Source organism: Hermetia illucens, chromosome 6, assembly GCF_905115235.1.
Source record: "Hermetia illucens chromosome 6, iHerIll2.2.curated.20191125, whole genome shotgun sequence".
Lineage (NCBI taxonomy): Eukaryota > Metazoa > Arthropoda > Insecta > Diptera > Stratiomyidae > Hermetia > Hermetia illucens.
The window spans coordinates 14,258,688-14,402,866 of NC_051854.1; the positions used below are offsets into that span (position 1 = coordinate 14,258,688).

The following is a 144,179-nucleotide window of genomic DNA, read 5'->3' on the forward strand; positions in this document are numbered from 1 at the left end:
CCCTACTAGGGCTTTTAACGGGACGCTGCTCCTTAAACTACCCAATGGAAAAGATCGCGGTGGTGAGGCGAGGAAGAGACGGCCCTGCACTTTTATGCAGTTGTCCGGCCTCCTCAGATCTCAGACGAAGAATCTGAACACTCTCTTCCTCTAAGGAATGTTCTCAGATTCGATAAGGCCTCCGAACGCCGTAGGTGGGAAGACATTGATTAGGCAACTTACGGGGATAGTACAATAGGCCTAACAATGGCGTGAGTGTTCGGAGCTGCGGTCCTATCGAGAAATTACTTTGAAAACATTGTTTTTCCTCCTGATTGTTGTCAACATGAAGATTGTCTGCTAATCAATGTGCAGAATTCACGTATTCCTCCCTCGCGGTACCACTTACAACTTTGTGAACGATTCGTTCTTCGTCACAGGGGTAACCAATTCAGATACCGATGTACTGAAATCCTAGCTGCGTCCTTTCTGCGCGGTTCCTTCGGTTTTTTTTTTTTATTTTCCGATGAGATTTGCGGAGAGGACTCTCCTATATACTCTGGGTGTTTTCTATTATCCGCTATATTTCGATGATATAAACCTTTGCACTATAGATAATTTCAACGATTCCACACTTCTTGATGATATGGTCCCCTTTTGTATCGATTTTGACTCGATCGTGGTGGAAGGTACCGTCTACATGTGTGTGCATAAATCTTAGTTTCAGTGAAGCCTGCTTCCTAGGCCAATACATAATCAGGTCCGAATGCTAGGATTCTTGGATTTACAACCTATATTTGTTTATAGGTCTTCTGTAGATCGTTTGTCATGTGCCACTTCTGTAATCCACTAAGTTCGAATTCTTATTCCAAAACCTCTTAACTCTTCTTGTATGACTCTTAGTTTCTTAGTGGGGATTGCCAAATCTTTGCCCTTAATCTTGGTCATTAGACTAAATAAACCAGCAGCTCTGGGGTATTCCACACAATACTCAAAACTAATACACCTTTTAGAACTGCAGAGACAAAAAATTCTACGTGAACTTATCCTATAATACTCAATTTGTAGCTGGTATCTTAATAAACTGCCAGTTCTCAGTCAGGGATCGTTTGAAATCCGGACGTCTAAATGTACGGGCGGCACAGAAACCATGATACCCCTTCAGATTGGTTATTCGCGATTGGTTTTCTCGTTTGGAGCTGACTCAGACCCCAACTGCAAAGAAGGGAGGACCACTTTGAGCTCGACTTAATGTTGTGTCCAACGACGACGGAGGAATTAGATAGTCCTCAGACCCACGGTATGAATGCCATAGATACACTTGGCTTAAATCTTCTTCTACCTCAAATAATGAGATCTCCTCATTTCCTATTTTCGTGCCCTTGATGGGCCATGGTGTTAACACCCTTAGATATGAATACAACAAAATAATCATCCATTCCTCACTTATTCGAAAGTGCTCAAGATAATAAGGAGCTTACTAAGCCCTTCTGGGGAAAATTATCCATCGAAGGAAGCTATCCGTTCTTTCCCTAAATGTTGTGTAATTACAATCATTAAAATTCAAAAAAAGATAAAAACTATAAGCAAGGTATGAGTACCTTTCCAGAAATTGTGCAGGTGTTGAAGCCACCATAGCAGGCATTCGTTAAGCTTTTTTAAAGGTGCAAATTGCTCGTGTGCTAATTTACATATTAAAGACGTCGCAAATTATTATTCATACAGAACACAAAAGGTACATATCCCGTAGCTCAGATGTGCGTATGAATAAATTGCCGATTCTTTGAATCAGACGGAACCATACTATCTAAATCTTGGACACATCAGATTAGCAACACTTGGATAAGGAAGGCACTGAATAACTCTTTGTATCTTTCCATTCGTCTTTAGACTATTAAACCTTCCAATCTTTAGTTTGAAAGCGGTTATTACTCGACAAGGTTGAATTCCTTCAGTGAAATCTGGTAAACGTATTTTTAGAAATCTTACTTCTTGTTCATATTACAGATCCATGCCGATGCATATGTAAAAGACATGTATCTACATCCACGACTATGTATGAGGGTTGGGTTCAGATACAGTTCACTTAATCTTGAGTGAAAATTTCACGGGGTATTGAATCTGTAATTGAGCTAACGAGCGGGGTTTCCGTAATATGAGATTTGAGAACCGTAAACAATGCTGAAATGACGAAGGGTACAGCTGTGCATTGGGAATGACTCCCATATGCTTTCAGCCCTGGAAATCTCAAGCGTTAGTTCATGAAGTAAAGATACTTTAAAGTAAATATGAAAATTGATCAACTACAATATATCATGGGAGTGATAATATTTATTGCATTTCGTTCCAGAATTGGATTCAGGCTTCCTTGGGTCATTAGGTATTCCTTACAAATCCGTCCTATTATCATGCTTAGCCACATTCATCTAATTCCACTAAAAGCTGCCACCAACCAAAAAACTTCAATTCCATCTTTTTTTATCTTCTAATTTCCAAAACGTTCCTTTCTGCTTTTTACAGATTGGCTCCAAAATCCATCCTCCCCGGTGTACTTAAATGCTTAACTGCCATCGAAGCAAATCAATTTGTTTGTATCGTTTTGAGAGCAAACATTGGAAGGAGTAGCAACAGATTTTGTTAATGCGCTGCCATAAACGGAAATCGAACTAATCCCATATTAGGATGTTATGGCAGACATGAACGTTTCGACTTGAGCCAACTTATGTGCGTTGCGTACGAACCGCATAAATATTATACGACATTGATGAAGAGCGGGCGCAAGTGTTCGAATTCAAAACACAAACCGCCATCCAGATATTATGGATTTGGTGAACTGCTTGCAGAGTCGGTTACAACTGCTTAATTCCATTATTTATGGAAGCTATTGAATGGCTAATTAGATTTCATAGATTCTGTGTGTCGAGCGACTGAATCCTCTTAATTATTATAGTGTTTACTCTGGTAATCTTTCCTTGCCTAATGGCCGGCTATTTCGAGAGTTTGATATTCTTCTACGACCGTTATTCCCAAATAAAGCTTGTGGGTGTGATATTTCATTAGGGCTCACTAATCTATTTGCTCATGTGTCTCATTTACATTTTTTCACGAGACGTGTTTGGAAACTAATAAACATTCTTGGGATATATTTACACATACACCAACAATGATGCGCCGATAGTGAATAGAAGACCATAAAGCACTCACCTCAGAGTATGGACACGGCAACATATTCAAGGATTGGAAAATCCGGAATTAGCCTGGATGCTTCCTGGTTCCACTAGCGTGAGAAAATTCAGGAAATTTACCTGTTGTCCATGCACAAGTTTTATTGCGAAAGGACGAAAACAATTGCACAGTCAGATAACAACCTGCAGTAAAGCTAATTACCTTAGACACTACTGGGACTAGGACTTTAGAACACATGTGTGAAATGTAAGCGTGGGAATCATTTGCTTGGGAATAGAAGGGAGTGGATGAGATCTAAGGATAGACATGTCCAAGTTCTGCTCAGTTTTGACCATTATATGTAATGTAATACATGAGCAAATATATCTTTTTTAGATTGAGGTTTTCTAAATATGATTGTTTTGGATCAGCCTAGGATCAAGGATAACTGGTTATTTAAGGAAAATATATGATGAAAAATCTAAAACAGGCTTTAAGGGAGCTAAAATCAATGAACCGCATGGAAAGGTGTTGCAGATTTATCGTATAAGAGTGCAGTATTGAATAAGCTAGTCGAATGTCTTTAGGAGTTCCATAATTTTATTTCGCTTGAACCCAGAATACTCTGTTTGTATCGCTAGGAAGTTAATTTTAAATTAATATCCTATGACTCCCTGGCAGCTTTGTCAAGAACCATTCCCACAATCCAAAAACACTACTCACAGGTACCCTTGAATTTCATCAGTAGTGATTGAAACAGATAAAATTTGTGGCCCACAAAACCTTCTGATTCAGATGAAAAGGAGGCCATCAGCAGTTAACTGCGGCCCGGAAGAGGCTACCTAAAAGTGACATTATGAACTTGATAGGTGTTATGAATGCTGAGATGGCTCGGATGTGATGGGGAAACACAGTCTTGCCGATGATAATAGTGAGAGGTTCGTGGTTTTCTGCAGTCTCCACCGTCTCGATATTGATAACATATTATTCAAGCGCAGAGCTGACCATGATCATCATCTTGTCTTCGCTTGCAAGATCGGTAAGCTGCGACCCCCCAAGTTCGATACCGACCGGTTATATGATCCAGATTTCGTTCGGCAGTGGCAGAGTTATCTTGCTGACCGGCCGGCAGCTACCTTGAATAGTCCGCCTGAGAATATTAACGAGCTTTGGGCCACCATTATAAATACTCTTTTTTCGGGCGCTAATCAGGTCACATTCCGAAAGGTCATCACAAGATCCTATTGTTTAAAAGGAAGGGGCGGAAGGCTGTACTGGTTGTTGCGCATGATAGCGAGCTTGACACGCTAAAGTTTCGATACCGTACATAACCCCAGAAAGATCCGCTTAATGTCTTCTTGTTCTTCAGTCTTTGTTTCGTTCATAAGCAGGGCGAGCTTGTCTTGATCCCCATTTGGCTCCGTCTTACGCATGACCTAGATTGAGTCGCGAGACTCTCAAATGAAGTCATAATTGTTTCGACAGACCTTTTGGTCCCATTGACTTCGAAGTTCAGTTGCTCTTTTCATTACGCAGTTCACCATTGGTTGATAGCATTTATTCGAGATATTTGAAACGTTCATTTCTGGGCAGGTCACTGGTACTGGCAATGATGTCTCAAGTGACATTGAGAACAAAGAGGGGTGGTGAGAGGGTAGCTTTGTACTGATGAAGAGGTAAGTTGCTCTCGAAATATATATAATATTTACATTGGAAACAAAAAATTGTAGCTTGGAGGAAGCTACCCTTGTGTATCAATTTTAAGTGTGAGGGTGTTTGAAGCGACATGAAGCGGTTTTGAAATATCTGCCATACTTCGAACTTCACTCTGCGGATCGCGGTAGAGCAATTCAACCCTGGGCACGAGTTTCTCTAATACTAGGTATTACTGCAAAGCATGTCAGATGAGTTTGTATGATACACGGTTTGTATGGATCTCTAAATCCAGAAATGCAAGGTATATATAGCACAAATCACTATCACTTCTAAGATTTCGTCTTTCCCAGAACCACTTTTTTCCACTGACAAGAGAACTGCCATTTGACAGCAAGCACTGCAGCGGCCCACCAACAATAGTCGGAAGGGAAGTCTATGGACTAGACATCAAATAGAAAGCTGTTGGAAGCGCAGCCAGCTTCGCGAACGCTAAAGGGTATGACTAACCTTAGACGACCAGTATTTCATCAATCTGACGTTAAATTATGGCAAACTGATCGTCTAGTGTATTTTTATGCCAATGACTGACTGACTGGACTGATGATAAATTAAGCGAAGTGCAGTTGTCATTGTGTTGTTAATCGAAACATGACTTCCGAATGGCTCGGATCTTTAAATACAGTTAACAAAAGTGGTTTTTTGCCTTCTTATTTATATAATACTAAACACGTCAATCCATCAGTTATTTCATCAGTCCATTTTTGAAGAATTGACTTATGCCAAACTGGTGAAATACTGATCGTCTAAGTTCAGCCTATGGGATAACTACCGAGTAAGACATGTTTTGCCTTTTATTTTCCATAACAGAACGATCGCGTTTTCTTGCTAGTCAGATGGTATTCTACCCTCGTAAATAAACAAATGAATAATAAGATTGAAGAATTTACGGAGCAAAATTGTTCGGTCCCTGCTATACGCTTTTTACAGCTCCGCTGCAAGTGGTCAGGTCCAGTTGCAGTATCTTTCTTGCCATTAACGTAACAAAGTGTCCGATATGATGTATGCGTTGATGTGGGCTTTTAACAAGCCAATACAGTGTCTGTCCCAAATGTCCAGTTTATGATAAAGAGCTTTGTAATGGACCGTTCTTGGTCCCCCCCCCCCGCTTTCCTTGCTCTCTGATTCGTATTCTTGTACATTTGCCAACTATATAAACGAAAAACTTATGGTAAACACCTTTATTCTCACGGACCTTCTTCTGGACATGGTCATTCCACAGTCGAGTATCTTGGTTGATTAGCCGCTTATCAGGCTGGTGACTCCGAGTGTTCCATAGATCTCTTTGGGGATCGTATTTTCCGAGAGTTCCATAGGTCTCTATGTGGATCGTATTTTTCGCTTAATTCCACCATTCTTTTAGATTCGCAAGTGAGATCATTTCATGCTGTTTTATCGATATCCCTATAAAATATAGGAAAATAAGAAAACCGTTAAATAAAAAATGTAATGATGAGCTCAAGGTCGACGCTAATACGTTACAGGTCTTTGCGTCGAGAAGTTCTGAGATAGCGAGTATTGGCTCGAACTACCGAGAGTTCATAAGTATTGAAGAAATCAATCATGTGGTTAGTTTAGATAATAGTGATCCTCGTCATCTGGCTATCAAACGGCTTGACTTCTTTAATGACATCACGGAAACTCTCAAAGAATTGTGACACCATATTGAGTGCCAAATAGAGAAATTTATAAATGCTTTTACCTCGTTCGCGTTCTATGTCACTGCTTCTGGCACCAGCCATCGGGTTTCTAGTAGAGCACAGGCATCGATACACCTCTTCGGAAAGGTTCTTGCGAGTTTCTCCATATTTCCAATGAAGATACCATTATTTAGCATTCAGATACGGATATGTTTACCTCGGACTGATTTGCTTACGTCATGACACCGCCCATAGGTAGAGAACCTTTTGATCGTTTCTTGACGGGACCGGCGTCTGAATGCCCCTTCGACTGAGGGGGACGTCCTAGTATTTTTCTGAGGCTTTTTAATCAATTGCATTATCAATTTTTTTAACAACATGGAAAGCTTCTTCCTTGTAAGCTTGTCACGGGATTTGTCACCAAGAGAGATCAAGCAGATGTTAGCATAGTGGACCAACTCCTACTATATCTTATTTACCCCTTTCCCGTGATCTCTGCATTTCATTTAGGTTTCATTCTTCTAATTCACAATCGACATCAAAACTAAAGTCCACTTCATAAATTGGTAATCGGGAACTGCCATTTGATGTCCCTTCATGGCTATATTCGGCAATAGAGTCACACCCCCTTCTTTAACATATAATGTTCCCATACACTGCATGTGTGGAGAGTCAGAGTTCAAATATACTCACCGTTTTGCAGTTTCAATGAAGCTGTACCTAGCTGCTTGTCCACCTGGACAGTAAATTTTTTCCACTTTTTCTGTTTTTGGGATAGTTCTTCCATCTTGATTAAACATAATTAATTAAGATTTTTACCTGATTTTCTGTTGGATCTAGTGTGCATCTCGGTCGGCCATATGCCTCTCAATTAATACTAGAGAATGGATGCCGAAATAAAATACAAAAATGAGAACGCTGACAGGTCTAAAAACTGGTCACCGCCTACACTCACTCACTTCAAATACATCTGCAAAGACTGGGGATCTATTATGAAGACACGATGAATGAATACTACACAATTAAGAGGACAAAACAGCCTCCTACATCTCATTGGATTACCCCGCACAATCGCAGGAGTAGCCTTCGCAAAAATCAACTGGAATCGCATGCTAACCTACTTAACGTGTGATAGCACTTTCAACCGACGCTCGCTCTTATCAAATTTGTTTGCCTAAAATACGCACTTAGAAAGAAGTTTTTATCTCCGAAAACACAAACAAATTCCAATTTCCTTTTAAGTCATTGGCGTTTCTTTATTTCTCCGTATACGTAGTCCAGAAGTATCCTTAATCTAAATATACACTAACTATTTAGACTAGCCTTTGATTTGCCTATACGCTCAAAGCGCAATTAAGCAATGAAAAAGACCCGAAGAAGCAAGGGAAAAAAAGGAGCATCTGAAGGATGTCCTGCGAAGAACATAACCATAAAATGGAGAAGGTAGTGATGTTCAAATTGGACCCCTACGAGAGTTTTTTCATTGGAAAAGACCCAGAAGAACACTCTTTGAATACATTTTCGGACATGATCCCGGTTAATGCAAACACGCCGAGCGCAATACCCCATATTAATAAGCTTTGATCATCCAAAATTGTAACCGATTTTGCTCATTTTAAGAGCTCTTTGCTACTTCCCGAATTTACTGATACATAAGGTCCATAAGCGATACTTGATGATCGCTCTAGCTGAGCTCTCCGGCATCATTGAGACTCATGGTGTAAACGCAATGTCTGATGAACCGGGCTTACAAAAATTGTTTAATTTTTCAAGTAAATTCTGTCAGTCTAGGGTGCTGGAGATGATTACTGATGGTTTCAGACTGATGCCACATACCCTACATTAAAGTTTAGCATTTGTGTGCCTGTTTACTTAGTACACGGAGCGATTCTTCACAGCAGAGAGAGTGGGTGCAGAGTTATTGGTCCAAGGAAGACGTACTTTGAACCAATGGGTAAGCACACTTATGTATTGCTGGCGGAAATATACGCCATAGACAGATGTGCCTCCTTCAACCTCCAAAGGAATTAGAGAAACTATGGGTTCCAGGCCATGTTGGGTTGGAAGGCAATGAGGCATCATATGAACTGGCCAGAAAAGGAGAAGGGACCCGTCTACATGGAGCGGAGCTTTTGTGAGGTCGGAAACGTTTTCATGCCTTCGATATTGAAAAATAAAGAGAAACAACTTAGGGTCCTATACTGGGTGAACCTACCATGGGGGGATACGAACCCAAACACTCAAAAGATTGTTTAAACCTCCCCAAAAAGGGTCTCCAGATTATATGGGAATACTCAGTGGTAACTGTCAACTACACTATACCCAGTAAAAGGGGCAGAATAGCTCGGAATTCTTTAGATGAATTGGGGGTGGTGATATTCACGTCTGTTTATGAATGAAGATAAAGTTTGTCGTCGTCACCCTGGAGGATCAGTCCGACAAAGTCTTGTCCTTCTGCACACTGCTACTCGCTGTTATGCTTTTCGTTTGCTCTAGATTGGGTTCATCTTATTACTAAATGAAGTGATAATAGGCATTCCAGTTAGAGCTGTTGATACTTTTTCAGTTTGTGGTTTATAGTTGGCTCTGTACATAAAATGCATTTCATTACTTACCACCTTTTGGTCGTAATACTTCATCTGCCTTCATATTAAAACCAATTCAGGGAAATTTTGAAACTTCATGCACTTGAAGGTATTCATTTCCTTTTCATGTGTTCAAATTTTCACTTTAAATTAATTCATACGCGATTCAACTTTATCTTTAAGGAGATAGATATGGACAGATACTATTCTTTAAAGAATCAATCGTGTTGACATGAATATAATAGACATTCCTTTCTTTAATACTCATGTCCAACGAATGTATTATCAAATCGATTTACAGGACAAGACATTGCTCGTATGTGTGTATCCCATCAAAGGACATTCATAAAATAGGGAAGTAGCCCGCATATTCAAGATAACTCATGAAAGCATTCTTCGCGGAGCGTGAGACTTTCGACTGCTAAAGATTATCGATTTTTATCTAGTTTGATTGACAACATTCTTATAGTTGAAGTGTGATGAGACTACAGGACTATGAAAAGAAATATTTAAAATTGTTCTGGAAATCCCTTATAAACCTGAATAATTCTAGATTGGGGAAAATTGAATTGAAGGTTTATATAAGTCATGAACGTAGTTTATGATTATCTTCTCTTTTGCTTCTAAATAATTTTTACAAGAACAACGAAGGATAGGGGAAATCTTTCCATAACCCACAATGAAATGATGTTCAATAATTCAAAATTCAATCAACCACAAACGAGTGAAGTCAATTATTCATCCATTCCTGAGCAAAGCAATTTTGAGCAAACTGGACCTAGTTCTAACTGAGAAGCACCATCTATGAATTTACAACAATTTTGACAACCTGCACTTATTGAAATTAAAAAGGAAGGGTGTCGTGAGCTGATTTCGTAACTAATGTTGCTGCTCCTGTTTGGCAAAAATTTATCTGGGCTTGTGGGTCGTCGCAACGATCAGTAAAATAACAACATCTCTATTGAACTAGACAACAGACAGTAATATTAATTTTTCTTGGGGAGACATAGACGTTAGGCCTCAAAACACGTTAGGAGCAGTTCTTCAGCCGCCTGTCAGTAAGTGAGACAGCCAAGCTGAATCACTTGCTGACAGATTTTACGTTTGGCGGCCGCACACCCAGCTTCCTGAAGCAACTGGGTGGGTATAAGGTCAGTGCGGAGTTCTTAAAGTCTCTTTGGCTTCAGCGACTGCCAGACGGCACGCAGGTAAGCCTAGTATGGAAAGACGGCAGTTCTTTTGTGGTGTCGGCCGCGACGCATTAGATACAGGCGCGGAAGTGTCGGCCCTCCCCGTCTCAAGACTGAACAAACTATTTCTCCAACTGCTAAAATTAGCGGCAACCTCGCTTCGGTCGTCAGGGAAAGTCTCAACCTTCATTTCTGAGGACGTTGCCGATCCATCTATTCGTGCACTCCTCCAAAAATATCGCAAAATTACTATCGAATGTAGTCTCTCTTAGCCAGTTAAGCATGATTCCAGCACCACATCAACACAACTAGTTCCCCAATCTTCTCGAAAATGTGTCCTCCGCCACCCCAGAAGCTCGCTGTTGCGCGGAAAGAGTTTGAACAACTAATTAAGCAGGGTATATGCAGACTTTCTAACAGCATCATCTCCATTCCATTTGTTCCCCAAGTCCAATGGCGAATGGCGACCTTGTGGATATTATAGACGCTAGAATGTTCAGACGATTCCAGAGTGGTACCGCATTCCCTCATTAAAGATTTTTGGCATTATTTGGCAAACTATCGTGTAGAAAACACGACCTTGGATCTCGCCAAGGTCTACCATCAAATCCCTGTAGCTCTCGAAGTTATTCCAAAAACAGCCATTTGCATACCTTCTTGAATCGTCGAGTTAATACGGATGACTTTGAGCCTGTGCAATACGGCGCCTTCTAGAGACTCATCCACAGATTCAGCTTTTCGCTGCCAAGAAGGTAAAAGACATTAGAAAATATTTGGGTATGGGAAGTTTCTACCGCTATTTCCTGCCCAAAACCGCTCACCACCTTCCTGTCCTCCAAGGATTCGAGAGTGATAGTGTGGTGTTCAGAAACCATCCAGGCGTTTGAAATCACCAAGCAGCAGCTGGTAGGCACTACACAAGGATGACACAGTTCTTCAAAGCCTGCAATTGGACTCCAAATAAAAGTTCAAGGAGTTCCCTATCTTCGGTTCACATTCATCTATCTACTGCGAGATCTCTGAAAAGGGACCTAGGCCATATATTCTGGGCGCTTTTCGTAAGGAAGGGTTTCGCTCGGTGCACAATTTTGCGCATCAAGGCATTTAGACAACGAATCAGTTAGTCTCCAGCAAGTATCTCTGGCCGCCCATGAACAAACGCAAACTCTTGTGAAGTCACTAGACAGCTAGGAAGTAGGTGTATTCCTTAGATCGGCAAGGCGCTTCCACACTATAAACCTCGAAATTATAAGCCCTTTGCGAGACTTGCTTCAAGTATTGCCCCACGATCATTGATCACTTAACCTGGTGACCTGAGGCAATACCTCTGAAGGACATAACAACACAGTCATGTGCAGAGGCTCTCTGTCGAAAGTGGATTCCGCGCTTTGTATTCCCGCCGCCATTATCACAGACCAGGGGATGCAATCTGATTCTACTCTCTTTTCGGAGATCGGAAAGCGCTTGAGATTCAAATGTCAGGGGACGACCGCATACCATCCGCATCCCAATAGGATGCAAGAATGTTGGCACCAGACGCTCAAAGCAGTCATTATGACGCGCGACGAGCCGTCCTGGTTGCAGGTTTTGCCTTTCGTTCTGCTTGGTCTCCGTACAGCCGTTCGCGAAGAGTTTGCTGTCAGCCCTGCTGAGCTGGTGTATGGGGAGACCCTTCGACTCCCTGGCCACCTGGTTCTAGGGAACTTAGAGTTTGTACCCACGTTTCGGTGATTACTGATGTCCTCCGGAAGCCGTTGCAGCCTCCATACGAGGGTCGCTATAAGATACTCGAGCATGGGGAGTACTCGTTCAGTCTGGACTTTGGTGGCAAGCCTAAAAGGATCTCCTTGGTCAGGCTGAAGCCTTTCATCCAGAAAGCAGACGGCACTGGAAGAAAGCGAGAGCGCCGCAGCGACCGCAGCCCCCCTCGGTTGATGAAGTTAAAATTTTTCAAAATTTCTCGGGAACTATTTGAGGTACAACGTTTTCAAATACCTGAAATCCTTAAAAACACGCATTTTGAGAGCAAAAAGTTCCAGCAATGCAACCAGTTGATCTATTTCACCATCAGTTCAAGGTAAACCTTTTCTCTAAGAAGAACCTACTCTACCAGTAGTAACCGATTGATACCAACGCTATGGCTCGTCAAAATTCTGGTTTTGGCAATTATGTTTTGATTAATGTTAAGCCTATCAGCGTGCCTTGATTTTTGTCGTTGTTCCACCCGGCAAAACTCCACCTCTACCTTGATTGTTCTACATTAACACAAGGCAACCATCAATTCTTCAATTTCTGCTTTCAGACGTGAAAGTAACTGCGAATTTGAAGTTACAAAAATACAAAAATCTTTATCCATTTTTAACTGTTATTGTATATTTTATGAATATTAGCTACAGTTTATAGTATTGTCCTAAACAAGTTTATAAATAAATAAAAGTATTTACAAAAGAATCTATATCTAAGCTTAAAGCTAAAAAGATGACATCACATTTACAGGGAAGATACAATAGTACAGATTAATCTTAATGAACATAATCATGTGAAATATACTGTTGGGGCTCAACTATGACACTCGCATAGTGTGGACTTTCATTTCGAAAATTCTCAGTAAAATTACAATTATCCTGATTATGATTGTGACTGTGATTATGATGCTGATGACTATGACTCACATGATGGTTGTTATTATGATGATGGTGATGACTAGAGGCGAAACAATTCATTTCAAAATTTTGACTTAAATCACTATAAACCGAAGTGGCCATTTGCGGAGAAGAGCCAGGATTCACCAGAACCTGCCCGCTTGGTCCTGGCATTGTATTCTGTCGTTCGCTCTCCGATGAACTACAACTATTCGAATTCGCCGAGAAAGGACGAAGATTGTTCGTTTCGATTGGAGATGGGTCGTAGTAGTAAGGGTTGAAATAGTTATTGGCATCGTTGAAGGTACTCGTGTTCGAGGCGATTGAGAGGTTGTCCTCACTCGCGGCGTAAGGTAGGTGCGCGGGAAACGTTTCGAATTGCGGTGGTTGATTGGGAGCTCCACGTTGGAAGCAGTGACCGTTTCGTAATGAAGGATCAGGTTGAACTGGAGCCTGGGTTTGAGAAGGTGGAACTGCAGGTGGGCTACATACTGCTGAGATTGCAACCGGAGCTGGAGGAGTTGTCTCAGCGTTCAAGGAACGCTGCATGTCGTTCAAGATTAGGTCTTTTGCCTCTCGATCACTGAAAGATATTTGTGAAAGATTTTATTTCAATAGCACTCATTTACAATCCAGAAGCTTCAAATCGTAACACCACACTCACCTCAAAACATAATTGACGCTCACTATACAATGCGGTCGTGACGACCGGGTATTATGAACAACAGTCGCATACGACTGCAACCATACCCATCCGCCTCCCTTTGTTAGAAATCGATAATACTTGGTCGTTACTTGTCCTTTATACATAACTGCATTAATAGCGAACATAATAAAAAGAAGTAATGATAATATTTGTTAAATAAAATTGCCAGGATTATAAAGCTCAAGTTTCCACTTACGTATTTGGTGTGAAAAGCGCATATGTATCACGTCGGACACGTGAATATATTGATAGAGGGTCTTTTCAATTAAATCCTGGGGTTCGTATCCTGTTAGCTGTGATACTCTGCAAATAGAGAAAATCAGGAAGAAGTTTTGTTAAAAGGGTGCGTATGTGTACTGGTAGCATATTGTATGCATTGGTTTTATACTCGGTTGGGTCAAACACACTCTGGGGATTTGATTGTTGACAGATTTAATTGAGCGGTTATTTCGAGTGCATTTTGATTTTTTTTAAGTTTAGGGAGCAGCAGCGTTTAAATATTGAAATGGGATGGAAATAGCATACTCCATAAGCCGTATATGTACATAAAGAGCTATATTCGTTGACACCTCTATTGCCGTGGTGGAAAATAAGCTTTGAAGTGAAAAGAGCTGCACGGGGTTCCCACATTTGATATTGTAGGGTATGTGTAGTGAACAAGAAAGTTTAAGGTGACCAAATCACCATCAGTTAAACTCCTCGGTAACTACTAAACCCAGTATTCAATCAACCCCGACAAAGGGTAGCTTTCCGATAGTGGGAGAAACCTCTGGACGCTGCCAATGACAGCGTAGAACCTCGCCTTCTAGTGTGTAGTTAACTGATGGTGGTTGACACTTTTATCATTTTTATTGTATGAACATTGCATCCACCGATGTTTCCATGCTGCCGTCTCGACAATGTGCTTGCTCATCACAATTTCAGTAACAACAATTGCTAATGGTTTCTATGATGTATGGTTATTCCACGGTCCCTGTGCACTCTGCGCAAACCAGAGCCCGCTGCGACAATAGTCACACTAGTGCAGTATATGTCGTCATGGAAACTTGGGGCGCGGCGTCAAATAGGCTCACAACAGGTCATGCAAAGAGTGTTCAATATTAAGTTTAGATAAGTGTGTACTAAAATACAATCATTACCAGCTACGTGCGGTAAATAAAGGTCCTTAACCCGAATTCCTGGAAACCAAACAAATTTAAGAAAGATGACTAATTCTACGCCCGGACAGCGTCCCCTAATACCCAAAATACGAGGTATGGGTGCTGATTAGAGTAAATAGCTAGTCAAAAATTGCACAGGAAAAAATAAGCCGATCAGAATCCTAAGTCGTTCAAAGTACCAAAATGCAAAACGTTGCAGGGAAAACTCCAAAACCAGTTGCTAACTGCAAGCGCGAAATTACAAGAGGAGGTTCACCTGGTGAGCGAAATTCTCCTAAGTTAATTTAGGCATCAGAGTATTCGCAAACGAAGGAAGCTCTAATCCCAATATCATCAACCCCGGTAGGTGTAAACCCCAAAGGGTAGTGGGAATGCCACCTTTCGAGCCCCACGTTGGGCGCCAACTTTGTAATCCCACGGCGTGCTCTGTCGCAGGGACAGGAGCTTCGGCTGCAAGCTGCGATATCCATGCTTCCCCCTTTCACGAAACAAGGGCTAGGACGTATATCATTGGTACCACATCACATTGATGCAGGAGATGCCAAGCCGATAAAACCGCGTCACTATCCGGTATCGCCAGCTGCAGAGAAGATTTTGTACCAGAAGGCAGATCAGCTGCTGGAAATAGGGATCGTCGAGAAGTCGCAAAACGCTTGGCCTTCTCCGATGGCGGTTGTCGTTAAACCAGGCAAGGTAAGAATGTGCTTCGATGCCCATAAAGTCAACACTTGTAATCCGTCATTTTGGTGTGGTGGGGTTGACTGACGGTGTATTAACATTGATGCCAGACTAATGGGAAACTGATCGTATCCTTTGGACACTACAACGGGTGGGGTAAACTCCTGTTTTTATCTTTTTAATAGGAAACAGTACCTCATCAGTCACACATCCAAACTTGCGAGGGGAGACTTATTATATATCACTCCCCAACTGACACATATTGCAAGACTAGCCTACTTACTTTCTCTACAGCTGTTGGGCTCTAATTAAATTCCGGAAAGCTAAAATAGGCAGATTCGGTTTGGAAACTTGACCAATCCAGAACTTTCTGGTCATGCATTAGTATTATCACTCGGCCAAAACCTTTCTTAAATATTCATTATTAACACCAGAAACTAATATCAGCCAATAAAACCCGCAAAAGCCGTCGAACTTTGCACGATATTGAAAGAAACATGCAGATATTGGTACGCCCCTCCTGTGGGGCTAATCCGTTAATATATGAAATCGCTTTTTAGATTAAGGGCTTGGAAATAAGGAAATATTGGAAATATCTGAATTTAGTTCATAGAGAATAAGGTCTTACCTTGCATCCAAGAAAATCAATTTCAAATCCACACTAGCTCGAAACATGAACATATTTTGATGTAATTTAACTTCGGTTATCGCTGAAGGTGGTAGAGAATGCCCAACTGCTACTAAACCCAAATTCTGGATACAACCTTGTCCATCACCATAATCAGGAAACACCCGGGCCTTCAAGTAGCCTGAACAGTGGATAACCTGTGAATGATTTTAAAAATTTCTTCTTTAAAGAAAAAGTTGATCTAGGAAGTGAATATCGATATTTAAGGATAAGTTGACGGTTTACCTTATATCCTGAGGTGGTGAGACCGGCATTCCTTTTTGCCAGGACACATTTCATTCGTATGAAAAAGGTTTTCTCAAATTCGATGGTATGTGAAAGTCTGTCTTGGGCCCCAAATGAATTAACGTTATGTTGTATGTTATGATGGTTGTTGTGCTGGGCGTTATGAATTCCATGGATGGGACTAAAAGGAGCACCCTGTGAAAAAAAAATACCAAAAATATATTTAAACTTCATTAATGCTAATCCAAGCTGAATGTTTTGAGAAGAGGAACGACAACAATCATTCTAAGTGATTTAATTATAAGCAATCCAGTCAATCCTTCAAACCTCCGTCCTTCAAGGACATCCTTAATAATATGCAATTTCAAAACAAAATCAACTTACCTGCGCTGAATGCAAATGATGCAATGACAAAATTGCATTCATCTCGTCTTGATCCGAAACGTGTATGTACTCATAAATCGAATTGCCTGTTAATTCCACCTGTAGCAAACAAACAGCATATTTGAAAGAATCCTCCCTGAACAACCTCATCCACCACAAACCTGACTCAATCCCAAATGCACTGAAGCCGTTTCCGAAATATACATAATCTTCCCATCAGGAGCGACAACAAAAATAAACCCGTCCAGAGTCTGCAGTAGGTGTGATCCGAGTTCCTTAATTGTTGTTCCACGCTGCAGGGATTGTGCTCCCCATGCCTCACCCAAACCTGTGTACAATGATGGGAAAAAAAGTGAAATCAACTGAAGAGAAATATACTCCATAAAACATTTCCTAATTATATTGAAAACATAGCAGCGAAAAACAATATGTTCACGTGAATGGGAACAATTCGTGCACAAGTGCTTGACATCCTTTATTTCAGACAAAGGGATAGACATGCATAGGCTTTGTGATTTGAAAAGATTCTCTGGCGGGAGAATGAGTCCTTCTTTAACAAGTTTCCAACAAGCCAGTCAGTCGTTTGTCAGCAGATTTTCATTTTTTTTTCAGGGATGGTTGTTATCCCAGCGTCAGCAATGTGACGGGATTGTGCGTAGATATCCTGGAGGCATTCAGTAGGGTGGATACCAAACCCTTGGTGTTTAATGCCCTTTAGCTTTTTATTTCCTGTGTTCAAAAGGCAATACTCCGCAAACGACTTCACTTAATTGTCCCAATTAGTTCAATAACACACGCGTTCGGAAGGACGTCGGCTCCTGTAGGAGGTTGTTATTGATTGTTATGAACAATTCATATTTAATGTGGAAGTAATGGACCTTTGAAGTCGTTTTTTGGTAATCATTTGTTTCTAGATTAGTAATGACTCTAATAAATCTTGATGAAGGAACTGTAGACCAAAAAAGGATGGAGTTCTCTAGCGCGAATAAAACTAACCCAGAAACTCGTCGTTAACGAAGTAATAAAAAAAGGAGTTCCACGTCAGTAGAATCATGATCTTGAGATGGCCAAACGAACTTGAGAGCAAGCTTCTCTAAAATCTCTAAAGTTGTACTTCCTGTTCATTTTATTGATTAGGGAACAGCGACATTATCTTTCTTTTTTCAACCATATGATTGAATAAGGCCATATTTCAGATAGATGCAACTAAACATATATAATGGTCAGTGCCATAGGAAGAGAAGTAACCCAAACACATAAAAAAACCTCAAGGACTCCAAGCAGAAATCAACCCAGTTGGTGCCCTTTTTACAAATAAGGGAACCAACTCTCTTCTGGAAGGTCATAGGATATTCGATGTCAGGTGAACTTAGAGGTGTCAGTCACCTGCGAGTATCTTTACTGGAAGAAAAATATGGTGGAATATAATAGAAAACATAAATTGGACTTACCATCAGGAAATACTTGTCGCATTTTCAAATAAGACGTTGTCAAACGGATAATCGATGCTTTGTCAAGTTGCGATGTAATAGCGCTGGGTAATGGAAGAAGTTTGGCAAGTTCAAAGAACTCGGCATTTTCCTTTTCTCTTCTTGACCGGGCGGCATTTTTACTTTTCTCCTTCATTGCACAAGTCTTTTCGAGACCTAGTCAGAAAGATGGTTAAAAAAGATACATTTTTTTAAATTAGGTCTTGAAAATATAACAAATGTTATGCACAAACTGGTCCTCATATCCTTAAAGAGCAGAGGTCTCAACAGTTTTTTCAGATATTTAATAAGATTAATTGTCTCGAAATACGTCATTACTCTATTATTTATATCAATTTTTTTATAACTTTCAAATGCTATGGACAAAAATAGACAACTTGTGGTTTCGTCCAAGGCAGAGGTAACTCATCAGACGCTTTATAAAGAAGCAAGCAACATTTAGGCAGTTTCTGATGAGCTGCCTCCATCCTGGACGAAACCGCAAGTCACCTGTGTAAATTTGGGTACTAGCTAGAGGGGTCCGTGGACCACAAATAAGGCAAGAAAGTTTCTTTCCAATTGGTTTAGTTTGCCATAAAAAAGATGGCGGGCTCAGGACTTCTTCAAATCCTCAAACAAAATAGAGATATCAGACTTTAAGGATTAATGAGCTCTCAAATGGAGAAGGGATCATTTCACTGGGGACTACTCGTGAATTTCGCAACACTTACACTTAGCGAAAAAGGCTACCCCTGACCTATTCCTCAATACCTTCGAAATGTGACTAAAAGAAGGAATATTTCCTCTCCAACGGTGACCCAAAAGTCGATATTATTTCCTAAGCTCCATAAGCCACCTGGAAATCTAAGATCATATTGTCTGATGCATTCGTTAGATGCAATTCAAATGGGTTTTATTATGGATGTATACATCCAGTATATCCGTTAGGATGAAAATCCCAAGGTCTTACCTATCGCATTCCTACAGCACCAGAGCAATCTGCGGGATTTCTGATATTGTTCCTGGATATGATGCTTCCACGTTAACTTGAAATGTACTACTAAGTACTTGACTGTTTGTGCCAGCTGGATTTCCGCCCCTCCTAAGGTGGATAGCGCATAGCTGCCCCACCTGACGTTCCTAGTGAACATGACTAGTCCAGTCTCCCTAGCGTTCACCATTGTGGAGGCACGAGTTGCTACCCAAAATCGGAAAGGGCAATAGCTTGTCGGAGGGTCAATATAAGTTTAGGCTCTCCACTCTGGATGTATTAAATATGATCGTGAATGCGTTGAATTCCGACAAGTATTAACAGACCCAATGAGGGGGTGACAAAGCGGAAATTCCCATTGGGCCCGGAATATCATAAAAATTTCTATGAAAAAACAGATAAAAGGCGCAATCGCAATGATTTTCATCCCGCGACTGCTTTTTCCACAAAGTTTTCACCCAGTACCCGGATTTTTCTCTACGGCTCTGCGTATTGGAGCCGAATATCAAAAAGGGGTCTTGAAGCCAAATTAGAAGCCCTGAAATAAATGCTCCTAGATACTTGGTGAGGGTAATCGAAAAGAACCTCCAAGAGAATTGGTCAAGGAGATATTAAAAAAATTGCGAAACTGCTTAGAAAAATTAGGATATTGTTTGGGAAAAATAAGAACTTACTTGGGCAAATTGTGATTTGGTCTAGAAAAAATATGAATTTAATCGAAAAAGGCTATATTTTGATTATACGGGGAAATACAATTTTGTTTTCCAGGGCTCAGGTGATGGCAAGACAGAACCTTCTATCAGGAGTAAATTATCTAGATCCGATCAAGAATATTCTAGATGACACATTCGGGAGGTAATTCTACCCAAGGACATTCTAACTCCAAGAGAACATAGATACTTCTGTATTTTGGCAATTCCAGATAGAGATAACTGGTAGACAATCTCAAATAATATTCTAGCTGGATACCTATACTTCCCCCTCAAAAAATCAACTTGAGAACACCTTTTAGTAGAAGAAATAGTGCTGACGCGCAGATAATAGCGGAAAATCTTGAAAAGATAACTGGAAGCATCACACATAAATTGGAAATTCCTTAATAAAACATCTACACGTAATTCTACAATTACTACTCTTAAAGATCGAATCCCTAAAGAATAACTTCGACGAAAGATGCTCATGAAAAACACGATAGAGCACTATAAGCAAGAGGACGCAGGCAGTTGTCTACGATATCTAGGATAACAAAGCTGCTCGAATAAGTGCAAATCTTCCAGAATTATCAAGCCTAAAAAAGCATATCCTCTTATCCAACTTAAAATCAAACTTTAGACAAAGAGTAGGAGTCCTTTAAAATAGACAAGTTAAAATAAGTTACAAGGTCCCCAAATCAGCATTGAATAGAATTTATCAGGACCGTAGGAAGAGAATTCAGGACAGGGACGAACACTACGAAATATTACAATCCACCTAATACTGTTCAAATTCATATTCGATATTGGAAGAGAAAACGGAAGAACAAAGACTACTAGGAAAACTCCGGAAGAGCTAACCATATTTAATTGAAAAAGACTGCGCATCACTGCTCGAGAATGCGATCGAATGATTGAGATAGTTAGAGAAGTGAGTTCGTGGAACCCAAGGCCTGAAATTGGTTGTAGAACCTCAGTATAGTTACTGCCTTTTTCAGTAGCTTAATCTCACTGTTTTATGTGTTTTGAAAACCTCCAACACCCCAGACTTCAAAGGTTCACCCCGTTGAACTTCCAAGTTAGAAGTTGGGACATTTTAGAATGCTTGCCAAAAGGATGGCTTCCTATATCTCTAAATATTACCGGAAAGTATGGATCGCACTCATTGAGTGATCCTAAGTTGCTTCCATTGAATGCGTCTTGGTAGAATATGAAACAGGGTCAACACAAGGCAAGGAAACTATCTCATAATTACTGTTCAACGTCGTCCTTAGGCTGAGCAAAAATCCTGTACGAATTGAAACAGAAGACCAGAAATAATGGGAGGAGTGGAGTCTGTAACTTTGGGAGACACTAGAAAATCAAGGAATAAACAGGAATTCCATCCTAAAGAGAGGACGATTTGCATTTATTGATGAACAAGAACCACTACCTAGCTAAGCGGCACTATTTGAATAAACTTACTTTCTATGGGTGGAAATATCGAATCAAACCATTCTGCTCACAACAACGGGTAACATTTCAAGAAATATGTAAATAGTCAATCTGTAATCGGGAAGACTTCAATAAGTAGAGGGAGTTATCCATTAGTGGCTTTGGTCTCAAAAACTAACTGGAATATACAGGGCCACGAGATATCAGGAAGCAACAAAAGGACACTGGAAGAACAGCTCCTGAACAATGGAGGCCAATCCATCCTTTATTTTCTCAATATAAAATCTTTTTTATCTTTTATCTTTTTTAGCTAAAACGACAGATCAGTCTCACCCACGGTGCATATGATTTTTTTTTTAATAATTCCTTTCTAGTTTCTGTGATCGCTGCGACAAAACCACAAAATGGATGCCATATTTACAAATACCGATGTCTCCTTAAGTTGAAGTTGTTGTAAAATTGATGTTTATATTCCCAAACAGATCGTAAAGTTCACCCCAAATTTTAAAATTAAATTTTGAAGCCAAAAGCTCCCATGTTCGTTGTTTGGTTCCGAATAAATGTGCCAAAAATAGTTCTTAACGCTTAGAAGTAAGTCTTTTATCTGAGATGTTAATGGTGATAAATCCGGGGATTAAGAAGTTTTAATATATGGTGGGTGTGGGTCATTCACTTCATATTCCTCGCGAAAACAAAGGAGTTAATCATTAATTTGTTCTTTTCTTGAGATTTAAAGCCACAAAATGTCAAAGTTGGTAGCGAATGAAAAAGTCGTCACAAAAGGAGTCACCAGAAGTTAAATTAAATGAAGGAAGTATATTCCTTTGAAAATCAGGAAGAAAGCCCAAATTCATAAAATATACATTCCAATACAAAAGATCCTTTTCTGTTTTCAAATTAAGTATTCCCCGAAACTTTCAACTAAAACAGTGATGACTGTTAGATGGGAGAACTAAACTTCAAGATTGGTTTTAACTCCTCGCAATCTTACTTTTTCATCCCCTAACTATCAAATAAGAATAATAAAACTTCCAAAAACCACTAATAGCCCGATTTAAATTTCATCCTCTATACATAACATAAAGTCACATTACAAACCAAACACATAATTTTACAACACTTCAATGATCTATTCTAGGAAAAAGGACTTCACTCACAAAGTATGTTCTCGGATGGCCTCAACACTGGCCGTTTCATTGCACTTCCGTATTTCATTTTTGCAAGGACTACAAAACTCGACTGTAAACTGATACGACATGTTGCACCTGTTTCACCTGTTCGGAAGTAAGATCCTGTTTGACTTGAAATGGTAGGGATATATGTAGATCCTCAGCATGTATTAAGGTCTCAAGTGAATTTATTGCAAAAGGGCGTGTACGTAGGCTTTGATGTGGTGCCACAATTTATGGCTGTGGCGGTTCAGAAATCATTTTAGGACTTGATTGGGAAATTGGCAGAATAAATTGGTAGAATAAAAGTATAATTGTGGATTGTTGCGTTTTATTGGGTGGGAATACGAAGATAGTGGTTCATTGGAATAGTAGCTGAGATATGGAAAAAGATCTTGAAGTGTAGCAAACCTTGCAAATTTAAATTATTGCCTCTGACAAGATCACTCATCCGTTATCCCGAAAGAAGTAAAAAGGAAATAGGAAAAAATAGTGCGGAACAGACAATAGCAGATGCATCTTTCAGGCACCATTCAGTTCACGTTGAATGTTGTCAAGAAATCCAGAAGAGAAAATGAATTCATAGATCATAATCAAAGAAAAAGGAATTGATCCCCAGCTACAAAAGTGGTTGAAAAATGATCACAGATTGATAAGTAAAAGATACTAGGCTCTGAAGTAAGTGAAGGACTCGTGGACTAGATACCTATAATATGAAATCATCTACAAGGAGATATAATTTAAGACCATTTTACAGACGTCTGAGAGTAACAAGGAATAAGGAGTAACAAGGTAACAAGGAACAAGGACGACTTATAGGTGTACTTATAAGGCCTGATATCCTTAACATCAAAAATAGAGCAATTAAACTTCGACAAAATGATGAAAATTATATCAGATGTAACTTATATAAGTTAAACAAAGCATGCCAAATTTGCAAAGCCCTACTCCTGTTTCCCATCTTCATCATGGCTATTTGGATTTTGTCTTGTCTGTATCCCCTGTTATAGGAGTACCACTTACACAGTATTAAATATGTTTCGATAATGAAGCAAAACAGGACAGAATCCTAAGCAAAAAGGAAGGATATCATGACGAATGCCAACAAGCGTAAATAGAGAAAAACCAGGAACAAGAGCCGAAAAATCCTAGAACTAAAACGAATTGCTAACAAAACCCGCAAAAAGAAAAAAACATAAACATATAAATACCGATATCTGCAAATGTGCAACTTGTCCACAAAAATTACATCAAGGTTCCTAACAGAAACAACCCTATGTAAGGGTGCAGCAGGGAATCTAATCGAAAATGTGGAGCAGATTAAAAACTGATGGGTCCTATACTTCAAAGAGTCAAACACGGCGATACAATCGACCCTCTTCAAAGTAGTCGAAAACACCACCCGCCTGCAAAAGAATTAAGTATGTCGTAAAAATGCTCCGAAGTAGTGATACACCTAATATGGACGGGATATCTACAGAATTACTAAATGCACAAAGTACAACTGTGCAATCGAAGCTCCATGAGCACCTGGAAGATATCTGAATAGACGAATCTATGCTAGAAGATTGGCCCAAGAGTCTGACATACCCTATTTATTAAAAAAAGACGATAGACTCTGTTCCGACAATTAAAGAAGGATTCCTTTTCTCTGTTTGGGTTTTAAGGTGAACCTTCCACAGAAAATACAATCAGTGAATACCCTCCTCTCCCCTCCAGTTGGCGAAAATAATTCCCCGATTTGAAGGCGGGAGAGCAGTGGGCTACACCGAAGTAATGTAACAAACGGTTCCAGCTAGCTCTCTGATGATGAGGAGGCGTTTAGTTGGTAGTCTGACAGTGACCCGTGCCGGGAGTTCAACACTCTGTGCGTCTACGCATTCACTTAGCCCCCCTCCCCCCCCAAATGAAAGGGAGATGAAATGTGGATCAGTGCTCAGCCTCCGCAGGTCCGCGCGGCATTCGAGCCATCAGCTGATTATAGCAATTTATAGATAGCCAAGTGGCTATGAAAACATTACACTCTCGGGCTGATAGGTAAAGGCAAAGGCAAAATTGAGTGGCAGTTCTCTCAGTATATTGGACATTTGGGAAACTACTCAAGAAGCTCATGAAGCCAATGGTGAGGTGGTATAAAGGACATTTACCCACAAAACAAATTGGAGAAGGAAAACTAGGGACACATCTGCCCTAACGATTGAAGGAAACAAGCAAACTGGAATTTTTGCCAATATTCTGCGAAATACTAAGGCAGATCCGAAGATTACTCTGGTTACTCTGGTAAAAAATATCAGCATATCAATTCGACCTTCGAAAGGAGACCTTATAATGGAGCTTAAGATACTGAAAAGCAAACGCGGACTTAAACATTTATATATGAAACAGGCAAATTTTTCGGACAACAGGCAACCATCAAATACATGGATTACTATGGGATTACTAGGAAGTTCACGAGGTTTTGGAAAGACTAAAACTAATCACATTGGAGGCATTGGTGATTAAAGTCCTATATTTTTGGAAGATCTACAGAAAGCACAACTCGTAAGCATCAGCCTACCAGTAGAGGCGACACTCTATAGATACCGGTAAGATATGCTGCGACTGCCAACCAGTTAAGGATGGATTGGACAGTTGGGAAACTAGTAGATAAGTAAGCAAAATCCATCTCGGCCATTATCATATAATGTTAACGTTACCATTAAAATAGTCCGAATCTGAAAACTACCAAAGCAGCATGACTTTTAACTACAGAGAAGTAAGTAGAAAAGGCTCAATCAGATGAACATGAAGTACGTACTATCACAGAGCCTAGAAAAACTCATAAGACAGGGAAAGGAATATTTGCGATATGTATCCTACAATCAAGATGCTAGTCATACGATCCTGAGTCCAGAAGTATGTACCCCAAATGCTGACAGTTATACTTATATATTCTTGCCATAGAAGATATTAATCAATCAAAAGTAAGCAAAACGAAACAACAATAAATCAATGAAAAACAAAACGAAACCCTAATTTCCACGAAGTTCCCAAATTTTATCAAAAACTTCAAATGGTAGAGAGAGAGAACTAGATGCAAATTCAGCTACCAAATTTCTAAACTTCCAGAACGACAAAAACAAACATGGTGTTTGGACTCCATTGCTATAAACTAAATAAAATAAGAAACTAAGGGGGATACCGGGATACCGGAAGCTAGACGCTTTTTTTATAAAAACGTTTGAGTTGACATTTGCCTCATTAGTACCTAGGACGTGATATATGCATATATTATGTGAGAATATCCACTTTGATACTGATACTGACATTCAAAGTCTTAAATTTGCAAAAAAGTAAAATCTTTAATTATTATAATTTTATTAGGATTCCACCATATATTTCCACCAAATTTGGTAGGATCATGCTATATGTCATAGCGTACATTGCTGAAAATTTCGTGATTCTAGGATAAACTTAAGGGGGTTTTTGCAGGCAACTACTAAAAACTATAGTAATATACAATTATTAGCTTTATTTGAACAGATATCGGTATGGAAGGTATTTCTGAGTCTAGGCAACATCTAAAGGCAGCCTAATTTTTTTTTCAGATTTTCAGCTAAGTAGTGTCTGAGAATGGATCCGTGAAAGAAATGATCAATTTCGGCCCCCGCACTGCCCACCTTTCCATCAAATGTCAAAACTAAGACCGGCTTCGAAAAGTACTACTAGTTTCTTTCATTTGATGCCCCACATGATTATATTTGGCGGAAAAAAATATACACCCCCCTTTTGCATGTATGGGGACCCCCTCCCTTAAATTCGACATAGAATGATGTAACTAATTGTATTCGTGAGCATTCACAGTTCCCATCTTCGCACCAAATTTGTGTTTGTATTAACCGTTTCCACGGAAAAGACGTGTGACAGACAAACAGATAGTAAACCGATTTTAATAAGGTTTTGTTTGAGCAAACAAAATACCAGTATAGTGGTAGTAACTTGGGAAAAATAATAAAACTACCTTCAGGTTTGGTGAAAATGTGCTTAGAAAAATTAAATCTCATTTGAAAATGACCCTAAAGAAGTCGATAACTGGCTCCTGAAATACAGTATTAGCGAGTATGAACAAAATTTTCGACCTTAAGAGAAGTCTTTTGATTCTTCTTGAGACCTGAAGCACTAATTGAAAAACGACTCTACATGGCAGCCATGATATTATATCACACAGTTCCAGTCCAGGAACAAAATAACAGGAAAGCCCAATGAAGATGAAAAAAGACTGATCCATTTTGAATACAAATCGTAGATGAATTGTCCTCAAACTTACTCTCGATCCTAATTTAACAATGGCGCTCTTATTTGAATTCTTTTTAACCAAAACTAGAACACTCCATAACTTTAAAATGTCAATTATTCTAAAAATGAAGTCTTTAAACAACAACAGATCAACATATCCGTGCCTATTCGTTAACACTTGCATTTCTCACCAGCGAACAAAATGCATTCCCAATAGAAAGTATTAAAACTCCTCTTAAAACTCAAAAATCCCATCATCTCTATCATTTTGCCGCAGACCTTTACGACGCATGATACAACATTCAATTAAAGGATTACCGTCTGCCGCCCCTCCCGAAAGTAAACAATAGTGGAAATCGTTCGGCTGGTGTTGGACGGTGTTTATTCAAGGCAACACTTATCTCACCATCAGGAGCCCACCCCAATTCCAACACCAGTTCTATATTCTCGCACAATACCCGCTCTAAGGCCAAGTATTTGCTCGCAGCCTTTATAATCCCGCGCTAATGGCATTTCCAATTTAACACCACCCGAAAAAGCAGGAAAATGTTACAACTACTGGTTTCCGGCAGACAAACATCTCCTGCATCTTAAAACGTGATTCCCAACAATTACACTATTAACATAAGGACACTGGGTTTTAACAGTTCCGGGTGCGTGAAGACTTTGAAGGCTGCCCGCAGATTCCGTGGTCCTTTCTTCTCCGTCCGGGAAAAATCAATAGAGGTCACGTTCGATGAAAAATCACGTTTTTAAATTTTCAAAACCTGCATGCGGTAGAAGATGAATGTGCGTTATCTCACGGGAGATGATGTGTTTGTGTGTTTGTGCAGTCGAATCATGAGTTCACCCCCAAGGTACCGGCAGTGCACCTTTAAAATAAATCCCCCAATGAGAGCTTAGTTTGATGTGTTTACTTGAATTTGCTTCCTGTGTGCATAGCAGGTCGAGGTATATACATAGTCTCCCACCCTTAAGTCTGTTGTGTACTGCTTGGTGGTGAGCACGCCTCCAATGAACAGAACCACGCCCCTTTTGAATACATGCCAGTTTTTCTGTTTGATTCTAGGTAACTCATGAGGTTGTTGAGTCGCAATGAGGCTCGTGTAAATTAATCAATAATTCATTCATGGGAATCGCGAAAATGTACCGTGAAAAATGGAAATGAGGGCTGAAAACTTGTTAGTTGAATCCACTTATAAACAATTATGCTAATAATACCAAAGTTTAAGGCATCTTTTTCACGTCAGGTTGGTGAGTGGGGAGAAAAATCTTAGGCAATTATTGTAGTATTTCCTGAACAAGGATTTTTAAGATCAATCTTTTTTCTAAACCAATTAAACTTTCCCTTGGAGAGATGGAATATTAAAGAGAGATTTATAACATAAATTTGAGAATTTAATGCGAATTTCGGAATAGATAACTGGAGGAAAGGACGAACGTGCAGTTAAGCCTAAGTATATTTATAAATACTGGACCTAATAAAGGAATCTTGTTATTTACTAAATTGGAAATGTTCCTGCAGAAGATTTTGGAGAGATAATACCAGTCTGCTTCTAAAAAAGTGAAGAAAATCATCACATCTGATGTTGAGATTGAATAATTGAATTCAAAATAAAGGTCATGATTTACAAGAGTTAAAGCGGTAAACAAGGAATTCCACAAGAAAATGAGGACCAAACCTACCCTGAGTTAATATAACTGTAGTTGACAGTAAAGTATACAGTACTGGTTTACTGCCCGGAAACAGGGTTCTGGAAGGTTGAGAAAGACTACATCAGCCGAAGACCATCGGAACATTGGCAGACTTGATGCACGGCGTCCAGCAAAAAAACCTTTTGTAAATGGAAGAACGCGGAAGCAACGCCATTTATGGGGAAAGGTCCACGAAAATTGGCCACTAGAACAGTAGCAAACTGTAATATTCTCCGATAAATCCCAATTTAATATTTTTGGGTCGGATGGGATCCACCACGTATGGAGTAGATCAGGTGAGCGATTCAGTGGGGTATGCATCCAGACCACAGTACGCCAGCCGATGAGCAGGATGATCTGGGGCTGCTTTCCGTTTTATGGTGTTTTGCTTTGGAGGTGGGCAACTTCCTGGCCGAAAACTCAGTAAAGCAGCTGACTTAGTCCCGGAACAGCCCGAATTTAAACCCCATAGAAAACTTGGGGGCACTAATGTAGAAAAAAGAAGCTGAATAGAACCCGACATGCCAACATGAGCTGATTTAATCCTTTTAAGGACGTGGAATGACGAGATTAACATGCGGATTCTGCAGAATACAATTTCATCAATGCCAGTGGGGATTAGAGCCGTAATTAAGGCAAAAGAAGGTGGTGGATAGGGGAGGGAGGACTCAAAATGTATGCGCCGAAAGGAGCAACAGGTCTCATTCTCAGAACCTAACCAACCGAAAATATACCACAGTGTTTTCTGTTCACTTCTTGGTGGAGTATAGGGCATCCACATAGTTAGATTGTACTTTAGTTTCACTATCATCCCACTTGACGCTGTACAAGTGATAAGTTCACAGCAGCGAAACAAACAGAAGAACACCGACACTCATGACGAGTATGATTCGAACCAAAAGTAGCGAGATTGAAAGGCTGACGCTCTACCCTCTGAACCATCGCGCCATCATTCACCATACTATCACGAACCAAAATTTCAAAATAATAGTTTCAGTTTAAACAGAAGCACAACCAATAAGAGCAGCGCATGAAAACCTCAAATTTACAGAACTAGGTATCAGTACAAACTGAGCGTTAATATTTAAAGTTTTCCTTATGGGAAAATGAAGAAAATACTAAATTAGTTAGGGTTGAGAGACTGAAGGGAGCTTCAGTTCCAAGCAGGACTCATATATTAGGTCATTTATACTGTCGTTTGAAGCAACTACTTAAACGGCTGTCTCTCCCCTTTCTTCATATTCCTATTTATTATCCGAGGTAACCACCTCAATTTGGTCCATATGGGAATTAAAAATGTTTCAAACAAGGTATTTAGGTGGGAGAATTCAGTAAAGACCATATGTTAAAAATGTTGTCGGGTTCCGAAAAATATCCTAAGAAATAGGGCGAAAAATTGGTATTGATAGGGTAAATCAAATGTTCGGTTCGAAAAACGCCTAAAGAAAGCTGAATTAGTAAAGCGAGAGTGAAGACAACACTTCAGTTCTATATATCATAGAAAAGAGACATAACATGGAGCAAATAACAGGAAATTTTTATCTTTGAATTATGACTTGCATACTCGTATAGTCGATGCAAACCAGCCGTAATATTATCTTACAGGATAAATGCTGAATAGGAAGATTCCCTTCTTTAATAAGAAAGGACTTCAACTTGTTCGAATAATAAATGATAAATAATTCAGAAAGGCACTGGGCATGGACCAAGGACCAGGCACAAAGTTTTCATCACCTGGTCAGCGGAAGGGGGAATTTGTGGCGAATCGTATAATTCGGTAGATAGGGCTTATAGTATTGGTCGCTGCTCATCCTCAAGCACTTCGTTGGTCAGCTAGGTTGGGCTTGAGATTGAGGGAGCTTTTATATAATACATTAATATTAACGGCAAAACCGTTGGAGTACAAAGGGAGATGCCACCCTGCAGAATATGCAAAGTAATGGTATGGGAGAATATCGAAACCAGAGAGTGGGCACCTCGGGCCTTCTAGTGATAAGACAAACAGCCGATAAGAAGTACAAGACTGAAGAACCGTAACAAGCCCCCATCCAAACAGTCTGTTAACTCTTAACTGTCAGGTTTTCAATTAACACTAGAAAATAAGGGCACTTCTAAGTCTTTATTGTATTATGAATTCGTCTGTAGGGGTTTTCAATCTTTACGTTACCAAAATTCATTTTGTACGATGTCCGGTCGTACTTATTACAAAAGGCGCCCAACGTGGGACCTTAAGGTTTGAAGATTCAGAAAGAGGAACTTTTATAAATAGTATATTCTCACTTCAACAGTTGTTTTCAGATGAGCATGCCAAACGTGCACTTATTCCAGCTTCTGAGCTTTATTGAATTCATGCCTTGCTTCTATGAAGCTAGTGTAAAATATATAAAATTCACTGTCCATTTCATGCTACTATAAACGAAGGAAATATTATACATTGTGTTTACCCTGTAGAGGCATCTGAAAATACAACCCTCTTGCTGCTAAAAAACTGAACGATTTTCTTAGTTCGAACTTCTTGGAAATGCCCCTTTTCCCTTTGTGTAGAATGGGATTCTTTTTGATCTGATTTTTGGACCCTGAGTTATTTTTTTTCACCTAAGAGTTCTTATTGGTGGCGTTTCGAATACTACGAAGATGAACATATAGAAAGGAGTTTGTTCTCGTACGAGCATATGGTACCCTGCAGGCTCCCACCGAAAAGACACATATCACTCCGTGTCTATCTACTATCTACGTGTCCCAGGAGTAATGCCTCTGACCACTGAAGTGAACGTCCTTCATTTTTCTACTAACATTCATCGTGATTTGTATCTCCAGTAAAATGCCACGAGAGCTTTCAACGATAACTGGAAGTTCCCGAATCAACGCTAACAGAATCAATGCGATGAAAACTACCATACACAAGTTGGATTCATCTAGTAATAAGATGTCTGCTCTGTAGAATATATCTATTCAAGATAGTAACAGCATATCGGACGAAACTTCAGACTTCATGGTATTCTACCTGCAAGAGCATAATTTTATTACACCAGGTATTTTTCAAGCTTCACCTTCGTCTCGAAATCATCAACTACCAAATTCGAATGAAGCTATTTCCAAGGAAATGTCTCAAAATTTACGCATTCAGGAACTGCTTTGATTAATGGAAGCCTGTCTATTTATGTTGTTTATGTTACCAAAAGGAGTTTATTCTTTCTAAAAGAGTCAACAATGTGTCAGAGAATATGTTTCTAAAAGGGAGAAGATTTTACTTTGGCATGAGTGTTTGTTCCCTAGGCAAACAATTTAAATTTTAAGAAGAACTCCTGAAGGTCCGTCAGAGTGGAAGATAGAGGTTCACCAATATATGAAATTGGCCTCTCTTTGCGTAAGTGAAACGTATTTTATTTCCAGGGAGAGATTCTACAAGGCAGCCCCAGAATTTGCAATGAGTAGCCCCCTTTCTCCCCTTCTTAGCGAAATTTTGTGTGTTTTAAGCTTATATAAGAACGCTAGGCTGTCGTCGCAGAAGGTAGCAAGTCAAATACTAGTTAACTCAGTCAAATCAGGATAATAATCACGAGCTGCAGTGTAGCATTATAGCCTGAATGTCGGGCTCTAACACGATAGCGTATCCAATTGATTCGTCACATCAAGGATTATTATTAAACCCAACTAATTCCTTCTCGCAGTTACAACACATATGTTTTTAATAAACCATTGTATCATCTCCTTTAACCAACACAATCCAGAGCACAAACACGAACCCAAGACAAAGGATCAAAATGAGAACGTTGTACAAGGACTTTGTTGAAAGTTCAAATTGTTCTTTAATTGAAACTATATTTTCGTTGATTAAATGAACCAATTACCATGAACTCATTAGTGTTCCTTCCTCATTCGATTTTATAATCCAACTTAAACAAAGCTAGACTAAATAAAAAAAAATAAATAATGCCAAGAAGGGGTTGTATAATAATACGAGAATATCACTACACTATTTTGAAGAAAGCATCTAATTTTTTCAGTATTGATTTAGTTTTAATTACCGCATCAGAATATCTTAAAAATAAGGTATCCTTAACAACATGAAGAAAATTACTTTTGTTATCCATGGCAGCCGAAAATACTCTCTAACATTCACTACATCGTTTCTACATTTCGTCACACATTCTACTATCCACTTGTTCCCAATTGGCGAATTCCAAATCGAATATGGTTTGAACGTTGAACCGAAACTGAATCCAAATTGAAAAATCAACAATCACCTGTCTCCGATCACTAGCCCAACTGATCAGGTCTGACATAGTCACTTTGGAGAGAAAAGTCAACATAGGACCCCAACAGCTACTTTGTTGCAACCTGAGTTATGACTAGCCGCACTCCATTTCTACATAATGTGACATCAGACAAGGTGAATTCGCCACAATTATCACGGACAATGTCAATTTTTCATAAAATAAAACCTGGTGCCAGTGTGCTCTCTTTGTAAACAATTTTTTTCGTTATGCCCGTGACTAAATGCAAAGCTTGCACCAAATAGTGTTTTGAAAACAATAAGTGTTAAGCTTAGAGGGGTCCAAGTAGGTACTACATGCTACGAGCATGTACTGGAAACAATGTAACTGAATCGGACCCAAATGAAAATTAAATTGCAACACGTGGTCATAATAAAACAATTGTAGATACGAGTACTTTGTATCGAGAGTACCATGTGATATATGAGTAACTTTCTTTGAAATTGAAACTATCCCCATCTGTAATCTAGCACAACCGGGTATCAGTTCATGTTCTTACAGTGAGAACAATGCTTTACAGCTAGACTTTAATGGTGGAAAAAATCCTTTGAAAACCAATTACAAAGAGAAGTCTAGATATTGAGACTGAAAAATCATTTTTCTTAAAAACTTGAGTCTAATAGCACTCTCTACTGTTAGTCGTTGGTTGTAAAAAAAATCTCCTGCAGTCAGATTATTATGAGTAATTCATTCAGCATCAACTAACCTGAGTGCACGCCATAGACCTATGCAGGAGGAATAATGTAGAACTTTCACGGTATTCGTGTCGTAATTTTCAAACATCAACACCTCCAACCTGAAGATAGTCTAAGTCGCATAGTCCTATCTTAAATCCTCAACCAACGTCGGGCGAGCCGCTAGTCAAGAGCGAAAGCCAACTGGTGCTATCATTTTTAGCACTGGCCGATTTCATGCACAGCGCTCAGTATAAAACGATCTAAATCCTGCCGAAATTCCATACGAAATTAAATTTTACAACTTCCCCAAGATATCTAATGAGAACTCTTATAGAGAGTCCATTCATGTTCGTTTGGATTGAAGGACATCGATCGAATCAAGATCGATTAACTATCCGTGAATGAAAAGTGGAGTGGCCATGGTGCCGGCATACATCCAATTAAAACGGATCTGATACTCTTCACCACCAAGGCATGGGTACTCGAGTTCCACCTCCGGCTACTAAAGGAGCAAAGATTGGTTCTTTCCTCCAATATCAAGTATCTATAGTCCTGGATCCGAAGCTAAATTCAAGACTGAACATAAAACTGAAGTTTAAGAAGTCCTGTATAGCGTTCTAAGCCTGCAAGAGGACTTTTGCAAGAAAATAGCGCTTTCGGGGGAGGATAGTTCCCTGCATGTACACAGCCGCGACACATTCAATCCGGAAGTTTAATAGGATTCAAAGGACCGCGTGTGGAAGTGCTACCAAAGCTCTGCAGTCCTATCCAGCAGATGCTCTCAATTACTCCTACCCTATCTCCCCCTAGACAAGACGCCTTAATTAAATACTCTGTACCGTGCAGTGCTGTGAAATTACAAGTGACCGGATGTTGGACAGCGAAGCCTTCCAGCAGTAGTAACATCCGAGACGAAGTACCTCAGTAACTCTAAGCATTCTCCACGGACTACTTAACACGCAAACCGAACTGCATAGGAAATTTTAGTATGGACTTTCCAACCAGGACAGAATGGAAGACTATGACACAGTATTCTTCATCAACGGATCAAAGATATTCCATGGAGTCGGTGCATGAGTTTTCTCGGATACACACAGTGTATTGGCGTGAATAGTGAAGCGATCATTAAGGCCTTGTACTCAGCGACTGCATGCTCTAGGCTAGTGGGATAGTGCACGCACTGAACAGTCGGGACGGCACGCTCAAAATCAACCTTCTCTAGGTACCCGGTTATAGGAACATAGAGGGGAATGAGGTGACTGACGAGCGGGCCAGGCGGGACTGCTCTTGGCGGGACTTCAAATAACGAAGGCTTGCCACCTGAAAGAGTTAACAAGGATTTGGCCTGCCTATGACAAGACCCGATCGCGGGAGCTCTTGTATTGACGAAGCTGTGGAGAAGACGGAGAAATACTCTGGCACTTCCTTTGCGATTACTTAGCACTTGCTACATCCTCACCACAAAGAAATTTCTAGCTGCAGGGTGGGAGAGCTGTGAATGCTACGGGCTGGCTATGAACATCTAACCCGCTGGACTTAAGAGTATATGGCATCAAAACAGCGCTAATTGGACACCTTGGAGCAGTCACTGATACCTATCAACGTACCTGGTCAAAAGAATTTCAACTATTAAGGACATGAATATCCTCTCTTGATCCTCCACTAGCGCCCTTTTAAAAAAGCCACCAGAATTCGCCAGTCACCGAGTCATATTTACGTTCAGATACCTATTGGGGTGACAAACGCTTGTTAAGTACTTAGTTAGGAAACCCCTGAAGATATTACTGGAAAAAAATCAACTATCGAACTGGGTTAAAATTTATCCCCCAATCAATTTTCAATTTGAATGACTTTCAGGCTTTTTAAATGGTATCGCCAGGAGGGGAGATATGCTCTATTTACTTTTCGTCGTGATAAAAATGCCATGAAAGCAGCATTTGCGCAATTGTATATGGAGACAATTTCGACCACGACGACACGCTTTGTTCTGACTGACCCATGTCGATGAAGACCAGTTCAAGCCGTTTCTGAATGAAAATGATTATCAAACAAAACGGCCATTGGCAGAAAGTAAGGAGGTAAGGGGCACTATTTCGCCGATCGACGTGGATAAGACATCCGCTTGCAAGAGAATTCACATAATAACGCAGTAGACCGAGCCGAGCAAAGTCTGAATGGTTTCAGGTTCTTCAGCACCTGCTGTACTCTCCGGATGCCTGTCAATCCGATGCGAGGCCTTATGAAAAACACAAAAAAATCTTCGCCAAAGAAGTACTCATCAGATTTTTTTTTGGAAAAACCCGGCTTCCCGGATTCCTTAACCATTTTAAACGGTTACAGTCTTCTTCTCCAAAATCGTGCTGTTACCTGATCTTCTACAACTCTGGCTCTCCAGCACTCGAACGGTTAATGTCAGCGTAAATTAACTCGCCCCTTTACTTCAAGATGAACCTTCTTCGAAGTGAGCAACTCTCTACTCTCAAGTTTCTACCTTCAACACCCCAGAATCCTATATACTTTTCCTTGAAGAAGTTGCCGGTTGGTATGGGAAGCAGTATCAGTCTGTAGACAAGACCTAAATACCCGGCAAAGGAATCGACTTGTTTGAAACTCTTAGGACAAGACCGATACTGCTCCTCTTCTTTCGAACCCTAACTTAGTTTGTTCGACTATTCAACTTTTGACGCGATCTGCTACTATTCATTGTGGTTGCTATTATCCTCAGTGGACTCGCATATAACATGATTAATAATCGAAACCATTAACTTCGTAGACAGCTGGGGTAACACTTTTCGAATTCAGGGTCTTCGGATTAATTAACACCGAAACCGCGGTAAGTTGCTTTCAGATTCAGAAAGATCATTGACAATGTGGCAGACATTCCTTATCGAATCGAATGAATCCATGTCGTATCTACTGATTTCGATACTAACTCAGGAAGTTTATATTAGTAATGGTCTTGTGTGCAAGTTCGATGTCGCGAAAATATAATTTGATCTTTCGGTTTGTTCATTAGACAAGTTTGAGAGCCTCAACAACCAACACCAGTTGACGACATATCAGCGAGCAAAGGGTAGATGCTATTATTAGCCATTTCCTGTCATTCATACGAGCTTCAAGGCGTACGTTGCCACTAACCAGCCCATCACGCAGAGACACTTTAAGGGTTCCTCGATGGCAAGATACCAAATACTGGTGGTCATCACAAAACGCCTGGTATTCGCCAGTCACCTTATTAGTGAATTCTGGGAATAGATAATGTGCCTTGCTGAGCTTAAAGTAGACATTGTGAAAAATGCTTATTCATTGTCACTTATTAATGAAATGTCGAAGCATCCTGGCAGACAATATCTGATGATTCATCAAAGGAGTTTTCAGAGTCTGTTCTATCCGTTTGTGATATGCATTTACTTTATCTATTTATTTGTTTTTTATTACGATTTTCTACCAGCATTTACTCTTGTTAATGGGTACCGGGCCGATTTCAGTCAATCCTCCAGGGAGTGCCATCCCCACGTTCCCGAGGAGGATGGTCAGGCCCGAGTTTACAAAGGGCTCATCTGAATTAGCGTATGTTTCAGGAAAATTTCTGGAGGATATGTTCTCGCCCTGGTTATTTGCTTTTGGCTTGTGGGAGTTTCATGGTGGTTGGCTTGCAGGTTTAAGCGTGGAATTGCGCTGTACAATTCGGGCAGCGAACGCCGTAGTTGCAACAGAGGTGCTAGATAGCCCGCACTCAATATAAATCAGAACTGCTGTGTCAGTCATGGCAGGATGATTGTGGTCTCTATATCAAGCCGTGTCCGAAGAGGAGCATGGGATTATGCCCAGACCGCAGGCACTCACGTTAAACCCCCTGGACCTTCATGTGGCTGCCCCCACATTTAACATCCGAAAGAGTAAATTTGTTATGAAAGATTTAACACTATTATAAAACATATCCTTGCCTTCGGGACAATATATATCGATCCTTACAAGGTATGTAAAGTTTCAGAATTCTCTCAATAGAAAACGATCAAGCAGCTGTGGCAGATGCTCGGTACCAATGGTTTATGCCGAAGTACATTTCAATTAACCAGTTTCAAATATCTGAGAAAGTGGCTCAAAAAAGGCACACCTAGAGGATGTACATATGAACAAAATAAATATCAGCAGCTGAACTTTAAAGTAAACAACCTTGGTTGGGTTCTGGAAAAGTCTTAAAATAATTAACTGAGCAAATAAAGCATACATGAGTGTTACTTAATTACAAGCCGTGATTGTCGATTAAATCTAAATTTTTTTTTCTACCAAATCCTACCTGGTTAAACGATTATTCGGAAAAGTGTGCTGTTGACCTTCGGGAAACACAAATTTGATAAGACCCCAAAACTAAGAGACCGACGTGATAGGGCTAAAAAACCGAACATCACTTATCAAGCAAGGGCATTTCGATTTCCGAACAGAGTGTAAGACAATACTGAACACGAGAGATTTTTTTTTGTCAGCCACCAAACATATTCAGTCAGAATCCAGATAGATTACGAGGTCACAATGCGCTAATTTTGCCGGGTAATAATAATTTCTAAGAAAGATTATAATTTCACATTCACTTTAATGTGTGGCTACTCAGTACTTTGAACATGCATAGTCACTGGAACACTAAATCATCAATGGCATAACATTAGCACGAATGACAATGAAATCCTCAAGAAGGCGACTGTAAAAGAAACTGATCCAATTTATCACGAATGGAGTTCGATCCTACTAAATCCCTGTAAGAAATGACGATGCAGACAAAAATAGCTTTTGGATTTAATCCCAATCTTTAAGCAAAATCCAATAGAAATCCAATAGATGAGAAAATATTCGTCTCTTGATTCCCCATGAAAAGTGAGCTCTACACAGATTTTCGTCCCCAAGACCATCCAAACCATTTCCTGACTATCATTCTGCCGCACTTTTCTCACTCGTCCTCGTCTTCGTACAGCAGAAAAGTTAAAAAGTCAGCACCGTACTAATTTACATATTAAAGACGAAATCCTTTAAAGCATACAATCATTTAGTTTGTCCATTTTATTATATGTGGTCACACTTAAATTCGAGTAAAGTCTCAAGCGCATTGTTGTTAGGAGCTTCAACTGTCCCGGGCCATTGTTGCTTTGACTTCGTTTACTTTATGCGACAATGTTCTAAGAAACATACATAAATACACGGACCAAATTGCATTAGTGAAACACGGCGAGAAAACAAAGTTTTTCACTTTTTTTCGTCGCATTGCGGCTCTTAAAAATACAAGGAATGCTTTAAGATCTGCTCATTTGTCATGGATCTCATGCAGCCTACATTATATGTGCATGTCCTTCCTTCTTGATGGCTGTTTTGATGGTTCGCATCACTTTGAAAATCTCATGCACGATTGATTTCGTAATTGATATCGGGATCGGGGCTTCCGTAATTTGAGAGTGTGGACGGGATGTAAATCAGATGATGCGTGTAGTCCTTGAACCATTGCGCATATGTATGCGGTTTAGTATTTTAGCCGTTGAAAGATACATTTGGATGTGCGTCCTGCAGTTTATTGAACTTAAGAAGAACTCGGTGAAACCGTTCGTCCTAGAACTAAACATATGATCCACTAAAGCTTTGGGATAATCAATGAATGACGATTAAGATGAAAATGTTAGGTGATAAGCTGCACAATCGACCCTGAAATTTATATCAAAAAGGTCCAATCCAAACTGGCCTTTGATTTTATCTGAGAATCTATTACATACATGATAACAAATTAAACAGACTTGAGCTATTAAACGGAAGTACCATCGATCCTAACATTTGGGTGGTTACCTGCATTGCGTCAAACAGTATGAACGGAGCAATGTACCCATGCGTACAAGAATAGTATCCAAGCCAATCCACCAGGTATATTCACCAAAGACGTGTTAAAAAGATATTGTTGCCACGGATAGTAGCCGCTTACTAATTAAAAATCTCCAAGGACATTACAGTAGTACTACAAGGGATCGAATCAGGAGTGGATTTGTCAGAAATTAAAGAAGCTTTGAAGAGTGAAAAATTCCAGGTGAATCATAGACCGCGATAGAATTCCCCAGCAGAGCTATCGAGTGGAACTCGAACCTAATGGAATACAATTTAAGAAGTGCGAAACGCATCCAATATATAACCTACCTTATGTGCTTTATTGAAGAAGACACGTAAAAGACCTAACCCGATGCAATACCAGAAATGTCAAGAATTTTCTTACCCAAAAACATGCTGCAATCTATCCAGTGTTTGTATCATTTATGGTGATCCGCATGCAATAACTAATTGCAGGGAAAATAAGGCAGAATCTAAGACTAAAAACTGTAACAATTGTGGTGGACAACACACACGAACTACGGAGGTTGCCTAGTCTATATTGAAATTTAACAAAAAATCGCAACAATGAACTCAACGGCAGAGACAAATAGCACTCCCACCGGCAGATGCTCTGAGGTGGCGGGGAGGAAGACGAAGCAGCAACCCTGTCGGCTAAACAAAAACCAAGTGGCCGAGTAGAACTTCCACGTGGTTGCACCAAGAACAAGTGAAACGCTGTACTCACTTTGACTTGCTGGCCGTGATGTAGTAGGCGAATACTCCAAGGTTTAGTTAGGGCGATCAGACCCGAGCCCACACTGCGACTAATTTAAAGTGGTTTCGGCCACGAAACTTCACCAGGACTATACTGGCATCATGGAAACTGGGATAGCCTTCTGAATGTACACGTCTCAGGAAAATTCCTGCGGCATGTACTTTCAGCCAGGTCATTGTGGTTGGCCCCATAGTGCAAGTTTAATGGGGATTGTTTTTTACGCCCAAGCGGACAATAGACCTTCGGAAACTGCCGTGTAGTACTCCTTAGTTCGGTAGAGATTTAGATAGTTCTTGTATCCACCAATATGGATACTGAGAACTTAGCATAGACTGATATCTCTGTTCTTATCACAACGGGACTCTAAATGTGGTCACACAATCAATCCGTGTCTTAAGAAGACGGTAGGGTTAGGTCTAAACATCAGGTACTTACATTAAACCACCAGGACGTAACTCTCACCAAAACATCTCCAGTAGAATGCTCTAAAGACATAGCCTCGACAAGGTGTGAACTATCCTAGCGTTTTGCAATCCGCACCTCAGAGCCCAGGAAAATACCATACAAGCACCCCAACTTACAATCTGAAAGGATCTTCTCTTTACACAGACTCAAACGATGAATCAGTTTATTGTCTCGATGCAAAATATGATGCAGGAAATTATCCGTAACCACACCCAGATTTTACACGTCTTTCCCAGATAGAAGTGAACCAGTTCGAAATATATCGCTGGAACGAAAACGGCATCGGCCAATATAAACTGGAAATACAACACATCCTGTTTGGCTCACATCCGAAACGCATCTCACTCACAAAAACAATTTTCAAATTGATGGGTATTGCCTCTATGACACTAAGCATCCGGAAGGGAAAGCCAAAAATGATACCGGAATACTTATTAGATACCGCATTATGTATTATCTTCTAGAAAATTACTGCAAAGACTACCTCCTAGCAACTTCAATGCGATTATTTGAATCGACTAACGAGGTAACCATCATTGCGATCTACTGTCCTCTGAAGTTTAAACTGACTTCTCAAGCATTCGAAATATTTTTTAACAGACTCGGGAACAGATTCCTTGCCTTTGGCGAGTTTAATTTTAAGCACACTCATTGGGGATTCAGACTGAACCCTCCCAAAGTAGTCAGTTGTGGGACGTACTAGTTCTAGACACTAGACTTGGTATGATCACATCTAGATACCCCAAGACACTAGACTTGACATGATCTCACCTGGATATCCCACTCATTGGCCAGCAGCTCGACAAAAGATCCCGAATCCCGAATGATTTTGTTACTAAAAATGTGAGACGGGAGATGATAACAAGTGGGCCGTACTATGAGTTGCTTTCAGACCACTCGGCATTATAACACTTGCGAGCGTGCCTCCTATAACAAGCAATACAAGTAGGAAACTAACAACCAAATCAATGAACTGGTTGAATTTCCGTAAGTATTCAAGCGCTTATTTGTAAATGAACACTCCCTTGAAAATAATGACTGTGGCTGCACAGCTCTCTACCCCACGCCCGCGTACCTATCTTCCAAAAAATAGTAGACCACATAGCATACTGCAGCTGGTCTAAGTGGACCGCTGATTGAGAAGACAGTGGCAGGCGCAGAGATCTCCAAGCCTAAAAAAAAATTACCCAGAGCAAGTCCATCGCCCCATAAAGCCCTTAAGGATCAACGGGAACAGGAGTTACAAAGCTTCTTACGAGGTGTATCGCCTACTGTATCAACAGACTTTTCCCTCTAGAAAGTTACAAGAAAGTTAAAGAGATCTGCTCAATGCAGGGGATGGTATTTGCCAAACATCTAGAAAAGCTATTCCTCCCCCATTTACCGTAGATAGAGTCAAGACTTCCAAGAATATCTATGACTACACGGAAGAGAAACTTCTAACTGGGACCTAAGCAAGTTGCTCGAGTCTTTAAAAAAACAAGTAAATTCAAATAAAGCTCCAAAATATGACCTGATCAGGGGAAAGTGTTGAAGGATCTTCCAGGCATCGCAAATACTCACGTGGCCCATATTCTATTCTCAATTCTACTTTTCGCCTAGTTCCCTAAGCCTTGGAAGGTTTCAGAAATTACATTGATTCTTAAATGTGGAGAGAAGGTTGCATCCTACAGGCTCATAAGCCTGCTACCCATCCTCCCAAAGGTCTTCGAAAGGCTACTACTTTTAAAAATCGCTCCACATCTAGTGGAAAACGAAGTGATTCCTCAGCACCAATTTAACTTTCGGGAGAAGCATGGTACAATCGAATAAGTTCACAGAGTCGTCTCTGAGTGAGAAGCACACTGGAGGATAAAAAGTATTGCTCAGCGGTTTTTTAGATATGACGCAAGCCTTTGACAAAGTGTGGCATGAAGGTCTGATTTTTAAAATAAAGAAGCTTCTTCCAGTACACTTTCATGGAATTTCGGAACCATTTCTTTTGGAAAGTTCTTCACGTCTCGCGAACACACTTTCTAAGCTGGAGACCCTCATAGTAGTGTTCTTGAATCGACACTTGACTCCATCTATACCTCCCTAACTTGAGAACTTCAACCTTTCAGATGATACTGATCCTCAGGTTGCATCAATAAACGAAAAATCCACCTAAGGCGAATTGAAAAGTGGCTTACAAAGTGGAAAATTCGGGTGAGCGAAACCAAGTGTGGTCACGTCACTTTTACCCTAAACCGACAAAACTGCGCCAACAAATACGCGAGGTTCATAAGGAGCAGGAGTAGGAAGTAGTGAATTTAAACAAAAAAGGAGTTTTTTAATAATACTATAAACATAGATATGCTCCAGACCCTATCTTTCGTTTGCTTATACATAAGTTGTATTCAGGTTTTATTGCGATTTTCGATATTGTTGTTCATTCCGTGACACTCTCATCGTCCCTGGTTATTGGGACCAAACAGACTACTATTTAAAATACACTTTGATAACTGGTCAGTCTCTATAGTCATTTTTTGACCAAATATTCAAAATTCCTATCGTCCATGAAAGAAAAGGATTCTCCTATTGCTAGAAAACAGCTATCACTAATACATTTCCTTCTCATCAAATGATGATGATGGTGTGATGGTGGCAGCATACCACTATTATTTTCCTCAAACCTTAACCCCTCCTTACCTGAGGATTTCCCATTTTACATTCACATAGATACGATTATATCCAAAGATTTTGAATTACCAAAGGATTCTATGGAATCCTTTTCCATCCGTGGAAAAGAGACACGAGTCATCGCTTTGCTTTAATCCTTTCAGATACTCCCAACCTCGGTAGAAAACAGAAGTGAACACAGAAGAGTATCTCTCCATTACCATGGACTCAATAGGATGATGACCAACGCGAAGACCTTACTTCCCATAAGCCTGCCAAAAATTTAAAAAAACTTGCTCCATAATACCTCAGCTATAAGCGCTCGGGCAACAGAATATAATTAGACTTTCTCAAAGCAAGCATTAGCGATTATAGGGGTTATTCCGATTCTGCTCATCGACAGCAGCTACAGAATGACGGCCGATCCTTTACAAATCTCTTTCACAAGGATGGTTTGGAGATTATAAGTTTGAATGATATAGTGGGAACCCCCACCCCCCCTTTTGTATGAATTGTATGAGGTCTTCACCTATGAAAAATTAGCATATTAAGTCAACAATAACCCAAACGAGCAAGTTAACATATCGCGAGATCATTGAATGATTACCTAACCCACAGGATTTTTTCAACTGAAAGGGCGTCGAATTGAGTGTGAAATCAATACCAGATTTGTTGAAATTGATAAAATTGTTCCATCATTAGATCTGGAACGTGGAATACATATCAAATTCAGACGACCACATTTCGCAAGCGCTCTTTGCTTTACTGGATCGATTAACTTATTTTAAAAAGCTGGAATCCAACAAATGAACAAATTCAGAGACAGCAAGTGAGCCCTGGGGCAGGATATGTCTAACGCATTAGATCAGATAATGGAGTTTTTTGGTGATAGGGCGGACTCGGAGCGGTATCATTGGTAGCAACTTCAACAAGACTGATCCACACGTACGCTCGAACTCATGGCAAAGTTCTTAAACTTCAGAATACAAAACATGATAGATAGCTGGGATGCTCTCAATTATATAGGCCTCCAATAATATTGTGGATATACGATTGTTTGGAAATTCTGTAGATAAAATTCATCATGAATCATGAATAAGATCGGAAGACAATTTTATAAGCCATCATCTCATTAAAAAAGGTGTCCATAACTTTTTCATACAGCAATATCTCATTGACAATGACAATGATCTGAACTCACTTGACTAAGATGGAGGAACGCTTGGCCTTACAATGCGCCCAAGTGCTCCAAGCATTGAGTTTTCAACCAGGCACTGTGCACATTAACGATTATCAACAACTTCAAGTTGTGGAAATCCTGTTCTCAACGTTTCCACGAAGTATTGATGATATTGATGGAGTGAGCCCGGCGGCTCCCAAACAGAAAAATACAGGAATGAGCATATAAAAAGCGAAAACAACGCTGATTGTCTGTTTCAGAGCAAAGTGTCCTTTCTGTCTAGGTCGCACTATTACATATAAATTGATAGACCAGTAGCTTACTCCAAACTACAATTTTATTTTATTATGTATATATATTTCGGGAGCAACTTACTCCCTTCATCAGTACAAAGCTGGAGTAGTAATTTTAGACTTAACTACAAACAGAAGCCAATATCTAAATTTTACATATAAATGTTCTCGACACGTTAAGATAAAACATCCTTCACGCATGAAAGGAGAAAGCATGACAATGCTCCCAGCCTCCTTACATAATTTCGGAATTGATTGATAAGATATTAACACGATGTTACATTGACGTTGTTAGGTGAAAACATGTCAGGTTCAGCAATTGCCCTTTTTGCTGCCAATTTCTAGCATAACAATGAGGTATGACCTTCCCACGTTTTTTATTCAGTTAGCCACGGGAATCGAATATGTGGGTGAGCTCATCTTCAGCCGATACCTGCGACTGTACCATGAGGAGATAAATACAGAATGACATGGACTTTCTGTGCATAGAACCCAGGATCTTAGGTAGAAAGTTCCGGCCCGGAGTGAAAATAATGCGCCCATCTGTCTCTGAAATGGCAAAATCAATCTAATTTTGTTTGACTCCCTACTCCGGGACCCTTGACAAAATATTGGGTTTCGAGAGAATCCTCCCTTCCCTTTTTTCCTTGATATCATATTGAAATAGAACCTCCTCACGATGGGTCTATCTTTAAAGCAGAGTACGTGATAGTTGTAGTTGGCGTCCAAATATGTATAAACTATAACTTCAGTGACTGTTCCTTTAAGGATTCCCCGTCCCTGTCCCAGGAAATAATAACAATTCGGTAGGCCACCCTTCTCAAACCAATATGCCAGTTGTCAAATGCAAAACTCCCAAAGACTATCCTGTTGATTCTGGTCACTTCTGAAGATATATTTATCAGTCCTCCAAGGGTATCAATTAACAATTATCCTCTCAGATATTCCTACGATCCTATCGAATCGAAATATAACATAGAATTTATTCTGGGATCAACTTCCTATACTTCAATTTCAAATCACTTCCCAAAACTAAAAATTTAATCACAAGCAAACACTACAAGTGATCCCTTCTTTTGTTTTGATCACGTTTCACTCCTTGGATTGTTATCCATGTGAAGAATGACCGACTTACTATCCATCAAACATCAACAATCACAGCTACGCATTGATTGACAACCCGCATCCTTACAAGGACTTCTCACAAACTTTCCCATATTGCGTGAGCTATCTTCATCCTTACTTCCGTCAACAATATCGCAACGCTTCATCGCTATTTCAATCAATGACGGAATCGTTGATAGCATGAACAATAGCAATTTTGTCAACGGTTTTATCATTTCACTGCTCCTTAGATATTTTGTTAATAAAGATTGATTTTGTGCGATATGTGATGATATTCAAATTTTTTTTATTCACCTTTTGCATTAAACGATTAGTAACTAATCACTTCAGTGAGTATCACGGCACAGCTTTTCTTTACTATCCACTTGTTTCCACGAATTTTCGCACCCCAAAGATTGTGATTTTCCTAGGAAACATTTATGTACACAGAATGATGTCACAAAACGGTTCACTTTCAAGATTAATTTTTCATATTATCACACTTTTCAATGGATATAACAATAATCTACCGAATGAGATTGAACCCTTCCAATGCTCTTCCCAAAGGACAATCAATCACACATCCAAAATCGCCGGAAAAGCACTAAAACTCGCGTCCATCCATTCGCTCGTTCGTTTGCATCTGAGATCTTCGCGCACTGATTACAATGAACACATCGAAGATGTGGTCCAGCTCCAAACCAGCCGCCAGATAGGAGGGTAGCATGCATATAGCTTCCAAGTGTTCAGTGTGCGCAGGGCACAAAGAAGCCAAGATCCCGCGTGAATGAATCCTCACTTCCTCTCCAATCCAATAACCATTCCATATCGTCGCGTATATACTATACACGGGATAGGCACCTTCCTCGCCGCTTTCCTGTTTCCCAACTGCAGTTGGTGAAATCAGAGATTCGAAGGAGGAAATCTGACACGACAGCGACTATAAAAATGGGGTTCAGTTTGCATGCATACAAGTTGTGTTTTGTATCCTATTTACTCCTTTTCCGCGCGTGTAGGATTCCGAGTATCATCAGCGACCAGAGGACATGAAATGAGCACAATGTGATGCTTCATAACTTTTGACTCTATGCAGATTTCTTCGTGGTCCATTTGAGTTGGGGCTGCATTTGCCCTGGCCACGTTGTAAAATCGATCCGAGTTTGTTTGTGGACATTTTTCCGGGAGACACAACAAAATTGTGATTTATGCACACCAAAACAACATTACGCAGATGCTTGTACTTAAACGGTCAAATGGAAACATGAAATCACGCAAGGCAACCATAAAATCAATGAGTGGATGATTTGTTTCATTTACAGCATCCAATAAAGTTCGTTTTGTTTTGTTTCGCGGATTAGTCCCTTTTTCGGAAGATTGTTTTGTTAATGCAAAGCTCCGTCATTCAACGTTAAACGGCTTTCATCGAAGCGAACCTGAGTGTGCCAGAGCAGCCAAATATGGAAATAGGGAAATTGAATATTCACCAGGCTTCAAACAGGGTCCAAAAATAGAACAATGAATGATTATCGAAATATAATCAACAAAAACCATCTACTAAGGTAAAATGGCTCTTGATGGAATTCAATAAAAGTCTCTAATCAAGGGGAATGCAGAGTCATCTCACTTGTGAAATCCGCTAATGGTTGTCTACTCGCCTATGATCTTTTATAAACAAAATCAGAGGCAAGACTCCTATGAACCACCTTAAATAAACAAGAAAACCTGTTTAACGATTTCGTTGCCCTCAAGCATGATCAGCCTATAATTTGTAAGTGCTAATTACGCAATTATGAATCATGAAGCGAGGACACTATTAATTTGAAGTGGGGAACGTTGAACTATGTCGGAATGCGTCTGGTTTTTCTATTCCTTTCTGAACTTTTGTCTTTGTCTTAATATTGCATTGAATAATATTAGGTAGACCGCAGCTAGATATCAATGGTAATAAAAGGTATTCTAAAGGTCCTAAAAAAGTGCTCGAAAAATAGAAAACATTTATGCGAATGTTCCACTTTCTTTCTTGAGGCTATTTACTGGTCTTCAGCTAACTGGTAGCTTTCGGCCATGTGCTGATGATCTAGATATGTGGAAACCATAACTAGATGAGGCCCCGAAAACTAACTTATTGCTAGTGCTAGCAAGTAAAAAGCACGGATAATCACAACCGAACGTTTGGTCGACTGGCCAACAAGTTAGAAGAGTGACCTGAAAAATGGTCGGTAAGGCTGCCAAGGTTCAAAAGAATAGACCTAGAAGGAATCTCTCCAAAACCGCAAGTTAGGTACTCAACGTAACAATAGGGATTGCTTTAACCGGATAGGTTTAATGCTAGACAACTCCGGGATGAAATGCGGATGGGGTTTGAAGTTATTATTGGATGGCAGAATCAATATGTTTCCACTACTCACATGTTCTCTTTTTCTTTTAGAAATTACTAGCAAAACCCGGCAGCCCTTGTTCTGTCTGTATATATTTGCAAAATCTGCAGATTTTTTTCAGGTACTGGAGTTAGAAGTAACTCTGGCGACTCAGTTAGTAGTGGTCAAATGACCTTGTTCCTAAAGTAACACACGACGAATAGAACAACTTCATCGGATGTTGTACGATCTAGAAGTGTAGTGAAGTTCTCTTTCACATCTTAACTTACTTATTTTATGGATGGACCATAGGAAAAATTGTGAGAACCTATAAAATCTTTCGAGATCTAGTATACGATCCCGCAGCGCCGCAATTTCCGCTTCCCTCACAGCGCAATTATGAATTCCCTTGGTTGGCAAATCTGCTACGTTGCACTCCCCCAGATTTGCCATGATATCGGAACTTGAGTGCATCACGATCACGCCTACTCATAGCAGAACCTATGACGCCTTTCTCAGAGCACCCTTTGGCTAACAACTTAGCTTGCGCCAGAAAGAAGCGGCACTTTTGCCTAATGCACATTAGTATTTTCCAACGAGCGCGATTGAGGCCTGTAACACCCAAAATGCTTGGCTTAGCAATTGACGTACAAACATTTGGTTGAAATTATGGTTGGACCTGTATAATTCACCAGGCGCACAATCGAAAAACGCCTTACATATCACGGAGTGCATCGAGGCGGTATGGCACTCATCGATGTCGAAATATTATATTATATTTTCCCAGTAGAAGACCCAACCCTGACCATCACCAACAAACTGGCTACTGGCCTGACTGAAAATGCAGTAAATACCTCCGATTGAAAATACTTTCAACTCAGCTAAATCTGATAAGGATGTCTGTGCTGGCGAATAATGTATCCAATTAACTGGCTGCGCTTATTGTTAAGTATTTAACAGGAAGAAGTATTTTGTACGGCATGGGTAATGGACTTAAGGAGTACATTGTCTGGCCTGGTATTCCACAGGGCTCTCTGTCCATAACATGTTCTTCTACACAGTAACTATCATAAAGTAAAGTCTACACGGCAGCTTACAAGTTGTCAAAGTTTTTCGTAACTTTCTGACTGGTTAATCTTGACAAGTCCAGCGCAATCATTTTAAAAAAAAAGTCAGCTTAAAAAATAAGGAAATCACTTTTCTGGATAGGACAATAACTTCTTCAAAAAAGCGGTTAAACTGTTTCAAGCAGTGTTTTGAGCGGTTTTTATTACGCTGCCATTTCCACTGTTGGATCACCCAAATATCTAGACAATAAAGTAGATTCTGTAGTTGCCACCCAGCTCAAAAGGTGCCTGCGGCTAACCAAATCAGCACCTTTCCATATTGCCCATACCTTTGCTAATGAACCCCAACACAAATTTAGAACAAAACCTCCTAGCAGTCAAAGGGTTGATTAGGCTTAAAAGAACTTTACTATCCTCTTATAAACTAGTGACAGAAAACTCGTCTACCAACAATGGCTTCTCGAAAGTATTATACATAAATGTGTCAGGGAAGTTTTTGACCTCATGGTATCTCACAAGGGTCATTGCCCAACTAGAAACCTGGAAGTCTGAAATGGGCCGAACAGGACAGCTAGGGAAACCAAACAAGAATGGAAGGAAAAATCCAAAATTAACTAAACTGATTCGGAAGAAATGGTTTCGCGGTTTATACCACCGATGGAGCAGCAACAAAAGAAGCCACGAGTTGTGCTGTAGTCTCAGCATCTCCGCATGTAAAGGTAGGCTATAGAATAAGAGCGATGACGGCCCTCTCTACGGAACTCACGGGTATCAAGCACACTACACTGCTGGCAAAAGATAGAGCTCAGGAGAAAGTAGTCATTATAACGGACTCTCAAAAAGCCTGTACACTGCTCAAAACCCGAAAAATCACCCACCCAATCATATGGGAGATTGACGACGAAATTGAGAGTTCGAACATCCAAGACATAGAAGATATAATATGGCACGTTCAAAACAGGATCAACGAGAACTGGCAGTTAGAGTATCAAGAAATTTCCAAACGAAAAGGCAGAGTTTTTGCTAGCTTTTTCCCCACACTGCCTGGGAAACTACCAGAATTCATTGATCCGCAAACAGTTCCCACAATCAAGACCCTCAACAGACTTTATTCGGGTCATGTATACTTCAAGCCTTTTCTCTTTAGAATTAGAAAACTAAGCATTGACTTATGTTACACCTACGGAGTTTCGGAGACAGTTGATCACATATTCTTCTCATTTCAGATCTTTGCCGCTTTTAGGAAGAATTATAGTTGGAGCAGAGCTCTCAACTCTGTAAACATGTTGCTTAGAAATGGAAGCAAGAACCAAATTGAGGATCTAATAGACTTTATTAAGAAATCAGGAGTCAAACTGTAAAAAAAGTTATATTCTCATTGCTTTAACGTTTACATAACTATACACCATTCTTTATCACATATGCACATTACACATATCACTAGTGTCCAGCAACACAATCCGCACTCCACATCCATCCCCTCATAAACCCTCTGACCATACAAATACCAATCTAATTGTCTTGGTTTTGTCTCTCTACCAAGATCCTAAAGCTCACATCCAAACAAATTGTCCCGCACAACAAATTCCTCGAAGCAAATAAGTGGGAACCACATACATTACCACGATAATACCACTTTTGGCAAACAGAAAACTGCAACATATGCAAGGAGTCTCAGCTATAAATGGTAAATTACCTCTACGGCCGAGTAACTGCTGGCATCCAGACAAGGAAACTTAGCTCTCTCTGACGTAGCTTACCAAGACATCGTGGTACAACTAAAAACACAACAACAACAACAACAATAACTGGTTAAAGATGATACGCCTTATGATCTTCTAACCAGTGAAGAAAAGTGTGTCGAGCAACAGAGTCGGTAGATCAAATCTAGCTTTAGTGGAGACCACTCCCTGAGCTCTTATGATCATTTGGCACCATGGACGCTTGACTGCACATTTTTTGTCTTCTAAAAAGGTGCGCCCTTCTGTGTTTCAAACTTTACCTTTCCGATACGGTACCTAGCGCAAAAGCAATTTCGCCAAGCGCTTCATTACCAAAAAACTAGGTACGACACTATTGACCAGATCTTGGCGATCTTGTTTTATGGCCTTCTACACATTTTTGTCTCCTGAAGACAGTGCATGTCGAAGGATGGAAGTAAACTAGTCGTTTAATATCGCAATGGTTACGTCCAAAATGTTTCCTTCTAAAAGTAAAGGAAAGGAAAGAAAGGAAAAAGAGACGGCCCCACGGAAGCGTGGAATAGAGACTTTATTCAAATAAAGGAGTAATAGATGGGCCCGCAAAATTTCTGCCCTGGATTCGGATTTCCTCCAATCGAAATATATTTGTTTAAAAAAAGATCTCATTAAACATTTACCTTACGACTTAATTAGAACGCATCTTATCTAATATAATTTCCAACGACCGCTGAGTAGCTCCTCCTGACTCAAAATTTAGTTTTCCCGTTTAATTTCTCACGATATGTCTAAGAAAAGGGGAATTCCCCTAAGCTTCATATACGCCACATTAATGTTAAAAACTATGATAATTTTCATTAAATCAATGGCTTGTGTTCGAAAATATTTATCATAGCATCAATAATTATATCTTTTTTCCTGCCCGCCGGATTTAAACATTTTTGCAGAAATATCAAAGAACTAGTTGTAATCTTTAATTGCTGACAATCTCCATCTTTTCAATTGCTAACATCTTGCATCAGCTGCTCGGCTACAATCACAACTTTTAGTGATCAGCTGTGTGGAAATAGGGGGTTTATATGTCACTTGGTCACGTTTAGTTTGTATTGTACATCACGTGCGCGAATGTGACTTTCAATATGGTGTTTAATCATTCGGTAAAGGTTCCGACGCAGTACAGGAAAGCCGCGGCTGTTCTCAGAAAAGCTATAAGTGAGAAGAAATCGGTTCGAGGTTTAATTTACGAGCAAACACATGCAGTAAGGACCCGAAATGGCACTCGTGAATTGTCAAAATAACCATTCCAAACATTTGACAACTCGTTGCAGAAAGTCCCAAATTTGCTGGCGTTGATGTCAAAATATTCCGACAATAAAGATGCGATAGAGGAAGCAATCGAGAAAACCAAGTTACTCGTCGATAATCCCCGATTGGATCCGTCTCTAGGTCGAATACTTGTCGCTGAGTTGCTGTTTGGAGCTGGAAAACTAACAGGGCAGAACGCGAAACCTGTGGCGTGTGTTCTCTCCTACAAAGATAAACTGCAAGAAGCGATCGGAGGGGCGCCGGCAAAAAGTTCCAAGTCTGCAAGAGGTATTATTAGATTAGACTCGCTGGTTAGATTATACGCAGGCTGAAAATGGAAGTTGATCGTCGTGCAAAGCCTTCAAAGACGGCTCTGGGCGCCAAAAAAGGCTCCGGTAAAGGGTACTCCGAAGACCCCCTCAGTGCCTTCCTGTGGCTGGTGTTATTTAGCACTCTCATGTTTACGGTTCCCTTCCTTGTTTTCTTCATTGTCAAGTGGAGTTTGCTAGAATACCTCGCGGTTGAAGGCTTCGAGAACAATTGCTGGTCGGCATTGGGTGCGGTGGTTGCCGTCAATTTCATTATTTACTTGTACGTGTTGAAAGCATTCCGCGAACAGGAAAAGGAGTTGAAGAAAGATTAATAGTTTTAAGAGATCAAATTTGACTGCTCTAGTTGTATCAATCATTATAATTCCAAAGAATAAAGTACTTTTGGACACTTTAGGTCTTGAGCGTTCTTATTTGGTAACATGGCAAGGAAGGTAGGGTAATGTGATTGTTCGTTTTCCAATTTCTGTGAATATTCCACACGATCAGCTTCCATTTTTAGTTTTGGGGAACTTCACCTCTAAATGTTTCGTAATTTCTCTTCGTAAGCTTCAGTTGTCGCAAGATTGGGAGGGATCACCGGAATAGCCCGGACTTTTTTATCCTACAATTGTAAGATAAACCATTTTCCCACAACTTTCGTAGAGTAAATGATCATCGCAAAGACTCTGCTTCGTTGGCGTGTAAACATTGTGCTAAACGGCGGAGTTTGTGACACTCCCTTCGTAAGTCAGCAATTGCTGCCGTCCACCAGTAGGTTTGTCAAGGCTGCGACCCCTCCGGAGCATGGAAGCCTCACATGCTGCCGTTATCAGGTTCATCACTGAGTTTACGACAGTGTCATTGTAGCTGACCACTTCCGAAGCACACTCCAGGGTGACTCTGTCTGTTCCAAGAGCGTCGACGAACTTCCTGATCGCCCTCGCGATATTCCACACACAGGGGGAGCACCGGGTTGATGCACGCCAGTAAGTAGCGTCAACTACGATGTACTGGTGATCACTTGCCGAGAAGTTTTCCAGGACTCGTCCACCAATGATGCTAGAGATTTCAATGCAAAAATGATGCCAGGGATGCTTTCTTCGCAGTCTGGGCGCCGAAAAGTTGGCGTGAATCCGTTGTTTAAAACTACGAGCTCGGTTCTCGTCGCCATTTCTAGAATCCGTTTCTCTCTGGAGTCTGAATGAGGCATGCCCTATTCAAGGGCACTAGCATTAAAATCATCGCCTACCAGGATTCGCCCCTCCGTGCCCGAAACGGTGTTATCCAGGGCATCGACCCGGCGTCGAAAGTCTGACATCATCTCATTCGGCGTCAGGTAAATACTAAAAAACGTTATCTGAATCCAGACAAAGCCGCTCCCTCGGCCTTGGGCAAGAACACGGAAGTCGAACGTGATCGTATCCGATAAGTCGAGATGCCATGGAGCCGGGTTATTGGTTCGGTATTGCTTGCTGATTAGCACTAGATCAGACTTTACCCCCGCGAACTGCACTAGGAACTGGTCGCACGCCGGTGCATGTTAATTTGTAAAATGCGGATCATGCCGTTCGCGCCCTAGCGCTTTCCAGTTCTGCCCTAAAGATTGAACACCGTTTCGAGCCCGCAGTGTGTGCGACGCTCTCACCAGACGCGCCACGATCCCTGCAGAGAATGAAACTTTCGCTTTCCTTGAGGGTCTCCACTTGATGACTCACTTGGCCGCATCTCTGGCATGCTGTCGTCCTGTCCGGTCCCTTGCTAGTTGCTGAAGTGTATCCATAGTCCAGACACTTGTAGCACTTGGTGGGGATTATGTGCATTCGTACCCTGCATATTACCGATCCAATTATAGTTCCCCGCTACTGAGGAATTTCCTCGCATATTGTTCGAGCACTTACACCACGGCGAGTTTTCGGCCTCAAGCATTACAGAGGTGATACCTCTCCGAGCATTGGTTGCCTCGCTTTATGGCTTCCTCCACTTCGACCTTTTCTGTGAGGCGATCAAGATCTCGGATTTCTAGAGAGCATATCGGCTGCAGACTAGAAACAAGAGCCTTCTCTTTCAGTAACCCCATGATCATTAAGTCCTTGAATTTGGTTTCTTGGACGGGTAGGAAATGGTGAAGATTGTCAAAATAGCTATATTTTCAAAGACATAGCGATTGTTATATCCAAAAATGGGACGATAGTACAAGTATTGCGGAGAGATGAATGCTGAGCTGTGGTTCGGAAGATTTAGCACCTTCCTTCACTGAAAAACAATGTTTTTTCTTAAGAACGAAGTAACAGGATGTGTTTATACCCGCCAGTCTTTAGGCATAACTCCGAAGCCCAGCATAATTCTACTTTCAGAAGATCAATTCACACTTGGGCAGTGATACGTCGGTCGTATGAAACGAGGCGGACGAATAGAATATACCCACCTGTGCACTATTCAGTAATTTCAGGTAACACGCTCGATGTTTCGGCAATTGAAGCATTATCCCGAAATTCTGACCATGTTTAGGGTTATTCTTTGGTGAGAAATATATTTCATTTTTTGTGGCTTATCTTTCCTGGTCACAAAATTTGTGACTGAACCCACCCATAATATCCGCAGGATCCGTTTAGCTTAAAGGGGTTTCTCTTCTCGTGGAACCTTGCTTCCATTCAGGGTTGTTTTCTGTGTGGGGCGGATTTGGAGAACTGGTTTCATGCCCTCTGTGTCTGTCCTGCGCGCTGTGACACGATCTGGACGTGCAAGGAGTGAAAGGTATCGTGTTGCCTTCCAGCGAAGGAGGTAGTTCCTCGACGTTGCTTCATCTGGCGTATGGTGGGCAAAAGTGAGATTGCATCAAAGCATTATAACTGAGGATTTGGTTGTCACTAAGCATGCACCTTCTGTGTCTCTTCAACAGTTGTTTCTTCTGGAACATCGAAGCATCGAGCAACTACTAATATCCACATACCAGATTTGCCAGTGACATCAAACAGCAAGGTCCAAACAGTCCCTTACTTAAATCATGTTTTTACTTGCTCTACGCCACCGTGCAGCAATCTTCAATGAAAAAGTGGACAACAGATTACCCTGCTCTTACATCCAGGCCTGATTCATCCTTACGCATCGTTATACCTCCCAAACAATTGTTTGTCTCGAGGTTTGCCTTCGACACCTCCTCGGATGACATGCTGAATTACGTTAAAGGTAAACTAGGATACTTGCCGACACCGTTTGTTTGTACCAAATTAACGAGGGACCACAACCCTGGCCGCGTCATTCAAAATTACTTATCGACATGGCTTGAAGGAAGGTGCCGAATTTTAAATTATTTGCAATACATGATATCATCTGTATATCTGAAACTTGGCTCAAATCTAGTGTGTACAATGGAGCGCTCCTCGATGCTTACTCTATCCTTCGTTGCGATGGCGATTTGTAAATGTTAGGTAAAGTCACGGGAGGTGGTGTTCTAATTGCTGTTAAGCAACATCTTTCTATTACCCCAATCATATCTAATTTGACCCTTTCGTATTTAGTTCTGATCGCGTTCTCGAATTCTCATTCCGCCTCCCAATTCAATGTTAATGGCAATCACAATAACTACATTCTCCATTTGATATTGACCAGCATTCCTAACAATCGGTTCATGTTATTTCCTAGCGTTTCGCCTTACGTTAAAATTGATGCTCACCATCCAACATACTGTCGCCTCGCAAAGCGCAAATTTAACTTTAATAAGGCCGATTTCCGAGCTCTGAATGATTTTCTTAAAGCAGTTGACTGGAATGGTGAAAGCCTCGAGATTGCACCCAGGTCAGGCATTCGATAGAGCCAAATGGCGAAGCCGATCACGAAGAGCCGACCCCACTTGTGAACGGGACAAAGGCGGAAGAAAAGAGTTGACTGGAATGGTGCGTTAGACAATGTATCATCAAACCGGGCTGTTTTAGTATTTCATGACTTTTTGGAAAACCTTCTTCCCTAATTCGTTCCCCTCTCTTCTCAATTGTAGAAACACAAAGCCCGTCTGAGTTTCCAACGTTCTGGTAACGCCGAGGCAGGAAAAGTTTATAATTCTACGTTCGTCAGCGAAAATTCTGTTCAAAAATGCATATTCCCAATAAATAGCATCGACGGCTCATTCGAGCGACGGGAAAGCAATTCACGCTCTTCGCCCAATTCTCCCTCTGTTAATATAAAATTGGATGATCTTAATCTTATCTTATTCCTCTAAATCAGCTTGTGAATTTCTTGGGGATAATTTCTCCTCCCTTTATACTACTAACCATTCATCTTACCTCTCTTCCGACGAATTTGATTCATCTTTGGTTAGTATACCCTCCATTCCTCTTCTGAATCCCTCTATTGTCGAATTCCTTCTTGGAAATGTCGACGTTAGCGGCGGTTGCGATCCCGATGGCATTACGAATCTCTTCCTAAAAAAATATAGACGTAACGTCTCTCTTCCCTTACTGTAATTTATAACAAGAGCTTGTTCGAGGGTATTTTTCCGAGTATGTGGATCGAAACCCGTATTATACCCTTACAAAAAAGAAAGTTGTCAATACGCGGGCCAAAAATTACCGACCTATATATCCATCTTTTCCTCGTTCTCCAAAATTTTTGAAAGATATGTAAAAGACTGCCTTTTGTCTCGTTTCGGTCGCCTCATTGTGAAAGAGCAGCATGGGTTTCAACACGGTCGCTCGACTGTGATCATTTTGTTGGAATTCACCAACTTTGTTGCAAAGTTACTAAATGCAAGGAACAGCGTCCATACAATCTATGCTGACTATTCCAAAGCTTTCGATTCCATTGAACACTCCTTGCTTCTCACCAAACTAAGATCGTATGGATATCCGGCAAGAATTTTCTCCTGATTAAGATCTTACTTAGATGGGAAAGTAAATCGTGTCTTCTTTAATGGTTACATCTCTTTTCCATTTTTCCCCCATCAGGAGTACCCTAAAGGTCCATCTTCGGTCCATTTCTGTTTTCTTTTTTCGTGAATGATCTTTTTTCCTTGTTTACCTGTCCTAGCCTTTTATATGTAGACGATTTGAAATTGTTTTCTGTTGTCGGCTCGCCTACTGGTCAGTGCAGCCTTCAGTAAAACCTTGACACATTATCTCAGTATTGCGTTCGTAACAAGTTGCCACTTAATGTGAAAAAATGCTACTCTTTATGTTATTCACTAAAAACTTCAATCCCGACACCCGTTTATTATCTTGATGGTCGGCCTTAGTCGTGATTGTCACTTACAAGGACCTACGTGGGACCTTTGACAGTAAACTCCGATTTAATTTCCATTATGTCGATGTATTCACCCGCGCTTGCAAAATGCTCGGTTTTATCCTTCGCTGCTATCTCGATAGCTGAGCGCAAGGCTATCGTACGGAAGGTCGCGATTCAAATCTCACTGGTGGCAGCGGGATTTGTATCGTGATTTGACGTCAGATACTATTCGACTTAGCTGTGAATGAATACCTGAGTCAAATCAGGGTAATAATCTCGGACAAGCGACTCCTGGGCGGTGGACCCTGAGCCTACACCCTAACCCTACACGTATAAAATCTAAAGGACCACGCATTTTGCTTTGAAATTTCTGCAGCGTATTCGGAGATAGCTAGGCACGCGATCTATGCAATAAAAAAAGTCGATTTTCAAATGTAGTTTCCTTCCCCCCTTAACGGATGCTGTCCTTCGTTGACGATATCATATAAATAACCATCCACTCCTCGGGGAATACTGTTACATCTTAATTGTCTTAAAAGCCTTGCATATCCTCGAACTATTTTTCGTGACAATCCATAAGAAAATTTGCTTCAATTAGATCAGGGATATAATTTAATAATTCATAATAATATGCATCAAAGGAACCCAACCTTTTCGTTTGTTTCTTTGTTCTTCATCTGCATTAATTGAAAAAGAATCCATGTAGTACTTAAAGCTCCGATTTTTATTTCAGTCTCAAAACCCCGATATGTTCGTATCAACACAAACGCTATATCCATTAACGAAGCACATGAAATTCTGTCACAAGAAGGCTTCAAGCGAAAAGACGTAGGGACGGAAAACTACGATGAATTCTTACAAGCAATTCAAGCAATGGACGAAGATGAGTACATTGTCGACATACACGTTCCAAGCTTGCTTATATTCTGTCCCAAATGGAGAAATTACTGGGCAAAGCATGATTTAGTGGCAGAGAAAAAGTTCATGCTTCAAGATAGGGTATGTATACGTTCCTGAAATCTCCCGGTTCTGAAGGTGTAACTGACAAGCATTGAGAGTATTTTAACATTTTTTTCTTTCTCCAAGGCGACATGCATCGTGAGTGAGTTACTAAATCCAAAGCCTGGATCCGTTGTTCTGGACATGTGCGCTGCACCAGGAATGAAGACAATTCATCTTTCGAATTTAATGCAAAATAGTGGTAAAATCTATGCCGTCGAACAGAATGAACATCGATTTCAACTCTTACGGAATATGGTGCTTGAAGCCCAAGCATCGTGTGTTGAACCAATCAAAGGAGATGTTCTTGCAATAGGTGAGTCACGTTTTATTTATATTTTCCAAATTATTTTTCTTAGGGACTCAGTCTTCCTCCTGCCCTTATCATCACTAAAACATATAAATAAATTTCAATTATTCATTATGCTCTATTCAATTTGCAGATCCCCAGCCAGATGTAGAATATATCCTTGTAGATCCCTCATGTTCTGGTTCAGGAATGCAAAATCGTTTATCGTTGAGTAAAGATGATCGTGTTGATGAAGATCGATTGCGAAGACTTGCAGGCTTGCAGATCAAGATACTTTCTCATGCAATGAGCTCCTTTCCAAACGTGAAACGAATTGTCTATTCAACGTGCTCACTCTATGAAGAAGAAAACGAACAGGTAAGTAACATCCAATCATATTTCAATATCAGTCAATAAATTGGAATCTTGTCTGTTTTTTTTATAGGTTGTGAAACGATGTCTGGGATTGTGCCCACAATTCAAGCTGTTGAGTGGCAAAAAGTGCCTTGAGCGTAAATGGAATAACTTTGGCAATACGCAGTACAAAGGTATCGGAAAAAATTGCTTGTATTCTCTTCCTGATAAAGATCTAACTGATGGAATATTCATGGCAGTGTTTGAAAGAATAAATGATGAATAAAATACTATCATCTTTTTTAAATAAAATTATTTTCATTTTAAATCAAATTACTAAACGCAAATTTTCTTAATAACTCTTACGATAATGGTCCAAATTAGTAAAGCTAGAATTAAACATATTCGAATGCGAGGAGATTTAGCTAACTGACGATCACTGCCGTTGATTGATTTCTGAAATGCATCAATCAATTTCTCTCGTTGTTTTTCCTCTAAGAATATATAATAGCTGCGAAATTTTAACACAATATCAATTGAGCGGCATTTCTAGATGCTCTAAACACATTTTCTCCTCAGTTTGTAAATTGTCGAACTATGGACTATTTGATTTCAAGATAAGTGAAGGTTGGAACCAACCGCAATTTCATCATTTTGCGGATAGTAAATCAATAATAATAAACTTACCTTGTTGAAGAGTATAACGAAAAGCCCATACATAATAGACAGTCAATGCAATTAGTCCATAGCTCGAGAGACGACGGATAGCAGCCGTGGATATTGGGTTATTGCCGTCAGCAGCATACTTTTACCTCAACCATAAATAGTTGTATGTTAACCCCATGAACTGGGTATGTCTTCCTTTGGCTATTTACTTCAACTCTTATCTGGACTTCCACAAATATATTCCCTGCAGGACTGCTTAACGGAATACGTTTGCATGGTAACTCGCTGGAAAAGCAGGTTGAATTAGACGCCAAACCAAAAATAGAAGCATCACCTTTTACTTACCACCGAAATATCCAGTACTGTTTATATTTTATAATTAATTTAATGGATAGAACCAGGACATTTACTTGATGAGTCCTGAATTAAAATGAGTAGAAAATCGAAAATCTCAAATATTAGCGATTCACGTTCTCTTTTCCTGTAACAGCCGAGGACGAGGACTGCCAAAGTGCGTCCAGAGAAGGCCGCACTAAATGATCCTGCGAGATCGTTAAAGTTTGGAATTCTACTTTGCAGTTTCGATGGTCCTTGCTCATTAGGTGTTGTGGACCTTATCAGCCATTCAATACATCCTTCCGTTAACATTCTTCTTAAAAAAAGTTTACATTCACGTATCAACATGGTGTAGAATGCGTATCTGCAATGGCATTTCAATTGTACTTCTTCCATTCATCGATCCGTCTCCATGCTTCTATGGCTAATCAGTTTTGGAGCAGAGCCAACAACTTGACTTGCATCAGATGGATCCATTCACTTTTTTTTCGAGACTACAAAAAATGTATTTTATTGAAACTTAACAAATTTGTTGCAACGACGGCAGCTGTCGTTTTTAACTATACTTTTTCAAGCAGTTCGGCATGGGCTTCCCTCGACGCACACTTGGTGCTAAACGTCTAGTATTCCCACTGAAACTTTCGCTGGCACTTTTAGTAAAACCATCTAGAATCTTCCTAGTCATGAGATAAATCATTTATAGTTAATTTAGTTAGCGAATACTTTGATATATTCGCGCAAGGACACATTCCTTTGCCTGCGGTAACCATTGTTTCCTTGCTGGTTGCTTTTAGGTCCAAGGAAAAGCGCCGATATCTCCGCAGTACTATTCAAGGAAAAGCAATATAATGACTGCTTTAGGGGGGTTTCGGCTTGAAAATACCATAGCTATAAGATGGTATGTACGTGGATCGTGGAATGAAAAAAGTGGTAAAACGCGAAAATTGAGACAGTAAAAAGAAAACTTAAATGATCATATCTTCGTAAATACGGAAAATTCGAAGAAAATAGGCATATTTCTGATGACACATATGATTAGTGGCTTAGCAGGGAGATAAGCTGTGCCATTCAACAATAAGTTCATAAATGAGAGAACCACTAAAATTTTTCTCCAAAAAAAATGCTGCCCCGTTTTTTTTTTCAAATTACTTGCATAGATAGCACATCCACCCCCAACAAATTTAAGATGTATGTTAGTATCCTGTTGCACTGTTTGATATTCTCTTAGGTAGGTAGGGAGATATCAGTGCCCGCACCGAGGAGCTCAATTAGCGCTGTTGTGTCTCGTTTTGATGCCACAAACCCCTAAGACCGTGGCTGCTGTTATTAGAGCAGGAAGGCAGAGTCCAGCCGGCTCGGATCTTCTGAGCCAGCCCGTAGCATTCACGAAGAGAAGCAGCTCTCCCACCCTGCAGCTAGAAATCTCTCTGAAGTCCCCAAAGAATGATTTACCCAGTGCCCGCAGCCTGACTCTAGCTAGAGCTGGGCAATCGCAGAGAAAGTGCATGAGGGTTTCCCTTCCTTCTCCGCAGCTTCAGCAATGCGAGTTGTAGGATATGCCGAGCCTAGCGGCATGGTCCCTATGGGCCAGTGCTCCGTGCAGACGGCCGTAATCTTGAATGCATTTGCACGCGTCTGGCAGAGGAGCTCTCGTGATCGGGCTATGTTATAAGCGGGCCAAATTCTCCTTGACTTGGCACAGCTTGTAAGCCTTCGCCATCTCAGCCCCGCGGCTGCTAGGTAGTGCGAGTAGACTCGGCTCCCGACAGCCGCCAGCGGAACACCGACTGTATTCACCGAAGGACTGCCAAGAGCAGAGCCTTGCAATCCGTCAGCCTGCTCATTCCCCTCTATGTTCCTATGCCCGGGAACCCAGAGCAGAGTGACTTTGAGCGTGCCGCCCAGATGGTTGAGCGCGTCTCTGCACTGCCCCACCAGCCGGGAAGATGTCGTCGTTGAGTACAAGGCCCTAATGGTCGCTTGGCTGTCGGTCAGAATGGCTATGTTACGCTTGGGGCTCGAATCACGCTCCAGCCATCGACAGACTTCTAATATCGCCAGTACTTCCGCCTGGAATACACTGGTGAAACCTGGGAGACCATACGACTTGGATACACCGTGCGTATTCGAGAAAACCTCCGCGCCGACTCCATGGGCCATCTTTGATCCGTCCATAAAGAATACCGTAAAGAATACACGCCGCCAGTCTTCCACTTTGCCCTGGTTGGAAGGTCCACAGCAAAGTTTCTCGTGAAGTTCAGCTTGTGTGTGACATAGTCCGTGGGGGATGCCCAGATTTCTCGAGGTATTTCATCTAGGATGTTGCTGTGGCCGTAGGACTTCGCTGTCCATCATCCGGACTCACGTAGTCTGACGGCATTGCACGCTGTAACATATTTGATGTGGAGGTCTAGAGGGAGGAGATGCAGGAGTACTTGAGAGCATCTGCGTTGCAGGACTGCAGAGCCCCCGTATCACCTGCACACGCGGTTCTTTGAATCCTATTAAGCTTCGTTCTATTGTATTTCTTCTATTGTCCAAACACTTTTATAGAATAAAATCCTTCCTAGGAAAATATAATATAAAAGTGGTCGGATCCAGCAGAGACGCAACCCTTAAAAGACAATTAGGGAGCGAAAAGGACCCATTAACGGAAGAGGAAAAAAGTGGGATTTACAAAATCAGCTGCAATGATTGCGAGATAGTCTACATTGGCCAAACAAAACGCCTCATCACGACTAGGTTCCAAGAACACCTGAAGGAAGTAGAGAAGGGAGAAAGACGAGGAGCCAACACGGTGCGTTCTTCGGTAGGGATACACGTCCTCGAGGAGGGTCATTCTGTGATGAGGCCAAATTTGGAGCTGGTACGACAAGTGAATAAGCCACACACCTTGGACGCATGGGAGAGCTTGGAAATATTGCGAAAGGATGCGGCAAAATTGATGAACACAGATGGAGGGAATTGTGCATCGAGGCTAATTAAAAAACTCGCTGACACCACCCACTAACTATTGATAATTGATGGCCATCAACCTAGAAGTTATAAAATCATCCCCACCTGCATGTGGACCTTTTTAGGTTTGTCTCTTCATCTTTTAGAATGTGTACCCACATACGGATCTTTAACTTTTAAACAACTTTTTATAATTTGTCCCTACAGACTTTTTTATTTAAAAAGAGGAAAAACTTAAAATATATTATAGTAGGAGAAAGATACCTAATTTTATTTTTATCGTATTTTTGTTTCTTTATCCAGTTCTTTATAAAAAATTTACAAAAAAAGCCAAAAAAACGGCTTTCACACGGGATGACCCCCTTAATTTAATTTGTTTTGATGCAAATTCAGGGCTTGTTTGTTTACCATCAGAGTTGGGCTGCTGCTTACTACCTACGACCGGTTGCCTGGAATGTAAACAAATCTTGTGCAGGCACTGACACTAGAAACAGTTCTACTTGGCCCTCGAAATTGCTAAAGTCGCTAGTCAAATCGGCCCTGCAGGTAAGCTAAATTCATTGCAACTAAAGACCTAGCGGTACAGGTGCCAGCTTCACTGCCTACCTACGAGCATCAGTCTTAGAACGATACCGAAGAGCCACAACGTGTGGAGAGCTCCCGCGATACAATCCTAACCTCTTTTGTTCAGTATTTTCGCAGATCAACTCGATACGAGCTAGGCCACAAAGCCGTACTCCTTTGAAGATTCATCCAGCGATTTCACACCGATTGATCCTGTTCAGATATCGTCTTAGTTTGTTCTTTTCAGACCCAAGTATTGGCCATCATTTCTACTCCACCTGCTCGGAAGGTGTCACTTCTTCGCCAATGGACGCTGCAAATCACAATCTAGGATCAACCCAAACCCATTTGAAACTCAGTGGCGTAAGGAAAATTTCACAACTTTTCGAAGGAACTCGGAGATGAGGACCGTTCGGCCAGTTGGTATCCACGTTCAACAATATCGGGAAGTGCGTCAAGCAGATTAGGCGACACCACTCGGCAGAACAGGCCACGTGGAATCACTTTCGAAGTTTACGTAATGAAGGAATAGTTGCAACCACTTAGAAGCAAGAAGGAAAAGCGGGTCCTGTTACGTTCATTGTTGACTGAGTGCGGCAGACGGTAGATGAGGCTGCGAAAGCTATCCAGTACCACACATCGTCAAGAAGAAATTTATGAACAGCTACCGACTCTTCCTAGACGACGCATCGACTCGAAATTCCCAGAGCGGAGCGGAGGAACCACCTACTGGATGGACTGTTCCTAGTGCCTCTGAATCCTGATTGTGGACTACTTACGTGGTCAATAAACTACATATATTTGTGAAGACTTAATTTTTATTTGTATCTTTCTGCATTTTATGTAACCTCTGAATTTAGTTTTGAATAAACTTGACTTCTGAAAACCCTAGAAATGTCCTTATTATTTCCACAATTACAAGGAAACACGGCGAAAATTCCACTTCAGCTGGTTGCAGTAAGTATAATTGGACCCTTTTCTAAGCGAGACCACCAAAATCCCCATTTTTTGAACATAACCTCAAAACTTCTGTTTGTAAACATCCCATGGTAGCCGCCATTGCATGCAAAACATAAACAATGAGCCAGTCGCAGGTAGCGGCGCTACCAAAACATCCCAAATGTAAACAAAAATTTCGTCCCACAAATATCAAAGCATTGAGGTAAACAACCGACTCAATTTTTGCTGCCTGCGGATTATGGTCGCCTAGTATTTCACGCTGAAATTTTAACTTTTCGGCCGCATCGATTTGGAAGATTTTTTAGCCCTGGACCGGCTACAATCGATTTTTATGATATTTTTTGTATGATTTGGTTGGCTTGGATGCAATTTGGTTTTATGAAGATAACACAGATTCAGGACTTCCTAGGGAACAAATAGACAGTGGAAGGATTTGGATTAAGGCTGCAATTGCACTAGAATTATCCTTCTTTCTCCAACCTGTGTTTTCATGGGGAAAATGCAAAAAAGAAAATCCTTCGTTTAACTTAAAATTCTTTTATTCAAAAAATAGATAGTTCCGTGTACATTTAAAGTAATAATTAATATGTAACGAACAATATCGAAAAGTTACTGTACATTTGTTTACAAAAAGGATAAATTCGAATTGAAACATGATAATTTACAAAATGTTTTTCAAGCCTTAAGTAAACAAAACACCATTTTTTCGCCTATTTTTCTGACTCCTTCGACTCTTCTTTCCTGGTTCAAAGGACTACAAACGGCTTCTGATAATTCTGGCGGCAACTGCAAGAGAAATAGCCCATCCAATGGTAATAGACAGTACATGATATTGTCCTTTCGATCTCGGAGAAATCCAATTTGACCGCTAATTCGAGGATTCTGGTAGAATAAAGATTACAGCAATTATCCGTTGAGAAGGCTTAGATAAATTTTCGTTGACTTCCGACCACTCCGACAGGAAGGAGCTCCTCTTAAATACGGAAAGTGGTGCTCATATCCAATAATGGTCAGCAGCCTGTAATGAAAGGAACAAAACAATTGATTTAATTAGAGTCAGAATATCCACTAAGAATTGGTTAATTAACTGTGATAAGTAATGAATGAAAGACCAGTTTTTAGCATGAATGGATCTTAGGTGATAGCTTTAGCTCTGCGAATATCTTTGTCCTACAGATGACTAGGATTGATGAAAAATCTCCAGATTTGTCGACGATGATGCCCTGGAATCACCATCGCTTCGTCCCCCAAAGTTCAACGTCGATCGTTGAAAATATGTTTGGTTCCAGCAGGATAGCACTACGTCCCACACCGCTAATGATTCAATGGTAGTTTTTGGACGCATGTTTCTTGGCGAAGTTCCTTAGCCTCCCAGATCACCTGACTTATCAGTGTGTGACTTTTTTCTGTGGGAGCACCTAAAGAGCCGGGTCTATAGCCACAAATCGCGAGATTTGGATGAGCTAAAAAATGCAATCGTTCAAGAAATTGCTGCCATCTCTGCAGAGATGTTGGTCTGTGTGAAGGAAGACTTCGAGAAGAAACTTGAGCCGTGCATCGTGCATGATGGACATTACCTGGACGATGTTACTTTTCATAAATAAGCCTCACAGCGATTAAAGGGTAGTATAGATCCCAGGGCGAAACATGGATTGGTACCCATGATGGAGCATAAAATCTGGGAAACGCCAGCTCAGCCAACTGGTCCTGTGGATTAGGGGCTGGGTTGGGCTGACAACCCTACACGGAAGACCGAAGTTACGAAGCTACGAAAGAAGCGTCGGACTAGATGGATTTTGAAACGACGAACCCGGCAACGAAGACAGAATAACGATTTGCGAATTAGCTCTTGGAACGTGCGCTCCCGATACAGACCGAATGCTACTCAGCAGCTAGCCGATATCCTGCCCCAATATAAGGCTGATGTAACAGCGTTGCAAGCAATGTGCTGGCCGCGGAGACTTATCACGAACCCCGTCGAGCGGGGAATCGACTCCACAAACGGAGGACGGAAGCCTGGGTGAACCAACAGGGCTGTGAATTCGAAAAGTACAGGACCCTGGAGAAAGCGATTCGCGATACAGATGTAAATGGGAGAGGCACCATCCTCTTCAAGTCTTAACTTAATCTGTATGGATGACGATGATCCAGTCCGAAAAGTCATCAATGGTAGAAAAAGAAGATGGGCAGACCCTGCCTGAGATGGAGCGATGGCGTAGGTCAGGACGCTAGACAGCTTTTAGGGAGATCAAACTTGTGGCCTCGGTGCTGATCAAATTAGAATAATAAAGACAAAAGAATATAATTTTGGTAATGTAAAAGACAATGATCTTGCCAGTTCTCATGTACAAGAATTCCTCGGAGACTTAGGTTAGGAAAAATACCAAATTCTTTAGCATCGTTCGAGGAAAGAATCTTCCGAAGAATTTCGAGTTCTCTACAGGAAGATTGATGATTTCTAGCCTATCTAGCGATGAAATTTATGAGCGATACCACGACTGTTTGGCCAGAGCCGATATCAAGGAAGATAGGACGCATCATGTTAGACTACTACTGGTTCCGGAAGAGAGATGCATCGCATAAAAAGCATAATAGAAAATATTTAACAAGAGTTATGAAGGGAATAGGGCAAGCCCTGTCAGATGGGGCTTAAGAATACAATCAAAGCCTTCGCTGCTTGCTGTAAGAGGCGACTCAAAGGGATAGTAATTTGTGGGCTACAAGCTTGAAAATTTTGAAATTTTATTGCTTCCGCCTTAGAAGTTATATCATCTACGTTCTTGCACTGTATAGCGATCTCATGCTTTTGAGCACGGACGGCAGCACTTTCCTCAAGCAAATTTTTGACTTGGCTGCGAAATCCATCATGCTTTGCCCTCTTCAAACTTTTTCAGTCCTAGTATGAGATCTCCCTTTTGGTTCCTTGGATCCTGCTTACATTCCTCCGAAGCCTTTGAGATCAGGGTCAGCTTTCAGTCTTCATAGGACATGCTACCCGTGCTTGAAAGGATGATTACCTCGGGACGGTTCTTCATTCTCTCCTTTTCCTTTTTTGGTTTTGGTTCAACCATGGTCCAACCGTCATGTACCTTTTGAGACATCGGTTCCCTTGGGGAATCATTAAAGAAAAAAAAACTAAGAAGGTTTGAAGAACAAATTTAAGATGAACTATAAAATTTTAAATATGAAACATGTAATTACTCCAGCAAAATGTCCGGGACAAGAATATCGAGATATTGCTCAAACCATTAGTATCGCGTTGAGTTTTCATACTATGAGGAAGTCTAACGAGTGTCAAAATGTGCAAAGGAAAGCTGAAACTGATATGCGAGAAGACTGTGCAACTGTCTGACTGGTTAAGTTAAATTCTGAAAGAAGAGCTGTCGATGTAATGAAACGTACCTACAAGTGCATGGGCATAAAAACAAGAAAACTGGTCATAAATGTGTCGAATTGTAATTTAACGTTAATTGACCTGCCAAAAAATGTATTTCCACGTTCAGTGATTGCACGATGTTATCAAATCAGATATCAGAGGAATGACAAAATGTGTTATGAACAGAAGAAAGAGTAAATAGGTAGGCGATAATGTATGAGCCTTATTCACAAGTACTATTATAGTTCTATGTAGCCTCTTGTCACCGAATGTCCCTCTTCGGTAATATGTATTGTCACCATCGATCTAACCGTATTGCCTCCTCGACTATCATCTTACTCTGCTTCTTTTACGTGCTCTTGAAACCTTGCCCTAATGTTTTATCTTGTATGTCCTATAAAATTTTGTCGCGACTTGCATTGCATCTGGGCATTCGCAAGCTGAACTTCACGAGTAACTTTGCTGTGGATTTTCCAACCAGGGCAAAGTGGAAGACCGGCGGCGTGTTGCAAGGTTACGACACAGTATTCTTTATCGATGGATCAGAGATGGTCTGTGGAGTCGGCGCGTTCAGACTGTTCAACGCGTCTCTACACTGCCCCACCAGCCTGGAGGATGTCGTCGCTGAGTACAAGGCCTTGATGGCTGCTTGGCTGTTGGTTAGAATGACAGACTTCCAATGTCGCCAGTATTTCCACTTAGAATGCACTGGCGAAACCTAGGAGACCATACCACTCGAATACATGCTGGAGCGTGATCTGAGCCCCAAACGCAACATAGTCATTCTAACCGACAGCAAAGCAGCCATCAAGGACTTGTACTCAGCGACCACATCCTCCAGGCTGGTGGGGCAGTGGAGAGACGCGTTGAACAGTCTGAGCGGCACGCACAAGGTCACCCTCCTCTGGGTCCCTGGGCATAGAAACATAGAGGGTTATGAGCGTGCTGACGAATTGGCCAGGTGGGGCTGTACTCTTGGCAGCTCTTCGGCGGGAACAGTCGGTGTCTCGCTGGCGGCGTCTATTCGCACTACTTAGCAGCCGCGGGCCTCAAATGGCGAAGGCTTACTAGCTGTGCCAAGTAAAGGAGGATTTGGCTCGCTTATAACATAGCCCGGTCACGAGAGCTCCTGTGCCAGACGCATTTAAGATTACGGCGATCTGCACGGGGCACTTGCCAATAGGGGACCATACCGCAGGACTCGCCATACCCTACAATTCGCATCGCCGAAGCTGCGGAGAAGAGGGGGAGGGTGATTCTCATGCGCTTTCTCTGCAATTGCCCAGCTCTAGCTAAAGTCAGGCTACGGACACTGGGTAAACCATTCTTTGGTGACCTCAGAGAGATTTCTAGCTGCAGGGTGGGAGAGCTGCTTTCCTTCGTGAGTACCACGGGTTGGCTCTGAAGTTCCGAGCCGGTTGGAGTCTGCCTCCTTGCTCTCATAACAGCAGTCACGGTCTTAGGAGTTTGTGGCTTAAAAACGGCGCACCACAGCCTTAATTGGGCTCCTCGGAGCGGCCACTGATACCTGCCCTACTTACATTGCATACGCCGCATCTTCCTTTGGTGGCTCCTTTTCACGACCTAGTTGTTTTTCGGTTGTGCTAGAACTGACTACTTTTATAGTAAACTAGCGGATCACGGCGTGCTCCGCTACGCACGAATACTAACATTAAATCAAAAACATTAGTTCAATTTAAAACATTTGTATACAACATTTGCTGTTTGATTTTGTGGTGCATTCATAAATAATTTTTTAGGTGCTACCACTCTGGAAGATGTTACGTATAATTGTCCATGAAAAAAGTACGGTTCCTCCAAATTTACACCACACACTTGAAGCGTTTGTCCTTGAGCTTTATTAATGCTCATAGCAAAGGATAGACGCACGGGAAGTTGAAGACGTTTAAATTGAAACGACATTTCCTTTGGTATTAATTCGCGCAAACGAGAATTCACTTGCCAAGATTGCCAAGATGTCGATGGTAAACGACCAAAAGGCCGGCCGAAACAACGGTGGCTTGATACGCTGGATGGGGATTTGAAAGCCAGTAAATTGCATCCAGATCAGGCATTTGATAGGGCCAAGTGGCGAAACCGATCACGACGAGCCGACCCCGCTTGTGAACGGGACAAAGACTGAAGAAAAAGAAGATCTCCATTGGTATTAATTGGATGCGCGGTTTCAGTACAACTTCTTCTTTTGCTTTGTCGGTGAAAATTGTTGCTTCGGTCAAATTTAGCATTAATTTTGATAAATTGAGATTTGGAAGAAGTATGACCGATGAATCATTCAATCTTTCAAATTCAAACGATGCGGTAGCATACCGGATGGTTGCAAAGAATTCAAGAATTCAACCGGATAATTGAGTGTGTCTTGTTCATTCGTAGTAGTATCAATAGTCAATTTTTGCTGAATTAGAGAAGTTATATCATCAACATTTGCATTTTTTATGATTTGGGTAGTTTTAAACAATGTTTGGAAAAACGCAATCAATTAGTTCTTTTGATTATCAAATTGCGCAAAAGTTTTTTTTGGTAACATGATAAAGCCATTTAAATCGCTTGCCATCGCCAATCTCGAGTAGACCTTTGAAAACTCGTTCGTGACTTTTAAAATTACAACAAATCGTCACCGGTAGCCTCAGACAACATACAGGCAAATATCTGCGTCTGTCTCACACATCAGTCAGACAAATGGCTGAGTCGACATCAGACGTCAGACAGACAAATGCCTTTTTCAGACAAAATCCTTTTATATATAAGGCAACTGTCTATGTCTGTCTCACACATCGGTCTGTTTCAGACAAAGCCTTTTTCTGCATCATACAAATGTCTATATCTGTCTCACACAACAGTCAGATAAATGTCTGAGTCGGAATCAGATATCAAACAGACAAATGTCTGCATCAAACAAATGTCGTGTATTTGCCGTGTGCATGACATCAGTACATAATACACATACAGCAGACGCTTATACGCGCCTACGTATTTGATGTTATATTAGTTGCTTTCCATATACATTTTATGTGGACAAATCTGGTCCGAACGCATTGACCGATTTCGCGCAGACTTCACATAAACCATCTACCAAGCAATATAAACCTACTCCTAAATTTTGATGACAATCGATTCGCTCGTTTATTATGCGCAAGTCCAAGAATGATAGTGATCCATGTTCTCCCATTTCTATTGTAAATTGTGTTTTTGAGTGTAAATTTTTGTTCGCAAATTTATCCTTTCAGACTATGCCAAAAACCTCATCAACATATCATAGGAGCACTCAACATCTGCGAGCCGCTATGGTCACGCTGCTCCCAGGGTAGAGGTGAGGCAGCGTCTGACGATTTGCCTCTGCCCTGGTAAGAAACAGTAAAGCCGTCATCGCTTGACTTTTTTGATATCATAGTCATACTTCCGCCATTACATCTTTGATACAATTGAGAAAACTAATTACAGAAAGTTACCAATAGAAAAACTAATTTGTAGGGAGAAAACAAGATCAAATATGGAGCAATCAATATACAACATTAATTAAATAAGCGAGCACGAGAGATGAAACAAACTGGATTCGATGCCAAACAAGTTCCATAAAATAAAAACATTCATTGGTGTACGTTGTAACTCCATCCAGACCGCTATTTAGTCTACTAAACACCAAGTCAGTTTTGATTCCTCTATTAACGTTGATAATATTGCCCAAGTGATTCAATTCTTCAAAGGCCTCCTCGTCTTCCAATAGACTGAATTGTGTTCACTTTAATTTCACTTTCTGAGCAAATGTTCTGCGGGATATTCAAATTATCTTTGATTGATTGTTATTCGATTTCATAAAGATTCCAGCGCATTCTTAACAAACGTATTGTAACCGCCAACCAAATTGGGTTTATCAAGTACTGTGGCATCACCGTACCATGAAAAAAAAAAGAATCGCAAACAGCACTAACCCTCTATATTACATTTCTACAACCTTGATCGTATGCCACACAAACTCATCTAATATGCAATCTGCACCAACAGCATCTAGTTCCAAAGGAACTCATGTTCTCACTCCTCTTTGTCTAGCGCTCTACACACTACTCTATGCAGATGATATTTTTTCTGTTGCCTCAAAACAAACAACAACAAATGATCGCCTCATACAGTACTAGCTACGGTTAAATGTAGAGAAAACAGAGTTTTTGACGACCAACCCCAGTGAAGCCAGTACAAACACTGTGGTGCGAAAGCTACCTGCCAGTTCGATGCTCTCAGCCTTACAGCGCAACCTCGAAACCATGGCGCTCCCTAACTTTCGATCGACGCATCAAGGAACTCCTTAAATACAAAATCCACTGCAGCTCCGTTCGTCCTGTCCTATTGCTGGCCGGGCCTTAATGGCAATGAATAAAATTAAAAGTGAAGTATAATGAGGATATTTATACGGATATGTACCCGCACAATACTAAAGTCGATTGGAAATGCCTCAAGGCTAGCTAAAACAGCGATAGTTTTATGCGCTAAATGATGATTGGAGAACCTCGCGGCTCCATCCGTATCAGACACGCATCGAGAAAGTGGCGAATGTAATCCAAATGAGCCCACCACGCTACCGAACTTGGCAATGGCTAAAGAGGAGGAGATAAAGAAGAATCTGAAGAAGGAAGTTATTGATGTGAAAACATATTTTTTATTGTGATTGAGGTAGCCTCAATCCTTAACCATTTAATGTCCGATCGGAACAATCAAAGAACATCTAAACTGCAAGAAAAGCTCTTTAATAATAATCGTTGGCACAACAATCCATATTGGATCAGGGCCTTGAAGTGTGTTAGAGCACTTCATTCAAGACCGTAACGGTACACTACAGAACACTGTAGGAGGCAATGTGGTCAGCATTACGCTCGCCCGAGATTATTACCCTGATTTGACTCAGGTACTCATTCACAGCTGAGTCGACTGGTATCCGACGTCAAATCACAATACAAATCCCACTGCCGCCAGCAAGATTTGAACCGCGACCTTCGGTACGACAGCCTTGTGCTCTAACCACTCAGCTATCCGAACACACAGCTCTTTAATTTGTCTAAAAACATCAGGAGTGCTAGAAAGCACTTAAGCCTCACATCTAAAAATTGAACAATTTACAATAATCGACTTGTAAAACTCTTTAATGGATGTCCAGTCAAATAAACAGCTATTTTAAAACAAATTAAGAAAGATCTTTAGAGTTAATTAGGGATCAAATCAGTCATGGTCCAAAATAAGAAGCAAGATGGTTTAGAAAAATCGACTAATAAAAGAAGCTTTCTATAGAATGTTACTCTTCGCTAAAGACAATATTTATTCACTATTGTTTCCGTCTAACAATTGAGCGAAAAAATGTAAAATTATCGTAATCTCCATCATAATGTACACGTACCTTCAAATGCCTCCTATTTCCAAATAATCTAGCCTATTCAAATATTATTTCAATCTGCTATCGAAAATCTTCCAACTTGTTTAGTTTAGATGTTTCTATTTGAACATGTATCTTCCAACAAATCAATCACTACCGGCATAACTTACAAATTATCTAATGACACTTTCTTATTTTCTAACTTTTCATCATGAGCTAATTCAACGGCTGGTTTATCCTCATCACCTCTCTGAAAGCGATTTAAAACAAAATTTAACGAATTCCTTCCACAAAATGGCAACACTCAGTACATACTTTCTTTATTGCTTCTTGGAAGGCTTTATCGCTATCCAACTTCCATTTATACTGCCAATATCGGACTTCCTCCATTGTTGTTCCAGAAGCTTTCAATATTGCTAAAGATAGACCACCAGCAACACCACCAAGAATACATCCTAAAAGTCCACCAACTGCTATACCTCGTAATCCTAAATTAACTTTGTACATAGCACCTGAAAGGAAAGCACCTTGAAATTAGCGAGCAGGTGATATCTGAAAAAAACTAGGAACAATGACTGCTGCTAGATGTATGCGATGGTAGCAGAAGCAAATGAGATGAAGGCTCTCAGCAATCTCAGCAAAAATGAGACAATAAAACATTTAAGACAGTTTTTGGAGTTAGGTCGAACATGAAGCATAATTTGTTTGAAGTGTGCAGGTTGGAAAAATTTCCACTATCCCCTAGCAAAGAAAAAATCTAATGTTGATACATATAACTAAGCAATGTCTGTCTGGACGAGTCATTTATCCAACCATGGAAGAAGGTAATTCCAGTTTCTTTTGTTGTTGGTGACTCGATGACTTCCTAGATAACGACTGCCTGGCAAAACGCAATTTTGATGATAACTTATCAGCGTCCGATAGTTAGACATTTTGACGGATATCTTATTGTCGAAAGTCATCCATTCTAAAGGCATCGCGTTGAAATTTGAATGTCTGTTTAGCTTTAGCATTTTTTTAAAAGGCTAGTTGCATTTTATGATTTTTATGTTGGCTGCAGGTCTCATTCGCATGGCAGAGGCACTCTCATTAGACACTGCCTCGCGCGAAGTAGCGTGGTCGAAAACGGCTACGGAAGTTGTTTGCCTTGTATATATTAATTCAGAACCCGACAATGGTATGAATTATATTGACCGAAATCCCCAGGTTTGCAACTTTGGCTGATCTGAACCTACACACCTATTATTTTGTGTGAGGACAGGATGGTCCTTAGCCTGCAATCGAAACTGTCAGCCAACATTTTTTTTTTAAATATTGTGTATTATTCCATAAAAAGAGTGGACCATGCGATACAAGTAATAGTTTAATTAAGTAAATAATGGGCTCAGGAATATTCTATTCTCGAACAAAATAATTGAAGTTTCGAGAGCTTTTCTTGACCTTTCTTATCGAAATACTTTGTAAACAAAGCTAATGATCATCATCAGCGGCGCAACAACGGGTATCCGGTCCAGGCCTCCCTTAATAAGGAACTCTAGACATCCCAGTTTTGCGTCGAGGTCCACCAATTCGATATCCCTAAAAGCTGTCTGGCGTCCTGACCTAGGCCATCACTCCACCTCAGGCAGGGTCTGCCTCCTCTTCTTTTTCTACCAGAGATAAGGCCTTTATAGATTTTACGCGCTGGATCATCCTCATCCATACGGATTAAGTGACCCACCCACCACAACCTATTCAGCCGGATTTTATCCACAACCAGACGATCGTGGTATCGCTCATAGATTTCGTCGTTATGTAGGCTACGGAATCGTCCATCCTCATGTAGGGGGGCAAAAATTCTTCGGAGGATTCTTCTCTCGAACGCGGCCAAGAGTTCGCAATTCTTCTTGCTAAGATCATTGTCTTGTACAGTAAGAGCTTTGACCCTATGGTGAGACGTTTCGAGCGGAACAGTTTTTGTAAGCTGAAATACGCTCTGTTGGATGACAACAACCGTGCACCGATTAAATCATCGTAGCTGTTATCGGTTGTGATTTTCGAACCTAGATAGGAGAAATTATCAACGGTCTCAAAATTGTATTCTCCTATCTTTATTCTTCACGTTTGACCAATGCGATTTGATGTTGTATGGCGTCAATGGTGGCTTGAATATTGGCTTCCAATGCTTGCTGGTTTGTCGGCATAAACCAATAACATAGCCCCATAAAAACTAATCAAGGGGTGTTAAATCGCATGAACGAATGTGCGAGTTAACAGAGCCACCTCTGGAAACAAAGTTCACCGAATTGATTTCGCAATAAATCGATTGTTAACTGCACTGTATGTTAAGTTGCGCCGTCTTGTTGAAACCATAGCTCGACAGTGCTCGCCATTCACCGCAACGGCAGCTACTTCCTCATTGTGGGAGAAATAGGAACCGATGATGCCGCCAGCTCGTAAATAGCACCAAATAGTCAATTTGAATGTTTGTGGTGGTGATTCGTCAACGGCTGGAAAATTGTCTTCGCTCCATATACGGCAACGAGGAATGAGCTTCATCACTAAACAAAATTCTTCGATAAAAATGCTCATCTTCGGCCAGTTTCAAATGAACCCAATGAGCACGGCCATGTGGCTTCGATTCTTGCATGAGATACATTTTAGTCACGTAAGCCAAGATCCTTACGTAAAATTTTCCACGTAGTCGAAGGACAAAGGACAACAAATTAAAAACGGCAACGACTCGACATTTCGGCGTCTTCTTTAACACTTCGCGCTACAGCAATACATATTATTCTGTTGGGTAAGCACATTTCTTTGTCTTGTTGACGGTTTTGAATTGAAAAGAGTCAAATTAGTACGACAACCATCAATAATTGCACGAATTGCTTGGTCGCTAGGCCGATTATGTTGACCGTAAAATTCGCGAAGTACGCTATGAACTTCGTGAACAGATATATTTTTTCAATTCCTTAATTTGGAAGCGTTGTTCTGGCGTTAAACGATTCATGATGACTTGCCAAACCTTACTAAACAGAAATATGAACACAGTTTCACATTCATATCAAACCATAGTTATCGATATCGAAAGTTCTCATGCAACTAAAACAACACCCTTTCTAACGCGCGTGTGGTTTTGCGCATAACATGGAGTGTCACAGAGGCATACACACGTGCGTCAACGGGGCGCTTTACAAATCAACAATTTGCTTGTGCACCAAAAAATATCAGAAATTCCACTATATGCTCAAACGCTTATCTAACCTACTCGTAACACCTTACTCTTTTTCTAATTAACTTAGATTTATACAAAAATAGACGACGGTTTCGTCCAAGGCACAGGTAATTCAGCAGACGCTGCCTTACCTCTGTCCTGGGAGTAGTCGTTGCTAGGTGTTGTTTCCCTCCTATATACAATGCATAACACAGCACGGGTATCAGTTATGTTCAAGACAAATAGAATATCATCCATACCAATGTCGTGTTCAGTCACGCTACTCCCAAGGCAAAGGTGGGGCAGCGTCTGATGAGCTACCTCTGCTCTGGACGAAGCCGTCATCTATTTTTTTATGACTTTGAGTTCTAGTCCAAAACAGAAGGATCCGTGGGCCAGGAACAGAGGAAGAAAATTTCTTTTCAATAGACCCAGTCCGCCATTAATTGGATGACGGACTCAGGAGTCCCCCATATCCTTAAGTACAAATTTAGCTTTATAATTATGAGGGTCGTTACTTTAACTCCGAGAGAAGCGAGCAAACAAAATTTTCCTCTCAAATCATTTTACCGATGATGACGATCTCACTGCCTGGCAACAAGACCTAGTCGGCTCGATTGTTCAGCTATCACTTAGTGTATTAATTTCAGATTGGTGGTGCCCGGTAGAGATAATATTCTACCAGTTTTTTTAGTGAATCCAGAATTCCACTGCTAGTTTCTCCATAGCTATTCGATATACTTTTGATATCCGAAGATTCGTTTGTTTTGAAAAAAGCTGTCAGCTTTCCCTGAGATGCATGCAATATATCAGATGCACGTAACCCTTCAGGGATCTAGTGTCTTTCGGAATGAATATTCAAAGATCATCCTATTGTGGCCCTACATGCATCATAACATAGATTATAGGCGAGGAGCACTCATCACCTACACTGAAATGACGAGAATGGATAACTGACTACCCTCGTCTCACGGTCAGCTACACTCAGCTCGTTAGAAAATAAATAAAAGCGCTAAATTATCTGTCACTAGGACGGCATGGTGATCACCCAATCGGCGATAGGTGTTGCTATCCAAGCCGTTGTCGAAAAAAGGAGTACATTGTATTTCAGGAAGATTATAGGAGCGAGGTGAATTTTTTAGGATCAGCAAAAAAATTCATCAAACATAACTGGATAACCGATGGTTTTGTTTGACAAGCAATTCTGACACACGCCAAAGTAGAGACTAACCGACTGCATGCGCGGACACTACAAACGTTATTTAAATTTATTCAGCTGAAAATTTAGGACATTTCGACAGTAGGTACAAAAATGATATGGGAATAAACACTACCTTATGTAGTAGAGGTAGACATTGGCTCAGCTGGGATATTATGAGGAGCGACTGGAGAAAATATACATATCTACCTGTACACCTGGTAAATGGCCTAAATCCGCTGTTTGCACGCAGATGACGTTAGTGGGCGTATCAAGCTGCTATGAGCACGGCATTGTCAATAATTTTCAGTATATATCATCAGCAATTTCATGCAAAAACCTATTTTTTCTCTTCAATAATCATGTCCAGTTTTGTTCCCGGAAAAAGCATTTGCGGGAAGCTCTACTTTTTTGCGTCAATTTGAAGAAATCAGCCGCTGAATCGCATCGAATGCTTGTGGAGGCCTACGGCGACATTGCTCTATCAGAAACATCGTGCCGAGACTGATTCCGTCGATTCAAAGATGGCGATTTCGATCTGAGCGAGAAGGAGCGTGAAAATCGGCCCAGAAAAATTAAGGACCACGAATTGGAGGCTCTTTTGGACGAGAACGATATTGAAACGCAGAAAATGATCGCCAAGCAGTTAGGTGTTTCTTAATAAGCTGTTTCCATGCCTCTACGTGCAATGGGTAATTTCAAAAGATCGGAAAACGGGTTCCGCATTAATTAAACGATAGGCAGATGGAACGGCACCAAAACACATACAAAATCTTGCTTATCAGACACAAAAGAAAGATGCTTTTCCACCCGATTGTGACTGGTGACGAAAAGTGGACTTATTTCGAGAATCCTAAACGAAAAAAATCGTGGGTTGATGCCGGCCAACCAGCGACATCTTCTGCAAAACCAAATAAATCGCTTCGGACGGAAGACGATGCTGTGCGTGTGGTGGGATCAGCGGGGTATTCTCTACTATGAACTGTTGGTGCTCAGAGGTGGCGGTGAGGAAGACGGGGCGGCACCCCTGTCGGCTGAACCAAAACCAAATGGCGGAGGAGGACCTCCATAGTGGTGGTACCGCGAGACGCTGTATCGCATTGGCTTGCCGGCCGTGATGCAGTAGGCAAATGCTCCAAAGGCCTAATCAGGGCGATCAGACCCGACTCTGCACGGGGCTCATCTGAAGTGGCAATTAGTCACGAAACCTTACCAGGGGTATACTGGTACCATTGGAACCGGGATAGCCCCTGGACTCACATACTTCGGGAGACTTCCTGTTGTATGTGAATACAACTGGGTTGTTTACGGTTGGCCCTCTAGTGGGAGCTTCATAGGGGTTGTGGTTGCGTTCAAGCGAAAAAAGACCTTCGGGCCTCAGCGTGGAGTTGCGGTTCAACACTGGTGCCGTACTCCTTAGTTCGGTAGAGATTTAAGTAGGTTTTGCATCCACCAGTATGAATGCTGAGCCATGCACTTGGTATAGACTGGTACCACCGTAGCTTGCTTTGGCGGGGCTCTGATTGTGGTCACCAAATTAATCTGTATCTTAAGAAAGCAGTGGGATTAAGTCTCCGTGACAGGTGCTCACGTAAAACCCCCTAGGACTGACTATGAACTGTTGAAACCTGGTGAAACTGTCGATGACCACCGTTATCACCAACAACTCATCAAATTGCATCGTGCTCTGAATGAAAAACGGCCGGAATATCAGCAAAGACAAGAAATGCTGATTTTCCTCCATGATAATGCTCCGCCGCACAAGTCGAAAAAAATTCAAAATTACTTAGAAATGCTCAACTTGGAGATACTACCCCAAGTTTAAGTTTTTCTTTTTGGTTCCTATAAAAAAAATGTGTTTTTCTAAAAAAAAGCAGTGGATTGAAGCTTGTACACTTGGTATGTACACTCAACACTCAAGATTCACAAAATAATTTCATTTTACACTTTTTCTAATAAGGAAAACTACGTTTAAATCTTACCAGTGAGAGTTCCAGCTGCAACATATTCATACATTGACGACTTTCCACGATATACCGAGATGCAGGTAGTGATTCCTCTGAAATGGGTAACGGTTGACCTTATAAATGCAAAAATAATGAAATGCAAATAACTTACACGTATGATGATGTGAATAGCGCTACCCTCCATCCCCAGCGAAATCCACCCTTAGCGAAGTTCACTGTCACTGTGTCTTGCAGCTTTCTCTGTATCAAAGGAGTAAAATTAACGATGTCTTTACAAATGGTGGTACTAGTGATCTAATGAACCTTCATAGCCTGACTCTAGCTAGAGCTGGGCGCAATCGCAGAGGAAGTGACTGAGGGTGTCCCCCTCTTCTCCGCAGCTTCGGCAATGCGAATTGTACGGTACGGTTCCTTATGGGCCAGTGCCCGTGCAGACCGCCGCAATTTTATATGCATTTGCACGCGTCTGGCACAGGAGCTCCCGTGATCGGGCTATGTTATAAGCGGGCCAAATCCTCCTTAACTTGACACATGTGGTAAGCCTTCGCTATCTAAGACCCGCGGCTGGTAAGCGGTGCCTTTGGCAGTCGCCAGTGAGACACCGACTGCACCCGCTGAAGAACTGCCAAGTGCAGAACCCCGCCTGGCCAATCCGTTCCCCGCGTGGGGGACATTCTCCTAGAGTCACAGCGTAGACCATAGCTTTTTTTGCATCATTAGAAGACACCTCAAAGAGGATTCGTTGCCATTAAAAACGAAATAAGCTTTTTTAAGCTTTTGCAAAATGTTTCTTAATAGACCGAAAGATTTCTAAATGTTGTTTCCCTGAGATGAGCGGGCTCATGCGTTGACTATCGCCAAAACCTCAAACATCAAAATATTGAGCCGAGCTAGTTTCTTCCGCAACATCTGTCACCTGTAATATTTGATGAGGACTTCTCACTTTGTTGATGAATCCATAAATTCCCTCAATTTGGATACTAGTTGATTACAAGGTATCAATGGCACAGAAGCGTGTAAATGGAGAATCAACTTCATACATGGTCAGTCCTTTTCCGCTGGTTTCGAAATAATATGGATCCAAGAAAACTATACACAGGAGGTGAAAGTTGTATATGGCAGGGTAAAAAATGAATCATCTGGTTTGAGGTCGAGGCAAAATAGCAGTTCATTTTGCGCAAATGTTAATGTATGTGTATCGTGTTTCTATAGCATTGCTGTGTGCCGGATCAATGTATTTGTTAGTTTTTTGGAAAACCTGTTTGGTAGTAATTAACTTCCGAAGCGTCTTAAGTCCAAATCCAACTACACTTGCAAAATTGCTGTTTTTAAGTCCGTTGCTGCTAAATACTGCCGACCATTTGCATAAACAGTTCTTGTTAACTAGACAAAAATTATCTTGAATTATGAATTCTAAGTCATTTTTTATCTATTGAATAGTTCAATTAGAACATCGTTCAAGATCCCAATAAATCTTTCTGCTTTCATTTTGTTTGTTATGAAACACAACACAGTTTTCCCTAATAAGAATTTATTCCACATATCACGGCTGACCCACGGTTCAGTCTTGAAGGGTCATTTGCACGCACATCCTGCCAATAGCAGCTATGTCCGAGAGGTCCGTCTAAATTATTCCTTTTCTCATTTGAAATAATGCCATTATGCCACTTTTCCGTCCAAACCATATATTTTTTTACAAAATCCAATCTGACAGATTTATGAGAAGATCTAGGCTGGAGCTTTTTGCCGTTTCTTTCCCATTTGGTATTACTATCCGCGCTTGAAACCTACTGCAATCGATGCTTTCTAGTTGAAATTTGCGATTTTGATACAATTTCTGACGCGCTTAAGATTTCACCGGCCGCTCACCAGCAGCTTCTTCGTGGCGCCGGATCTCTTTTGGTTTAAACTGTTTTGTGTGATCAGACAAAATTGTCCGCTTTCTATTATATGATAATTCGAGTTAACAGAATATCTCTTTTCATGATGTTAAAGCTCAATTATAGTTGTTTTGTTATGATAAGCGTTTTCAGTTTGCATAATATACCCAAAATCATTGTTTGTTTATCGCCATGGTAACTGTGTATAAGCGTCAGTGATGAAAAGTCGATTAATAGGCTACCGGTCGGTAAATGTCCGTTCTCTTCCATCCCAACTCACATTGTCCTTGAAGTGTCGGTTTTGCCAATGATCCTCGGATCCTCAGACGTTCTGAGACAACCGAAGGGGCCATCAGCTTGAATTGGGGGCTAAATTGAGAGCTTTTGCCTTGTAGAATTAGCTGTTGATGTTACTGGTGCGGCAGTTGTATCAACGGCATCGGAGGCGATTAACTTGCAGTTGTTGTACCAAACAATGGTTTCATGTCAGGTGCTGATGCCGCATTTGTGCTCACAATGAATATAGATCCTGGATAGGGCTGAGGTGCATTAACTGTTGTTTCTTGAGAAGGACTCTTTTGTGGCCATCCTCGCAACCTTCATCAAACTCTGATCCGTATAAGTAGGGGAGGATGACAAAAAGTCCTTGCAATTTGGTTTTCATTTGTTTTTAACATATTGCCATCATTTTTTTACAATTTAAATGCAAGATGCATATGTATGTATAGAACTAATCACGTCATACCGATTATTACGACGAATTTCAAAAGTCCCGACCCGAAAGGGCTCCTCAGGATGTGGACATTGGTTACAATGACATCAAATGTTACAATAATACTTTTATAGCGAGGAAAATCTTAGCAATGAATTAGTTAAATTTGAACCATATAACGAACTCGTTAAGTAAAAGCAGAGGAATGACCGAATTAAGGAAATTATCGAGTTATGAAAGGCCGAGGCAATAGTACATACAGTACAATACAGTTAACTCAGTCTTCTGTTTACTAATCAGGGCAGGGGCAATAAACTTATTTGCAAAAAAAATGTATTAGTCTTGGATTATAATAATCCCTTCAACGTCTGTCATATCTCTCTTGTCTAATTCAGACCTTTATTATTTTTATTAACTATTAAATTGTTAGTATCTTACCGTAGGGTAACACAAAGCCAGACACTAAACAGTTGATATTCTTAGGACTAGAACCAAAAGTCAGTTGAAATCGAGGCACTGCCTGTTGGGTTTTCGTTCCTACCTCCGTTCTCGACATTGGGCTAGAGAAGAGAGGCTAGCATCTATGTTTTCTCTTGTACACTATAAGAAATTTGGCTAGTACTTACATATCTCTTGACTCTTTTTTGCCGCAATTGGAATTACCACTGGAGGTTAAAACGGGATATGTGCATTTGCTATTGAGCGTACGAATCGCTTTCTCGTTCGAGCTTGCCCGCTTGAATTCGAAGCATATCACCTCCAGCTTTGCTCCTATGGTCTGCCCACTTACACTAGAGAAAAAAATGATAATTTAAATCAATGTAGCTATCATTATAACTGAAGAAATCGAGAGAAGCACTTACCTCTTTTTTATTCATCTTAACTTCAATCCTTGTTCAAATTTCAATTTCCCAGTAACTACCAACCACGGGAAAGTTGGTCCAGACTCGGTCAAGCGATCTGTTTCTAGAGAAGAGGAACCTAATTAAAAGTAGTCCATACGTCATAAAAAGCAAAGCCAGTTTTTTATTTTAAAACCAAACTCATACTTACAAAACGCTTCAGAACTTCACTCTAACACTATCCATATCTGCAATTTGTTTCTACGAGATTTCCATCACAAATATATCGGTAAGATACCTGGACTCATTCGATAAAGGATCCGTTTAATATTATTCAATGCATGATATCCGTTCTCCGTAAAAAGTAGTTCCATTGTCGAACAATAGCTTCATCGTGTAAGCGGTCAGTGTTGAACTTTGCGGTTCGAACTTCTTTAATCTTGCGAGAAGTAATGATGACAACACGTAAGTAAAGTAAAGCGACCACCAGATGATGATCAAGTTCGAGGTGGAAGTTGTTACGTAGATTAACAAGATAACTCCCAAATCGACTGTTCGTCGTAATGTGATCGATCTGATTGTCAGTTGAAACCCAATTGATCTTATCGAAGGATCTGCGCTAGAACCATGTGCCACTAAAGCCGAGGCAGTGAGAGCTGCCAAAGTCCAAAAACCTGTAGGTGTTATCAGGAGCAGCCTTGGCTTTTATATCACCTATTACAATAACAATGTGACCAGATTCAGTTGTTCATGGAAAACCTAATTCTCCTCTGTATCGCAAGCCTCAGTGTGGGACACTGCACTATGAAGTCGGTCCTCGTTCTGGAGCAGAATCGGGCGGTTAATATCTTGTCAGACATCTGCTCCGAAGTAATGATTCTCCTTCGTGAGTGCGTAGCACAGGGGAGAGGGCGTGCTCTCCAGAGTCACATCATCTAACCTCACTGAACGACAGAACTTCAGCTTATAATACTGAAACCGTCACGCAAGTTGTAGAAAGCGAACATATTGGGGACATACCAACATTACGAAAACCAACTCATGCCTTAATATGATAGTCGAAGATCGCTCCTTATCCGTCCAAGAAACAAGTCGAACATGCAAAATCGTCGTTCGATATCTCTGGGTTTCAGCTAGTATGGCACCCAATTTCCTTTCTCTTGGATGTATCCCGCAGCTTGGAGTCAATTTAAAAAAGCTTGTTGAGTAACTTCCAATGTTTCCGCCGGCTCTTTGCGCATTTGACACAAATCTTGGTGGAGTACTGCTAACTCTTCGTCTTCGAAATTTTTAGATCGATTCGACATTTTCAGCATAATAAAAAATAAACTTGCTGGGCTGAATTCAAAGGCTCCTAAGCTATTTTTAGCTGACAGATGTTGATACTTCAGCAAGTTATCTGTTACTGTCAACTATCTATAGCACGTAGAGCAATCTTTTGGAAACGGACTAAATTAAGTTGTACACCCACTTCTTAAGAAGTCCATGTGTTGCATGATCATTCAGAATATAGTGGCTTGTCTCACCCAGAAAAGCCTTTGGCGAAGCGCGGAAATTTTGATATTCCTTGGTAAATATAGGATTTTAGTTAGGAAAATTACGAATTTGACTAAAAAAACTTTTTTTAAAAACATGCAGTTGATGCGATCTATCGGACAACGGTTGAAATACATAGACTAATGTCTTCTCGATCCACTGTAGCAGCTTCATCATGTTGACGCGAATGCGAGGTGTTTAAACCGCTGATGGAAGTTAGGATGTTAAGAACTTTTATCACGATTTTTAAAATGAAACAGAGAGAGGCAATGAAATGTTTCAAGTGTGGAAAAAATGCATCAGAAACGTTTCAAATGATGCAAACTGCGTATAGTGAAAATTGTTTGAGTCGATCGAATTCGGAGTGGTTTTCACGATTCAAAAGTGGCCGTGAGTCGTTAGATCCACGAGCAGGTCGACCATCAACTAGCACTACGGTTGAAAAGTACATACTTCTAGTTTTTATAGATCCTTATTTATAATTTGTCGCTAGTGTATAGCTGTTCCCTGTTTGTTTTTTACCTTAAACTGTCTGATGCTAATATGTGTGCATGTGCACACCTATCAAACAAATCTCCCGATATAGAGACATTTAAATGTGTTAAATTGAATATCGAGCATAAACCCTTCAATATCCTAATCACCCTCAGAACACCCAGAACAAACATATTATAATATAAAATGTTTATTTACTTGGTATATTTGTTTTCAATATATATAGGTATAAATATATATATTTACTAATAGAAAAATACGGAATATTTGTTAAATAAGATATTTTACATATTTTCACTTTTATAAAACTAGAGAGCATCTCTTTTATAATTCATCTTCTCATATTCTAATCTAATTTTCATTATTTTTTTTTATCAATTTCATCTTCAATCTTTCATATGCTTTAAAAAAACTGTAATATATTTTTGAAAATACATTTTGTTTTCCAGTGATTTCGTACATATATATATCTATATTTCCTCGTTCTTTATGTATATATGCGTGTGTATTCTCTTCCAACTCTACTCACATTACATTTAAAATTAGTCACGTTTGCTTGTTGTTATTTTGTTTCCTACATTTTTGTTTTGTTTTGTCAGATCTATTGCAAAACTGCAATCATTTATTGGTTTTTTTGCTTTCACATTTCTTGTATAAAAAATATCGCATCGTTTAGTTTCCATTTTAAATTGTGCGGAGAAAAAATTGTTACATCGTTATTCGATCAATCTCTTTTTCTTCTTCCCTTAATTGTTTGTTTTCTATTTCTAATTGTTTTCTTTTTCAAGGTATATAATATGTATATATAAAATACTGTACAACTATAAATATTTTGTTTTCTTTCTTCACTTTTTTCTTTCTCGTGTTTATTAAAAAATAGCTAGTCTATAAACTAGTAATGTCTTTTTCAATAGGAATTTCGGCTAAAAGCCCAGCTAAGCTCAAAATATATAGTTTTATGTATATATAAATTTAGTTTTATTCGTTTTAATGTTTATCAATCTGTTGATTTTCGTTTGTTTCTATCTTTTGAATGTGTTGACGGTTTTTATATATAACTTGAACACTCGTTTAATGAAGGGTCAAAATAATTGAAACTCTTTTTGCAAGATTTGAATTGAATATTGGGCACAAATATCGTTTTTTACTGTGTAGAATACGTTCCAAATTGATGTTATGGCAACCTATTGACACTGCTGTTCGGCTTTAAAAATCTTATTTTAAAGCTTAACTTCTGGGGAAGAAATAGTCAAACTTCCAGATCACAGGACTGGAGTATTATATCCCATGCATCCACAATCTGTCAGTACGAATCTTGATGATCGACGCTCCAAATGGGATAGGAGATTTTATTCTATTGAAAACCATCAAAAACAAAGAACATCTCCAACAGTGACGCGTAGACTACATGTTAAAGAAGATTCTACATCACTAGAAGCATTCGGAGTTGTAACAGGATCACGCTGTTTTGCATTTTGGCATGGTCAGTTTCCACATTCATATACTTCTTATCATTTCCGAAAATGACTCACATAGGGTCTAAAACAATCATCAGTCGGCAAAGCCATAAAATAAATTCCAAATCATACATTCCTAGACACCTGACTAAATGTGATTTTTATCATGCAAATAAACGTGATGAACATGAAAGACATTCTCAAGGGACATTTAACTTCTACCTAGGTTTCAGATCTATACGACTTCCATGTTTATTCGATCCTACGAAAGATAATGGACTCCGCAAAAAAATACTCATTTCCGCTAATTTTCGAATTGCTCTGTCTCAATAAAAGTGGGTTTCGATCGTTGTGTACTATTTCATTATCCTTGCCATACATGGCTGTTTTCCCGAAGCGATTTTTGCAGCCATTGTCAATGAACTCTAATGTGTAAAATTAATCTTTCCCTTCTGTTACTGTTTTGGCACCATAGGCACCATTCCTAACTACTGAAAAATCTCCCTCTGTGCATCATTAGTGTTTTTACGGAGCTTTCTTCATTTTAAATACAGTGAGCAAAATAAACATTGAAATTGCAATAAATGAAATAAATAGAACACGTTTAAAGGGGTAAAAAATCAAAGATAGGTAGAGGAGAGATAAGTATAAAAGCAAGGGCATTACTAACCACGAGTACCTAAAAAAGTTGGACACATGCCTACAGTATGTGTTTCCGTCGCATCAGTTTACGTATAAAACCAGTGGTTTTTCTGTTTGCGAAATTAAAATATCGAAAGCTGTGCGTAATACTTCGACTGAAAACCGGCAATTGGCCCCAGCAGAAGGACCTGTTTTATTCTATCAGTAGACATGCTGAGCAGAGAGAACTACCTACAAAGATCAACAACACGCAATCGGAACAAGGACAGAAAAGAGCAGAAGGAAAGAGCGGAGGAAAAGGAAAACTTTCCTGCGTGGTAAATCGGTCCGGGAAATAATGTCCGCTTGCATATGGTGAGGGCTACCGTGTTTCGAATTTTAAAACAATTTAGAGACGAAGATCGTATTGAAAGTATTTTACCAGGAAAACGATCCAAAACAAAGTTTTTAGGACAAAAGAATGGCTTTTATACAACTGCGCGAAAGTCCTCGAAACCTCATAGAAAATTTATGGGACTACTTAGATAGAAAAATGCGACTAACGCCAATAACTAGTAAAATTCACCTCAAACAACGTTTGCAAGAAGAGTGGGCCGGTGCATTCCGAATACCTATCTAAATATCCTAATTTCTTCGATGCCGAGACGTCTGGCTGCTGTAATCAAAGCCCCGAAAGCCCTTCACATACCAAATATTAATTTTTAGTAGTTTTATCTTTTGTTTAAAGTTTTTTTGGATCGTTTTTTTGTGGTTGTGATTTTCGTGATATTATTTTATTTTTTTTTTGTCAGCAATATTATCAACGACTTCAATTTAATAAATTTTTTTTATCTTCTTTTCGTACCCCTGCAAACCCATTCCATCCATTTCACTGTAAATTCATTGAAAGGCTTAGCGATGTGACCAAACCCCTATTACTAAACCAGAGTTAACAAATGTTCAGCGAAAACTGTTGAGATCACGAGACTGAATAGACTGTTGAAAAGACTGTCCTTCGTCAAAAGCAGTATCACAAGGAGACCCTTTAGGATTACTATAGAGGCCATGAAATCGCATAGATCAGTAAATAAAAAACAGAGAGAAAAAATTTAGAACTTCGGCCAAACCAAACCAACAAGCCCGTTGCGAGCACGGAAGGAGAAAAAGAAAGAATTCTTCAGAGGCCAAAGTGTGAAAACTAAGTAAGATTCTTTTACATAAAGCAAGAAGAAGGGGTGATCTATGATTGTTCAAGTCGGCTATAGTTAATTAAAAAAAAATATGTAATTCGAAACTTAAAAAGCATAGGAGGAAATTTCTCTTAGAATCAATTCGCCCTCTGCCCTTCACCCCCTGCTAGCTCAGAATGGACTTCCGCTCGGGAGTAATAAGTGGCAGTGTTTCATGAATTATGATACTGAATTATGCTAGAAATCAATGCAAGTGCAATGACTGCAGGCAAAATTTACACATTTCGAGCAAGCAAATCAATGTAAAAGGACCATGCGCCCCTTGCTATGGAAATCAAGAACGTAACCGTCGCCACTTCTACGGAGCAATCAGAATATCCTTAGAGAAATGTACGATTAAACACAGACATCGACTGACATACGGTGTACATTGTGTACGGTGCGTTAGCAAAGAATAATAATCATTGGCGCGGCAATCACATTGGATTAGGGCCTTGAAACGTATTAGAGCATTCACGAGGTATTCACGATAAAAATCACTTTGCCAACAGTGAGATTTGCTATTACAATTTAGTGCACTAACCGCTGAGCATTCTGGAAGTGCACTAGAAAATCTCGATATACCTTATAACTTCCAATTTCCGTGCTTCAAGAAATATTTACTTTGACATGCCCCAAATCATAGTGTTAATGAGGAGAGTGAAAAGGAGGTGAAAATGAAGACCACCGGCTATGAAAGACAAAGGGTAATTGTTATGTTATGCATAACTGCCGCCCTACATCATACCTAATCGTAACACTCTTTCAAAAGAGAGTTTCCTCAGCGATTTTGTCATAAGAGTACAAGAGAAGGTTTGGATGAAAAGTGAACTCATGGAATACTGGATGCGGGTAATTTGGAATACACGGCCAGGATCCTTTCGCTTCTACAGAACATTTTGGTTCTTGATACTTTTAAGGGTATACTACTGACCACATGAAGTCAATTTTGCGAAATGCAAACAGTAACATGGTTGTGATTCATTGTACTTAATGCTATGCAAGTAATAAATCGACACTGACGCGACAAACAGCATATTTCGAGAAAGAAGACAGATAAAACTGTGATCTAAGCTAAGCCTTGTCTGCTATAGATGTCTAGATGTTACAAATCACTAAGGCTTTCATGCCATGATATTCAATCTAATTTTTGATCGAAGAAAACACATGTAAAAATAAATTAAATGAGTTCGTCTGCTAGTCAGAAGGTCTTAGACTAAACCTATTTGGGTAGAAGCAAGCAAGCAATATGCATGAATAGTAAATAAGATTCAAGGATCACTTTCGTTTAATTTAGCTAGATTGCTTGGAAGAAGGGACACAACACCTTCTTAACGTTTCTGCCGATTTTTTGTATCGTTTTCAGTGAAGATAACTGAGCACCCCAAGATGTGCACCAGCGCCAAAGAAAGTCGGGATTATCAGTATTGTACGTGCTAAATGCAAACTGAATATGCCTCCAAATAAACAGTCATTCAATACCTTAAACCGGATACAAATGTTGACCAATCACACAATCATTGTTGGAATTTCCACAACACGCTACAACAGTAAACCCTACATCTCCCTGCACCGACAATTGACTTCCTAGACACAACGAGGTTTGATTCCTTAGAATGGGAAAACCATTTGAAACTGTTAAAATTCCATATAAACTGTTTAAGAGGTATAGGGTAAAGAAAATTACTGAGCATTTATGAATGCTATTTATTGGATCAAAAATTTGGTTTCCGTATAATTCAAACAGTATTCTTCTTTTTCGCTAATGAAAGTTAGCGCTGCAGGCCGGATTCGCCTTCTCTCGATTGGAAGCATGGTCAAGGTGGAATCGAGACAGTTTCAAATCATCATATAGCGTATCAAACCGTCACTCTGTTCTGGTGTTGTCATAAAAAATGCCTTGGATTAGAAGAGTTGATGCCAAACCAAGACCTTAATTACACTATGAGCTTTAAATTATATTTTGTGCGCTATCATAAATTTCTATTATACTAGATCTTGGAAAACGTTGTGATTCATTATATTACCCCCTGTAAACAATTACAAACATCTACGGCCAGAACCGAAATAGAACCTAAAATATGAGACCCCTTCAGTCATCACATCGTTCGGAGCAAGAGTCATAGAATATAACGCAACAATATACTGTGTTTGATCTTTTGCTGCGGGAAATAATGTTTGACTATCATTCGATTAGTTACCCGACATCGAAAGGTTTATCCTTGGGTGCACAGGTGATATTGGAGGCGGCATTGGAGCGGTAATTTGCAGAACCATTATGCCAGAGAGAGATATGAACTGGATGATATGCAACCAGGAGCCTAACACTCAAAGGAGACAACTGAATTACTGGAACGAACAAGGCTGTGTTAAAGTGTCGTTGTTACGAAATCTGACAAAGAATTTGATCATATCATCATATCATAGGATATATGCCTGTACGCATAAATAGATAAATTAGCGAATAGAAAACCTTAAAGTTTAGCGATGGCGTCCGAAGTCGGCCATACACAATCCAGTAGCCCTGTCAGCCTGAACAATCCACAGTTCACCCAACTGCCTATTGCACTGAAAACACCATACACGTACAGGTAAACCGGACGGTCCATCAGTTCAACTCTGGTCGTGAAAGACGTTGATATGCAAATTTGAGATATTTTTTGTTTTTGATTATGACTGACAGACGATCAGTCCATCATTCTCTTGATTATACTAAAGACATCAGTCCATCAGTCATTTCATCATTCCATTTATAATGGACTGACTTCTGGCAGACTGATGAAATACTGATCGTGCAAGGTCAGCCTAAGACTGACAGACGATTAGTATTTAATCAGTCTGGCGTCAGTCAAAATGACGAAATTATGGCAAACTGATTGTCTAGGGTATTTTTATGGCAATGACTCATGGATTGATGAAAATTTAAATGTTTAAAGAAAATCTATCAGTCTGGCTGGATTGATGATAAGTTGATTGTAATGCAGTTGCGTTGCGTTGCTAATGGAAACATGACTTCCAAATGGTTCGGATTTTTAAATACATGCAACAAAAATGGTTGTTTATACTGCATAGGTCAGTCAAGCATTTTGATGAATTGACTTGTGAGAGACTGATAAAATACTGATTGTGTGAGGTCAGCCTGAAAAGTGTTTTCCAACAATAAGGATGCGTTTGCAATTCTCACCCACTGCCTTGTGTATGCTTGTATGACGACCATCGGCCAGGCGTGCTAACCCACACATGTACCGATTTGCCTGATCTCCTTTCAGGCTGGCTGAATCGTTTTTCAAGCTACCATTGTCCAAATTGACACGCAAATCCATACACGATCCGGCCACCGGTTATCTGCGGACTGTTCAGGCGTAACAGACCGGCCTGATCGCGTATGAAAGGCTTAAGATTCATCAATTAATATCAGCGCTCGATTCTATTTCTGAACTTAATTATGGCTCGGAGACCATTGATCTGTTCTTAAAGTTTACTTAATGCTTCTGAAGTTGAATTTGTTTGAATTGTTTTATTATTATTTGGTGAGTGTTCATACGAGCACGAATGCTTCTTATGTTTATAACAAACATGTTTTAAACATTAGGTACTTGTATGTACGCTCAGCTATTAATTATTAATATTAAGGCTACACTGATTACCATGTTCACTGTGGAATGTACCGCCATTGACATATGGCGTCACCCGCAGTTAACATGTTATCAATGTTATGTTTCATGATCAAAGCAGATATACCAAAATCAAAGACGATGGAAGTTAGGGTTTATCTAGATTTCTAGAACTAAAAAATCGAAAACCGTTTCCTCCGTTACGAAATATTTTTATTGTCTGCAAATATGCATATTTTGGCGACTACCCAAGCACTGATGAAAGCGACAAGTAGGTGAGGAAATATGCATATTTGTAGACAATAAAAACATTTAGCAAAGGAGGAAACGATTTTCGATTTTTTATTTTTAGACAAAGAACTTTACTAGAAAGATCTAAACTCAGGTTTTGTTAATAGGTTTCTACGTTTAGGGACAAAGTGATAAAAATTCAAATATTATCTAATAAATTTCCAAATTTCTTGTAAAAGTGAAAGAAAATAATTTCATCAGTTATCAGGGCCCGACTGGAAAGATTGTAGATCAGTTTCAGCAAACTACCCGATTGTCATATTTATCCTAATTAAACCAACATAAAGAGTTAGACTCTTCACAAACTCAACTCAAAAACATATTCATCGCCAATTGTCTGGTTTCCAAAGTACTCAAAGTTGGAACAAGTCAATAGACAAGTTTATGGAAAACTTTGCGTAGTTTAGAATAAAGAGAATTACACGATGAAGCTGCAAATATATATACAAGTTTTGATTACAATTAATGAAATGGAAAGGTATATATTTACGAAAATAAAAGTAAAGACATCGCTTCCTTCGCTGATAAGATTTGATTATTGCGTAAATAAGCATATTTCAGGAGCAACCTGCTGCCGTTATTAGTGCCGGGCGTCTGTCCCCGAAATATCAACTAATGCGCAATAACTAAATCTTTTTAGCGAAAGAAATAATGTCATGGTTTTTATTTTTCTGAAGATAATTATTGAAAACAATGAAAAGAACTCTTATAAAGCAAAGAAATAATAAAAAATAATTCTAAAGTTTCACTTTTAATAGTTAATTGACATTGATTTAGGAAGTTTTATGATGTCATCAATACTCAACTTCTTAATATGCTTACAAATCGTTGAATTAAATTAATCAAAATTTGGTACTTTTAAGAAGAATCGGAAATACGTTTTAGAAACTTCAAAACAAAATGTGTTCCTAAACGAACAAGATATTCAATCTCAACACACCTAAACGAAAAGAATATCTCAACATGATTCACTTAAATACTAAAATAAAATTTTTAAAATCCAAACAAATTCAACTTCATTCATCAATTTTCAAATTGATTGAGCTTCTAGAAGACATAAAAGCAGTAAACAACTGAATCTGTCTCGAATAACTAATCTTTTGACTTCGTTTATTTATTGAAACTACAACGAGGCATACAAGGGGCACTCTGTACAGCACTACTACAACCAGGGCCTTAGAGAGAAATACCCGTCCGGAGTGAAAACATTAATCGGAATAAATATTTTTGGTCTTTAAAGGACAGTAGATATCATGCCTGCTGATAGATATTTTAGTCGTGCTCATGATGATGGGACTATTTGCAACAATGCACTCTTAATTTTGACTAAATTGCTTGTATTTCAGTTTTAGTTGCATCTCCATGGAAAACTTGTTCGAAGTTTTGTAGAGGGGATGGCTTTCGCATATAATGAAACACTGGAAAGTGCGTAGATAGTTGTTTTTATTATCAATTTGATATTGATTTGATTTTAAATTTGGAGATATAGGCCAGACGTCACCTTGTATAATCGAGGGACAACTTTTAGTTCGTTTGCTAGTAAATATGAGTCTTCATCAACCTCTGTCTCGTTCGGTAGCAGTGTCGACTCGGGGTAGTAAACACAAGTGATTTGTTTATATAATTTCATAAAAAAGGACTTATGGACGGGTTTTTGCCCAAAAGATATAGTCAGTGTTTTTGAATGAGTGACTTTAAAAAACATTGATTCTACAACGGTAAGGAAACACCAACTATCATAAATAGCTTGAAATCAACCATTGGACAAAGGAAGTACAAATTGTAAATTCGCCAACTTAGCGTGAATACTAAACAATAACAACAAAACTCTATCTCTCGATCTCTCGACCAAACAGAAGCCATTTGCCAACCTAGAATCTCTCATTATGGAAGCGAAAACATGGAAAATTCTGAAAAATTGAAACAAGCAGTTGTTTCTTGTAATCACGCAAAATGGAATACAATTTTTCATTCTGTGAAGAAAAATTACTACTGTAAGTTAAACCTTTCGTGACTGTAGGAAGGCAAAGATGTAGAATAATTTTAAACATCAAAGTGTAGAATGTTCGTTGACCAATCATTTAAATGAATAGCGAGTTAAGGTCAATTTTTTGAATTGTACATCTCGCTTTATATTTTAGCACAGATATTAAGTGTATTTTATCATCAAGGATACTGTGCTATCAACTTTATGAAGTCTTAAGCCTGAGTTTTTGTCAATATGAACAATTATCAAACCGAAATGCTTTGTTTAGGAAATGTCATATTTGTATTTAACCCACTGTTCACCGGTGACACAGATGACAGTCTCGAGAAAGTTCCATCGCGCGATTGAGTTGGAAGTCATGAAACCACTTCGCTTTGAGTGTCGCGCTACTTTTTTTGCTATATTTAACTTGACTGAATCATCATACGTACGGATCTGCCACACTTCAAGTGATCAAATGAAGCGGTTCTCAATAGTTGAAATCTATACTGCTGAAAGAACAGCCAAAAAAACGAGCTTCAAAGACTAATCTTCACATATACTTTACACTCATTCAAAAGAGCACAAAATAAATTTGAACTAAAGCGAATGGCTTATTGCGACAAGAGCGCCGATTCAAACAGTAAGCCTTGTGAACGACGTCTCCATACGTTGGTCAATGAGCTGTGCTAAAAGACACCCTAGACCAAACAGCCTAGTTACCAACCAAATTGCAACTCGTTTGCACAGACCATCCGGTTTAATTAGAAACTTCATTAAGTTCTAAGATCTTGAAGAGTAGAGGTTGTGTGATGAACAATTGTCGCTGTTGCTTTACCATACTTTGTAAATCACTCTACGAACAGTGTAACTTGGATGGCGAAAAGTTTTTAGAGCAATAGGTAAGCGTTAAGCGACTGAAAAGTTAGCAACCTGGTTACCAATCAAGTTACAATTCGTTTGCCACATCATTATGAACTTAGATCTTGAAAACTAGAGGCCGACAAAGCTGCCGAGCAATGGTCCATTTGTTTTCCGAAAATAGAGAGAATGTTTGAGAATCGAGGGATTCCTAAGTTCACTATCCAGTTGATCCATACACATATTGTTTTTGAATTAATATAAGGGGGCAAATGCCACCTTATAACTACTTCGGTCACGCTGTCCCCAGGGCAGAGGCCAGGCAGCGTCTGATGAGTCGTATACTTTTTCCTTAAAGCTTATCACTACCTCCAAATTACGAAGTTGATTCGAAAAAAAATACGAATTTGGTTGGCTGTTTGGGAAAATTTCGTATTTAGTTAAGAGAAATCAGGGTAAATCACGGGTGAACGCAATGTTGACCACATTGCTTCCTACAGTGTACCATTACGGTCCAAAGCCAATTAGATTATCGCAACAACGATTATTATTAAGAGAAATATGAATTCGGTTGGAAAAGTTACGAATCTGGTTAAAAAAACTATAACATAAATTTTAGTATTTCAACAAATTTTCAGGGGCAGTTTGCTTTTGTCGAATGTGACGTATTTAACATTGAATTTCGCATCTCCATGAAAACAGCAATGTAGAGAATTGACTGAGAATTTCATTCACAATGCTCACGTTCATGGCATCAATTATTTCTATTTGACTAGCTTGTGAGGGGATTTGATTGATATGCCGGATTTCCTTGATATTCTTACAACCGTTAGGGCAAATCGAGTCAGCAGTCGCAACCTACCTATAGACTTATGTTACAACTGCAAATTGTTTAGCAACCAGACTACTAGTATATGAACTGTATTAGTCTCTTCCTACAAAATATCCCATTTGTCTGCAACTTAAATTAGCAATTTACATGCACAATTCAGCTAATTATCATTTACCACACTCCCCTTTGACGCGTAAAGAAATGGAAACAAGCCGGGTATGCACTATTTGAAATTGCTCTGGTTTTGAGCACTCTGTTTAACAACCCCCAAGAACTTGCCAATGTGTTGGGGAAATTGAAACTTTTTGTCTACGCATTGGTGAATATGTGAACGGTTTTGACTACATAGATAGCCACAGCAGTTTCAAGTGTTGTTTTCTCATTGTCTTGCCAATAAAATTTGACGTTATGCCTTGGCCTTGTTTAGTTGCTATGATGTACCACCTGTATAGGTTGGCTTGACCAATACAATTGCAAGTCCGAACCTTTGAGGGGAAGTGTTTCTCGGTCACTGATTGGTAGAGTGTAGAACATCTCCCCCATCAAACTGTGCTTCACTTTCACCACTATCACACTCAACGCAATTGCTACGTCACGTACTGCGTCAGTGCATTGGAATCTGACGACAGCTATTTTTCAAAAAGTTTGTTAGATTCTACAGAACTGATTGCCATTATTATTGGTAACAAGACGGAGAGTCCATTATTTAGAAAATCGAGCGCGAGGTGAAAGTTATATGGGCCACCTATTTATATTCCGGACCCGAGAGAAATGCACCAATTGTAGCGCATTCATAATCGACGTAAGAGGACATATATCAGACCGCACAATGAAACCTTAATGTAGCTGTCCATAATCATCATATATATGCTCTGACTGGCTGACAGATGCCGATACCGACATTCGATACGAAATTGACATTTACATACTCCTCTTATGTATAATGTAGTTGGCCCAGGAGGAGTAAATCGAGTTTCTATGATGATAGAAGCTAACTGTCTAGCTGCTGAAGTGCGGATTACCAAAATCACTCGTAGAGTGGGTTCTGCGCATGTTTCAAATGTATTAGTGTTTTAATAGCGCCTAGATGGTTTTCTTGTGTATAAACGGCGTTACATGTTATCCTTACATATTATCCTTCCATCATACAAAATCAAGCAATGCGCTGGGAGACGAACCTTCTGTATAAGTCTTCTTGGGTTGGGCCAAGAAAACTATGTAAAGAATGTGAAACTGCCATTGCTTTGGATTTTTATGGGACAAAATAGAGGGATTCTACCGATCTTCACGTAGAAGAACTGATTTCAATTTTTGTGATTACCTGCTGTGAATTCTTGTGCACAGGTGCTACTGTCATAACAACCTCTTTTCAAGTGCAATGTCATGTATCATCTTCATAAAATGGTTTCATCTTATATTAAATTTGAAAAAAGTGGTAGTAGCAGTGGAATATATCAACTAAGCACTGGGATTTCCTCCGAGACAATTACATAGAAAGCGGCGATCTAAGCAATTCTACAATGAGTTCATCCCACTTGTCGCTCGCAACCACGCTCCCCTAGCTAGTAAGCATTTTAATTGATAGGTGAAATGGAATCGTTCAACTGTCGTGGTGGGTTCACAACGTTTTGAGCGAACTCAAATATTTGCAGTAGAAAATTTCGAGTTAAGATTCTCTGTATTTACAATCATTTCTATGATTTCCTTTCTTTCAGAACTACATAAAGCTAAATTTTTACTCAACATTTTCATTCAGTGACAGCATGAAGTGCCAATTGACAATAACGAGCACATCGACCCAGTAACGGACATGAAGCATCTCGAACAAAGTACGGTCAAAAACAACTAGATTTATACAGCACCGACGGTGATCGCGATCGTTTAGTGAAACAATTTTGTAGAGATTTTAAGGGTGATGAACCTACTCAATGCCATTCTGTCAATTTCCACTCAGTTGGTTGCGAATTGGTGACATCTGCGACCTCGACCGTAAGGTTCATTTTTGCCCCACTTTTACTTTGGAATTTCGTCTCCTGTGTATACTAGTGGGTTGGGCCATTATATGAAAGGAATAGCAAAATATCTTGAAATCATACAAGCCAACAAGAGCTGGACACACAGAGGAAGTATGTATTTGCGTGGGGCTCCAGATCGGGGACATGTCTATCTCAACGAGGTCAATCATAAAAGGGTCTCATCATTGCATTTGCATCATAACTTTCATAGCAACAAGGAAAAGTTTAGCGCAGCTTAAAGAAAAGTTCTTGCGATCTTTTTCGAGCTAGTAGCTCCATTTACCACTAAATATAGGGTGGAAATAGGAAATTTTCGGGCTTACCAAATAAAATAATGGATAACGAGATAGATGCTAAGCTGCGAAAACTATAATGAAGTCCTCATGTCGAACGGACGCCAGGCATGGCAACCGCAACCTGGTATACTGTGGAATTCAAGATAGGCTGACTGTCGGAAGATATTGGAACAAACTACCAGAGGCGTTTTGCACCCCCAAGCGTTGCAAGCATGTAATCAATTACTAGTCAAGGCAACTAATTTACAACGATCTTGCGGAAATCAGACATATGTGCAAGCAATATCACGTGGAGAATTTAATACAATGTTATTGCTTCTACGATCAAACAAATACATCTGCAGTCCCAATGAGAATATTTTTTGACGCTAAATGCAAAGTATGCAGCGTGGCTTCACGGATGAATTATGCCTAAATTCGCGAAATAAACAAAGGCATGTAATGGCTTGTGGACTAGCATATTTAGATAAGGAGAGGAAACGCTTCAATTTTCATATTGGCAGTGTAGGTGCAGTTGTGTAATTCTAGATGGAATTACAATTCGCGTAACTCTGTCCTGGAAAGACAATTAGCGGGGTAAATCCACATTGCTCCTATATGTATCTCCTGTTCACTCCTTTGTGTTTAGGGAATCGACACAGTCTCTCTGTTATTTTTTTCCTACGTTTTATTTTCCATTCGGTTGTACTTCAGTTTCATTATCACCAGACTTAATGCTGTGCAAAGGATAAGCATACAGCAACAGGACAACACAAACATCCATGAACGTGATCGAAAGGTTGATGCTGAAACAACGCGCCGTCACCAGAGTAAAAAAAAAACGTACTAAAGTATACAAAGGGATTGCCGTTCGGCCCTAGGCCTGCCTTGGTAAGGACCTGCAAACATGCCGGTTTTTCGCCGAAGCCCACCACAGCATTTAAGTCTCGTTTATTATGAGAGTGATCAAAAGGTTGAATAAAATTGAAGAAGAACTTTCCAATTCTGGCAAAAATTGCATGCAAATACCACATTTCGAGAACCAACTACTGCTGCTTTCTTCAATGCGTGTTCTATCCATCCTTCGAAAATTGGCTAGCAAATTATACCACATTTCAGCTATGAAGAGCGTTGTCAAGTTTTATAATTCGTCGTCCCTACTTTGTAGGGATTGAAGTAGCAATCAACTCGAAACCGACTTGTAACCATCCCCATAACAGTCTACCCGCCTAAGAACGTATACACACAATAAAGAACATTTCCCAGAGCCTTTAAAATTCGGTTCCAAATATGGAAATTCGGAAAAAAACAATTAATTATGATAATCATGCAAAATATTCAGGAATAAATATGTTGTTGTAGGTTATGTTTTATATAAGGAATAGTTTTAAAAAAATGTTGTTGCTGAAAATAGCAAAAATACGATTATGTCAATTTAAACTGTCTTCAAAACGCACTCACTACTAATTGTAAAACTCTGCAGCAAACGCCAGTTTATCTACAAATATATTAGTTAATAGTATAAATGGTGTGATTCGATTTCAAGTTTTTTTCATTTCTTTGTTTGTTTCCTCCTTACTCGTAGTCCATATAAATTTAATTGTGTTTCCTTGCAAAAGGCACATTACTTTAGTGTAGAATATATTTAATTGTTAGTTATTTTATCCTGCGTGTGTGTGTGTATGAACGAATGGTTCTGTTCAATTATCTGCGTCACATGTTGTCTGTTTGCTCAGACACATAAATTACCGAGGAATTTTCTCTTGTCGCATATGTATAAGGTTTTATATGTATATATATAGTTTTTTTCGTATTATACAAAATGTTTTCGTGTTTCAGTTTTTATATTTTTTTTTCTTTTGTATATTCAGTCTATAAAAAACCATAACGGCTGAGATTCTTTCTACAAAAAATAGATATAGCAATAATAGTAATAATTAAAAACCTTACGTCTCTAAATAATTTATTTTACACACATGCTTCTGTCCTCTAGTTAAAATAAACACTTTACTCGACTTCGCTTAATCTTGTGGATCTAATTCGCACGAATTTTTGGAGATAAATATATACTCATAGAAAATATTAATGTTTAGAACAATACTTGCTCCAAAATTATACATACTTTACCCTTACAATAAACGTTAAAAAGTAGTGATCCAAATCTCTAGTGCTTTGATAAGTTCAGTGGAACATCTAAAACGAGACGGAGGAAAGTTGAATCAGACAATTAAATCGCAACAAATCATAAATCCCATCCACACCCACCTGCATTGTGTTCATCTTTAACATTAACTAATGAGACCGGATCATCAGTCGCTGAATTTTGCATATTGAGAGATGATGATGGCCATGATGGTATTGGCATTGGGCCAGATGATAAATGCATTGAAGATAGACCGGGCGGAGCGGTTGGCGGATGTGGTGGTCCTAAGCCGCTATCTCCATTATATGGGAATGGTATTCGTGATGATGGTCCTGGTAATAAACCAGCAGTTTGGTAATGCATCCATAATGGATTACGTAAAGCTGCAACGGCTGCTGCATACGGCGTTATAGGATAATATGGTGGTAATGGAGGAATGTACGATGGTTGGCTCGTATGTGGTCCAGGCGAACCGTGAGGTTGGTGTAAATAATAGAAAGGTGATTGTGGTAAAACGGGAGATGCTCGTATGAGATTTGTGCGATGTTGTGGATCCAATTGATCAAGTGCCGATTGATAAAGTTTAGAACTTTCAGGCGAGAGTGTCCGTTGATCGTCAACGACCGCACTTTTTCTTTTTTGTTCGGATGGGCTTTTGTAAATGTTCGATGATTCAGCTGCTGACGTTTGGACAACACTAGGAGAGGAAGTTGGCGAAGAGAATTGTTGACGGAATGCAACTGTCTTCTTTGGCACTGTTCGTGGGGTTCCGTCACGCCGATCCGAAGACGACGAGCTCGGCGACGGACTTTCTGCTGGGGATTGCTCCCTAAACCGATTATTATTCGGATTCGAGCTTTTACTACTATGCGGCGACTGTTGGGAATATGATGGGACTACCGGACTTCTACTCGTAGGCATCTTCGCTGGCACCTGCGAATGACTCGGCGATCCAGTCGAGTATCCAGATTTCTGTTTATAACCATCAGTCACCATAGTGGGCGAGGCAGCATTTGATGAATACTTCGGCGACGACAAATACGGGTGGAAACTCGTCGCGCCAGTGCCTGCATTGCCTGACTGTTTATATCGACTGACAGGATCGGGACTTAGACTTGACTCCGATGGGTAATTAGGCCCGTAATTATTTGGCGACTCCCTCGACGATCTCCGATTATGAGGATCGGGCGTTGCACTATAATTTGGCGACTTACGCTTGCTGCTGTTGCTCGTGTACGTGCTTCGGTTAGAGTAGTACGTCTCAGAAGAATTGGGAGAGGTGAGCATGATTTGCAAACACGATGAGTCCATATGATCCTTGGAGTTCGATTCATTCTTACTATTACTAGTCGTGTTCCCCAATAAGGAATGTATGCTGTAACTGCTGTACAATCGATTCGAATTACTGTTCGAGTTGGCATCTGTCGTCGCACTGTTACCGTTGCCGTTAGACACTTGACTGTTATTGTTATTAGTGCTGCTACTATTCGAAAACGATGTCGACCTTTGCGTCGACGTGGAACTTGCAATTTGAGAGATTGAAGAGTTCGATGACGGGGAGGCAGGTGTTGCTAATGCATTTGTAGCATTCGCTTTTGCCCTAGAACGCTTTGTACTGTTATCTTCTAATGATACCTTTTCAAATTCTCTGAGTATTCTTTTACGTGGTGAGACATGCTGCTGATGATTATGCAATTCTGTTATACGAGCCGAGGCAGGGAAGTGATTAATCATTCCACTAGAGGGCGGTGGATTCACTTTCGATAAATAGTAGAGACCGGTGGGCAATCTATCAATTAATTTTTCCAATATTGTACTGAGCTTTGCTCGCGTTTTCGGTTTTCTCCGTTCTTGCTCCTGGTCCACACCCTTCTTTCGGCTGACATCGCCATCTTCCATCTTTACCGCGGGAGCACCATCTACCTCGGGACTTTTCTTTCTCTTTTCATCGTCATCATGACCATCCGCTTCATCCACCTCCGTTTTAATATCAACCGAATCAATCAATTCAGTTTTAATGAAACCATTCTTCACCAATGTAAATGGAATTTTACACATTGAATTATCGTGTGGTCGCCGTCTTTTCAGTTGAGCAGTTTTATATCCGTCCAAGGATAAGGTGAACTTCTTAGTTCGTTTAAAGAACATACACATTTCCTTAGAAATACTTCGTCTAGGTGTAGCTTGCTTCCAGCAATGATCACGTTGCCACGGTGATGACTGAATCGAACTGTTATCGTCTGAAACTGTAATTAATGCTACATTAATGGTCCTGAAAGTAGTTTTCAGCGCGAAAACTTACAGCTGAGTGAAGTAGAACTTTCGTTCTTCGGATAAGTTGAATTAGTTGCTGGCGTCGTTGAAGCTGAGGGCGGCCAGAATGTTTTTCTGGGAACAGAAACCCATCCTGACCTCTCACCTTCTCGCGATCTAGCTAATTCAAGTATGAATTTCCCATCTGAAATGAAAAAAAATGGTTATTTTTCCCACTGAATTAATGTAAACTTTTTTTATTAAAGAAACGTTATCCAGGCCTCAGAGATAAGGGCGGAATTATCGTTGCCGACCTTCGAATATCGTACAGGAACACGAATTTGTTTTTGAAATGTGAATTAAATAAAAGCTTATGGCAATAGCCAGGGGCGCCCCGATTACTTGGAAATGGATTTCGGACAGGATAAGGCGGTAGAATTCCGACCCAAAATATGAAATGTCTCGATAGAACACTGTTATGCACCGGTGGAAATTTCCAATGCAAGGAACTAGGAGTCCTAAGAGCAACTACATACAGGAGAGCCTTCCTAGAATCTATTTGCCAAGATGGGTACCGATACCTTGCCCGGAGATTTAATGGGGAAAATTGGTCTCGATGACTTGCAACTATAATGATGAAAGGTTGATGGATTTCTGCAGCTTCCCCGGAGAGACCGGCTGCGTTCGAGCAATTGAATTGCCTATATTGCGGTCAACAATAGATTTAACTTCTGTATGTGTGCAACCAGAGGGGTGCTGGCGAGTTACTTACACTTCTTTTTGCACAATTGGAGAGCCTCCACCGGCCTAAATCAACACCAAATAGCTAGAAAACCAAAAAAGGCTAACATATACCGAAATTTCAAGGACCAGTTATCGTCTTCTTCGGTGAGTTTTCCTCTCACTAGACTCAGGAAAATGACAACTGACCCTCGTAAAATGAGAAATAAAAAATCTTTTCCGACCTTATAAGAAAAGTTAATCTTTTTTAGGGTTCTAATTATATCCAAGCCGGACAAAACGACATACACAACCGTGGAATCAATTACGACTCCTCACATGATCCAGCTGTCGCTCGACAGTGAGAAAATTATTTTTCTGATTGAGCGGAAAATACCTTGAGCAGTCCTCTTGAGAATATTGACAATTGCACCCGGTCGCCAATTGAACTGAAAGCAGGCATCACTACTCATAACTCCGGACATGAAGGCGTTGAAATGCAAATTTAGGATATTTTTATGCGTGAGCATTTAGAAAAAATGTTTACCAGTGATGAAGATGCCCAACAAATTCTCGCTCATAACCTAACCAACCATGAAATTCTCGATCACAGCCTAAACAAACATGTCTGAACCTGGAAGGGTCTTCAATCGGGTGCTACTTAGGCCAAGTCCTGACGGGGTGGCACAAAATCTGGAATGGAGTCGTGGAAACGGACACGCCACCATTTGAGCTGCGATATCATGAAAAATCTAGAGAAGCGCAGTGTCATGGCCACTGCGATTCGCACTTACGTGCATTCCACACCCAAGTTACTCGCTCGGCGGCAACACTCCATCCCCAGCTGAAACCAAAGGGAACTTCAGCGAGGAACCAGACGTATGGCCCCCTCAACTCGGCAGCTGCAAGTCAAAATGGACGCGTCGCGCACCTTTTTTCTAGCTGCGTTTTCTTTCTGGAAGATGGTTTTTAACCGAGCCAAGCGGACCCTCTTGACCGTGCCCCGACGTTGAGGCTATAATGGTGTGGCCTCCCTCGAGGAGTTCGAAGCGGCAACGGCTTCCGAGAGGCGTCCGTCCTAATTAGGACATGCGTGCAGGATTCGAGATCCCTGGGCAATTCAGTCACAGTTTTCGCGTAGTCGGCGGGTGGCATTGCGTCCCGAAGCAAACGCGACAAACTGGTAGTGTTGAGTCATGATCTGATGTCGAAAATAGGGTCGCTGGAGAGTCTCAGGTTTTCCCCGTACACCTCTCTATAGCCTGTCGAGAATGGATTCCACGCTTTGATATGCCGGCAATTATAATCACAAACCAGGGAAAGCAGTTTAAAGTTCTATCTCCCTCTTCTCAGAATTGGACACACTCCTCGGCTTCAAACGCCATAACAAGGAACATAACATAAAGGAAATTTACCATCGCACTTTTCAGGGAAGCGGAAGCTGTCACAAATAATAACGCTTTTAGAACCATATACAACATCAGAATAACATGGATCGAAGGGTGCGATAATCGAGATGGTTGAGTGCTTGCCTCTCAACTCGTTACTCCAGGTTCGAATCTCGTATTCGTGCTGTTCCGCTGCTGTAAGCTTAGTACTTGCACAGCATTAAGTGCAACGTTATTGAAGGAGCACAGTCTCACTGAGACTATGTTCATGCCCCATACTCCACAGGAGACAAGAACTATACAAATAACTTGCAGGAGATCGAAAATTCTATAATTCATTCATGATGATATGCCGCCCCGTATAATACTCGGTGAAGTTGGCTATTTGCTGTAACATACGAATACATAAGTTCTGCTTTTCCACTTCAAATTGAAATCATTACGGCCATCAATACGCTCAACTGGGGAAAAACCGCCGGACTTGACGGTCATCCAGTGCAGTTTCTACTTCCATTTGCCCGGAAATCTTAGTAATTGGAAATATTTCCGAAGGATTGCAAGAAGATAATGATCGTTAAGATTCGGAAAAGGGCCCCCGCCATGAGTGTGGCAATTGGAGACGTATTTGCGTGCTCTCTAACGTCAACGATAATACCTAATATACTAATATAACTTTAAAACCCATAACAAACACCTCAAAACTTGATCGAAATAGAACAGGCTGGTTTCTGCTCTGGATCTTCCTACAATAATCGCATCAACATCTGGCGGATCGTTTCGTCAACAAAAACAAAAATTTAGTTTTCTCAGTCCATTAAACGATACCAGGCAACCTGACAATATGTTGTTTCGAGTATATGTTGCAAAACCTTTGTTGTATGCCTCAACTTTCCAACTACAGCGCACTAGTTTTCAGCATTGCGGCTGTTTCAAGATTAAGTAATTCAAATACCTCAGGCGATTGGTACCAGTAATATAGGATCGCGGGAGATTTCGAATAAATATTCTCTGGCTCAGCGCACGGCACTATGCAATGAGGGGCAGCTTTAGGATGCTCTGCTATGGGATGTCTTCTCAGAAGAACACAAGAACGCGCCTTGTTCCAACTGTAGCTGAGGCCGTCTTAAGCCAAAAATCAATTCTTCATTGGCATTTTGCCGTATCGGTCGTGTCGTCCGCGTTTACGAACTGGTTATCTTTGATAGGTATTGTTGAACAATTCTATTTTATACTTTTTTTGCGATCCTCGAGACCGTAATAGCATTTTCGGAAGCTGAGGAATCCAAGCTCTATTTTTAAAGTGTTCAGGGTAGGTTTTCAGAGGTAAATTAAGGCAATCCCAGCCAATAATATCAAACGAATTCCATGTCGGTTGATTGCTCAATACAGGTAACAGGCGTTTTAGGTCTTATTTAGATATAAAAGGGTTTCTCAGGTATAGGGTTATCGTTCGCATATTAATACTTAGCTTCTATATTAGTGTATTGATTTTATCGTGCGTCAAGCTTTTCAAATCGTTGTCTTTATTAAATGTAATCAAAATTGTTGGAAATCAAAATAAGTTGTTCGACATCTGAATTTAAGTCGTTGTACCAGAAATATTAACAGATTAGAGAGTACATAAGATGACTTGCATCTGAACGAAAACGCGCTACACCTCAACAGGATGATCGCTATGTTACTACATCATTGAGAAATCGGCATCTGAATGGATCTCAATTGGCACAACACTTACAAAAATTTCGAAGAGTCAAAATCAGCCAATGGGTAATAAGAAAATATCTAGCTGAAGTCCGCAGACCTACAAATAGCCCAAAAATTGGCAGAAGCCTATCACCAAGCTTGCCTTCAGTTCACTGGAGAACTGTGAATTGAACGAGTGAGCAATGGACAGTAGTCTTATTCTCACATGTAGGATGTGACTGCAAGGGAATGATTGGTTGGGGCACAAGTATACGGAAGTTCCAGAGCAATTTACCCCGTTCTCCATCTCAAAGCAGGATTTTTTTGATGGCAGATGCTGCATCTTCTGGAGAGGCATAACATTAGAAGCAAAAATGAATTTTGTTTTCATCACAAGGCCAAGGTAGCAGCCTCAAATCACGTGAACCTACTTTTTCTTCAGCCGTTGTCCCCCATTATGTAATGCTTTGGGAACCTAATAACCTTTTCAAACAATCCTATCTCGGCTTAATTTTCCCGATGCTAGTGAGTACGTAGACTTTTTTTTTACAGCCATAACAAAAAAACGGCGAATTTTTATTAGCATTAGCAGTCAATAAATGCGATGTTTCACATTGCTTTAGAGAAGGAAATCCACGGCTGAAGCCCGTTTAATACTTGTAGGAACTGGTGGTCTAATGCCACAAATGGAAAAGGGGTCACGGATGGATTTCCAGGCCCAATGAATATCTTTGAGTCGAAACTTGAAGAGTAGAGGGAGTAGAGGCAAAACAAATTAATTTTACAACACAAAAATATCTGCCCATACGTTGCTTAATGCGTCAAAACATATTGGGAGACTTTGAAATGGGGAGCTCTTGGTTATCGGGCGTATTTCCAGGACATAGTGCTTTCTAAATAGCATTTGTTTCGATCGTCGACGCAAAGGGTAAAGCAAAAAGGTCCTTTCGAACAGATAATAATTTATTAATAGGAAAATGGAAAAATCCAGATATCATTGATAAAAAATATTTAATTTAAAAATACAGGAACTTAGTTTCATTCGTAATAAAATGCAATAATTTTTTTTTAAACGATAAGATCGAAACAGCATTCCTGAATAATAACGGAGAAATTCAACGATGACTCCCTACATAATGAGTCAATTAGAGGGTATGGACGAAGCCATGAGAATTTTCACATGCATATGAACCAAAGCTATTATATAGCGATGAAGAAAATAAATTTTGCATAGAGATGAAATTCTTCTCTTCTTTCCAGAAAAGTTGGTTTGTGAAATGTTGCATAAGTTTCCTGGTAGCACCTCTGATAGAACATCAAAGATAAAGCCGCAAAAACGATACCAATTTCGACATGCAGGAGGAGCACATAAATCTAATATTGAAACTTCATAATATGACAAAGCGAAAATGTTGCTGCAGGACTCATTCTCTCTGATGTCCACAGGTGGAACACTATGGTATTTTTCACAGAGAGTATCTTGTTAGGTTGAATAGTTTCTAATCCAAAACGTTTTCAAATCAGCGACATTTAGGCATCTTCCCCCTGAAAAGTGATGCATGCTCTCGGAGGGGAGGAGTTAGAAATTTTTTGGAAGTGAATAAATATCGGTATTTATGAAAAAATAACGAAGAATACGATGTTACTGATAACTTATTTATTGATCCAGAAAAAGCGGAATATACATCCTGAATAACATCACTTACTTTTCCCCAAATTTCTCGATCCATTGACTAATATTCGCTGATGGTTTCATCTAGTTTGACATTATCCCAAGAATAAGAAGCCAAAGTTGTTTTTTATCCACTATATGTCATATTTCAACGGTAGATGGCTAAACAATCTTTGCAGTGCGAGATCATTCTTCCTCCTCAATTCTAAGATCAACATTCTTTATCCACAGAACTATGTGATTTTCATAAAAGTACAAAATTGTTTTTTTAGTAGGGTCATGGTATTAGCGTTGTGTTGTGTTTGATTGACACTTGACAATGAGTATCATGGCCAGTAATGGAATTAATTCTTTGATGAATGACGATTAGTGGACTGACTTGAAACATATCGTTGGAGAGAAAGAAGTTTAAACTTGCCAATAAATCAAGGGAAGGTAAGGGGTATTCGGAATCAATATTGCATTATCTATATGCAAATGATCCAAATGTCCTAAGACTGTGGTTTCTCATTGTAGGCACAAACAAAGGGATTTCAGAGGATCTGGCATGAACACCTGAAGGGTTTTTTTTTGTAAAAGCAATCTGGCCTGACTTGGGAGCTTAGAATATTTGGAGAGGAGAATGACCGCTGAATTCGTTCTTCGAGTGCTGACTACACAGCAAAAAGGTCATTCAAAAAGGTGCGTACATAGTTCTATCTAGATCCAAAAACTTTAACCGAAAGTAGAATGACTCCAGTGCTTCGCTGTTCGCCCATGGGAAAAGAAGAAAGTGAACCATGCGATATCAGGCATCTCAGAAAACGCATTTAAACAATGGTTTCGATAATATAATGAAAGGCTGATCAAGTATGCTCGAAATGAAATTACTTTGGACGGAGTTAAAGAATTGTATTTCTAAGAGTTTTGTGTGTAACAAAACCTTATTGAAAGTTACTTACTAAAATCTTATTTCTGTCTGTCTGCTAGTTGCGATTCATTTTGAAGTGAGTTCGGATTGCATATTCCCGCCTTGCATTCCCTTTCAAAGTGTCCTTTCAAGCTGAATCGACCAGACATTTACAATTGATTGCACAATTTTCTTGATAATGATGCATAATACTTCAATGGTTGCTAGCCCACAAATTTCTTCTGGACTGAATTCTTAATCCTCAACTGAAGGCGTATGAAAAGAAGAAAGGAATTGGAGGAAGAGAATAAATTAACTGTTGCTGAACTATTAGAGATTAGGTCCGATTCTTTGTTTATGTTATGAAATTTGATTGCTGGGTTTCCACAGGTAATCCCTCAGGAAGACCGCCTAAGCAGTTGCGTTTTACACCTGAGCAGACAAAAATCAGAAGGTTTTCTTTCCATTTGATCAAAATCACACTGCACATTTACAGCAAGTACATGAAAGTTCATCGAAATCAAATCAGGATCTCACTCTCGTAAAATGTTGTGTGTTTGATAGCATATTCAAGGAATTATTCACGGGGAACCACCAAACAGCGGATGTATATTGGCCCAGATAGAGGATCTCAAGGCAACGTTAAAGGATATCATAGTTCAACATGACATAACTCAGAGAAAAATTGCGGAGTTAGGTTGACAGCAGTTTGCCCAACCCCTTAACTCTCCTGCTCTTAACCTGAGTTTTTACTTACTCCTCCTTTTGAACAATAATTTGAAAAGAAGGGAATTTCTTCTAGCAAGGACGCCCCAAAAACAGCATTTACGAATTTCTTCTCATCCAAGCCATATATGCACATCCCATGTTAATAAGGGCACATGTACTTTCTGAAACAACTGGACGTTCAGATCATAGGGTCTCGTTTCTCCTTTTTCATATGGACGTGAGGCATTTTCTAACAAAGCCCCGAACAACGAGAGCCACCTAAATATGTGTATGTAAACTCAACATAGAAACGCCTACCATGAAAAAATTGAGAAAGTGAGACAAACTTTCCGAAGAGATACCTCAGTTTCAACTAATCGAAACATCGAACACTTCCGTTTTGTGAAAACCAAGAACGATTACTTGCTTACCCAGCGAAGCACCAGGTTAATATCCAACAAATTTTCTAATTAACCACTTGCGCCAGTATTGTCAATATTTATCGCAACTTCATCTACCAGCATTACAAAATTTGAAGAATGAAGCCGGTGAAGAGTAAGAAATGCGTGCCAACAATGCAGCAGAAAGCGAAAACCACTCTCGCTCGGAAAGGACGTTATTGACAAGGGAATATCTGATGGACCCCCGAGAAAGTGATCCGTGATGCTGAGGTAAATGCAAGAGGTACGATCCTCTTTAAGTCCACCCAACTTCTGACCTATGCTGACGGTATCGACATCATGGGAAGAACCACCCGAGACGTACAAACTGCCTTCATCCAGATCGAGCAGGCGGCGCGAGATCTTGGGCTGCACATCAATGAAGGCAAGACAAAATATATGGTGGCAATGCAGCACCGAAAACCAACCAACATCAAACCGCACTGGTCAAACCTTTGAGACCGTTGATAATTTCTCCTATCTAGGGTCGAAAATCACAAACGATAACAGTTACGACGATGAATCCGCGCACGGCTGTTAGCTACCAATAGAGCCTATTTCAGCTTAAAAAGAACTGTTCCGCTTGAAAGAGAGTTAAAGCTCTTACCGTACATGATCTTGCCAGTCCTTAAGTATTCCTCGGAGACTTGGGTTCTTAGCAAGAAGAATGGCGAACACTTGGCCGCGTTCGAGAGAAGAATCCTCCGAAGAATTTTTAGCCCCTACATGAGGATGGACGATTCCGTAGCCTATATAACGACGAAATCTATGAGCGATACCATTACCGTCAGGTTGTGGATAAAATCAGGCTCAATAGGATACGGTGGGCGGCTCACTTAATCCGTATGGATGAGGATGATCCCACCCGGAAAGTCTATAAGGGCAATATCTATGGTAGGAAAAGAAGACGAGGCAGACCCTGCCTAAGATGGAGCGATGGTGTAGGTTAGGACGCCAGACAGCTTTTAGGGATATCGAATTGGTGGACCTCGGCGCAAAACCAGGATGTCTGGAGTTCCTTATTAAGGCAGGCCTAGACCGGATACCGGTTCTTGCGCCGTTGATGATGAATATCTGATTAGCAAGACAACAACTACTCGAATATGGAAGGAAAAACTAACATCCAATTCGAATGTTACTCCATACAATGGAGATTTTGGAGGGTAGAACTATGACATTACCGATTATACATCATCCAAGCGATATTAAGAAGGCGTTTAACCACATGCCCGATAACAAGCATTACTAGATTAATTCATCCCTTGCTTCAAACTTTTCCACCTCGATCCAAAGAGCAGAATCCTTAGTGTGGCAGGTGCACCAGACATATTGTGTATCTGTGTGTTTACCAAGAAAGTGATATTCCGTCACTTTTTCCTTATTATGCGATGTTTCCAGAAACAAGCACCCTAAACAGTTTTTTTTTCCGGTGATGTTTTTCTACTGCTTTATTGCCAGTAACAGTGATCCAACGCCCAACGCAATGCTGACCACATTACTTCCTATAGGATACTGTAATCCTGTAGTGCACCGGTCTTGAATGAAGTGCTCTAGCGCACTTTAAGACCCTGATCCAATATGGATTGTGGCGTCAACGATTATTATTATTATTAACAGTGACCCGCTAAAAATAGAGCGCTTCGAATTCTGTATATCGATTCTGTCAGCCAATGGTCAATTGTAATTACTTTGCGTATGTATGTAACTTATATGAACAAAAGTGCCTTTGAAATTAAGTCCTGAGTCTGCATCGGACCAATTGGAGGAAGCACGTCTCCCTCCTCTTTTAGACAATGTCCCCAATGTTTCAAAAATGTGGTTTGACAATCACCTCCTAATTTTTAAACCCAGATGATTTAAAATTGCCCGTCACGTCGAACGCTCTGATGTCCTTTATAGATCCGAGGGTAGAGTAGCTACCAAAGCCCATCAACCACATTTCGAAGCTATGGAGACAACGTTATTGCGTTGAAACAATGGTATAACTCGCTATGACGGTGTCCAAAATAAGCAAGGTCGTACCAATTATCGAGAAATTGCGAGGTAAGTATCTGTAATACGGCCATGCTGCCGGTGTAGGTGATAACCCGCTAAACCGGGTAAAGCGGCGATGACTTCTCCCGAATCACTAAAGTGGCAAACCGTTCGACAATGCTATCTAACGGGACAAAGGCTCGAAAGGCAAAAGTATATGAACGCTTCCGATAACGTTAGTTAAGAAATTGTTCTAATTTAGTAGAAAAAAAAACCTTGCATGATCCTTACCTTTAAAAAATTGCAACCTTCCTCCGTAGCCTGTATTTGGTGATCGCACCGATTCCACGCTATTACTATTCCCGCTACTGTTCACGTGCGCCGTCGCGCTAGATTCCTGATTAGACTGTGCCGGGCTCAACTCGCTTCCAGCCGAAGGACATCCGCCGCTGGTATATTGCATCCGCTGACTGTTGGCACTTGCCCCTCCCGCGCTGCTGCCGCTTCCACTGCTCAAGTTTATCGCGTTTCCGCGGCTAACGTGAATCGCCGTCGCCGTGGTGGCAACCACTCCGACACTGCCACCGCCGCCGCCGCCTCCACCCCCAATTCCAGCTACTGCTCCATTTATGCCATTTTTTATGATCGTCGCGTCGCTCTCATCTGTCATCTTTGCACATTTTGTTTGTTTTTTAATCGGTGGTAGACATGTTTCTCCTCGTTCTATTGCCACTTCGATACGCATCGCTCATGGTTGTTTGCTAATGGCGCAAGGACATCAATTCGACCGGGCCGATGGGGAGACGGGGGTGCGATTGGACGGGTCACAGGCTACAGTACGTTGCACAGTGACAATGAGCTGTTCCATCGCCACTCCACCGCCAGCGCTAAATCACGTTTGTCTTTCAGTTCACGAAACTAATCCAAACGGCACCGAATCCAACGTAAATCTTAGCGAAATTCTTCACTTGTCGAGACTGCGACTGTCGTGCCTCAATTAATCGAGGCTGCCGATGTGCCCACGAAGGAAATTATGCTGACAAGCGGTCAATTAGTTTTTCATGCCCACACGTCTGGCAAAATCACAAAATGCCCCGCACCAGCTCAGGCTCCACGACTCAAAGTTTGACAACAGTGCGCTCGCTGCGGACCCTCTGTCGGATGCCAGGCTGCAGACTCTCCGGATTTTCTTCGCATTTGGCTAGCCAGCGGCAATCCAATGCTCGCAATGCCAGCTCCGATGATATTCCACTCAACAATCTTTTTGTCGTCGACAAACTGAACGATTTAATTGGTTGCGAGGAAAACTGGCTGTCGTCCACCTGCTGACAACTTTGGGGGAAAACGAAACTCCGCGGCAAACACTGAAAAATTAGCTTCACGTCACACGGCCCGTTCGAGCTTTGGCTACGTCTTGCATGCCCTTTTGCCAGTCGCAAGGATCACAGTCACGGCAAAGTCGTGAAACTTCGCGGCGAGTAAATTATAGGGAGCAGGACCTCACAGTGGATTTCTACGGAAAGGGGGGAGATATCACAATCCGGAAAACGATTTATTGGGAAACATGAATGGGTGCACACTAAACCGGGCAAGTCGCTACCGTGTCCGCGTCCGCCACTCTTATTCCGGCTAGACCTCTTCGCACATTTTCTGGGTTTTCTCAGTGGAAAATCGACGACAACCATCCAACGACGGCCACGAAAAATACAACCTCTGTTCCGTTCCCAGCCGTCCCCGTTCATTCACACCCAGTCAACTGCCATTTTGTTTTACGCGATGCACGTCCAAAATTTCTTTACCCGTCACGAACCGTCTCCGGCTGGTGGGGCTCCGGGCTCTCAGGGTACTTCGCCAGCCGCCGACTGTCTGTCTGCCTCACGGCCGCCACTCCGCACGCCGCAAATGTCCGGGTCTGCGCTCGCAGATTCCACACAAAATCAAACCAGAAACCACGACGAGATATAAACAAAAACGCGCTCCCAAGTCGAATATTCACTGAACGGACGATGTGCACCGTGCGTGGGCCAGTCTCCGCCGCTTCCCCAGCCAGCCAGAAATTATGTTTCTTTTTTTTTGTTTTGACACAACGCAGCAACGAGTTGGCCCCCCGAAGTCCCAATTGCGAACGGGAAGTCACGCGAGACTCGAACTGTGGTCGCTCGCTAAACGTAAACCATCACCAGCAATTCCCACGAAACTGAAATATGTTTGCGCGTAACAAAACGAAAACAAACGGAAAATTAACTGGAATTAAATACAAAAATTTTATGCTTAGCTACACAAGAGCGCAGCTCCGACACCGTTCCGATTCCACTTTGGTTCCGAAATCCATTCAAGAAAGTTTTTTTTTTGAATCACGTTCACGTCGCATTTGAAAGAGCGGAGCGGCGACAAAGTCCTGCCATATTGTGGGAAAATTCCCACGAGCGTGGGAAAATTGGGATTTTCTCACGGGAATCTTGGGTATGGTCTGAACTACAGGCAATGTGAAGTAGGAAATTAATGTGGTGAGATTGTGACGAGCGAGTCCGATTGGTGGGCGGGATGTGGTGGAGTTGAGGATTTGAAATTCATTGAATTGGGTATGTTGCAAGCCAGGCTAATAGGAATTTCCGGTGGACGCGATGTTAATGAGAAATATTTGACAAATATTAACATCAAATGACAATTGTTTTCGTGTTTAATGATGGCAACTCCCATGGGATAGTAACTGGTTCGTCAATTCTGAACATATTGTTTGAGAGGTTTCCCCTTTTTTTTCATATTGATAAACTATTTCAAGGGTTCATAGGCCATAGTTTATTCGCTATTTGTACTTTTTCTTGAATTAAGGACTCTTCATCCTCCATTGGTTGAAGTCATGACTTTTAAGGGTGATTTTTAGGAAATATATACCATTTGTCCGGATTGCACAGAGAGCACAAGGCTGTCGTACGAAATTGTCGTGGTACAAATCTTACTGGTGGCAGTTGGATCAAATCAGGGTAATAATCTCGGCTGAGCGCAATGCTGACCACATTGCCTCCTACAGTGTACTGTAGTGTACCGTTACAGTCTTGAATGGAGTGCTCTAACATACTTCAAGGCCTGATCCATCATCTACACGAAGACAAGAAACATTTGCCTTACAATTTCGACAAACTCGGAGCTATCTTCCCAAACCCTTCTTAATTAGCGACCACCACCCCCACAATCCAAGGCGTTGGGCCCGAAGCATCATATGCTAAACTTCAAACGTTCCGTTCCCTCTGTCACGAAATCTCTTGACAACCGCTTTCTTGGTTATGTTTCCTTCTACTTTTTGGCTGCCCACTTCGGATTCTTGTACGAAAACCAGTTCTACTAACAGTGATGCTTCTCCGAAGTGTTTTGAATCGATTCCCAACCCAAATATGCAGCAAAACAAGACAATTTCAAACTACCGCGTCACTGGCGAAAGTTGAAGACAGAAAACAAATGTTGGCATCTCTTCCCGAGAAAGATGAAGGAACTGCAGGAGAGAAGTCGATTGGGATTGACTCCTTAGTTTCTAGGTAAAGTATTTCTGCGGAGCCCTACACAGTGCATATAAGTAAAAGCTGACTATTCTCCATTTCTTCCATGAAGCCGGACAAAAAATCTGTTCGTGGATGCTGATACCCCCAAAAAACTATTCAACGGAGTCCCTTTCTGTGAACTCCCGATTTGCAACATTCGTGTCTCGCCAAATAACACAATTGTGAGCCTATCGGATCACAAAGGTACATATTTAACCAATTCTAGTATATTTACCTCTTCAACTAATTATTCATTCAGGTTTGATCCAAATGATTCGCTCCTGCGGCATAGAAGGCTTCAAAAATGCCAGGAAGGGAACAAATATTGCAGCCCAAGCCACAGCCATCAGTCTATCACAGGTAAATAGCCACTACCCCACAGTTATCCATTACCATTAGTGTAATAACTTCTATTTCATTGCCTAGAAAGCCATTGAGAGAGGCATCAAGACAGTCCGAGTGAACGTCCGCGGATTGGGACCTGGTCGAATGGTAAGTTTCATCCCCGTTTTTAGGAAAGATTTTTCTAATTTTGCTACTATCTTCTTTCCAGTCCGCTATCAAAGGGTTGCAAATGGCAGGAATGAACATAGTTTCCATCACTGACTCTACTCCGGTCTCGTGGAATCCACCACGACCGAGAAAGCAGCGACGTTTGTAAATATTAGTTGAGAAAAATATAATAGAAAACAATAAACCTGAATAATTTTAAAAACAACTTAAAAAATTGATTACTCAAAGTGAAAACCTTTTAAAATTGAAGTCCCGTGCGCTTGCCTTTGTAACGCTGGAAGTGACTGTCCAAGTTATTGCCCTGGAGAAGAAGAATTCAAGTTGGAGACGCAACTATTTACCCAATCCAAACCCACATCACAGTTCTTACTAAAGCGAAAGTATTCGAAAATCTGGACCACTGAACTTGCCGCGCCTTAATTGGCCGGAAAACCTCCTTTGGATATGAAGGTAAATTTTTCGGTCTTTCATTTTCATTCAATGATTAGTGAAAGGAGATTCTTGTGGAAACTAATAAGTAGAAAATGCAGGGATGACACTTTTTCCTTAAAATCATGCAGTAGTCTCTCATTTTTTTAAATACTCTTGTCTGTGGCATTGCACGCTAATCAATTCTGAACACCACCATTTGAGGTTGATACCATTGATTTTTCCCGATTTAGATCAACACGTTCATGCTAACTTCCTGCCTCGCCAACTGCGCACGTTCTAGTTTGAAACTCCTTTCAGCTCGTAGGGCTATATGTAGGAGCGTAAAGAACATGGATTCGTTACATTCCTCAATCTTCTCTCCTTCATTTACTTTGGACAATCAATTTTTATGTGCTCCGCTTCGTCACGCATAGTGGTGATGCATGCAAATATTTGTATCCCGTATTTCCACTTGATTCATTCCTCAATACATGGGTTCAGTATAGAGTTCCTTTCTTGTGACTCCGCAGTAATATCAAGTGGATTTGTTTTCCTTCCATCATAATGCTATTGCGCCTAGATCGCTATGGATCATTCTCTTCTCTAATTTATGGCGCTAACCAATGCTTTTGATCAGAAAGTTGTTGCAAATGGCAGGGCGGATTGCATTCACCGGCCACAAGCAATCTGAGACTGCACTTTCTCATGATCCATCATACTTGCCAAACATAAGCTGACCCTTGCTGCCTTCTCCGGTTATAAGAACCTTTTCAAACTAAGATCGCCGATCATAACGTCCAGTCATCTATTTCAATAAGATCTCATAGTCACCATTCTGGATATTAGGAATATTGCCTTTCTTGCGGTCGATGGTTAGGACCATAGCGTTTTCATTCACAATAGAGAAATTTGATGAACTCCTTGCGTAACGATTTATTCCCTTAGCCCCTTAATGGCCTTATACCTCTTCTGGAGATAATTCTCGATGATCCGAATTAATATCTTTTCAATAAAACAAAAAAAAAAGCGATATGAAGAAGGTGCACCCAAGTGGTTTTGGGAATTGCGATCTCAGCATTTTTTTTTTCTGAGGATAGTACAAAGTACGTTGCCTCAAACCCTCCTCCTTTACCTGGGCTTGGGACCAGCATAATATGTTTACCTATGTTTCCCCTTGCTGAAAAGACACTAATAGAAGTTGGATCGACATTTAGGTCTAACCCTCTTCCTCGTTTTGCTGGTCACGGAAGCGTCATCCTCATGTAGGGGGCCAAAAATTCTTTGGAGGATTCTTCTGAAGAATGTAGCCAAGAGTTCGCAATTTTTCTTGCTAAGAACACAAGTCTCCAAGGAACACATGAGGACTAGCAAAATCGTAGTCTTGTACAGTAAGAGTTTTGATCCTATGGAACAGTTTTTGTAAGCTAAAATAGGCTTTGTTGGCTGCCAACAACCGTGCACGGATTTCATTGTCGTAGCTGTTACCGGTTGTGATTTTCCACCCTAGATAGAAGAAGTTATCAACGATCTCAAAGTTTAGTCTCCTATCTTTATTGTTCTCGATTTGATGTTGTTGATTGGTTGGTTTTCGGTGCTGACGTTGCCACCATATATTTCGTCTTGCCTTCATTGGTGGGCAGCCCAAGATCTCGCGCCGCCTGCTCGATCTGGATGAAGGCAGTGTGTACGTCTCGGGTCGTTCTCCCCACGATGTCGATATCGTCAGCATAGGCCAGTAGTTGGATGGACTTTAAGAGGATGGTGCCTCTCGCACTCACATCTGCATCGCGAATCACTTTCTCCAGGGCCAGATTAAAAAGGACGCATGATGATTTTTTCCGCTGAAATTGTGAAATCTTGTGGTGGAGGGTAGAAAGATGTGACGCCGCTTTGAGACCCTCTTTTGGTTTCAGGCGTGTAATGGATAACCAAACTTAACAAACATAAAAGCGTTAAAAATCTCAACTGGAGTTTGCCCCTAGGTAGCGGTTTTCGGATTCCGCACTTGGCACTTAAATTTGCATTTTTCGCAAGTATTTTTAACATACTAACCTTGAATTGGTCTCATTTTGAAGGAATCAGGCTTAAGTTAAAGCCATTGACCGTGAGAGCCTCAGTACACTTACTTTTTGGATATACCTCGTATAAGGTTATTTATCAAAATTGATATCCTGCTCTTCAAAATCATCCCCATTGAAATGCATTTAGGCCAGCGTTTAATTCAATCTTCATTTTTAATACTAGCTGTTGGCTAGGTCCCCCAGAGCCAACTCCAATTTTGCCATTGTCTCCTCTAGACTGCTAAAACGCGTGCCTTGTTTTTGGACTCAATAGAGAAAGAATCCGCAAAAAGTCGAATTAAGTTATTTCAGTGGTTTTTGGTAAAAAAATTGTAAATAATAACGGGATTGTGTGATAGTGCGCTATCATGGCGCGAAATTTGTACACAAATCCCTTCGTTTTTAGCCAATCGGTTCATATAAAATTCTCACTGTCTGACCGTACTTGCTGTTGCAAACCAATTGTATTTTCGAAATTTCGAAATATATATACCTACTCAGCAAGGCATCACTTTCAAAACTGTTGAGTTATGACGCCGAATTTTGGAGCGATTGTCAGTAAGAGATTGGCCAAACTACAGACAGAATTTGAGTCGAGTCACTAGGATACCCAGACGGTTATTTCGGGAACTTTTCTGTCAAGGTAGTATTTCTCAATATAGGGGATCGCTGCCTCCAGCGATCTCTAGAGTTGACCCAATAAAAAACTCCTTTCTAGTAACTTTTCAGAAAATAGCAGTCACATCAGATCGATTTGCTCTCCATCTCAGGTGACGGTAGTGTGCCTCATTTACTAGAAGGTCTATGTTGGACATTCTCGCCATAATGTGCATTGAATTATCCGATGACGCCGTAAATGGATTGCACATTCTAAGCGGAATTAGACGGCATTCTTAACCCAGTTTTCTGTAGTTCAGGATCCCTGAACTTTGTCATCATCTAACACGATACGATCCCTTGATTAACAACCCAGATATTAACAGTTTCATTTTTGCTCCCTTTGTTAATAAAGACCATCTCTGTTTTATCATGCGTCAGGTACAGTTTGACGATTTATCACCTTGATTTTATGGTAAGAATTGTAAACCATCTTGTACTTGAGGAGTGTCTGCCAGAGATAATTCTAAATTAGCCATGCTAACATCTTGACACTACTTGTGTTGGGTGTAACGAGTAAATAACTAATCCAATAAAACCTAGTTCTAAGAATTATGTTCGTAATTCTATCCGACCTGAGAACCTTGCTATCAATAATAGATCAGATCTCTCGTTGCTTCGTGGGCAGATCATTAGAAGTGATTTTGCTAATGGACAAGCTCAACTTATAATTCCTAGCTCCTGGTACTCACTGCGGTGTGTCGCTCATTTACCCGGCAGACAATTTGCTTGCCAAGGAGAACCCAATAAAGTGTTAAGTAGACAATCGGCGCTAACAATTTTCCTCATTTCGAGGATCACTTTCCGTCTAGCCTGTAATGACTCTATTTGATAGAGATGGCGATCTGGATTGAACATAGTCATTCAATCACGAAGGAAAGTTGATTGTGCTGCTCCGTCACTTTGCACCTAAGTACAGCTAGGCTGAAGCGCTCCGTTAACAAGCATTTGCGTACTTCTATGCTAGATAGGGTCGGGAATGTGGGTGTGGCTTTTTGGACACTTAAACTCCTCATATGCCACATACAAAGAGTCACGTGTCTACAGTCATGGCATGGTTAGTATTCGCATCAAGATGGTTCTTATATCTCTATAAAGGAGTGTGGTTACTGGTTACGACACGACAAGATTAACATATTAAAATCAATATTATTATGTTGACTTGGCTCAGGCTGGGGCAGCATTTGAATAACACAGGCGTTGACTTCTGTCTGGCTGTGCTCTGAAACAGAGGCAGACATTTACGTGAACCAGATACATCATAATAAGAGTTTTTTCAATATGTGTATCTAGCGAATACACCAAGCAATATTTTATTGTTGTTGGTCGGTGTAGTGGCCAATATAGTTTCATAATATGTTGTGTCGTTACCAATGGGCTTCAAAAACTGTCGTGCCTGTGTCATATTATAACCAGGGGGTGCGCCTCTTAAGCTGGGGAAAATCGTAGAACAATAAACAAAAGTTGCAACTCACCCGCACGCATGGGAAATTTAGGCTTGAATGAGGAGCATAACTAAAAAGAAGTTTTGACAGTAAAGCAATTTCTATGGTCCAGCATCAAACAACATATCTTGACACAGTGTTTTAGCTTTCGATTATTAGATGTTACCGGCTTTTGTGAGTATTTCTAACTTCCACATAGTTTTCTTCGGTAACGGGACTTTCTTTGGCTTCACGATTTGCCGGTACCCCAATCTCAATAGCCAGGTCCTTTACAGAGAGTTGATAGGGTTTCTGACAGCCCCTGGTACCCTGTATTTACTTCCCAAGATGTTAGAGTCGCAGTTTGCCGCTAGGGATAATTTACTTGCCAACTCGTGTCTCCTAACATACCAAAGGTGCGGATAGCACTCCTCATCTACCTTACCGCGTAACACACTGTCCTGTGTATAATGTGATATCACCACAGATATGCACACTAGCTAGATAACAAGCCTGTACCTGTACCCAAGCCAAAATCCTGCACCTAATACTTTTTAGCCTCTTTATCCTTACCTTTCTTTTTCGGCGGGCCTGTTTGCGCCTACACCATAACCTGCTGCAAACCCTTCCCAGAGATAATAGAGAGACTCAGTTCCATAATTGAAATTCCATGGCACTGTGCATTTCACAGGTTCCTAATGCTTAACGGATTCGGATTTGACCACACAAATAAAGTGCTTGGTATTTATAAATCTCCTTTTATTTGGAATATTTATGTTAGGAAATGCCCAGACTTACATACAATATATAAAAGACAAATGAAATAAAATATTCAATTTAAACAACCATCAATCGTGGTGCAATGTTCATTGACATAAGTTCTTGGAATAGCAGTTTGGCAGCATACGGAAGCCGCACTTGAGATATCTGCGTCTTATTCTTACAGCCCTTACACTCAAACGTGTTATTTCGTAAATTGGCGATTGCAATCAACCCACAGAAATTGCAAACATGTATCCGATACGGGTCTGAAACTTCAAACAAACGTTCTCGTAAAAATTGTGCAGCACCGTGAGAAATTTGACAATCCCGTTCCATTTCACCGAAACGTAGACCACCATCTCGACCACGACCCTCCGTAGGTTGACGCACCAAAATCTGTACTGGACCTCTTGCCCGAGAGTGAATTTTATCGTCCACCATGTGCTTAAGACGTTGATAATAGGTAGGACCAAGGAAAACTTGGGCATTGATTTTTCGTCCTGTGTGGCCGTTGTACATGACCTCATTGCCTCGCAAGTGATATCCGTAGTCCTGAAGGAAAGTTGAAATTTTCTGTACGTTGACGGCATCGTTGAATGGTGTCGCGTCACCGATTTCGCCTTTGTTCGAACCCAGTTTGCCTGTTTAAATCGAATTCAATTAGAAAACAATTTCAATGAAAACGAAATAAGCGAGGCTCACCTTGTAAGCATTCAATTAAATGGCCAATTGTCATACGAGACGGGATAGCGTGAGGATTAATGATAATATCAGGTGTTAGCCCTTCGCATGTGAACGGCATGTCTTCTTGGCGATATTGAATACCACATGTACCTTTTTGTCCGTGACGGGAAGCAAACTTGTCACCAATCTGCGGGATACGAACCGATCTGACTCGAATTTTACAGAACTTATAGCCTTCGCTGTTTAGCGTAAGCATGACTTGGTCCACGATACCAGTTTCAGAGTGACGCAGGGAAGTCGATGCGTCTCGTTTGGTGAAACGTTTTGTTGTGCCGTCCAACTAAGAGATTTGAAGAAGAATGTAATTGAGACGTATTTAAGAAAATAAATAGTTGCTTGATTTTACCTCGTCATCATTTTCTGGGAGTGTAATTGTCTTTCCGATGACCACATCGTCACCAGACACACGAATTCCAGGTGCAATAATTCCGTCATCATCCAGTTTGTCGTAGTGGGAGTTACGCATTCCCTGGCATGTTTGCCGATTTGGTTTCTCGAACTGTTCTTCCTGATCGCCTATTCGTTTGTTCTCAGAGTCTTTGTATGAACGGTAGAAAACGGATCTGAAGAAGCCTCGTTCGACTGCCGAAGCATTTAAGATGACACTGTCCTCCTGATTGTATCCAGTGTAACACAAAATTGCTACGATTGAGTTGATTCCAGCAGGCAATTCTCTGAACCGAAGGTATTCCATGGAACGTGTGGTTACCAAGGGTTTCATTGGGTAGTAAAGTACGTGGGCCAAAGTGTCCATCCGGACGTGGAAGTTTGTGATATATACACCCATGGCTTGTTTACCCATAGCACTTTGGTAGGTATTACGTGGGCTCTGGTTGTGATCAGGGAAGGGGATAATCGAGGCACAAACTCCAAGTATCATAGCTGGGTGGATCTCACAATGAGTGTAAGTGGTACAATATGCGTATTCTTTGTCTTGTTTCAAATCATATGGTGACATGGCGATCATGGTAGTTTCCTCTTCGAGTGTGTCGATATATTCGACTACGCCGGAAGCTACGAGTACCTGCCAACTGTAGTTGTTGTAGTCACGTTCTTTCAACATTTCAATGTGTTGTTTCTTCAACAAAAGGTTTCCGTTCTCTACAATCAAAAGAGGTCGACAGATACGTCCCGCATCTGTATAGATCCTAATCTCGCGATCCCTAATATCACGAATCATCGATACTTCTGATACAATGATGTCCATCTGACGACGTAATTTTCTGAGAGTTGCCATCAACTGTTCCGGATCACGATGGATTCCTACCCAGCAACCGTTTACGAAAATTTTCGTTGCATCAGCGATAGCAGATGGGGCGATTTCTTCTAGATTTTCCATAGACCACTCCTCCAAGAACTCTAGGATAGGCGAAGGTTGTGATCCGACAGAAATATAAGCCATGAGAGCCAGATTTTTTACAAGACCGACAGCAGCACCTTCAGGTGTCTCGGCAGGGCACAACATACCCCATAGGGTGTTGTGTAATTGACGAGGCTTGGCCAGTTTACCATCACGACCAATCGGTGAGTTGACTCGACGTAAATGGGATAGTGTGGAGGCGAATGTAAGACGATTCAACACCTGAGACACTCCGGCACGGGCCATGTGAGCCTTTTTCTGATCACCCCAGTTGCCTGTAGCCAGGGAATATCGAAGCCCATCCGTAATAATATTCGTCTTAATAGCCAATTCCAAATTGAAGTCCTTTCCACGATCGATGAACTTTTGTGAGTACATTCTTACTTCCTTCATTAAGTTTTTAAATAGTCCACGGAACAAGAACGCCAGTAAAGGTCCGGCCAAGTCCAATCGTTTATTACCGTAGTGATCCCGATCATCCAGTTCACGACGACCCAACGCAGCCAACAACAGCCTATGTACCATGTAACCCAAAAAGTAAGCTTTTTTCGTTTCACAGAAATCAGACACTCCCACATGAGGCAACATTTCCTTTTGCAAGATTTCCTTAGCGTATTTGATACGTTTTTCCTTCGTGACACCTGGTCGGGCGCCTCTTGCTCCAATGAAATTCAAAGCGACGTTTTGTTCTTGAACCACGAAAGCTTCGTCCAATGAGGGCTTGACCATTTCCATCATTTCAGGATCGTCGAAATCGTAAATTATGTGCTCGAGAATATCTCGATCAGCTACGAAGCCTAGAGCTCGGAATACAATCATAATTGGGATTTCTTGCTTGATGTAAGGCAGGACCGCGATGATTCTTTGACCGATTGCTGATTTCTTGATACTCTGACCACCTCGGGCCATCATATTCACCCACAATGTCGAAGTGGGTCGAGAGCTGTGTTCCAAGCAGGATCGGATTTCAGACTTAAAAGCATATTTGCCGTCTTTCATGCTGAAAACGTATACTGTGTTGGTTGCCATCTTCTCCTGAGCGATGAGTACTTTCTCTGATCCGTTGATGATGAAATAGCCGCCGGGATCCAACGGGCACTCATTCAACTCTGTTAAATCACGATCTGTAAGCTGACTCAGGAGGCAGTAGGTGGACCGAAGCATAATTGGGATTTTTCCTATGAATGACTTCTGATGCTGGGTTTCGATTGGATCTTGTCCTTCGACGATTTTAGTTTTTGTGATGTCCACATAGAGCGGGGCGGAATAGGTTAGATTTCGCAGACGAGCCTCGTTCGGCATCATAGGACTTGGTGAACCATCCTTCTCCCAGTGAGTGGGTTTCGACAGGTAAATTTGGTCGAATTTGAGAAGAAAGCGGGTCTGTGGATATATGAACAAATGAGCAAACTTACAAGTTTTGAAATGAAGGAGAAAGAGGTCCTTACCGGTGTCTCAATTTCGCCAGATGTGTGTTGCGCTTCGGCTTGCAAATCGATAGCGGGCGAGTCCTCGACGATACGCTGAACGGACATTTGAATGAATTCATCGAAACTGTCCAATTGTTGTCGGACGAGACCTTTCTCGTCGAAGTAAGCGTTGATAACGATCCAGCAAGCTTCTTGCCACAACTCGTGGGAGATTTCTTCGGCATTCTCCTGCTCGTAATACTCTGCAATTTGGGATTATGGGTGGATTAATGACTGAATTGATACTATTAGTTTGCACTAGACACCGGTACCCGCAAATTCAATCACTAGTCTAAACTAACAACGGCAAACAAATAAAGAAATGAAAACCTGTTGGTCTCAATTTTTGCTATCTGCGGGCAGAAATTGCAGCCCTCATTGGTTTCATACGCGACTAGACTACTCCCGACAATTGCAACAAATGTGAAATTACAAATTATTCACTGACAAAATCGTTCTTTTCTACTGTTTTCCTTTTCCGCGTATTTACAAGAGAAAATCTCTCGGAACCATCGCCACAACAAATGCAGACGCCATTGGCAAAGATTAGACCAACTGAGCGCTTGTATTATCGCTAAACTAAATTAAAACTTGTAAAACTTACCTTCCTCATTGTCGTACATCATCTTGACGCCTAATTTCTATAAACTCACTTGTTTTACTCGCGAAATATCAAAATTTACACGCCAGGAACTTTGGCGTGTGCTATTGCCGCGAGCAGTTCGGCAAGAATTCGGAGGGCTGTCAAAATGCTTCCAGTTGATCTGGACAGGAAAGCGGCCTGGAATGTCATTCGGGTACTCATTCGTTCCAGAACAGGGTGTTCAGGATGTTTTTAGCGTTTCGTGACATGGAGGACTGCGCGGTGTCAGATCAGTAAATGAAATGTGTTTTCTTTGAGTTATAAGTGAAATAGAGTAGAACATAGCGTGGAAATAGGCGACTCAAATGAGGTATAATATTCAAAACATGTTTCATAAAAATATTTACTAGAAACAACTTACAATCCAGATTTTGTTCCAGTGAAATTTCTGCCGTGCAAATCGCTCGTGAAAACAAAGATAAGAAATGTTTGGTGTTTACCTAAAAATGTGTAAGTAATGTGATACTTGTGAGGCAAAAGAAGACAAAAATGACTTCCTCTTAGGAAAATTACCTGACGATTATCCTTGCAATTTGTTTGAATCCTCCTTTAGACATCCCTTTCAAAATCGCAGCACGAATTGATTCTTTCTATTTGTGTGTGAGAAGTTTAACTATAATAAAAGCTCAAGACATTGCAACTGTGAATATGGGACTTTCCATATGGTTACCAAAAAGAGCTCGCTTTCAGTAAGTCGCCAATCATATAAGACCAATAAGCATCCTATGGATCAATACCAAACGTCATACAATTTCACAAGCAAACTGCATCCAATTCTTAAAGCGGAATTTTTTCTGATGAATAATGCAACCTCGCCGTAGCTGGACGTTTTATTACATAGTCACCCCTTTCCCTAGATAAGCTTGGACAGCTTCAAGTTGATATTTTAAGGGCACAGTATGATTTCGAATGCTTATTCAGCCCCTTCCTGCCTGCGAAGATAGCATAGCTTCCGTCAATCCAAGGACCATCCTACTCTATAAAAAAAAACTCTTCCAAAGTTTGAAGTTTGAGGACGCCGAGTCAAGGTGCAGCGCGGTCTCGTACCATTTCTCATATTGACTGCACAAAAATCGAGTCGGCCAACCATGGCGGTAGGATTAAAATCCAAGATTATATAGAAGAACTGGGCGCGGGATGAAAGCTCTGAAGGTTATTCTATTGTTCCTTTTTATATTGAAATTAAAAATTCAGCAATAGAGTAATATTCACAGCGTGCATCCCGGGCCCAGTTCTTCTACTTAATTTTGGATTTTAATCCTATCCGCGCCCGGCGGAAGTCTCCTATTTTCCTCGGCCAGGCTCAGTCCGGTCGCCTCAAGCCAGGGGCTTACAGATCGACTCGGTGGCGTAAATCTCCATCTGCAAAACCGACCAACGTGCCCTCCTCTGCTACGGGGAGCAAGAGCACCCCGTTATACATCACGTTCCAGAGCAGAGGGTTCAACACCGAGCCTTGTCGTATCCCCGCTGTGATGTATTCATTGGGCCCGTCGTCCGTCCCGTACCAGAGAGCTCTGTCCGCCAGGTAGCCCAGTAACCAGGTGCATTAATTCTGGCCAATGACTTCTTAATGCGGTCCCAGTCGGCGGAGTTGAATGCATTTTTTACATTCACCGTCACCACGGCACAGCACTTGCTAGAAAGCATTGTTTCTTGAACCAGGTCCACCACCCTTCCTACCGCGCCAACAGTAGAGCAAGCTTTCCGGAACTCATATTGTTCATCCGTATGTGCTCGAACATCTTCCCCGTGGTGTCCAACAAACAGATAGACAGATAGGATGCTGGGTCCCCCGGTGGCTTGCCGGGTTTGAGCAACAACACCAGTTTTTACCTTTTCCATTGTGGGGGAAATACACCTTCTGCCATGCACCCCTCGAAGGTATTTATGAACCAACCAGGTCTGGTCCCCACCGCCAGGTTCAGCTCTTTATTAGGGACGCTATCCAAACCCGGAGCCTTGCCATCGCCGATCCTTCCGCAGACCTCCCGAAGTTCATCATCGGTAACGCGAGGTATTACATCCAGGAAGGAGCATGGTTACAATTTTTCGTAGAAGCCGTGGGCAGGTTACTTGGGGCGACCTTTGCCCCTGCAACTTCTTCATAACCAGCCTGTAGGCCATGCCCCACGGGTTTATGTTGGCATCCACACACAGTCGCCTAAAGCAATCTCTTTTGCTTATTCTGCCACGCAACGTCCTATAATTCCGTTCGCGCTTTTCGTGATCAGGTCTTCCCCTAGATTGATGGAAATGCCTTCTTGCTTGACGGCATGCCGATTTCGGTTCCGCTGTTTGGGTTGCCATGCCATGCAGGTCATCATGACCCGCCAGAGCTTCAGAGAACGCATCCTGTTCGAACGCCCTCGTCGTCCAGCCCGGGATCCCTACTCGCTTTCTGCCAGCATTCAACCCGCCACTTGGCCCACTAGCGACTTTAATAAAGATCGCCTGGTGGTCGCTGTGCGTCTAATGCTCACTGACATACCAGGTGGCTCCCCTCGCCAATGCGGTACTTACGTACGTGAGGTTAACGATAGAGCCCAGGCCTCTCCCTCTGAACGTAAATGAGTTCCCAACATTAGCAAGTACAACATCCAACTCGGCAAATGTCTCGAGCAGGATACGTCCTCTCTCGATTGTCCTTCGGCTACCCCACTCAGAGGTCCAGGCATTGAAGTCACCCGCTATGATTTTCGGGGTATGACTCGTTGCGTCCAACACCAAATAGTGCAGCATCTCCTCATAATGCGCACGTGTTGCGCTAGGAGGAGCTTAACAGTTGTAAACATGAATCCCGCCCAACTTTGCTCTCACGAAACCAAGTTCCGGAAGTTGCATAACTTTCTGAACGGCCCGCCCCAGGACACCACCACCATAGTTGCGATAGGGTTCACAGATAATGTCGACGTCAATTCTCTTCTCTTCTTCTCAAAGTTTCGCTGACAGACTTCCTCACAATTAGTAAAGTACCAACTTTGAAATCAAAGAAAAAATCTAACTTCCCACTTAATCAGATCTAAATAACAAGTGTGACGGAACTGCTCTGCTCACGCTGTATACTGTTGGATAAGAAATGCCATTCAGAGAAAGTAAACTTCAAGCGAGCTAAGTTCCAAATATAAGAACGAAATGGTCATCGATATACATTTCCTTTTATTCAGGATAACACACAAATATAAATGCTAAAGGCAACATAACAATATTTCAAACATATTTTTTGATACTCTCAAATGACCATCAATCGTGGTGCAATGTTCATCGACATAAGCTCTTGAAACAGTAACTTTGCCGCGTACGGAAGTCTCACTTGTGATATTTGTGTCTTATTCTTACAGCCCTTACACTCAAATGTATTATTCCTTAAATTAGCGATGGCAATTAACCCACAAAAGTTACAAACATGTATCCGATATGGATCGGATACTTCAAATAAGCGCTCACGCAAAAATTGTGCAGCACCATGGGAAATTTGACAGTCTCGTTCCATTTCACCGAAACGTAGACCACCATCACGAGCACGACCCTCCATAGGTTGACGTACCAAAATCTGTACAGGACCTCTTGCACGGGAGTGAATTTTATCATCCACCATGTGCTTGAGACGTTGATAGTAAGTGGGACCGAGAAATACCTGAGCATTGATTTTTCGTCCTGTGTGACCATTGTACATGACTTCGTTACCACGTAGCTGATATCCGTAGTCTTGAAGGAAAGTTGAAATCTTTTGTACGTTGACAGCATCGTTGAATGGTGTGGCATCACCGATTTCTCCTTTGTTTGAACCAAGTTTGCCTATTCAAGTGGTATTCAATTAAAAACTTTTTCAAAGATAAAGAAAACAATAAGCCCCTACCTTGTAAGCATTCAATTAAATGGCCAATTGTCATACGTGATGGGATAGCATGTGGATTAATGATAATATCAGGTGTTAGCCCTTCGCAAGTGAATGGCATGTCCTCTTGACGATATTGAATACCACATGTGCCTTTTTGTCCATGCCGGGAAGCAAACTTATCACCAATCTGGGGGATACGAACTGATCTCACTCGAATCTTGCAGAACTTGTAACCCTCACTATTCAGAGTAAGCATCACTTGATCCACGATACCAGTTTCAGACTGACGCAAGAAGGTTGATGCATCACGTTTGCTGAAGCGCTTGGTTGTACCGTCCAACTAGAAGTTATGATAAAAGAAACCGTTTTATCACAGTTCAAATATAAAAAATAGCATATTTTTACATCGTCTTCAGTTTCTGGAAGTGTAATGGTTTTGCCAATAACTACATCATCACCCGAAACGCGAATACCAGGAGCGATGATTCCATCATCATCCAGCTTGTCATAGTGAGCATTCCGCATTCCCTGGCATGTTTGCCGATTTGGTTTCTCGAACTGTTCTTCTTGATCGCCAATTCGTTTGTTCTCAGAATCCTTGTATGAGCGGTAGAAAACAGATCTGAAGAAGCCTCGTTCGACTGCCGAAGCGTTTAAGATGACACTGTCCTCCTGATTGTATCCAGTGTAACACAAAATTGCTACGATTGAGTTGATTCCAGCAGGCAATTCTCTGAATCGAAGATATTCCATGGAACGTGTGGTAACCAAAGGTTTCATTGGATAGTAAAGTACGTGGGCCAAAGTGTCCATCCGAACGTGGAAGTTTGTGATATATACACCCATGGCTTGTTTACCCATAGCGCTTTGATAGGTGTTACGGGGACTCTGGTTGTGATCGGGGAAGGGGATAATCGAGGCACAAACTCCAAGTATCATAGCTGGGTGGATCTCACAATGAGTGTAAGTGGTACAATATGCGTATTCTTTGTCTTGTTTCAAATCATATGGTGACATGGCGATCATGGTGGTTTCTTCTTCCAGGGTATCGATATATTCGACTACCCCAGATGCTACGAGTACTTGCCAACTATAGTTGTTGTAGTCACGTTCTTTCAACATTTCAATGTGTTGTTTCTTCAACAAAAGGTTTCCGTTCTCCACAATCAAAAGGGGTCGACAGATACGTCCTGCATCAGTATAGATTCTAATCTCACGATCCCTAATATCACGGATCATCGATACTTCTGATACAATGATATCCATCTGACGACGCAATTTTCGGAGAGTTGCCATCAACTGTTCCGGATCACGATGGATTCCGACCCAGCAACCGTTTACGAAAATTTTGGTTGCATCAGCGATGGCAGAGGGTGCGATTTCTTCTAGATTTTCCATAGACCACTCCTCCAAGAACTCTAGAATAGGAGAAGGTTGTGATCCGACAGAAATATAAGCCATGAGAGCTAAATTCTTTACAAGACCGACAGCAGCTCCTTCAGGAGTCTCGGCCGGACATAACATCCCCCAAAGTGTATTGTGTAATTGACGAGGTTTGGCCAGTTTACCATCACGACCAATTGGTGAGTTGACGCGACGTAAATGAGACAATGTGGAGGCGAATGTAAGACGATTTAACACCTGAGACACTCCGGCACGAGCCATGTGAGCTTTTTTCTGATCACCCCAGTTGCCTGTAGCCAGGGAATATCGCAGTCCATCCGTAATAATATTCGTCTTAATGGCCAATTCCAAATTGAAGTCTTTTCCACGATCGATGAACTTCTGTGAGTACATTCTTACTTCCTTCATTAAATTTTTGAATAGTCCACGGAACAAGAACGCCAGTAGCGGTCCGGCCAAGTCCAATCGTTTATTGCCGTAGTGATCCCGATCATCCAATTCACGACGACCCAATGCAGCCAAGAGTAATCTGTGAACCATGTAACCCAAAAAGTAAGCCTTTTTCGTTTCACAGAAATCAGACACTCCCACATGAGGCAACATTTCCTTTTGCAAAATTTCCTTAGCGTACTTAATACGTTTTTCTTTCGTGACACCTGGTCGGGCACCTCTAGCTCCGATGAAGTTTAAAGCAACGTTTTGCTCCTGAACAACGAAAGCTTCATCCAACGAGGGCTTGACCATTTCCATCATTTCGGGGTCGTCGAAATCATAGATTATATGCTCGAGAATGTCTCGATCAGCTACGAATCCTAGGGCTCTAAAGACAATCATAATTGGAATTTCTTGTTTGATGTATGGCAAGATAGCGATGATTCTCTGCCCGATAGCTGATTTCTTAATACTCTGACCACCACGTGCCATCATATTTACCCACAACGTCGATACGGGTCTTGAACTGTGCTCTAGGCAAGATCGTATTTCAGTTTTGTAAGCGTATTTACCATCCTTCATGCTAAACACGTACACCGTGTTGGTTGCCATTTTTTCTTGAGCGATAAGGACCTTTTCTGATCCATTGATAATGAAATACCCACCGGGATCTAGTGGGCATTCATTCAATTCTGTTAAATCACGATCTGTGAGTTGACTGAGAAGGCAATAAGTCGATCGAAGCATTATAGGAATTTTTCCAATGAACGTTTTTTGATGTTGGGTTTCAATTGGCTCTTGTCCTTCGATGACTTTAGTTTTCGTAATATCTACATAAAGCGGGGCAGAATAGGTGAGATTACGAAGGCGAGCTTCATTCGGCATCATAGGACTAGGCGAACCATCCTTCTCCCAATGAGTGGGTTTCGACAAGTATATTTGGTCGAATTTAAGAAGGAATCGTGGCTACGAATAAATAATCAGTATAAAAACTCTTGCAGTCCAAGAAACTAGACTTAAATAAAATTTTACCGGTGTTTCGATTTCACCAGAGGTATGTTGTGCTTCAGCTTGCAAATCGATAGCTGGTGAATCCTCGACGATACGCTGAACCGACATCTATCAAGTAAAATAAGAAATTCTACATAGTATTGGTCTGAAATCTACAAGATTTTCTTGTACTGTTTACCTGAATGAATTCATCAAAACTGTCTAATTGTTGTCGGACGAGACCCTTCTCGTCGAAGTAAGCGTTGATAACGATCCAACAAGCTTCTTGCCATAGTTCATGTGAAATTTCCTCGCCAGTGTCCACTTCGTAATTCTCTGTAAAATTCAGGAAAAAATTATTGTCTCAGTAAATTGGTGAGTTAACATTTCTGAAAATATTTCTTTTCCTGTTAGATTGTTGTAGTTAGGATATTGACAATGTGATCTGTTCCGTATCAGTAGATTTTCACATTTTTAAGAAGATATAACGTTATGTCGAGAGTGGATTGCATCTGTTCATGTTGCAGAGTCGATGCATTGCTTCTTTACTTTCGTTGTCATTATCTTGATTAATCTCTATATTTCCAATGTTGAACTTACCTAAAGTTGCTTAATGTCGTCTCGTCTTAGGAGAAAGCAGTGTATTTAAGATAGGCGCTCATTAAAAAAGAATAGAAAAATGTATGGAAGGAGAAGTCCATACCACACATAGACACACATTTGAAAGGTAGCTCACCTTTGCAAATGTCTTTCTGGTAAACCAAAAATAATTGATCCAAAAGTAAATTTTCACAATTGTAGCCTTGATCTCAAATTATTCACGCGGTAAAACAAACCAAGCCACTGTGAATATTACACTACCTGGAGATCTTCTATTATGAAAAATTGTTTTACCTCAAAAACTCTTATCGGAGATCCATGATCGCAGGCTCCTTGTGCCGTCGAGCCTGAATCTGTACCCGATAAGTGCTCGGTTCTCCGCTATGTACTTATGTGATCTTGTAGCGTTATTTAAATAGCATACTTATGAGTACTTGGGGTCAGTCTTGACGTAGCCTTCTACAAGCGCTTTTGTATTTCTTGTAACTGTTTTTTGTTTGTAATTAAGTGTGATAAATGGTGGGGAGGATAAAAGGCTTACTAATGTAAATTTAAAACTTTTTTGATTGTAGATTGATAAATGGAGCCGCTGCAAAGCCTGCAATTGGAGGACTCTAGTTATGACTTTCAGTGGATTAATGTCAGGTAACTTGGTTTTTTTGTACTTGAATTTTTCATAAAAATTTTCAAAAGTTGTTTAAAATATGATTAACATGTTATCAACATTTAATTGAATTCTAATTAATTCACCCACTAAACAAATGCAAACCTTCTAGTGTTGTTTCCCCCCCTTAATAGGCTTGAGATATATCATATATCCCCCTGGGAAAAAACATTTTCATCTGACAACCCGGTGAGGGTGGTTGTCGTTTTTTCATCGAAAGAATAAATGTTTTTCCCAAATAATTCGATAACCACCAACTATCTGTAAACCTTATTCAACTCGACTCTTCCGCTCCTTAACTGAAGAAAGTGTGCGCATAAGCATAGGGTAGCTCATGATTCTCCTACAGGGCTGTAATTGTACAATTTTCCATGAAATAGGGAAATATAAATAGGATGCCGCTTTGCTTTTAAATGATAAATTTGATCGAGGAAAGTGAGTCTTTGTTTCATTTGACGCACCTAGGGCAAATTCGCCACTTTTCTCAGACATAGGTTTGGTCCGGGTAAAGTCAAGGGACTCTCAAGTCACCATTAAGCCTACGAAGCTTGACATCTTTGTAGTTTGCAAAGGCACATGCCTACAAAAAATCTGCTAGTTGACTGGGAAAAGTGAACTTCTGGACCAACAACTGAACCTTACGCTATTTTGCTCAGGACTGAAGCCAATATAAGAAGCCCAGGTTTGATTCCCTACTTGACCCAAGAATAGCAGTGCCTGATTATGTGACATGCTTCCTTCAGTCTACGAGGTTAGTTTGCACCTTCTTGAAGCTAGGACGAATTCATTTCTACCCAAATTTTTTTTCTGACTGACGAAGGTTGGAATAGCACGTGGAACTTGAAAGGCGGAAGCATTCTCGTTTTGATTCTAACAACGATTGCTAAAGAATGAAATAATTAATTTGGAAGTTGCGTCAGTTAAACACTGAAGGAAATAAAATAAAAGGAAAAGGAAATAAAATAAAAGGAAAAAATAAAAAACAACGTATCTTTTAAGTATATCGATTCAGGACGTGTCCAACGCATGGCGAATATCCTCGAGTACACAAATAAAGTACAAGAAAGTTTTCCTACGAGAGCTGTTTGGAAAAATATACCCTCCGGAATTTCAAAACGAATTTGTCCATTATATTGATGTTTCTGGAGGAAATCTTCAACCTAGATAAAACCACCTGCGAAAGAATCCTCTCCATTTACATCACGTTCTCCACATTTACTTTTCCACATATTCAGTCATTCTAGCAGAAAATCCCAAAACCGTTTCTCCACTTCCTGATCCTCCTTTCAAAAACCTCATGCATTCGTAGCTCGCAAAACCGAAGAGACTGGTCAACAGGATTCAGCTTGAACGCCTACAGGAGACCCTAGGCTAGGGATTCTCACTTACAAAACCATTCCCTCAAAATAACCACCTCACCTCATAATTTGAGGTCTTTCAGCTTTACTTCCTCTTGTTTCCTTCAACATCTGGTGCTAGGTTTGTACAACTGTGTAGAGTCAAGCCAGATTTTCGATGCCTTAAGGAACTCTTCAGCTATATTCATTCAAGTCAGCGCCTCGTGTAGCCTTCTTTTCGGGTTGGAACATGAGGTAATGGAGTAACACGTGTTCTGGAACCCTCCAGGTGCTACCGCATTTCAGAAAACTCCGAGAATCATCCAGCCCAAAGCGGTGAAAATCCTACTTATAGCAGCCCTCAATTCCTGTGAGGAACTTCATGAGGAGGTAACTAGTTTCCCTATGATTTTGCTCGATTCTTTCCTTAACGCTAGATTGCCAACCATGAGTCAAAATAACTCCTGAAAAATTCCCCACTACTTAATTTCTTTTTTTTTAAGTTCACAGCGATCTCTGTCTGGCTATGCATTCCCCAAACAGTCGTCAGTGCGCCTCCATTGTAGGATCACTCGTATCCTCGCTCTTCTTGGGGGTTAGTTCGTTTGAAATTTGTGTTTAGGTAAAGACAAAATTGGAAGAATATCGATTTTTAACAATAGAAGACGACGAGGAGGAGATTTTATGAGATGATAGTGACGATTACGATTTTGAAGATAACTTGGAAGTGGATGATTTTAATTCTGATGATTCAGATATCGATCCTGATTTCTTGCCATCAATAATTGTTGACGAGGAAGATGAGGACGCTATCGTTTTCCACGAAATCAGGAGGATAGAAGAAATGCAGTAAAACATAAAAAAAAAAGAGAAAAACCAGCAAAAGCGACGTTCCATTTTCAAAATGTGCAAAATTGGTCGCTGGTAGCTCAAAAGAACGTCCCGAAATAGTGTCTCTAGACTCACTAGTAGTCTTAGGAAAGGATGGGACATCGTGGCAAACGGAAGGCTTTCCCAACACCGGAAAGACAAAAGTAATTAATATTATTTACATTAAACCTGGGCCTAATCCTTCCACGAATTATTCGTTTGATCTCTTGGATCGTTTTGAGCTATTTTTTCATCTCAAATCCTTGAGTTGGTCGTGTTTCACACAAATCAAGAAATAAGAAGACAGAAATTGAAATATAAAAACCCCAAAAATTTCAGTATTAACGAAATGAGTAAGGAAAAATGAAAAATCAACGCCTATCTTGGATTACTAATTTTGGCAGCTCAAAAGGATAATCATCTTATTGCAGATTGTTTACCCCAGGAAAAATACTGTGGGGATCGTTACAAAGCCTGCATGTCACGCACTCGATTTAATTTCTTGACTAATTGTCTTGTTTGACGACAAAGAAACCCGAGAAAAACGCAATACTAGGCTTGCGCCAATTGGAGAAATATGGAATATCTTGGTTGAGAATTGGAAAAAGCATTACAAACCTGGAAGTTATCTCACCGTCGACGAACAACTAGTCGGGGTTAGAGGAAAATGTCCATTTAGGATGTACATCCTTTCAAAACCGAACAAGTAGGCCTAAAAATAATAATGATGTGTTACTGCAGTTCTAAATACATTATAAATGCCATATCGTACATTGGAAAAGGAACAGTTCCTGAAGGACAAGGTGCAGGGGAATATTTTGTTACAAAATTAGCTGAAACAGTTAAAAACAGCCATCGCAATATTACTATGGGCAATTGGTTTACCAGCTTGCCACTGCTCAAAAAGTTGAGAACAGAATTCGGACTGGCAGCCATAAAAAACAATAAAAAGAGCTACCAACCAAATTTACAGATGTCAAGTATCGTAAGAGAAGCACAGACTCCTCTTTTTTCCTTCTCCGACACCATATCACGGCTGTTTCTTGTAAGCCAAACTCTACGAAGTTAGTAACATTGGTTTCGACTTTATGCTGTGACTCATCAATTACGGGTAAACCTAGAATGATACACAATTTCAATGAAGCAAAGCATGGAGTAGACGTTTTTGACCAACTATGTCCACACATGAACGCTAATAGAAAAACTCGAAGGTTTGCCTATGTGCTTCTTGTGTGTGGGTGTGATACACATAGTCTGCATAAATGCTGTTGTACTACTGACTGTAAATCAGATACAGTCACAACTTTCATAAAAAATGGATGGATGGACTTCATGATAAACCTGCAAGATCGACTGCCAAAAGATTGGTTGATAAAAAGAGGCTCCCATCCTAAACTAATTTGCGGAGAGCATAAAAAAATATGTGCCTTCAATGTACCTATAAATGAGTCTTACTATATACTAAGTATTTTGATTGTTGGCAATCTAGGATTAATCTTCATGTTAGAAAATTTAGCTGATTTCATTCAGAGCAGAGGCTGTCAGTGATAACCAGGCGTTTACTGTTCTCTTTTATTAAGGCAGAATCGTCTCTTTTCTTGAATGGAACGAAAGCAAATGCCTTCAACCTGGACGAAGTCGTCCGTAGCTTTGGCATGCGTTTTGTTTAAAATAGTAAGCACGTTGAAGACGTGGACAACATTTACTCTTCGATTGGTACAGACCACGATCAACTAGACCAGGCCCGCTTATTTAAACAATATAAACTACTGACGATTCCACAGATCCATCAATCTTTTCAGAAGTTGTCTCATATGCCCTGCCAGTGGTGACAGGACATGGTCTATGCCATTGATCTAGGACCTGCCTATCAAGAATACCTATTTCGTCAACGAATTAAAGATCGTGACCAAATTCCCCACTTGTTAGAACTGCCTGCGTTTCTTGCCAAGTGCATGATCATTGCATCCAATACGGACTGTTCACGTTAAAATACATTTTGTTGAATGAAATTGAGTATCTTTCTATATAAAATGCATTGTTTTCAAGTTATTTGCGAAAAACCCATTTAAAAATATACCTTTTTCGATGAAAAACATGTTTGAATATGAATAAATAGAAAACTACTATTTGTACGAATAATTTTCATAATAAATTTTATGTTTGCAATTGACTATTTAATCGATTTATGTGCCACACTCCCCGGGAGCGCACTTCGGCGCTATATAACTTTTGTTTCTTATGCCGCCGTCTACTCTCACCCCAAATTTCATATCAGTCGATCTTGGCTGAAAGAATTCGTCGCACTCGATTTTCAGCTTCAATGAGTGGACTATCGAGGCCTTTCGCAAACATTTCCCGTTGACTATGGGATATTTTAACATTAAAGTTCCGTAAGGATCTAATTATAAATCTACAATTTTTTCCAAACCATATTCGCAGTTTAGTTTTGAGAAAATTAGCGTTAGCCCAATTCAGTACACTTTCAGCTTATTTTATAAAATTTTAAAAAATGTTCTTCATTCCAGGTTGGATATTCATCTTGCGCCAGGGAAACACTATTCTCTAGAAGAGGCTTCTCAAAGGAGCACCAATGAAACCACGAAAACTCAGAAAATTTGTCTTTAAAAAACGTTTATCGTCTAAGCGAATTTGGTATTTTCTTCATTATATCTCTATCTCTAAACATCACTTGAAACTATTCTATTTTTAGATTTCTACAGTGTCAACCACTTTAAATGTGCACCGCAATCACACCTATTGAATTGTGGCCACAATGCGTTTCCATACAGCTTAGTATTGCAGATTTCCCTGTAGTTGAAGAAAGTAAATATCCTATAGGGGATGCTAATACCTTAGGGGTAACGGTTGCACACCATCCCTGATTTCAAACAGTTTCCGCAGGAAGACCATTGCGCTAAAAGGGAAGAAGGAGCAACAAATCTAGTGCATTGGGACGGAAATCCAGCAAAGTAAACTTTAGGTACGAAATTCTCTATTTCAAATCCACAATTTTTTTCTAACTTTCCTATAATTTTAGATACGAAATACCAATTTCATTTGTTATGAAATATTAATTGCGATCCTAGCAAGCGCGTGCTCCAACGCGAACATTTATTCATATAAAGCGGGAAAACTATTCTAAAAACCATTACGGCACCAAATTATCACGATCAGACTAATGCACTCAGTATTTCAAAACGTTAATGGATTACCTTCTCCATCTTCGTACATTGCTTCCACGTTTTCCTTCGCCGAACCAGCTTTGTTGATATTTCAGACGAAATACCGCGGTATACTGACGAGAAGTCTTTATTGGATAGCGATGTGTGCGTTTACATAATGGTGAAAATCCTATTGTGAAAATTGTGTGCTCTTCTTCTTGTTGGAGTGATTGGAAAATATGAGCTTTGTGGTTTTGTTGCGATAATTAAAAATAGCAATAAATGAAAGATATGATATTTTCATTTGAATAAACCCTTATTCCTTTAGTGATTAAACTTTCTACCAAACCTCACTTTGGGTAGAGTTGAGAGGGGAATCCCCGGAATGTGGAGTCGAGCTTATAGGAACTTCCCTTCCCCTCTCTCTGCGTATGTTTTCTGTTTGGACTAATTTGGTCCTTTTTTGCTGCTGAAAAGGGTTTAGAAGAAAAATGTTTATCTAAACGTTCTTGCATTCATTCCTTATCATAAAAATTTTGCAAAACAGAAAATGTACTGACTGTCATAGAACTGCGCTATGGAAGTGCTTCAATCCTACTTTTACCTATGTCAAGTATTTTCTTTGTTATTACTATGAACCCTTGCAAAGTAGACCGTTAAGTTTTCTTTTATTTGAACTCCAATTTCAGTTTTATCCTTAAAACTGCGTAAATGAGCCACGCACTGAAAGTCGGAGTGTAGAATCCGCGGGGCAGCCGCTTTTCCGCTTATAATAGTGCAGGATTTTTAGAATTTCATATATATTAAATCGCTTTGAAAGATTACAAAGCAATATTTTCCAAGGAGGCAATGAAATGCGAAAATAATTTGTAGTGGAAGAGCAAAATTTGAGTATCAAAAAGAATTTTTCCCCTTAAAATGTACAGAGAATGACACCCAATCTGATTGGCAATAAAAGGAAGGAAAGAATATTCGTCCTGTAGGGATTTTATATTCATGGTGAGATTTCCTGTTTGTAAAGAAAACAATTGTATTCGGTAGAATTCAATCCTAGTTGGGTCTCTCCTAGAGTAGTTAATCCAAAAAGTCCATGGATTCTAATACTCACTTGTACTAAAAAGATAACCTCGCCATACTCCCTCCAACTTGCGACTAACTTCACATCATTGCAATCACTTGTCAAAGTGATTTTTGCGATTGTTTATAATACTTTGCCTACTTAGTGATAGCTTTTAATCAATCATTTTAGCTGATATAAGTGTTACTATCAATTCGATTATAACCATTGACTTTTGGTAAGTAGCTCATATATCAAATTTCAAACGAATCATGCCGCGTTGTGTAATATTCGCGATGAAATTTATAAATGTTTTGCGGGCCTCATGATAAGAGCTCGGGGATGTGTTTCTCCCCCCAAGAGAAGCTCTGCATTTCTCAATTCGAATTCCTTGAAAGATCACACTAAGATAATTCTCATTATTTTATCTTGACCTGTATTGTTGGCTAGCAAGTTTCTAGAGGCGCCATGCTAACATTAGACTAGCATTGTCCGAGCGTTCGCTGAACTTTGAACGATGCTGGTGCCGATTAGAAAGTGCGCTCATGAGATTCAGACGGTTATCAGCGAATGATTAGAATGTCATAATTTTAAATTAGATTTGTCTACTTGCCCATTGAGTGCGAAACGTACAAGTTCACTAATTGCTAGCTAGCTTATCAGATGGATCGCTGAACGCAGCTCTCAGGCACGAGAACGGCGTGCGTGTGCTGCGTCGCTACCATTTGGCGTAACAGCCGCATGTTATCTATCATTTGCTTTTGGATTATCATCATAGCATGATACGACAAAATTCTTCGGGGTATCATAGCTCAAGTGGTGATGACGATGGCCATTCTCGACTCGCTGCGACTGTGAGTATCTGACACTCGTTGGCTTAGCCGTACTTGGCCTCTCTTATCTACGGCCGTGTAGTCTGCAGTGCTGTGCGAACGTTCTACTGGCTGTCGACTAGTAGTTCCGCTGCTGGAATCGTAGGAGGTGAACTCGCTCGCAATTAGCGTGCTCCATTCATGTGATGCTCGTCGCGCTAGATTTTTAACCCTGTTACCAACGTCGGACGGGTGTGTAGTCTTGAGATCAGTAGACTCAGTTGCTTCCGGCATTCAGCGGGGAACATCTGCATTGGAATCATACGATTGCTGTCCCCACTTAGTGAGGCTCTGGATTCCATCTCCATAGACTCGAACGTAGTGAGCTCTCGGGTGTTCCGTTGAGCCGCCAACCGTCGAAAAATATCTTTTCGCGCGATTAATGCTCGCATCACTGTATGGCTGCTCTGACGATTTTATTTTCGCTAACTGCGCATGACATGGAGCTGCAAAATCACGATGAGTTGACGGAATTTTGCTCTTGCGATTTGTTTCCCTTTTTGCGCTACGCCTGTTCGTTAACTGCTTTCCTCTTCGATTAGAACTAGTATTGTGTGGCGTGGGATTTTCGCCCCAATAGCATTTCGGGCACTGTGCCAAGGAACATTGTACGTGCCTGGCGACTCGTGGAAAGTGGTGCATACACTGCCGGTTTCGTTGCATTGCCGCCCAGTTTTATTATGTGCAGTGATAGGCACTCGATTCGTATCTTTACGCCAGCGCACGTGTGCATAATCTGATGAATTGCGTGAATGCGACGAGTGTGACATTTTTCTAATTAGTTAGATACACTTGAGTGATAAATTGCATGTTTTGTGACTCGAGAACGTGTTCCTGGTGACGAGAACCAGTTCCAGGAGTATTAATATTTAGTGCAACTGAAAGATTGTCTGTGACATGAGTACGGTGGGAAACTGACTGGTATTTGCTTTGTGATCGGACAGTGGAGTAAGTACGTCCCAATTGATTATCATTAATCCCCATCCATCCATCAGTAAATTTGGTTTCTGATTATCATCTTTGTAATAACTTTCTTGACCTACGGTTTTCTTTGCTTGTTCAGTGGCTGTGTGTGTTTGTATTTTTCCAACCGACACAGAATCATCTGCTGAGCTTCGATTTGCCTCATATTCTTTCTGGTTGAAGATGCTCCACTCCCTGAGAACATATGACACCACAGTCTAACACTTGCGAGCCTGCGTTATAAGTTCCCCCTCTCATATGTACTGTGTCGAATACACAACCTCTCTGACTACTGATAACATTATTTTTTTCAATTAAGTGGAGCAAAACGAACTGATAGACTCCCAACGACGGTACAAGACGGCGTTTAGTTTACATTTGAGAAATCGCCCTTGTGTTTTCTGGTTCAGTACATGCTGGTCATGGCTGCTTGGGAAACGCAATGAGGAGAGAGATTCGCAGTTGATAAATGGGGAACGCTGTCGCCGAACTCGAGAAAATGTTTCTCTGCGTAGCGTCAACATTTATTTATTTGCTTTGGGACGTTTTAAGATAGCAATACTGTCGAATGTGGACTTATGCAACGGACAATGTTTTCTTATGTGGGACGCATCGTTTCCAGGTAGTCTCGTTTGCAGTTTGTCTAGACTTGGGGCAATTACGGCTGGACGTTTAGATTGTTTATTATTTGTTAAGGGCGAATGACACTCTCATACAGTTTGGGTGGCGAAAATGCTTAATGATATTTATGGTAAGAATTTGCGGCGAATGCGGCGTGAGCTGATAAATTTATTTATTTCGTTCTATTGACTGTCGATTAGTTATCGTCCAGAAACATCCTCAGACAACTAATTGCGTTACAAATCAATAATTGAGTCATTTTGCTATCGTGAAAAACACAGTTCTCACCTTTGCTCCTTTAAAGCTGGAATTTCTTGTCTTTCCAACACAATCCTCTATCAAAGTACGAGAACTCTTCGACGCATTCAATATTGTTCCTGTCAATGCATTGCGGATTAAGGACTTATGCTTCCCAACATCCATTACCATTTATTCAAGCTCTATTACTGCGGAGAAATCCAGCAGATATTCAACTTGACTTCTATCAAGCACAGCAAAATCACCCAATCTAGTCAGAATGGACAATATCACTTATCACGAAAAAAAATGCATTTGGATGAAGTTCACGAATTGACGGCGGGACTCGTTGGACTTAGATTCCGTCCACGTCGTTTCACTTTAATTTAGCTCGTGATACTCCACGCCTTCATACGTGGCTAAGATAACAACTCTATTGTAGCGAACTTGGTATGTACTTCGATAAACGTTTTTTCTTGTAATCAATTTGCTGCTCGTGTAATGTTAGTCTATAATAACCGTAAATAGTAGTTTACCTGCCCCTAATCAAAAGCACCTTCTAGACGTGTTTTTATGCCTTCGAGAATATTCTTATTATCTGGGGGGCAGCAGACACACATTTACAACATGATTTTAACACAATTTTTCAATGAGTCTTGTTATATGTGCGTAGTGGAATGAACGCTTACAAATGTCTGACAGTAAATGTTTAATATGATTGCATTCATTGTGTCACTTCTGTAGTCACTTCTGCCCAATTCAAGAATGGAGTTGATTTAACATCAGTCCCTCGATTTTCATGCCCTGGATTCGAACCCCCATTTGTCACGGATGTTTGCGTTCGCTCTTGTGCTGTCCCGCTGCCTAAGACTTATCACTTGTGCAGAATTAAGTGTGATGATAATGAAACTGAAACGCAGTTCTATTGAAGAGCGTATAGATGTCCTGTACTCCACAAAGGAAAGAAGAGCAACATGATACCATCGAAAACTTTGCCAAGCCAATTGGCTAGATACAAGGAGCCAGATGTTATCAATGGAGAGGCAGAGTTGGTACGATAGCGAACGACTAGGAATATTAATAGAGATCCACGTCAAGTTGTTTTAAGTAATTGCCTGATGACGATGAA

General features: G+C 40.6%; 9 protein-coding genes and 1 long non-coding RNA gene across 15 annotated transcripts in view; 5 read left to right on the forward strand and 5 right to left on the reverse strand.

Moving 5' to 3' along the window:
* Positions 1 to 12,631: 12,631 nt before the first annotated feature.
* Positions 12,632 to 46,651, reverse strand: LOC119659495 (protein single-minded). 2 transcript variants are annotated; one of them, XM_038067613.1, is made up of 9 exons: positions 46,048 to 46,651; positions 18,207 to 18,401; positions 16,917 to 17,083; positions 16,756 to 16,854; positions 16,372 to 16,566; positions 16,087 to 16,283; positions 13,817 to 13,923; positions 13,579 to 13,726; positions 12,632 to 13,497 (listed from the first exon to the last, which is right to left on the reverse strand). In XM_038067613.1, exons 2-9 carry the CDS (start codon positions 18,379 to 18,381, stop codon positions 12,795 to 12,797), a joined length of 1,791 nt encoding a protein of 596 aa, XP_037923541.1. In that variant the 5' UTR covers positions 18,382 to 18,401; positions 46,048 to 46,651; the 3' UTR covers positions 12,632 to 12,794. The 2 variants fall into 2 exon arrangements, with proteins under 2 accessions (XP_037923541.1, XP_037923540.1); XM_038067612.1 differs by lacking the exon at positions 46,048 to 46,651 and adding an exon at positions 32,562 to 32,730.
* A 5,289-nt stretch (positions 46,652 to 51,940) lies between these two features.
* On the forward strand, positions 51,941 to 59,638 carry LOC119660137 (28S rRNA (cytosine-C(5))-methyltransferase). Its single transcript, XM_038068536.1, has 6 exons — positions 51,941 to 52,115; positions 52,185 to 52,449; positions 58,423 to 58,688; positions 58,776 to 59,004; positions 59,132 to 59,355; positions 59,423 to 59,638. Exons 1-6 carry the CDS (start codon positions 51,996 to 51,998, stop codon positions 59,615 to 59,617), a joined length of 1,299 nt encoding a protein of 432 aa, XP_037924464.1. The 5' UTR covers positions 51,941 to 51,995; the 3' UTR covers positions 59,618 to 59,638.
* LOC119660139 (vacuolar ATPase assembly integral membrane protein VMA21 homolog) lies at positions 52,443 to 52,886 on the forward strand. Its single transcript, XM_038068537.1, has one exon. It carries the CDS (start codon positions 52,496 to 52,498, stop codon positions 52,802 to 52,804), a length of 309 nt encoding a protein of 102 aa, XP_037924465.1. The 5' UTR covers positions 52,443 to 52,495; the 3' UTR covers positions 52,805 to 52,886.
* Positions 59,639 to 65,333: 5,695 nt separating the features above from the next.
* Positions 65,334 to 80,247, reverse strand: LOC119660243 (RPII140-upstream gene protein-like). The gene is made up of 6 exons (XM_038068697.1): positions 80,227 to 80,247; positions 80,075 to 80,163; positions 79,939 to 80,015; positions 73,881 to 74,077; positions 73,736 to 73,815; positions 65,334 to 65,830 (listed from the first exon to the last, which is right to left on the reverse strand). The coding sequence occupies exons 1-6, from the start codon at positions 80,230 to 80,232 to the stop codon at positions 65,719 to 65,721; spliced, it is 561 nt and encodes a 186-aa protein (XP_037924625.1). The 5' UTR covers positions 80,233 to 80,247; the 3' UTR covers positions 65,334 to 65,718.
* A 19,836-nt stretch (positions 80,248 to 100,083) lies between these two features.
* On the reverse strand, positions 100,084 to 114,792 carry LOC119658626 (protein hairless). 2 transcript variants are annotated; one of them, XM_038066125.1, is made up of 4 exons: positions 112,711 to 114,792; positions 102,995 to 103,150; positions 100,815 to 102,950; positions 100,084 to 100,742 (listed from the first exon to the last, which is right to left on the reverse strand). In XM_038066125.1, the coding sequence occupies exons 1-4, from the start codon at positions 113,162 to 113,164 to the stop codon at positions 100,714 to 100,716; spliced, it is 2,775 nt and encodes a 924-aa protein (XP_037922053.1). In that variant the 5' UTR covers positions 113,165 to 114,792; the 3' UTR covers positions 100,084 to 100,713. The 2 variants fall into 2 exon arrangements, with proteins under 2 accessions (XP_037922053.1, XP_037922054.1); XM_038066126.1 differs by having other exon boundaries at positions 100,601 to 100,742; positions 100,815 to 102,938; positions 112,711 to 114,791.
* An 863-nt stretch (positions 114,793 to 115,655) lies between these two features.
* LOC119659382 (30S ribosomal protein S11) lies at positions 115,656 to 116,673 on the forward strand. The gene is made up of 5 exons (XM_038067442.1): positions 115,656 to 115,952; positions 116,026 to 116,159; positions 116,215 to 116,315; positions 116,382 to 116,447; positions 116,509 to 116,673. The coding sequence occupies exons 1-5, from the start codon at positions 115,771 to 115,773 to the stop codon at positions 116,614 to 116,616; spliced, it is 591 nt and encodes a 196-aa protein (XP_037923370.1). The 5' UTR covers positions 115,656 to 115,770; the 3' UTR covers positions 116,617 to 116,673.
* A 5,089-nt stretch (positions 116,674 to 121,762) lies between these two features.
* On the reverse strand, positions 121,763 to 126,093 carry LOC119660227 (DNA-directed RNA polymerase II subunit RPB2). Its single transcript, XM_038068675.1, has 5 exons — positions 125,960 to 126,093; positions 125,335 to 125,558; positions 122,873 to 125,269; positions 122,485 to 122,806; positions 121,763 to 122,423 (listed from the first exon to the last, which is right to left on the reverse strand). Exons 1-5 carry the CDS (start codon positions 125,979 to 125,981, stop codon positions 121,858 to 121,860), a joined length of 3,531 nt encoding a protein of 1,176 aa, XP_037924603.1. The 5' UTR covers positions 125,982 to 126,093; the 3' UTR covers positions 121,763 to 121,857.
* Positions 126,094 to 126,175: 82 nt separating this feature from the next.
* Positions 126,176 to 139,588, forward strand: LOC119660229. Of its 2 annotated transcripts, none has more exons than XR_005250413.1 (6): positions 126,176 to 126,308; positions 126,367 to 126,448; positions 133,838 to 133,910; positions 138,665 to 138,791; positions 138,850 to 139,119; positions 139,177 to 139,588. It is a non-coding gene; the product is annotated as an uncharacterized LOC119660229 (long non-coding RNA). The 2 variants fall into 2 exon arrangements; XR_005250412.1 differs by having other exon boundaries at positions 126,180 to 126,308; positions 126,379 to 126,448.
* Positions 129,140 to 139,479, reverse strand: LOC119660228 (DNA-directed RNA polymerase II subunit RPB2-like). Its single transcript, XM_038068676.1, has 6 exons — positions 139,352 to 139,479; positions 132,865 to 133,001; positions 132,708 to 132,794; positions 130,245 to 132,641; positions 129,858 to 130,179; positions 129,140 to 129,796 (listed from the first exon to the last, which is right to left on the reverse strand). The coding sequence occupies exons 1-6, from the start codon at positions 139,368 to 139,370 to the stop codon at positions 129,231 to 129,233; spliced, it is 3,528 nt and encodes a 1,175-aa protein (XP_037924604.1). The 5' UTR covers positions 139,371 to 139,479; the 3' UTR covers positions 129,140 to 129,230.
* Positions 139,589 to 140,478: 890 nt separating the features above from the next.
* Positions 140,479 to 144,179, forward strand: part of LOC119659497 (kelch-like ECH-associated protein 1B) — a 44,759-nt gene continuing 41,058 nt past the window's right edge. Inside the window, exon 1 of one of the 3 annotated variants that reach the window (XM_038067618.1) lies at positions 140,479 to 140,595. The gene's annotated coding sequence lies outside the window, so the exon portion shown is untranslated. Of the gene's footprint in view, positions 140,596 to 141,223; positions 142,182 to 144,179 lie in introns of those variants that run through there. The other 2 variants (XM_038067619.1, XM_038067615.1) reach the window with 2 other exon arrangements.

Bases quoted from the DNA above. Each gene is read 5' to 3' on its own strand.
- LOC119659382 (XM_038067442.1), top strand. From the start codon at position 115,771: ATGCTTCTCCGAAGTGTTTTGAATCGATTCCCAACCCAAATATGCAGC. The intron at 116,160-116,214 runs GTACATATTTAA...TTATTCATTCAG, and splicing joins GAGCCTATCGGATCACAAAG to GTTTGATCCAAATGATTCGC. The intron at 116,448-116,508 runs GTAAGTTTCATC...TCTTCTTTCCAG, and splicing joins GATTGGGACCTGGTCGAATG to TCCGCTATCAAAGGGTTGCA.
- LOC119660139 (XM_038068537.1), top strand. From the start codon at position 52,496: ATGGAAGTTGATCGTCGTGCAAAGCCTTCAAAGACGGCTCTGGGCGCC.
- LOC119660137 (XM_038068536.1), top strand. From the start codon at position 51,996: ATGGTGTTTAATCATTCGGTAAAGGTTCCGACGCAGTACAGGAAAGCC. The intron at 52,450-58,422 runs GTATTATTAGAT...TTTTTATTTCAG, and splicing joins AAGTTCCAAGTCTGCAAGAG to TCTCAAAACCCCGATATGTT. The intron at 58,689-58,775 runs GTATGTATACGT...TCTTTCTCCAAG, and splicing joins AGTTCATGCTTCAAGATAGG to GCGACATGCATCGTGAGTGA.
- LOC119660243 (XM_038068697.1), bottom strand. The intron at 80,016-80,074 runs GTAAGTTATTTG...TACCCATTTCAG, and splicing joins CTATTCACATCATCATACGT to AGGAATCACTACCTGCATCT. The intron at 65,831-73,735 runs GTAAGTTATGCC...CTTTCATTACAG, and splicing joins AAAGTGTCATTAGATAATTT to GCTGCTGACCATTATTGGAT.
- LOC119659495 (XM_038067612.1), bottom strand. The intron at 16,567-16,755 runs GTAAGTTGATTT...TTTTTTTCACAG, and splicing joins ATCATTTGCATTCAGCGCAG to GGTGCTCCTTTTAGTCCCAT. The intron at 16,284-16,371 runs GTAAACCGTCAA...AATCATTCACAG, and splicing joins TCACCACCTCAGGATATAAG to GTTATCCACTGTTCAGGCTA.
- LOC119660227 (XM_038068675.1), bottom strand. From the start codon at position 125,981: ATGATGTACGACAATGAGGAAG. The intron at 125,559-125,959 runs GTAAGTTTTACA...CCCAAATTGCAG, and splicing joins GATGTACGACAATGAGGAAG to AGTATTACGAGCAGGAGAAT. The intron at 125,270-125,334 runs GTAAGGACCTCT...ATATATCCACAG, and splicing joins CTGGCGAAATTGAGACACCG to ACCCGCTTTCTTCTCAAATT.
- LOC119658626 (XM_038066125.1), bottom strand. From the start codon at position 113,164: ATGCGTATCGAAGTGGCAATAGAACGAGGAGAAACATGTCTACCACCG. The intron at 103,151-112,710 runs GTAAGGATCATG...TTTTCATTTCAG, and splicing joins AAGGTTGCAATTTTTTAAAG to ATGGGAAATTCATACTTGAA. The intron at 102,951-102,994 runs GTAAGTTTTCGC...CCATTAATGTAG, and splicing joins AAGTTCTACTTCACTCAGCT to CATTAATTACAGTTTCAGAC.
- LOC119660228 (XM_038068676.1), bottom strand. The intron at 132,795-132,864 runs GTAAACAGTACA...TTTACTTGATAG, and splicing joins GTTTTGATGAATTCATTCAG to ATGTCGGTTCAGCGTATCGT. The intron at 130,180-130,244 runs GTAAAAATATGC...CATAACTTCTAG, and splicing joins TTCCAGAAACTGAAGACGAT to TTGGACGGTACAACCAAGCG.